This window comes from Vigna angularis, chromosome 2 (assembly GCF_016808095.1).
Source record: "Vigna angularis cultivar LongXiaoDou No.4 chromosome 2, ASM1680809v1, whole genome shotgun sequence".
Taxonomy (NCBI): Eukaryota; Viridiplantae; Streptophyta; class Magnoliopsida; order Fabales; family Fabaceae; genus Vigna; species Vigna angularis.
Window position 1 is genome coordinate 34,593,262 of NC_068971.1, and position 125,787 is coordinate 34,719,048.

Below are 125,787 nucleotides of genomic sequence, written 5' to 3' on the forward strand. Positions count from 1 at the left end.
TATCATGATTATATTGTGTTAAGGGTTACTCTATTTATCATGATTATATTGTGTCTAGGATTACCCTATTTATGATGATTATATTTGTCTAGGGTTATCCTATTTATTATGTACTTTTGTATCAATTTATTCTTATAAATAGAAGATCATGAGAGGGATCAATCAAGCCCTCTAGAATTATTTTATAGTTTAATTCTCAAGTTGGTATCAGAGCAGGACCCGCTCTAGTTTCCTACTAAAGCTGATCAATGGAAACAAGCAGATTTCCAGTTGTGTGCCCTGTTATGACAATCAATGGAACCCAAACTTATTGTATCTTTGAGGGCTTTCAAAACTTGTCACTCCTTTTGGAAGAAAGCCCAAAGCATTTATGCCAACGATATTCAACGTCTCTATGACACTACGAACAAGCTTGCATCTCTTAACATGGCAGACCATGATATGATGTCCTTCATGGCTGAAGCCCAATCTGCTGTCGAAGAACTCAGGATGTTTTCGGAAGCGGACCCATTAGAGGATATCAAAAAGAAACTAGACAAATTTTACATAGTGTTGATCCTTCGTGCCCTACATCCCGATTTTGATCATCTCAGAGATCAACTTCTAACTAGTCATGAGGTCCCCTCCATGGAAACATTGATCACTCGCCTTCTACGTGTCTCGGTACCTCAAACTCAAGAAGCGCATGAACTAGTGGAACCATCTGTCATGGTTGCCACACGAGAAAGAGGAGGACGTGACACTAGAGGAGGAGGACGAGGAGGTCGGGGACGTCCTCAATGCACATACTGTAAAAGGATGGGTCAGACTCAAGAGAATTGCTACTCCTTACATGTTTTTCCTTCCAAAACCGCCAATATTTCAAAGACTGAAACTTCCACTTTGAAGACTGAAACTTCCACTTCTATGTTTTTTGAGGATGAATATCAAGAGTATTTAAGGTTAAAGTCTAACAACTTGGCACAACCATCTCAATCTCCCAGTACATCAACAGCCTGCGTTTCTCAATCTATGGAAGGTCAAAATTCATGGGTAATTGACTCAGGTGCTTCTGATCACATTTCTGGTAATACCTCTTTGTTTTCATCTATTTCCTTTCGAGAAAAACCTCATTTCATAACCCTTGCAAATGGATCTAAAACTTCCTCAAAAGGAGTCTCGGTCATGTTTCTTTGTCTCCCTCCCTCAATCTCAACTCTGTCCTTTTTGTCCCTAATTGTCCTTTTAATTTATTTTCGCTAAGCCAGTTGACCAAAATGTTAAATTGTTCAATAACCTTTGATCATAAATCTTTTGTTATACATGAGCGTGGTTCAGGGAGACAGATTGGAGAAGGATATGAAGCTGGCGGATTATACCATTTTGGATCTCGTCCAAGGGTGTCCTGTGTTGCTGCTCCTAATCCTAAAGTGCTACATGATCGACCAAGGGTCTCCAAACCTTAGAATGTGAGTCATGTCAATTAGGAAAACATGTTAGATCTTCCTTTCCTAAAAGGTCTCAATCAATATGTAATTCTTGTTTTTCCATCATTCATTCTGATATATGGGGACCTAGTCGTATCTCCTCCTTTGGTTTTAGATATTTTGTTACCTATATTGATGAATATTCAAGATGTACTTGGGTTTATCTTATGAAAAATCGTTCTGAATTGTTAGCTATCTTTAGATCCTTTTTGAATGAAATCAAGAATCAATTTGGTCAAGTAATCAAAATATTAAGAAGTAATAATGCAAAAGAGTATTTTTCATCCTCCTTTTCTGCCATCTTGAGTTCCCATGGTATCTTACATCAGTCTACTTGTCCTCATACACCGCAGGAAAATGGTATAACAGAACGAAAAAATAAACACTTGGTTGAAATTGCTCGTACCCTTTTGCTTGGTGCCCATATTCCTGTCCGTCATTGGGGGATGTCATCTTAACTGCATGTTATCTTATTAATAGGATGCTCTCCTCCTCTCTTGATAATAAAGTCTCTTTCTCCATTTTGTTTCCTAATGATCCTCTCTTTCATACATTTCCCCGAGTGTTTGGCTGTGTATGTTTTGTTCATGACATGTCTCCAGGTCTAGACAAACTCTCCATTCGCGCTCTCAAATGTGTCTTTTTAGGCTATTCTCGACTTCAAAAAGGATATCGGTGTTACTCTCCTGAAACCAAGAAGTATTATATGTCTGCCAATGTCACATTCTTTGAACAGACTACTTACTTCTCTCCATCTATTCAGGATGTTTCTATCCTTCAGGAGGTCCTTCCTATTCCAATGGCTGAGTCAAATAGCTTCATTGTCTCTGTCAATCCACGTCTTGATCACAATCCTCCTACACCCGTTTCTCCACATACTGAGATCATCCCACACAGAGCCCCAATGGATAGTCCACCTCCCCAAGACAATGGTGAATCTCCTACTTCAGATTCTTCTCCCTCGTCACCTCCTCCCACGTCTCCTGGTGAAAATGATTCAGCATGACTTATTGCCCTCAGAAAAAGTACTCGGTCCACTCGAAATCCTCATCCCATTTATAATTTTCTAAACTATCATCGATCGATTGTGACCATCCTATTTTTCTCTTTTATCCTCAACTATCTTATTCTTCCATTTAAGAGAAGCTAAACAGTTACGAAACAAGAGACACATATGTATCATTATATTTTACTACTATTCAAACAAAAAATAGAGGAGAACTATCATCTTCTCGTTCCCCATAACATTCCAAACATCAAATTACCGATTTTTCACCCCAATTTGTATATTTCAAAAACACATGTCAATATTAATACAATTTTCCAGAATCTAGTCCGTCATAATATACTCAATTACCCAAAATAATTCAACATCACTTTAACAAATATTTCATACTCAAATCATCAATACCCATATGAACATAAAGGAATAGCGAGAAACATGACATTCAACCTATACACCATTAAACATTCTAAGCAGCTCCCCATACCTGGGTAATGAGTTCTTCCACTTCGCAAAATGCTCTTCTCAATTCCGCAACCTCACGCTTTTCGTACTCCCCTCAAAACGCTTCCAAGCTTGCAACCAGTGCCTCGTAAGCTCTCACTCTCACTCTTAAACTTTAGAATCAATTACTCTTGTGTGTATTTTTCCATCGCACCCTCTCCCTATTTATAGACTCCTTCTTCAACCTCCAATTAATTTCTCAACCCTAGAATTTACTCTACCAACTTCGGATTCCCCTTTTCTCCATAACCGCACATTTCTTCTTCTTAATTTCTCCTTTCAGTTACGTCGCTTTCTCTCTCGGAATAAAATTCCCTGCACCCTAGGGTTTGTTAATGCAAGGAAGAAAGAAAACAGAAGAAGGAGAAGAAAAACGAGAAAAAGAAAAGAAGGGAAATGAGCTTCTGACTCCCTGCTGCCACTTTGGTCAACGGGCTTCATAGCCTAGCCAAAAAGAAGACCAAAACTGTGCCAAAAAAATAATACAATTTTGTTTCAGTCAGGGATCAAACTACGTCCAATCAATAACATGCACAGGCAACACACTCAGATACCATTAAGCCAACTTACTTTCACTGATATAATACTCATTTCATATATATTTAATTTACCTTTATTTTACTCATTTCACATTTCTCTTAAAATTAATTAATTTTCACATCAATTAAATTATAATCACGAGACCCTTTTTTCCATCATACTAAACTTTTGACTAAACAATGTGATAAGTTTATTTAACTCAAACAAATTTTCCATACAACGAGTATTTAATGGCATTAAAAACCAGGTCTTACATATTCCACCTCAATTATTCCTTCTCTCTAAATTGATTCATTTGGATCTTATTCAGATGACGTATAACACAACACAAATGATACCCGGAAATTTTGCAACATTTCACTCTGGTGAAGATGACAACATTGATTTCTATGAAAAAGGTCAAGTTTATGAACGTAAACTTGACTTGAACAGGTGAACTATTGACCTTTCAGCTAACAAGATATCTGGAGAGATTCCTTCAAAATTATTTAGGCTGATTAGAGTTCAAAGGTTGAATTTATCTTATAATCATTTAACTATAACAATACCTAAGACAATTGGAGGAATGAAAATTTTGAAATCTCTTGATCTCTTTAATAATAAGCTTTTAAGCGAAATTCCAGAAAACATGGCTACCTTGTCTTTTCTGGGTTATTTGAATCTATCATGCAACATTTTTTCTAGACAAATTTCAATAGGGACTCAACTTCAAAGTTTCAGTATATCAAGCTATGATGGGAACCCAGAACTTTATGGAGCTTCTCTTAGAAAGTGTAGCATGGAAAAAAATGTTGTGAATACAATCAAAAGTAGAATCAAGGAAAATGTTGAATTTGATGAAGAATCACTCTATCTTGGAATGGGCATTGGGTGGCAGTTGGATTTTATGGTCGTTTTTGGTTCTTTGCTCATTTTTAGGAAATGGAGACACAAATTCTGTCAATTGCTCAATCGAATGTATGACCAACTTTATGTTACTTACATGCTCAAATTCAATAACTTTCGTAGTTAAGAAGCACAACAGTTAGTTCAGGTTAGAAAAACTAATATTATAATTTTAGTTATTTATTTTGTTGTTATTTATGGTAATTTAGGTTTTATTAGTAGATTATACTTAACTCCATATTTTTTTCGAATAGACATAGGGAGAAAATATCACCAATAGTATAAAATTTGTGATGAAAATATGAACTGAGTCTGCATCAATAAAGTTGAAAGAATAACTTTCTATATGATTTTGTGGCATATATTTAAGGATTAGTTAGTGTAATCTACGAAATTAAATCAATAGTACTATAATGTTATCTTCGGGGCTGAAAAGATAGACTACATTTTCCAAAAAAATATATACTTTGCGGCACATGCTATCAAGATTTGTAGTTGAATTTCAAAGAAAGAACTTATGAAATTGTATTCAATTTATCCAATAGTTACAATTATCCATGTGTTTATTTTGAACCTATTTGGATGATTTATGTCCAAAAATTGAAGTTAAAAATTGTATCTGCAATTGAAGTAGGCTGGAAGTGTGATGATGTTTGAAGGAGATGAAGTGGAGGGATCATTTGCAGCTTAGCTCTGATTTCTGAATGATGCACGAAGATCCTCAATCCAACTATTGTGTTCACAAGCCTTTTGGTGTTCAATTTCTTAATTTTCGTTAATTTCTATCTTTTATTTTGTTGTTATCTGCTTTTTTATCTAGATAAAGAGAGTGTTATTGGTAAAATTTAGTACTTCGTACTGTAGGTGAATTGTTGTACTATAATTCAATTATTTAAAGTTTAAAATTATTAAGTTTTTAAATAATTGCTTTAGATAATTTATTGAAAAAAGATTAATAAAATAAACATAAGAGACCAAAGAGAAAATCACATTGTAGATACAAAAATTAGGTTGGTGTTTTATAAATGTAATTTTAAATTAAAAAATTTGGATGTTGTAAGTTCCACCCGTTTTTAGAGATGTACGGTGATCATAATAGTTTTTAATCTCTTAAAAACCTAGTCAAAATATGGTGACATTGGAAGTTGGGAAAGGTAAAAGAAAAAGACAATTTTTGACCAACAAGGAAACACTAAAAACCATTAATGAGTTAATAGCAAAGATATTGCCCATTTTAAGATCTTTGACTTCAATTTAAGCCATGAAAAATGAAAAAAAAAAGAGGTAATAACACAAGGAGACACTAGTAAAAAATCTGTTTTCTAACGTGCTATATAGGTTTCGATTTTATCAAAACCGAAGCATACAAAAGCACGGTGGCTCGTTTGTAATAATAGCGAATGTTTATGCTTCGGTTCCAGAACACTCGAAGCAGAAAGGGTCTTTTACCTCGGTTATAAAAGAAACCGAAGCATAAAAGTCTACCATTTCCACCTACTTAAGAAAATTTAACCATTCTCTTCTTCGCAGCCTCGCGTTGCATCCTCTGTCATTCTTCTTCTTCTTTCTTGCGTTCTCCTTCTTCTTCCTTGTGCAAGAGCCATTCTTCATCTTCCTTGAGGCCATTGTTGCTTCGTCTTCCTTGCGGGCCATTGCCATTGTCGCGCGGGCCATTTTCGCCACCTCGCGGGCCATTGTTGACGCCTCTCGCCTCTGCCTCATCGCTGCTGCCAACATCTTCGTCGCTGTGCAATCGCCTCCGCCTCACTCGTAGCGCCTCTGCCTTTGTCGTCGCACCTCTGTCGTCGCGCCTCCGCCTAGGGTTATAATCCAGATCCCATTCCCCAATTTTACTGTTTTTATCCCCTTTCTCAAATCTACATTGCTTCAGCTGTTATCCCCTTTCTCTCCTTTTTTTTTGGGTTTCTCAGATCATATGGTGTTGTTCGTGGACAACCTGGTGTGGCCCGTGCCAGTGATGGAGCCGCTGGCCTAGCACCCAGTCCAGCCTGCTCCCAAGCCCTCAACCCCCGTGAATGAAGTTGCGGCGGGACCGTCCGGTGTGCTGTTGTTGCCCTTGGGCGGCGAGTTTCCTACTACAACAGCACCATCTCTGAGGTCGCCACAAGGGACTCCGGCGTTATCAACGCCCGTACCGGTTTGAGGGTTTTTTGGATTTTTCTTCTACAGGTTTCGATCACCAGCTGTTTGCTTAAAGGGCTCAAAGAACCGGATCTCGGCTCAAAGATTTCTCTGTTCTCTGTTCTACACCTATGACCTCAAGTTGCTAAGGGTTATTGTTGTACTTTTTTGTTGCTCAAAGATTTCTCTATTGCTCAAAAATTTTGCTAGTTATGAACTCAGTCTGCATTTTTCTTGAATTTTATCTTGTCTGTTTCTTGAGGAGAGAGTGGAAGCCAAGGGGCTGATTGTGAGGGATTGGGCACCCCAATTGGAAATTCTAAGCCACCCTTCAACAGGAGGGTTTATGAGTTATTGTGGATGGAACTCATGCTTAGAGATCATATCCCTGGGGTGCCAATGGCAACATGGCCAATGCACTCGGACCAGTTGAGAAACGCAATTTTGGTGACAAAGGTTCTGAAGGTTGGATTGGTTGAGAAGGATTGGTCGCAGAGGAAGTCATTGGTGAGTGCTTCAATTATGGAGAATGGTGTGAGAAGATTGATGCAAAGAAGGGAAGGCGATGAGATGAGAGAGAGAGCAGTGAATCTGAGAAAGGCCTTCCTGAGTAAAATTAAAAAAAATGCCTCGGTTTAACTTTAAACTGGGGCATAAGACCCCCTCTACTGCCTGGTAAAGAACTCAGTTGCATTTGAAACGAGGCAAAAGCATACACTTTTTTGTCTCGGTTCAAACCCGAGGCAAAAGGTGATAGACTTTTTACCTCGCCTGTATATGCCTCGGTTGTAGAACCGGTGCAGATAGGTAAAAATAACCGATGTCGTTTCCCTTTACTGCACTAGTGAGAAAAAATAAATCAAAGTTTGAATTCATTGTAATTGCCTTATGTGAAGTTGGCTATCCAAAGGTCAAACAACAACCACCCAAGGAGAGAACATCAGGAGAAGTGAGTTCTAAGAGGATTCAAAATGACATGGGAGAAGGGATGATTACAATTGAAAAATCCAAAGAAAAATCAAAATATATTAACAGGACAGGAGTTGAACATGAAAGTTCAAAGGAAAATGAGAAAAAAAAGGCATTAATAGAATATTATCAGTCAATGATTAGGCATGAAATTGTTCTAAAGAAGTTCAGATTATGTGGATCAATACTGGTGAGTTTCTTGATGAAAATGATGAACAAGATAAAAAAGTGGTTCAATACATAGATAACTCTGCAAGAATGCAATATTGTTTTTTTCTTTTTTTTCATTTCTCCTTCAACTATCAGGTTTCACTCTTGCTCTCTTAGTAGATTTTGATTTTTTTTAGATTTGTCAATTGTAATCATATTTTGAAACACAAGTAAACTCTAGAAATGGAGGTTTGAATAGAGTTTAAATCGTTTTTTATAAATAAGTGTTAGATGTGTCTATTAGAATATCTACAAAAATTGTTGAATACTTGAAGGTTTTCAAGAACATTTAGAAAGCTTTTAAAACGAAAACACAAGGAACACTTATTTTTATACTCGTTCACTCCAAACTGAACTACCTTCAGTTCTCCATTAAGCAACCTAAAGGGGTTCCACTAATCTTTCAAAGATTACAAGTGAGTTTGATCACTCCTGGTTTTAGAAACTAACTCAACTAGTTATATGAGTTTCACCACTCCTGGTTATACACTAGTCCAACTTACTAGACCATTTAACTCCACTTAATTAAACTAACAAATGTTTGAATTCACTTCTGAATATCAAAACCAACAAAATGTTTTTAAAATACAAGAATAGATGATTACTCTCTTCGAAAAGATATAAATTCAATACAAAGAATATCTGAAAACTTATAAAGAGACTTTTCTTTTTCAAAGAAGAGGTCTAGACAATGCAAGTAATAAATCTTGATGTTCAATTTTTGTTTTCTTTTTTTAATGCACTCATCTTTATATAACTTCTTCGAAAAAGATCTGTTACTCATAGTATTGACTTATGCGTAGGTGTGTAGCCTTTAAGTACGAAGTCAGATGGTATGTTTCTTCTTACAGAAGCAACTATACGTCTTGTACGGAGATGTCAAACATAAGGCATTGATGAAACATTCTTAGAATATTTTTCTATCTTTTAACATTATTTTAATTTGGGTTAAATATGTTTTTAGTCCCTCAACTATCAAGCGATTTTAGTTTTAGTCCTTCTTTTAAACTTTGGTACACTTTGATCCTTGTCCTTAAGGAAACTATAATTTTTCGTCCTCCAAAACCATCGCCGTTAAAATTAGGCTGAGTTGGCTAACGGTGTGTCATGCTGTAAACTTATAAACTCTCCCTCTCTCCACAATCATCGCCACCTCCACTTCTTTTTATCCTCAACACCAACGACGCCAGGAAGAAAGTTATTTTCTCCCTCCCTCCATCAAACCTCCTCTCTCCTTCTTTCATCGGAAAAAGTGTCGCTACGCCGGCATCTCATAAAAACAGAGTCCCTAACCACAGACTCGCAAACCTGCATCTGCAATTGTCGCAACCCGTTCTTCCTCATTCTCCTTCTTCCTCGCAAACTCTTGGCTCTGTCATCCCTTCCTAAAAGCCCCAAACCCTAGATTTTAGCTTCGTGCACCGCTCCAACCTCTTCCCTTCGTCCATGCACAATTACTATACCAATAATTTGCTTTTGAAATGGCAGAATGAGTTGTCTGCAATCTTACGATTTAGAGCTGAGGAACTTTTTAAGAAAGAAAGAAATTATGAAGAAATCAAGAAACGACTCTTAAGATTGTGCATATTACCATAAAACCCTTTTTTGAGTCGTTCCTTCTCCCATTGAGATTCAAACTGCTCTCACTTCACTTACAGTTGATTTCAAATTACATGTTAATAATTCATCATTTATTTTCTATTGCATTAGTATATATTCAATTACAATATTTTCATTAATAATATCAAAATTGCGAAAATCATTTATCTAACCATAGACCTCAAATCAAAGATCTCAATGACCAAAGTGCAAAATCATGTGTTTTATACTAGTTGTCAAAATTTAAGTTTGATCCAACTATTAACAAAGCTTGAATCATGATTTTATCGAGGTAGCTCAGTAATAAAATCATGTTGGTGCCCAAATCCTTGCCCTTAGCACTAGAAACTTGGCGCCCAACACCAGAATCCCTGGAGCTCACTAACTTATGAGCGTTCAATGGTCCCAAAGTGGCACCCAACATTCTAGATTACTAAAACCACTGACTTTGGAGCGTCTAGCGGTCTTTGGGTACCTCTCAACATCGTGGAAATATGGAGCTCACTAATTTGAGCTCTCCACTTGGTGCCCAGTGATTATGTGGTATCACTTAGCCCTATAACAAATATATAAGAGTTTTAGTGTGTTTAAAATTGATTCACTAGGTATGTCTAAGTTATTTTAAAGTTTTCTTATGCTATATAGGCTCATTCTTTTTCAAAAATATCTCAATACACCAATGAACCAATTTGAAACACGACAAACATAAATCATCTATTTTACCAATTCCCATTTCTTTATAATAAATACATTACAAATACTCCAATCAACACAATGAAGAAAATAACTCAATAAAACGTTCCAACAATCAATGTCATTAAAGTTCAATTTAATTCAAAATCAACCTAGACAACTCAAGTAACATTGTTTATAAATTATAAATCAATTTACTCAACTTAAAACAATAGAAAAAACCAAACAAAATACATCACTTCACCAAACTAAATTCATCATCTCATTAATTCCACCCTCTCTTCACCGTCACCCACACATATGCATCAATATAAATTCAAGTAAATGGATCAAAATAACCATAACAATAGATCTATTACACCGCAAGGTTCAATATCACAATATTATCACTACCAAAATTTAATAAGTAGCATTTATCAATTTGACTAACTTTCCTTACCTTAAATAACTTTTCTCAATACTAAACTCCATAATTCAAAAATTGAGTTACTCAAAACTAGAAACCTAGTGCAAAGTGTTCAAACAAGATACAATTTTAGTATATGATAAATTAGATTAAGAGAATGACTTCTCTCAATTGTTTCTAAGATTGATGATTAAAATAATATGAAAACTAGGAAAGAACAACTCTATAAAATAAGTAGAAATTTATTTTTGTTTTAAAATGTGATCGGTTGAAAATATTATATATTTAAGAGTGGTGTGATCATTTTCAAAAAATGATGAAAATTGGAGTTGCAAAGTAAAAGAAAAGGAAGAGATCAGAAGCTCACGAGAGAGGAAAAAAATGATAGAGGTAACATCCCGTACCTTTTCTTCTTTTACTTTTTATTACTATTTTATTATATTATTACTACTTTACAATTAAAAAAAATAAATCAGATAAAAATGATATTTATCAATAAATAAATTACTTTATAATAAAGACATAAGCCATTTTTACTCTAACTATTTTTATTTTTAAATTAGATCTGATCGTCAACTATTAATTCCTTAATTGATATTAATTAAAATAGCTATTTATAGTGTTGATATACTGTTAAGGTATACAAATAATTCTATTAAACTTTTAAGTATTTTATTCTTTTTCATTTAATAAATATTTTCTAAGAAATTACCTTCACTGTTAATCAGTGTTGGATCACAACATTTATGTTTTATTTGGTTAGTTGTGTTCCGTAAATTACAAAAGTTCAGAAAAAGTAAGATTAAATAAGTTAATTATTATTTTTAAATTACAATTGATGTACACTTTCCTTCTTAGGGAGGAGAGTATTAAACTTTCGTAAAATTTACCCATTCGATTTTCTTTTAAGGAATATCAATTGCATAAACTTTAACTTTCATATGATTTATCTTTAAATTTGAGCATTTCTTTGATCTTTAAAGAAAATGTCTTTTTCTTAGGTAATTTGTCAAATTACAATTAGAGTGCTCACTGAAAAAAAATCTAATTCATCTTAAATATTAATAGTTCATTATTTTCGTTACAACTCATTTTCGTATTTAAAATACAATGTGAACATGTATTTAGAAAATATAAAAGGGAGAGATAACGGAGTTCTTATATATATATATATATATATATATATATATATATATATATATATATATATATATATATATATATATATATATATATATATATATATATATATATATATATATATATATATATATATATATATATATATATATATATATATATATATATATATATATATATATATATCATTTTTAATTCTTAGTTTATTAAATTTTAATGTTTAGATAAATTATTCATAAAAAATAAAAATAGTTGAAATTAAAATAAATAAACACCTGATCTTGTTTATAATGTTTAATTTCACCCCTATTTAATATACGAACTATCTTTGAAAATGTGATAAATTTAAAGAAACAACTAAGGTAAAATTAAAATATTTGTAGGTCTATGTTCAACAGGAGGCATATTTAAAATTCATGGTGTCTATTTAAAAAAAAATTAAAGTATTGAATTGGTAGTAAAAAAAGAATAGAATACTTATTTAAAAGAGTTAATTGCTTTCTTTCATGAAATTATATAATTTAATTATAGAAAAATGCATACATGTGAAAATATTATATATATATTTTTATAAATATATTAATAAGTTTATGATTATCTTTGTTTTATTTTTAATTAATTTATTATTATTTTTTATTTATATTTTAGTCAGACGGTAAAATACCAAGTGAATTTTAAAAAAAGATCTTAAATTTTATGTTAATTATAATAAAAATTATATATAAGATTAATCTTTTTTATATTAAATATAACCTATAATACTCTGTCTATAATAAAAAAAATATAAGTTAAATATAAAATAAATAAATAATAATAATAAATTAACTAAATATAAAAAATAAAAATAATATATTTAAGAACCTTAATAATTTGACTATAAAAGAAAAGGAGTAGTGTTGAATAATCTGGGCCAATGAAAATTAAAACTTATAATATTTCTATAAGGTCCTATCCAATGAGAAAAATATTACCATACACGATTCCTTTTTGTTTTAAGATCTGATTTATTGTGGTGGATTACAATGTTTTTACTTTTCTTAAAAAGGTGTGACGAAACAGACAGTGTGATCAGAATAACCCACTACATGTAATACTAAAACTGATAATTGAAATTTTTATTTCATATGATAATATACAACCAAAGCAGTGGGGTTAATTACACACCAACCAAACCACAGATTCATAAAACTTCAATCTCCAACCACACACCACAATTTTCTCTCACTTTTTTTTTCCACTCATAAATGCAGATCACAAGAAAGCAAGAAAAGAAGTCACAGCCCTCACTGCTATGGTCACATACACCTGCATCAGACAAGGACAAAAAGAAAAATCAGATCAAAGTAATAGAAGAAAACAAGATCAGAAATTTCCTAATTCGTCATCGTGTTCCAAACACCAATGAAGAAAATCATGCAGAATATTGATAGAACATACACAAGATAACAGAAAGAAGAGTTTACCTTAGCTTAACATATATAATATATATAGGTGATGCAGCAGTGATATCTAATCACTGTCACTGCTGCTGCTGCTGTCATGGCCATGGCCATCTTCATGTTTCTTCTTCTTCTCCTTTTTCTTCTTCTTCTCGCCCTCAGCACCTTCACCGTGGAGCTTGTCCTTGATCTTCTCTACGAACCCTTCTTTGTGCTCTTCTCCATGGTGCTCGGGCTTGTGCTCCCCTTTGTATTCACCATGGTGATCATCCTTGTGTTCACCATGGTGCTCTCCTTTGTACTCACTGTGTTCACCATGGTGCTCCCCTTTGTGCTCCTCCTCTTTCTTGTGCCCTCCCACATGAAGGGTCTCTCCGATCTTGTGAATGATTCCTGACATTGTTCTTTCTCTTTCACGTACCTTCTTCTTCTTTTGGTTTTGGTATGTTCTTACCCCAAGAGATGAACGCTATTTATAGGAAGAAAATGAAGATGGCACTTAGGAAAATAAAATATGCTATCCATCGTTCGGCTGAAATTACTCGAATGACCATTACCGTGTTCATTGCGTGTAATCATTTATGAAAATCTTTTGTTTACAGATCAAAAAGAAAAATGTGTAATCTGATACCTCACACGATCTTCCTTTTAATATACTTGTGACAGCTGTGATGTCATGTAATTTCTAAGATCAAATCGAATGTGGTGTTTTAGTTGGTGAAAAGAGTGTTATCATGGTTTGATTTAACTTGGCTTACATGCTGATTAATTAATGTAGTTAACAATTAAAAAACTACTAATACATTAATTATTTATAAGATTTTAATAATTAATACATTAATTACCCAAACTTCAACCGCTAATATATTAAGTGTCATCGTGGTACTGTATATTTATTAACCTTACTTCAAACCCAACAATTACTTTATAAATAGAAAACCAATTATATTTTATTTAAGAATTAACCAGACAAGGACCTAGGAAAAAGCTTTAGGCCTAGAATCAAACAGGTGTCGAGTGGTTAGGGTTGAGACAATTGTGTCGTTAAAATTTGTGCATTTGTAACCTAACTGTAGCTCTTCTGGTGCACCACGGCACCTGTTGAGAGAAACATCCTATGCTTATCAATTGCAAAGACAAAGGAGAAAAATCTTAAAGTTGGGATGTGGCAATGTATTATGCAAATCATGACAATGTCTGTTCAAAATTTTGGTTGGGTACATTCAATATATATTTTGTAAAGTAATTAACCTTGTATTCTAGATTCTACTTTGAGAACCATTTCTATTTACCTTTCTCTTTTTTCCATGTCAAAAAACAAAAGCTAGGAAAAAGTTGAAACTCTATGATAGATACTAATTAACCTAACCCAAGAGAGAAAAAAGGATGTATGAGGGCTTAATTTAGTCCAAATACATAATATGATTCCCTTTGTTCTTTTTGTCCTCTTCTTTAAAAACAAAAAATAAACCAAAGAATAAAATGCAACTTTAGTAATTATGTGTGATTTTTTTCACTTATTTTTTCTCAATAATTTAGAACATTGTAGCTTTAGTCTAATTATGAATTATACACACACTTATATTTCTATTTCAATTAATTAAATGTATCGATACTAATTAAATTTAATAAATAAATAATTTAAGTTCACAATTGGACCAAAATAAATATATTTTTAGTTTCTAAATGAAATTAAATATTTATGTTCGGTTCTTAAACTTAATTTTAAAAATTCATATTAAATTTTTTTACTTATTAAATAATATTTTGAATTGTTTATATTATTTCACATATAACACAAAAATTAATATCAACGAATTTCAATTTTTTTTTAATTACTAAATCGTTAAAAAAATTAAGGGACGTGAGAAACCAAAATTATAACTTGACCTAAACTAAACTACGGAGGATAAAAAAGTAAAAACAAGTGTATGGTCTACCTTCAAAAGAATACATTAATAAAGAAAGAAAAGTGATAGTAGTATTTTAAAAATAGTTTAAAGCAGGATGGATTAATTAGGATAGCGTGGAATAAGGGAGAAGGTGACCCACCGACCATTACGGGCCATAAATGAAAGATCCGAAAGAGGATAAGATGGACCCACTTTCCGTATCAGAAGAAGAGAAAGTAGGAAAGAACGTTATTCCCACTACCCAACTTCTTTTCCTTACCGACTTAAATTTAAAATACAATATTTTTTTAATAATCGGTTTAATTAAAACGTTAACACCTTTATAAATCTAAATACTTTAGCAAATATTTTTATGATAGTTGATAGCTATTTTTGTTTGTCTGATTCGTTTTGAAGATGACGCGTGGATGGTTATAGTTCTGCCGACAAGTTCAACGGGAACAGTCACTGAGAGTTTTGTTTAGTTTTTGAGAAATAAATAATAATAATACTTTTGACATGATAAAAGTAAATTGTACCCAACTGTCAAGACGGTTTCAGATATTTTATTTTACGAAAATATATTTAAATATTAAGCTAGATCTATCCTCATTAAAATAGTTTGAATGGGTTTATATTATTTTTCAAGTATAACTAAATTAACTCCCTGAATAATTATTTAAACTAGGACAATCGATACTCCAAATGATAAAGAGGTTGGTTTTTACAATTTGAAAAAAATATATTAATTTCTTATTAATTTATGTTTTTTCAATATCTATATTCCATATGTATTTTATTAAATAATGCTTCCGAATAAAGGGAAAAAAGTATTTTAATAAATGTATTTTTACTAAAGAGTATTACTTAAATTAGTCATTTGATTTTTCTAATGATTTTTTAATAAATGTATTTTTAGTAAACTTCGTCTTCTAGTTTTATATAACTTTTTATAATTCCTACAAGTGTCAAACGGTACTGAGGAACTAAAATAATTAGAAATTAAAATAAATAAAAACATGTATACAAAAACTAAAATAAATAATTTTAAAACATAAGAATCAAAATGTAAATTTTATACAATTAAAAAGTTAAATAAGTAATTAAAAAAACTCGATACTTGTTTAAAAATACACGCATTGGTTATATTTTGCAAAGTAAATTACTTTAACATTTAGAATGAAAAATAAGCTGTTAATGTTTTTTCATAATGTTAGTCGTACATAATAAATAATAAATATTGTAAATGTTTATTAACTGTTAAAAAATGGATTAATAAAGAATAGTTAATATGAAAGAATTAATATTAAAAAGGAAATGCATTCATATTAAAGCAACTTACCCAATTTAAAAGCAAATGGCACTAAATTGGTATCGTGACTTTGACAAACCTATTCAGTCAAACATAACGGATAACCATGACCACTGACGTTTTCTGTACACAGATTTACACCTAACGGCTACGCCAAACGGAAAACCTTTTTCCTTTTTTATCACAGGAAAGCATAAAGGAAAAAGCACCATCTTGACCGTCACCTAATTTTGTTGTTGCAAATTAGAAAAAAAAAAAAAAAGGTTTTAATACCTACTCTCTATTTTATTTTATTCCATTATTTTAAATCATTTTAGTCTGAACTAATTTTAATTAATATATTTTTCATCATAGTGACGTATGATATTTATTCTCTGTGTGTATTTCTCTGAATAAATTAATTTTAACTAAGGATATATTTTTTATTGTTCATATTACATATTGTTATACTATTGTTATTGTCAATTTAATGAATTCAAAAGTAATATATTTATTCGTTCTTAAAAAATAGAACTGAATTGATAACTTTTAAAATAGTAAAGTAAAATTGAAGAAAATCATTTCAAAAAGTTATTAAATAAAATTAATCTTTCATTTTCCACATCCCTAACCAGATTTCGTTGTTTTTTAAGTGCAGTTTTGTCCCATATAAGAAAAAAGAAGAAGTGATTTTCTTCTTACGAAATTGGTGAAGTAAATCTTCAAAGCAGATTATAACCTTAATCCCTGATTTGAATATAGCTGACAAATTCTCTCTTAAAATTGATTTGCTTATTGCTTCATTTATAGTTCATTTACATCACATACGTGGAAAGTTCTTTCTTGTGGATTTTGTAGCATCATATCCCTGCAAATAAGTTTGACTAGATTAAACTTTTAAGTGTGTTTGGTCTATTTTATATCTTTTTTTTCTTTTTAAAGTTTCGGAAATGTATTGAATTGGAATTCCAAAACATTTTAGAGGATTTTTTTAATAAAAAAAAGTTATGTGGTATTTGATTAAGATTAAAAAATCTTACGAAATTTAATAAGAAAGTCTTATATAATTTTTTTTTCTAGAGTGCAATAAAATTTGATAGTATCTATTGAGATTTTAAAGACTATTTTTTTATGTAGTACATTTCAATGAATTATTTTGTTAATTGAATTTTGCGTGATTTCTTTTTTATGTATAAATATTATTCTCACAAAATAATATTACACAAATATATGAAAATTTTCTATTCTTATTTTGACTTTTTTTAAGCTTAACTGTAATAACATAAATCCTCTCGATTTCAAATATATGCAAATAGGTAGTTATTTTCCAAATTTGTATATGTTATTTTCTACAAATCAATTACCGAATTATTGCTAATATTATATATTATAGTTGAACAAATGAAATATTTCCTTTTTTCTTTTACATGAGATGTTTGTAAGCACATAAAACCCTTTTTTTTCTACAGTATTTTTCTAAAAGGTTTCTCTAGTTTCTTTTTCACTTTTCATTTGTTTGACAATAAAAAATTATTAGTGAAGTTAGAATAGAGAACTCTACACATCTGACCAATCATAATTGAAAATAGAATAATTAAAACATTTTGTGAAGAGTTACACATTATATGAATAGTATGAGTTGTTTTATATGCATATTTGAAAATCATAATCATCTCAAAAACCTTATATCAACGCTGACATTGAACCAACGAATTGAACTATAAAGATAAGAAGACATTCTGAATATATTGTCTATAAAGGATCAAGAAGCATACGATACGATGAAAAAGGTTAAACACCACACAAAAATGTCTTCATATGGGATAAACCTATTTTGAGATTAAATTCTCCATATTTGAGACTTATGCCTAAGTATTCAGCTTCGCGTTAAAGAATTGATGACAAGACAAATTTGATTATGAGTTTATTAAGATAATTTTTTATAAATACTTTTAAAAGAGAAAAATTAAAGAAATCAGTTTATTCACGAGTTAGCTTTTATTTTTATTAATTACAAATTATGTGCTAGTTTTAATTTGTAGAAATTTTTTGGAGAGTTTAATTTTATAAGTTAAAACAAGTTTAAATAAAATAAACAAACCCGAGAATTGCGAATAAGATTAAGCTCTACACAAAAATGTTTTGATTAAAATTAAAATATGCTTGATTTCACATTGAATTTTTCTTATTTAAATTAAAATTCGATCTAAAATAATCTGAAATATTTACTCACCTGTTTGGTTTGATATTGAAGAATTAACTATGAATTATATAAATTCTCAAATTTTAATAATAATGATAAATTTTAAATAGGTAAAAGATCAAAGGTTCATAAATAAATTATAGACATTATTTTTTTATTTCTTTTTTTTATTTTATTTTCGTTTAACTCTCTTTAGATTAAAAGAAAATACAATATTATTAGTTAAAATATTATAATCCATAAAAAATGACAAAGAAAACATTTAGTTTAATCTATCAGATTTTTTATTTAGATACGTAATTCATTCTTTGTTAAGATTCAATTTTTCTTTTGTCTTACATTTGAGTTATTATTATGGAGATATATTGTCCATATGTCTATACTTTCAGTTACCACAGCACAGGCTTTGATAATAGTAAGGAGACTTAAATTCAATCCATTTAATAGAATATTAATTAGATGTGTAGAGAACATGGTGGTGGCGCTAGCATATATTCAAAATAAATTATTTACCTATTGAGAAACTTAGAATATTGATAATGGAAGAGATAATTGGAAGAAAAAAACGGTATTTAGTAATTGATTGTAGTTTATATTATTTAAATATTACATGATAAACATGTCGTGCGGACATTCAAACACATTTATTTTGCTTTTTGAGTCTTTTTGTATTGCTATGTACACTAAGCAGTTCCCTCGTAAAAAGGGTGTTGCAGTTGCAGAACAAAGGCTACACAATGTAAACTCATATACTAGAGAATCTAATAAGCAAGGTTGTCGTGACCAGTGTCAGGAACATCGTCTACTACTCGAATAGGAATGATTGGTATTGAATCCCACCATTCCCTCAACCTTCTATTCCCTGTTTCAGAGGATTTTCCTAATGTCATGGTGAAGCTTTGGATAATCAGACCCATAAGGAAGAATTTGAATGGAATCACTGCCAATAACATCGCCAACACACCCATAGCCACCATCACTAAATTTGCATGCTGCAAAAGGAACAAGGATATTTATGTAGTAAACAAAAACAACCTTAAATTTTAACATCACATTATAGGATGGAAGGAGCAAAATCCACTGTGAATTATGATACAAAAATGAGGCAAACATGTTTGAATTATGTATTGGTCTTAATATATTGTGAAGTGTAAGGAGAAAGTACCTTATCAGCCTTTGAAATAAGTATCGACCATATCTTTAGCATTGCTATGTTTGCTATCTGCATCATCTCATGAACAGTGTACAATCCTTGCTGGGCTGAGACAATGCTCTCCATTGTAGACTGATCAGAAGACATATTAGATCTACTGACTACTATCTCCGTGCGTTTCTCATAAATCTTGTTTCGTCTTGCCTCAAGCATCTTTCTTATTGCCCAAATCAATAGAACTGCAAATGCCTTGCCAACCCATTCCCTGCCATTATGCAGTCGATGTTACAGTTTTTTATTCTAGCAATACCCACTTACGGTAATGAAAACCATTTATGCGTCTAACACAATTTGATTGGTATACATATAACGAAAATAAATAAGTTTAGAAAAAACAAACTTACATATAGGTGATAACAAGGGATGCAGCAAGAACAGCAAGAGTTAATAATGGCCTTTCCCATGAGAAGATTTGTCGACACCAAGGGACCACAATTTTGAGTGGCTTCAATAGTTCCTTTACAATGAAATCAGCAAGTTAAGTCTAAACAACAAACTTGTGAAGCTTTCTTTCCATTCCAGCACCATCCTGAAATCTCATTCTCAAATGAAGAGTTGATTACAAAAAATAAAGCAATCTTTTACCATACCATAGCCTACAACATTACAATGTTGACAATGAACTTCACATTTCTCATAGCATAAAGAAATTTATGGAAAGACATCATATAATTTCACAGAGTTCAGCAAATTGATGATACTTATGAGCTTTGTTTAGGCTAAACTTCACCCTTACCGTTATAACCAAAACACTGTCAATAACTCCTTCCTCCTTTAATTCTTCGGTGGTAGCTTTAGCAATGAGAATTTCCCTTTCTTCCTCCCTAGCTTGTTGGATAGCAGTCTCCAATGAGGGTTCTCCGTCAACTTCGTAAACACTTTCATCTGCATGAGTTGCCTCATCTGTTATTACATCAGAAACTATTGTCTTAGAAATGTTCATACTGCTTAGGATAGAACTTGCACTACTAGATTGGCTATAGTTGTTTTTCTTGAGGCTATCTGCGAGCTCTTCCAGCACAAAATCTCCTTTTGGTATCTCATTATATAGGGAAAATATTAAGAATTTTGTTGGGACAGGAGGTGATATTCTTAGCATTTCTCTTGCTGCATGCAGCCTTATGATTCCCAACATTGTCCTTGCATGCATCTCCCACGTCTGTACTGGGTTTTTTATCTGGTACTTCGATAAAAAGCTGTGGAGAAACATTATTTCCCTTACTAGAGCAAGCCAATGATCACGTCTTGTAGAACTTGTAAGCTCTGGAAACTCCAGTACAACTGTCTCTGATCTAGAAATTTGAAAAGAAGAAACTATTCACGTTAATGACATAAGTTAAGATTATATATATGTATATAATAATCATATTACATTAAGGTGGTACTAACAAACTTAAGCAGAACAACGTTATGGGTAGTGTTCTTACAAATCAGCTGATTCATAGACTATGGCTTTGTCATAAAGTTGAGCACCCCAGGGACCTGTGGCACCAGAATTAACACTCTGCTGAACATTCTTGAAGAGTTCTATCTTGAGAGCATCTTCATATTTGATTACTCCAGAAGCCTCAAAGTAAAGACAGTAATTGGTCAGGGTAAGCCTACCTGGCAATTAAAACCAAAGCAACATTTACATTTTTTACGAATGTTTTTGACAAATTCTAAAACATTGTTGAATTGATGATTCGATAGACCAAGCTGCTGACCAGGCCAACTTGTTGTTCCAATGTGGCGAACTACTCTCTGACTCACCACTGTTCCATCTACATGTAATATATATTCATCCTCAGCCAGTTCCACCCCATTTGGTTTTGCCTGTTTCTTCAAACGCCGTATGCACCTATGAAATCATGAATTACAAAAAGTAAATGATACTAAGAAGCTTAATTAACTTTCTTATATGTTCATCTATCAAATAATCTAATATAGGCATCAACAATTCATCAGATGAGTGCATTACTTGTCCATTTCTTTCAAGAACTTGTCGTATGCTGGAAAATGCAGCCTGTAGCCTGTCGATGCTGTTAGAGTTTCAAAAGTGAACCTTCCACTTGCTACATCTGCAACTAATGGTACTAATGATCCTAACCACACAAATGCATCTTCTCCAACATTGGGTTCATCATTAACCTGGCAACAACATGGTTTATGAATTATGATACTAAAACAGAATTAACAAAGGGTGAAACTATCTAAACACCTAAAACCATAAATATTTTGTTTACTTCCATCAAACTGGCTTGGTTCAAATGCAAGAAACATTATACATCCTTTTTCATGTACATTATTCGTAGACAAATTTCAGTTTCATGCATTCAGACTGCGTAAGGCTTGAATTCAAACTGATTCTTGAAACAAAGGAGGGGTGGGGTTGGAGCTTATAAACCATCATCTCTATTCTTCATTATAATAAGTACATGGAGAAAGGATTCTCTTACAAGGAGGGGCATGATGTCTGAATAGAAGAGAGGGATATCATCCTGTTCTTCAGTGGTTTTCTTAGTTATCTTCTTTTCTTCTTTCTCCTTGGCTGTAGGCTCCTGCAAACCTCAAAAGCTTCATCGGATTGAATAACATGAGTAGAAACAATAACAAAATCCCTTTAGATGAAAATTTGTTTCATATTAAAGGTGATAACACTGAAGTTCAGATCAAACAGGACCAGATCCTAGGCCAATGTTCAATGACCTATAATTTGAAGACATGAAATCTTGAAGAGAGCCCATTTGAGTAAGTAAATGTAATCTCATATGCCTTATACATGCCTTATACCAAGAGAATTTGGTAAGTAGCAATAGATTCTGGAACTGATACCCAGTTCATAAAAAAACTGAAGCATGAAACCACCGCAGTCAACCACTGCAGGATGATATGGGTCCCAAACATATTTATCAAACGTCTAATTTTTTTCCATTTTAATAGCTTGTTAACTCTGCATGTACATTATAACAAAACACAGTAAAAAGAACCATTATTTGTTTGTATTATGATGTTAGTTTTTTCCAAAAAATTAAAGTTTATCAGAGAGAAATAAATCTGCACACCGGAAGCTCTTCATCGAAGTAACTAGGTCTCTCCCAGGCAAGCATCATGTCATATGTCAACCTGCTAAATGAGCCATCATATAGGTTTTCCTGTATGTTGTGGCACATTTCATTCACAGCCTTCCCACTGCAAAATTCAATCAAGTTTTTGCAGTAGTCTCCCATTTCAGGCTTCCATCCTCCTTCAAAATCTTCCACCAAACTCTCTACCGAAGTATCCAATTTCCTGAGTACCAAAAAGGCAAAGTTAATTTAGTAGTTAGCGTTTCATGATGATCTTTTCTTGATAACCATGGCATTGATACACAGCAATGGTTGACAGAACTTGTCTGTGTGACTGCACTCAGTACAAAACATCCAACATGATTCATTTCATAACACAATGATCATCGTTGTGAAATCAATAATTTACACTGTTACAGATCTATCTGTACTCTGTGTGAAAAAATATGGACAGGTTTATAAGTAGTATGATAAAAATGGTAGTAACCAATGTTGATGACATTTCATGATAACCACAAAATTAGAACATGGAGAAAGTAAGAGAACACATGATACTAACAACCTCGTATAAGATTATTACTATGATTAGCAAATGGTATGTAAGAGGGTGTAAGAGTAGAGAGGGATTACTGTGCACATCTACGGATGAGATCCTCCGCAATGGAAGACACATACTTGAGTTTCATCGCCATAACCTACGACACGGTTTTTCCCTCTAACGTGTCTGAGTGAGTAAAATAAAATGAACGCAAAGAGACACAAAAAAATTGAAAGATTTCATCTGATAGTAATAGAAAAGAGGATGAGACGTGGACAGGGTCATTAGTTGCCACGTTGTATTGACCATGCAACACTTGGTTCTTGCGGTGCGTCATTATCCATCTTCGTTCTCATGTGTAACGGTGCTACCGAACAGAATCAAAGATAATAATAGAGATAGAGAAAGCTTTTCATGAATTCATATATCTAGATGGAAAAACAAAATTAAAATTGGTTTCACAACAAAACATGAATGATGCAACTTATAATAGGGTGGTCAGTTATGTGTTAAGGTGTAGATTATTGAAATATTTTCTTCAAAGAACATGCATGAAATTTGTTTATGCTATGATTTTGTTTATACATGACAAATTTTATATAGGAACAAGTTTATTTTATTTTTTCGCAAAAAAATATAGTAAAGCAACACATTAAGACATGTCGGGAACTACCGATGGAGATTCATTTGGACGATTTAGTTTATCAGATAAAATGGTTGGTTTAACGAATGAAAAAGTTAACGAAATAATTAAAAAAAATTATTTAAACAATAATTGACATTATTTCATAACTTCCATGATTGTTAAATGATAACAAAATATAATATATATCTATACCTAATGATTTTTTTTCGCATTTTTCAAATTTAACCATTTTTTCATTTAATTATTTTTTATATAACCATTTTATGAAAATAAATAAATAAAAATCATTACAAAATAAATAAAATTTATATACAATTAAATTCTAAAAATTATTTATGTTTATTTTTATAATTCTAATTTTACTATTTTTTATTATAAAAAGATAAATACACATGCATTAAAAACATATGTTTTAACTGATATAAGTAACTGTTTTTAATTATCAAAATGTAACAAATAAAATAAAAATATATTTTATGACGGTTTTAAACTGATATAATGTTTTCCAAAGAAATCAACAGTTAAAATATATTTTTCATAACTTATATTTGACACATATAAATATATTAATTATTTTAAATATAAAAATGTCATTTTTAACCATTTCTAATTTACAATTTTAATCATTTGTAAGTATTATAATAGTCTGAGTATAAATTAATGTGTATTCATTCTAGAATACAAATTTTATTAATCTTTATATAATTAGAGTTGTAAGAGAATATTACTATTTTGACTTCCAATAAATTTTTATGCATACTTTATATTGGTTTTAGCCCTTCTTTGTCTTTCTTTACAAATACAAAGTTAATTTTTTAATGTAACTTGTCAATCAGGACAAGTGATATAGAAAAAACATTTTTTTTGTAAAAGTAGTCTATTAAGACCGATTGGCAGGTCAAAAATAATAAAATGGTCATAAAATCTAAATCTTAAAATTTTAAAATTAAATTCACCATATCTCTTCGAAAATAAAAAATAATAATATTTTTTAAACATTTTGTCTAAATTGATATCGGTTTCACTCATAATAGAAATCAGTTTATAATTTAATATTGTTCCAAACTATCCTAAGTTTGACATCATTTAACGTATCATTTAACGTATGTTGATCTTAGGATCAATATTAAATTACAAATTATCATATGTTGTGAAGGTGTTCAATCTCTTAATTTGTCTTTTAAAATTTCATAAACAAAACTAGCATTTTCATATTTTTCTTTTACATTTACATGAAAACTCGTCAAAGTGTAGCGACAATACCAAATTCGTAGGAGCAAGTTCTTCAATCCATTTTACTTCATCTTACCACTGTAGTGTTCGTTTACATTTCGCATTAAGGATGGTGTTTTCATTCACTAGCTATTGTTGTGTGCCTTAAAAGTTGGATTTTTGCATTTTAACTTTGGACTTGTAAACTTCAAATTATCATAACTTTATATATGGATTTTGGAGGAAGACACTCCAAAAATAAAAATCATTAGAAATGGGGTGAGAAAGTGCTGGTCATTGTTTAAGTTTTTTTTTCTCTAATGTTAAGAAATTTTCAAAAATCCATAATTATAGATATATTTTTATTTTCTTAATATTTTTCATTATTTTCTAGTGCAATTGATATTTTTTCAAATACAATAAATATGGATCAGATCTTCAACAAACATCAAAAATCAAAAATCTAAAATAAAAAAAGTTAAAAGTTTTTTCTATGTCAATGACATTATCTTTATCATGAAATTTAGGAAAAAAATGTACGCGCATAATCTTGTCATGAAATATATGTAATACTATTTATATACTTTAAATCATTAGATTTAATTAATTTATTTTTAATTGAATTATTGCTTGTTAGGATGAAAATTATATGATATTTTAACTGTATTTTTAATCTAATTTATGAGGGTTAAATATGCTTTTGGTCCTCAAACTATCACGCGATTTTAGTTTTCGTCACTCTCCGAAACTTTGATACATTTTCATCCTTCTTCTTTTAGAAAGTCTGGATTTAGTCCTCAATAACTAACAACGTTAGATTTTTTCTTAGGTGGCTAACGATGTGCCATGTCATATTTCTCTTTTTTGAAACGTGTCAACCCAACATGGCAACCTCCTTGTTCTCTTCACGTGAGAGGCTTCTCTCCCTTCCTTATTCACAGGTGAACCACCCATCCAACTCCCATGGAGGTCCTACCAGCAGCAACAACCCTCGTTTAGCGTGAAGAAGAAGATGAACAAGAAACCCTTGTAGGTGAGCAAGGAAAAAGAAAAGAATTTCGTGGCAGAGAAAGGTGGCGTCAGTGGTAAATGGAGATCTCGTTCAAGCACTAAGGTGTTGTCGGTGAAGTCTTCGACTTAAGTTCCCACAAGGGTGAGGCAAAACAACATTACTCTCGGAACAGTGGTAAAAAGGAATTGGATTTCTGTTGATACATCCTTGTTAAGGGTGTCCTCCATTGTCGAGAATTGCGGGCCATACACTTTCTTTGCAGTTGCTTACCACATATACTTCAACCAGAACTATAATGAGTAATATGATTGTTGTCATTTTAAATCAAACAGTTTGAAGAATTTTACAAGTTTATGATATAAGTTTATGCTTTAGTCCCAGCCAGCTGCAACTGCTATTAAGAAATGCAAACAAATGTAACATTCTAAGTAATGACCAAATCTCATACCAAATCTGCAACTTGAATGCTCCAATTGGACTTCACAACACCGTTGAAATCTACCAACACAATCACCAAACATAATAGTCATTGCACCAATTTTTAATGTTAAAGTGAATTTGAGGTGCAATTCTTTTTTTAGCAAAAGTTGAGTTCAAATCATCAAAATACACTTGTTTAAACTCAATTTTTACTTTAAAACTATTTGATGTTTAATGCATATGGGTATTTGACCCCAGAAGCATACCTCAACAACCTTTTGATAGTAAGAGATTTGCTTCTTTTAGGATCCAAATCTCATTTTAGATAGAATTTCTATTTTTGATTATTTTATAATTATGTCTTTGATTTATGTTTGTGTTTGTGTGTAGAATCTTCTAGAGTTCGTTGTCGAATTCTCTCCAAAAAGGAAAGGATAATGATAAATTAGTCCAAAGGAACAACAATTAAGAGAATGATCTCCTATAAGAAATCATCCACCTCATGGAATGATAAGGAAAAATTTAAGAAGGAGAGAGTTATTTTTACAAGAATGACGGTATGGTATAGGATTATCTTCTAATCCAGTACAAAGGAGAAGGAATCATCAAGTGGTGTGAATTTGAGGACAAATTATTTTCGAGAATGGGATATGCTAGAGGACTATCTCTTGATTCAACAAAAGAAGAACTTGAGGATGAGCCTTCGTCATTCAAAGAACATAAATATATGAAGATTATGGCTTGGAACACAATTATAGAATAAATTTTAAGCCTTCAAAGCATTTGTAATTTATTTTAATTTTGAAAGTTTGTTGGACGAACCACTTATTTCGCTCGGCAAGAATATCGAGTAGTCGTTGGGCGAGTAATTCGTTTTTTTTTTTTAAATTTTCAATTTAATTTTCACTCTAATGCTTGTATATTGAAACACCAAAATATATTTGTAAACACCTTGGATGGTCATTATATGAAAATTGGGTTCTTACTAAGAGATGATTATCTTGGTTCTTGAATTAGAATTATGGTTCCTCACAAAGATTAAACTTTTTGTTGTAAATCTTCTTTAACTTATCAATCTTAGAGGTGGCAAAACAAGTTAGGTCCGACAGGTTAGCTTGTTAGTTTGACTCGTCAACCCATTTTGGTCCACTCCGTCCAACTCATAAATTTGACTAGTCAACCCCACCGGTTGGTCTTTTTTTAAAATTAAAAAATAATTTAAAAGATTAGTTTTTCTATATTATATTTTTCAAGAGTTTAATATATAATAGTATTGTAATTTAAATCATTAACACTTATAAGTTCAAATTATTAGTTATAATGGAGTAATTTAACATGTAAATGTAATAATTATTTTACTTTATTTAACTAAAAACATTAACGAATCACTTAAAAGTTTATAAAATATTTTATATGTTTAAATATGCTTTTAATAGTCATTTATATATATAAAAACAAAATTAAAAAAAATGAAAAACAAATTAAAAAAAATCTCATTTTAGATAGAATTTCTATTTTTGATTATTTTATAATTATGTCTTTGATTTATGTTTGTGTTTGTGTGTAGAATCTTCTAGAGTTCGTTGTCGAATTCTCTCCAAAAAGGAAAGGATAATGATAAATTAGTCCAAAGGAACAACAATTAAGAGAATGATCTCCTATAAGAAATCATCCACCTCATGGAATGATAAGGAAAAATTTAAGAAGGAGAGAGTTATTTTTACAAGAATGACGGTATGGTATAGGATTATCTTCTAATCCAGTACAAAGGAGAAGGAATCATCAAGTGGTGTGAATTTGAGGACAAATTATTTTCGAGAATGGGATATGCTAGAGGACTATCTCTTGATTCAACAAAAGAAGAACTTGAGGATGAGCCTTCGTCATTCAAAGAACATAAATATATGAAGATTATGGCTTGGAACACAATTATAGAATAAATTTTAAGCCTTCAAAGCATTTGTAATTTATTTTAATTTTGAAAGTTTGTTGGACGAACCACTTATTTCGCTCGGCAAGAATATCGAGTAGTCGTTGGGCGAGTAATTCGTTTTTTTTTTAAATTTTCAATTTAATTTTCACTCTAATGCTTGTATATTGAAACACCAAAATATATTTGTAAACACCTTGGATGGTCATTATATGAAAATTGGGTTCTTACTAAGAGATGATTATCTTGGTTCTTGAATTAGAATTATGGTTCCTCACAAAGATTAAACTTTTTGTTGTAAATCTTCTTTAACTTATCAATCTTAGAGGTGGCAAAACAAGTTAGGTCCGACAGGTTAGCTTGTTAGTTTGACTCGTCAACCCATTTTGGTCCAGTCCGTCCAACTCATAAATTTGACTAGTCAACCCCACCGGTTGGTCTTTTTTTAAAATTAAAAAATAATTTAAAAGATTAGTTTTTCTATATTATATTTTTCAAGAGTTTAATATATAATAGTATTGTAATTTAAATCATTAACACTTATAAGTTCAAATTATTAGTTATAATGGAGTAATTTAACATGTAAATGTAATAATTATTTTACTTTATTTAACTAAAAACATTAACGAATCACTTAAAAGTTTATAAAATATTTTATATGTTTAAATATGCTTTTAATAGTCATTTATATATATATAAACAAAATTAAAAAAAAATGAAAAACAAATTAAAAAAAAATCTCATTTTAGATAGAATTTCTATTTTTGATTATTTTATAATTATGTCTTTGATTTATGTTTGTGTTTGTGTGTAAAATCTTCTAGAGTTCGTTGTCGAATTCTCTCCAAAAAGGAAAGGATAATGATAAATTAGTCCAAAGGAACAACAATTAAGAGAATGATCTCCTATAAGAAATCATCCACCTCATGGAATGATAAGGAAAAATTTAAGAAGGAGAGAGTTATTTTTACAAGAATGACGGTATGGTATAGGATTATCTTCTAATCCAGTACAAAGGAGAAGGAATCATCAAGTGGTGTGAATTTGAGGACAAATTATTTTCGAGAATGGGATATGCTAGAGGACTATCTCTTGATTCAACAAAAGAAGAACTTGAGGATGAGCCTTCGTCATTCAAAGAACATAAATATATGAAGATTATGGCTTGGAACACAATTATAGAATAAATTTTAAGCCTTCAAAGCATTTGTAATTTATTTTAATTTTGAAAGTTTGTTGGACGAACCACTTATTTCGCTCGGCAAGAATATCGAGTAGTCGTTGGGCGAGTAATTCGTTTTTTTTTTTAAATTTTCAATTTAATTTTCACTCTAATGCTTGTATATTGAAACACCAAAATATATTTGTAAACACCTTGGATGGTCATTATATGAAAATTGGGTTCTTACTAAGAGATGATTATCTTGGTTCTTGAATTAGAATTATGGTTCCTCACAAAGATTAAACTTTTTGTTGTAAATCTTCTTTAACTTATCAATCTTAGAGGTGACAAAACAAGTTAGGTCCGACAGGTTAGCTTGTTAGTTTGACTCGTCAACCCATTTTGGTCCAGTCCGTCCAACTCATAAATTTGACTAGTCAACCCCACCGGTTGGTCTTTTTTTAAAATTAAAAAATAATTTAAAAGATTAGTTTTTCTATATTATATTTTTCAAGAGTTTAATATATAATAGTATTGTAATTTAAATCATTAACACTTATAAGTTAAAATTATTAGTTATAATGGAGTAATTTAACATGTAAATGTAATAATTATTTTACTTTATTTAACTAAAAACATTAACGAATCACTTAAAAGTTTATAAAATATTTTATATGTTTAAATATGCTTTTAATAGTCATTTATATATATAAAAACAAAATTAAAAAAAATGAAAAACAAATTAAAAAAAATCTCATTTTAGATAGAATTTCTATTTTTGATTATTTTATAATTATGTCTTTGATTTATGTTTGTGTTTGTGTGTAGAATCTTCTAGAGTTCGTTGTCGAATTCTCTCCAAAAAGGAAAGGATAATGATAAATTAGTCCAAAGGAACAACAATTAAGAGAATGATCTCCTATAAGAAATCATCCACCTCATGGAATGATAAGGAAAAATTTAAGAAGGAGAGAGTTATTTTTACAAGAATGACGGTATGGTATAGGATTATCTTCTAATCCAGTACAAAGGAGAAGGAATCATCAAGTGGTGTGAATTTGAGGACAAATTATTTTCGAGAATGGGATATGCTAGAGGACTATCTCTTGATTCAACAAAAGAAGAACTTGAGGATGAGCCTTCGTCATTCAAAGAACATAAATATATGAAGATTATGGCTTGGAACACAATTATAGAATAAATTTTAAGCCTTCAAAGCATTTGTAATTTATTTTAATTTTGAAAGTTTGTTGGACGAACCACTTATTTCGCTCGGCAAGAATATCGAGTAGTCGTTGGGCGAGTAATTCGTTTTTTTTTTTTAAATTTTCAATTTAATTTTCACTCTAATGCTTGTATATTGAAACACCAAAATATATTTGTAAACACCTTGGATGGTCATTATATGAAAATTGGGTTCTTACTAAGAGATGATTATCTTGGTTCTTGAATTAGAATTATGGTTCCTCACAAAGATTAAACTTTTTGTTGTAAATCTTCTTTAACTTATCAATCTTAGAGGTGGCAAAACAAGTTAGGTCCGACAGGTTAGCTTGTTAGTTTGACTCGTCAACCCATTTTGGTCCACTCCGTCCAACTCATAAATTTGACTAGTCAACCCCACCGGTTGGTCTTTTTTTAAAATTAAAAAATAATTTAAAAGATTAGTTTTTCTATATTATATTTTTCAAGAGTTTAATATATAATAGTATTGTAATTTAAATCATTAACACTTATAAGTTAAAATTATTAGTTATAATGGAGTAATTTAACATGTAAATGTAATAATTATTTTACTTTATTTAACTAAAAACATTAACGAATCACTTAAAAGTTTATAAAATATTTTATATGTTTAAATATGCTTTTAATAGTCATTTATATATATAAAAACAAAATTAAAAAAAATGAAAAACAAATTAAAAAAAAATTAAAAAACAAGTATGAGGATAGCCCGGGCTAACCCAAGTCAACCCTCGTGTGCGTGATAAGTTATCATTAGTTGCCCATTTATTATGTATAGATTAGTCAAACCTAATCCTTTTTTTACGGGCCGAGCCAAAAAGATCGGATTAGCTCGTTTTGTCACCTCTAATCAATTTGTTAGATTGTGGTGTTCCCAACTCTAATTCTTATCAAAGATGACAATCTTTGTGGTGAATCTTCATTGAGTTATCAATCTACTAGATTGTGACATCTCCATCTATATCTTATTCTACATTATTCTCTGATTTATTTTTGTTATACCTCTTAAGGATCCAAATTCAGAAACAATTGTACTCTTTTTTGGATAGGATCGTATCACAATTACACAATCAACATTTGTGATAGAAAAGAAGATTGAAGATGAGGTTGTTGAAATATTGGTGTTGAAGAAAGATGTGAAAAAAATTAGAAAAAAAAAATTAAGATCACTAAAGAAAGTGTTGTGATTCTTTAGGTGACCTTAGAAGAGGTAAACAATTTTGAGGCGTAATATCAAGTCAAAACTTAGTTTAAAAAGTTCATGTGTCAACCTATGAAGGAGGTGAAGAAATATTTAAAAAGCCTAGGCACCAAGTTTCCTTTTTGATAAAAGTTTTCTTATGATTTAGCATTAGTGCTATCAAAATGAGTTGTAACCCACGAGCCAACCCGGCTTACCACAGGTTTGATTCGAGTTAGATTTGAAAAAAATATAATTTTTTTATGCGGACTAGTTTTCAACCCGGCTCACTTAGAACCGGCTCACCGGGTTGAATCCGTGGTGAACCGGATTGACTCACCAACCCACCTAATTTAATTTAATTATTTATTATTTTGTGTTTCAATATTATTAGTTAGCATTTTTTTATTATATTGTAGATGGTGATAAAGAAGATGTTTCAACACAGAAAAATATTATAGATTTATCTATTCAAGACTCTAATATTATAAATGGACAAGTGATACAAAAATTATCAATATTAAAAACTTATTTGCTCGCCTTTTGTACATGTTTTTGGATTACGCTTGGATTGTATGATTTTTTTTTTTATTTTGAATTCTCTTTGGAGTTTGAAGTGACGTTTATTTAGATTTGAATCAAAAAAAATTGTAATTTTTTTATTTTGAAAAAATTATAACTAAATGAGCTAGTGAGCCAACCCGTTTAACCCACCAACCCGTGGTGGGTTGAGCCGGGTTCGAATTTTTTCAGCTCGCTAATAAATGAGTCGGGTTGGGTTGGCTCACTAAGTGACCAACCCGTGTGGGTCAGGTCGAGTCGAGTCGGGTTACCCGTTTTGACAGCTCTATTTAGCATGATTGGAATAGAAACTTAATTTGTTTTATCTTTTTAAGGATTTAAGAAAGATAAAGAACTTAAAAGATGTTGACCACTAAACATAATTTTAATCCATATAATTACATATGATTATATAAGTGTGGAAGTTTGTATCTAAGAGTTGAACAAGAACATTAAGATAAGATCAATAACAACACAATAAAAAGATAAAACAAAAACTTGGAAGGATGTTTTTATTAAGGACAAATTTAATATAAGAGAACTATATAAGTGTGAAGGTTTAGTTTTAAGAGAAAAAGTAAATATTAACAAACAATTTAAAACAAATAAGAATTGTTAAACTAAAAATAAACGATGGAATCAACATAGTATTGGGAAGATGAACACTTTAGTAATTATAAAAAGAAATAAAAGAGAAAATGGAGAGGAAAAGCTTATGAGAGAATGAATGTTTTGATGACACTTAAAGCAGCTTCAAGATAAGTGTTGATGAAATCACTACTTGATCCAATAATGCAACTCTCTCTTTCAAAAAACTCTCAAAACTCTTTCAATCAATTCAATATAAAAAAAATCTAAAAATTAAAAGAGTTGACTATTTAACCTTGGCCTCTAAATTTCTAAGCTTAAATGCATCTCAAATGTGCCTTGGAATCAAATGCAAATTCAAATCTAGAAACCTAAAAGTTTTGGCTTAAAATTTAAACTGACTTAAAGGAGAAAAATTTGAATTTCAAAATTTAAAATAAAATCAAAGTAAATCTTGCTTAATTAATGTTAGGATTAGGTTTTTCGTGCTTCATTCACACTTGTTATGCATAGCTTATTTCTTCGTTTAACTTTGGTATCTTGGTCAAGAATGGAATGGGTAGAACTTGGGCTTGATTGACTTTAAAATTTTCCTTTCTTTGTCTACCATGCTTACACCCCTAACTTTATTGGACTTATCAGGTTCAAATAAAAAAAATATTATTTACACCTATTTAACATATAAAATTTACAATAAAGTAAATTTATAATTTCTAAAATTTACAATAAAGTAAACTCTATTCCTCAAGCATTTGTTTTAAACCAATATAGGTTCTTCATATCCATCCACTCATCATTTCTCCAACCTTGATTTGGATGTTGTTAGCTTTAGTTTGATCATAAATATTGATGATAATGAGTTAGTTGACGAGACACCTTCTTCTTAGACTTTATATCTTGATAAATGTATGAACTACTTTGATATATAAATATTTTGTCAAAATATTTAACTTATATTTTGAGTGTATATTTTTATTCGAGTTTATTGTAATTACTAATAAAAAGTTATTACCCATTTGGGTAAAAAATATTGATTTGACATAATGAAACTTAATAATTTAGTAAACAAATGACTTTATCTAACATAAAAATTTAGTTTTGAAGACACTACAAATTTAAATATAGTAAAAAACTTTTACCCAACTTAAATTTGATTGAAAATGTTTGTTTGACTTTCATAAACTTTAACTTCGTAATTTTGACAAAACAAATTATTACGTCTTATCCAATTTTCATGATCTTTAGCATAATAACTTATCAAAATATTTATATTCAATTTTAAAATTTGATTGAAAATGTTTATCCAGCTTCATAAACTTTAACATAGTAATTTAACCGAAACCGGTCAAAAAAACATTATTCAACTCAAATTTTTACCCAACGACTCTAGTGAAATTTATTTATCAAACTTTATAACTTTTGTTAAACACAAGTAATAAAACAATATGTTAATGTTCTAAATCAAGAGAACATATGAATACTTCTAATTAATGATTGTGAATACAACAAAAAATTAATTATAATAATTTTCTAATGTTAATGGAATAATAAATTAATTATATTCTAAATGTCTTGCGTTTCAAGTTCTTGAAATAAGTTTATTAGTCAACTCTGCCAACTTGTAAACTATATTTCTTAAGAAATAAAAAGTTTGGTAGAAGTGAACCCAATTTGGTATTATATTTAGTGACAAATCTTTAAAAAATGTTTTTGGGATGTCAGGTTTTAAATCACATCAAAACCTTAAAGGAAGTGATGAATAGTATTTTTGTAAAGCAGTGTCTAATGATTTATAACATATGTAATTTGTATAAGATGTTTAAAAAGTGGTTTTTACAGAGTGTGTAAATGAAAAACGTTTCAAAGAACAAAGCACCAAAATATAGATTTTATACTGGTTCACTCAATCTAAATTACGTTCAGTTCTTTCTTAAGAACTCTTAAGGGGTTTCACTAATCTTTAAAAAGATTACAGGAGTTTTTACCTCTTCAAGTTTACAATAAGTATTTTCACCGCTCTTTGTTCACCAAGTCAACACAACTAACCCGAGTTTAACCACTTTTGATTTACAAGTATTCTAACCACTTATAGTCTCAATCCTAGACAAAATGTCTAGACTGTTTAACACAACTAAGCTAAACATCAAGTGTTTTAATTCTCTTCAAAATTTACAACACAAACATCGTTATAAGCAAAAGTACCGATGAATAACTCTTAAAGAGAGGATATAAATAATACAAAGAATTATGTGATTTGTTAAGTTTTTTATCTTCCAAAAAAAAATATTCAACTTCAAATTAAATATGAGCTAGTAAACTTGTTTTAGGGTTCACAAGGTCATTATCTTATTCTTTTTGTCTTCTCTTCAAGCTTTCGTCTATTTATAGCTTTTCTTAAAAGATGATCAACAAAGAGGTTGACTTCAGGAAAGCGGGTAGTCTTTCGGCGGAAAGTCAGGCTTTAATCTACTTTGTATAGGTTCATAACTTTATCATAGCCTTTAGCAAAACCAATCTTGTATGATGTGATAGAGTGAAAACTTCGAGGGAAACATTCTCAAAATGTTCTTCATCTCTCACAACGCCTTTTTCTTGGGTGTAGTGATTCTAATCATATCTTTTTGCTTTAGTGATCTAGACAAATATCAAGAACAAGGTATACAACCATGGAAACACTTTATCGTACATACATTAAATATTTTGAACGTTCATGTTGTATTACATGTTTACAACATTTTATCATTTCTCATGTCATAAATAAATGCATCGTTTGGTAAAACATACATATATTTGATTATCAGATGGTGTAAAACATTAGATACTTTATCAAATGTTATTTAAGTGTAGTGTTTAGTGGTCATACATTACACGGTGTATTCTTAAGAGCTTTGCTTGAGTTAACACGGTATTGAATAAACTTTCTTTTAGCTTTAGTGTTATAAAAGAGATAGACTTTCTTGTTCATAAAGGTTTCATCGTTGGATAAAAATATCGTTTGATACAAGGTATCGTTTGGCCTATGCAAAATTTTTACTAATAGTGTTTTGTTTAGTGACCTCTATTTGGTTCAAAAGCCTGTTTAGGACACTATTACTCAACTCATTCATTTTTGGAGCGTTGTTTATAACTTTTAATGTGTTTTTCAAAAACATCATTTTGCACATTATTTTGCAAGATATAGTGAAAGATTGTTTAGCATTGTATAACAAGAGCGCGTTTAACAATACTTTCTTATGATATATTGACACGTTTATTGAAATATCATTTATTAGTGTGTTTAGTGAGATACCAGAGTGTTTACTACAACTTTACCTTTAGACATTCAGATTTCACAATGCTTTTTCACAAGATGCTTATCTTTTAACGATATTATTTTCCACAAAGAACATTTTGTCAAACACTCATTTTGCATATCGTTGTTCGTTAAACTTCAAGACCTATGAGGATACTAGGCGCTCCGACCTTGTCTTAGAAATTTTCCTCTCTTCTTATAACACTGATTAATTGTGTGATAACAACTTTTTGTATTATTTCTCTTCTCAAGAGTGAAGTGTCGTTCTTTATACTTAAAGGTATAATTTTTTTTTCATTTTGTGCATATGTTCTTTAAATGATGTTGTAACGCTTGTTTCTTTTGACAGATTTTTGCGTCTCTTGCATAACAAGATTCACTTAGATACTTTTATACATATCACTTAGTGAGTGTGTATGTATCTTTTAAGCATAGTATCTTGACAAGCCTATGTAGATTTTTCTTATTGATTAGCCACTTTTTCTCGGGGAATTATGTCTTTTTAGCTTATCTCTTTCGCCTTTTAATATTTATGCGCTTTTTGTGGCCTAAGATAAATCCTTTGATTCTCACTCTAATTTGGCTTTGCGCTTAGATGATTTTATGTTGCCTATTATCTGGTGTTAAACTACTTTTTTTTATGACTACTCGAGAATGAAATTTTGTTCTTTACAAGAAATATATATATATATGTGTGTGTGTGTGTGTGTGTGTGTTTTTGTGTATGTGTGTGTGTGTGTTCCTTCCATTTTCTTAGACATCTGATTACTTATGATTGTTTCATTTAATATTGTTTGTTAAATGACTCTTAATAAACTAAGAAACACATGATCTCTTAATTCAATTACTCTGCACAAAACAAAGAAAATTCACTTGCATTTCCAAAATTTCAAACATATATGGCATGATTCATTTATCAACTCAAAACCTCAACCCGTGCATGAAATATGACAACCAGAGCAAAGATTAATCCAAGCTCACAAAACCAGTGTTTGCTCTCACATGTGCTTATCAAACTCATTGGAAAGCATATGATAGATCTTCATCAACTTTTGCACATCATATAATTCACACACAACACATATAATTGATTAGATCAAAAGGTCTTTCTGAGGTTGAAACTTGGCTTGGCTTAGAAGAATAATGGTTTTTCTTGGATTCAAAGTCACCCTTGTGAGGAGGAAAACTAGTTTATGCATAAATCACTTAAGATCATCCTTAACTCCGACTTACAATCCAATCAACAATATTCCTTTCATTTCTCCACCTTTAATTTTAATATGTGCCCCCTTTTAATTATTTTTCATTTGCTCTCTTCTTTCTTCCTTAATTTTTATTTTTTTATTTTTAACAAGGGTATAGAAAGATAGGTATATAAACTATCAATTTATTTTAAAGGTTTTTTCTTCTAATTGTCTCAATCAATTCTCCCCCAAACTTTATGTCAACCAAACCCATATTCAAAGTATAATACTTGTTCTCTTCCTCTAGGGTGTTGGGTAACATAATAGTTCAAAGGTTTAAGGTAGAAGAAAAATTCAACAAAGCTTAAAAGGATCACAAATGAATACTCGTATGCACAAATGTTGGCTATTTGGCCAAGAAGCTTTAGTAACATAAACAACAAATGCATTTTTCTTCCCCAACCTTGTGCGTATGTATTCAAAGAATCATGCAAAAGTTAATTCAATATCAAAGACAACTTCCAAATATCTCTTAAATTCTAACACATTCTCTCAAACACTTAAAGATATATGGGTCATATTCAAGCAAAAGTTGAACAACTCATCAAAATGCCACCACATCCACATATTGAATAATTTCATAATAGAAAGCAAATAATCCATGAAATTGCAGAGTCATATAAAAAGTGATCACAGAGTTTTACAAAACATAACTAAACACAAAATGGATATACAATTGAATAAAAAGGCCAAAATTGGTAACAACACTATTTAAACTAAACAAAACAAACAAATCCTCGGTAACGACAAGTGCACCGGTCAAAATGTAGCAAGTGAGAAATATCGTTCTCTCCTAAGGGTCTTGTGCAACACTCGAAAAATCTTGCATTCTAACTCAATTAGACCATAAAATTCACAAAAACATAAGAAACTATTTTTGGTATTTTCATCGAATAGTTGTTGGTGTGCAAGGAAAAGTAACATGGACTATTTACAAATTGTTAAGGCTAAAATTCATCGAATTCACTCTTATGCATTCACAAACATCTCAATTCCATAATCAAGTCAAATTCAACTCACAAACATACTCAAATCCTATCTTTAGTGATTTTGAGCCTATGATAACTCATCAAAATCCAATTCCTTGAATCCTCAACAAGAAATGCATTAAGTTCAAGAGTCTTAAGATTACTAATAAATCATGTTCTATTCCTAGATACAAGCATCCATTAGACATTTAATTTCAAGTTATAGGTTCAAGTCATATTTCCCAATACATTAATAACCACAAATCAATTCATGGGTGATCAAGCCATAACAAGCATTAAACATAGAAATCAAATACTAACTTTGAAATGGAAAAACATATGCATTAATATCACAAAATACATAAGTTTCGGTTTATTACATCTAATCTCAACAAATAAGAATAGTCATTCATGATGGAGAACTTAGGGTTCTACAAATTGAAGAGATTAGGAAGAAATTGAAACCAAAGAGAGATGCACGCCCTTTCCCAAGGTTCTTGACAGATTCTTCATGCTCCAATTGCACCTCCCTTTCACATCTACACCTTTAATCTGTGACCCATCTTCCTCCTCAACTCCAAAAGAGGAAAAACTACCATGGATAAAGGAGGAAACCCAAGGAGGGAAGGGAGAGCTTCCCAACACTTCAAACAGCCTCCAAGAGCCTCTCCCAAGCACCCTAGGTGATTCTATTCGTGTAAGAATGAGTAACTATAAAAACCCTCTCGAAAACATGATTAAATACTCACTTTCACATATTAGGGCTGATAAACTTGCCTAACGGCTTTATTCATGCCCATTGAGGCCTAAAAATGATGCTCACTAACTTGTAACTCCAGGACGAGCCAAATTTTTGCCCAATGACTCGATTACTACAACTTTAGGTTATCATTTTCGCCAAGTGAGCAACCAACTTGCCTAGCGAGTCAACCTAGCGCCCAATGGTCATTTTCTGATCATCCGAAGGTGGTCTATGGCAGTATAATCCTATAGGTGAGCCTTTTCTTCATGTTTGTAGCCATAGGTGTAATTCTAGAGCCTTTGGAGTGAGTATTTATCTAAAAATAATTCTTTCTTATTCAATCATGCTTCATTGAATTGCAACTTTTTTTCCTCCATAGAATTGTTTTCTATTTTCTTATTTTGCACACTCAAAAAGAGATAAAGGTAAAACAAACATATAGTAACTAAAACATAAAAAAAACATAAGAAAATATAAAAAGCACACTAAACTTAGGGACAAAATAAGGTAAAAGCTATGCAAAAGTTGATTTTTTCATGAAAATATACCCATAAAAACATATAAAATTAATCGTTATTGTAAATAAACTTCAAATTTAAGTATTTCAAAATAGATAAATACACTTGTAAAGTTTTACTTTTATAAAATTTAAAATGATCGTTTTTAATTTTTATAAAATGTATGAGTTTTTTCCTTTATTTGTATTTTCTAAATTTTTAAATGATTACTTTTGGTAACATTGAGTTTAAGATATATAAATAATCACTATTTTATAAATTTTAAGAATTTTTTTAGGTACACAACCTAATATTGTATCACAACATTAATTAACGTCATATAATATTAAAGATAAAAATTGTAATTTTTAATTAATAAAAACTAAAAAAAAGAAAATGAAATGTTTGGAGAATAGAATCAAAACTCATGTCTTAAAAACCTAAATTAGGCATGGACACCTTTCATCCAACGGTTACAAATCAATAACTGCGCAAATGGATATTTACACCAACAGCAGGCAACCCGTTTGGAGGAGGGTTGTAAATTGGTCAGTATATACATTTACAGGCGAACCAAACGAGTGTTTCAAGCAGCGGCGCGTGTGAACCTTCTCCGAACCCTGTTCCACACCGTTCCAACGAACGAATTGTGAGTCTCAATCTGAGGTATTTTCTTCTCTTTCTTCCTTATTTTCTCTCCTGCACCTTAATTCCATTCATTTCCACTCACTGTGTGCACTTTATCCTTCGCGATTAGCCTCTGCCCCGTTCAAATCGCTTTTCTCTTTCTTTGCAAAATAGTTTTCGCGCTTTTTTCCCCACACCGCTCACCAACTAAACCCTAGTTACTCAATTGCATAAACCTTTTTGTATTGACAACTATGTACTTCAACAAGTTGCTGTTGCTTTTAGATTTCCTCGTGGTTTAGTTTGCACAAGCTGCTGTTTGATTTTGTATGCTTAATATGCTTCACGTTTGACGTTGGATTGTATGTATACATTATTTTTCCAGCTTTGAAAAATTTTCTGTAAAATTTTGTTTCTTATTTGATTTGTGCTTCCGCTCTGGATTTATTTTATTTGTGCGTGTACTATCAGAAAATGTGTGCTGTTTGGAGGTTGATATTATATCAGTTATGTAGTGTTATTTAGGAATATTTGCTTTGGAAGTGATTGTTTATTGCCAATAAGTTATTGATTTGTTCTATTTGATAGGTATGGGAAAAAGGTTCTGCGAACCGAACAAAACCTTGGATTTGAACTGCATACAATCAAACTATTTAGAAAGTTGCAATCCAATGTGTGCAATCCAATGTTTTTTTTTGCTTCCAAGAACCAAACTGATCTGTTTGTTAGGAGAAGTTTGAAAAGTTGGAACTTTTAATCTTCCCATAAGTGGTTGTGCTAAAGCTCCAATGATTGCAGTAAACAACCTACAATAGCCTGTTTCAACTTCCTTTCTCAATCTTTGGGTTTTGTTCCCCACTTGCATTCTTCCTGTTTACGAATTGGCTAATGGTTTTTATTTTTTTCTTAAATTGGTACCTTCATGAAAGCAAGCTGAAAGTGTTTTTGATATTGTGCATAACTGCAATCTGTGGCAAGTCATAGCGGGCTGTAGGAGTTCAAGGGTTTGAATTAAGATAGAGAAGCGTCAACTCAAGATTTAGATGATGCTGTTTCAGTGTCTAATCTGCTAACTGTTATATTACAACATCAGTGCTGAGGTGGAAGAGAAATAAACGCATGAAAGGAAAACAGAGTCTGTCATAAAGATATCGTTAAATAATTTGTGATGCGAGTTTGATTGTAAAGTACACATAACTGAACTAAACAAACCCCTTCACACAATTCACGTTTTTTTCCTTGCAAGACAATGACAATTATTGTTTGGTCATATATCCAGTTCATTTCAGCTTAATTTAGCCGCTACCTAAAACATACATGCGCTCAACCCCACCTCTGCCCCCACCACCACACACACACACACACACTGTTCTTTGATATACAATTTCCTCCAAAAGAACAGTTTACTTTCGTTTATCAAGACAGACAATTACCTACTCTTCTATGAAGAACATTTTTCTTATACTTCGTATTTATATTTAAGATCAAGTGATCAACTGAAAGGTAAGTCCCCCCTTAGCTGTGCTTTCGTGTAAATTGACATCTGATTATCAGAATTTATTGTATGCTTAGTGGATTACTTTGTTTGCTTTAATAAATGTTGGCTTATAATTTTTAACTTTCACATTTGTTTTTGGTGTTTTCGTTTTTTTGAGGGTTGGGGGAGACTCTTGGAGATTTATTTCTCATCATGCTTTTAATTGCAACTGTAGATGAAGACCTGTGGAATTAATTTAAAAGTCATTGACTAACTTTAATATAACTCTTTTTGGGATCTTACATTTGATTCTTCTTTTTCTGTTTCAGTGAGGTTTTGGAAATTTAACCCTTTCAATTCTGAGCGAAGTTTAACATGCAAGTTTTTCCAAGTGAAGGTGAAAGCGCTCTGTCAGTTGTCGGTCCAAGGCCAATGGAATGGTCTACTGTTCCATATAATGCCCCTCAAGCTCCTGGGCCAAATGGAAAGCAGCGGACCTCAAGTTTGGAATCACCAATCATGTTGCTGTCAGGTCACCAGAGTGCTATATATACCATGAAGTTCAATCCTGCAGGATCAGTTGTTGCATCTGGATCTCATGACAGGGAAATTTTCCTCTGGAATGTGCATGGGGATTGCAAGAACTTCATGGTTCTGAAAGGTCACAAGAATGCAGTTTTGGATCTTCACTGGACTACTGATGGGACACAGATAATTTCTGCCAGCCCTGATAAAACAGTGAGGGCGTGGGATGTGGAAACAGGAAAACAAATAAAAAAAATGGTAGAACATCTATCATACGTTAATGCATGTTGTCCTTCTCGAAGGGGACCACCTCTTGTTGTTAGTGGCTCCGATGATGGAACTGCTAAATTATGGGATATGCGTCAAAGGGGTTCCATCCAAACATTCCCGGATAAATACCAGATTACTGCTGTTGGCTTCTCTGATGCATCAGATAAGATCTTCACCGGTGGTATTGATAATGATGTCAAGATTTGGGATTTGCGTAAAGGTGAAGTTACCATGACATTGCAAGGTCATCAAGATATGATTACTGGTATGCAGTTGAGTCCTGATGGGTCGTACCTTCTTACAAATGGCATGGATTGCAAGCTTTGCATTTGGGACATGCGCCCATATGCTCCACAAAATCGCTGTGTGAAGGTGTTGGAAGGGCACCAACACAACTTTGAGAAGAACTTGTTGAAGTGTGGTTGGTCTCCTGATGGAAGCAAGGTAACGGCTGGTAGTTCTGATCGAATGGTTTACATCTGGGATACCACTTCTCGTCGCATCTTGTATAAGCTTCCTGGTCACAATGGGTCTGTTAATGAGTGTGTTTTTCATCCCAATGAGCGTATTATTGGATCTTGCGGCAGTGACAAGCAGATTTATCTGGGGGAGATATGAAGCCCAACGTTTAGGAACTTGCCAAATGAAATGAGCATGCTAGTGCTTTTGACAAACTTTAGGGAGTGGTAAACTTTAGAAATCCTGAATTCTTTCTGTTGTTTCCTGATCCATGAATTCAGTGACTGTATAATGTTCCGCCAAAAGCATTATATCTATTTTCTTTACTAATTGATGTAATTTGAGATTTGACGTTGGTGAGAATGGCTCCACTCTTTCATATTGAATTTCGTGTCATTTTGTTTAGGAGGGTTTTTCTGAAAGCTTTATCCCTGAAGATTTTGATTAATTTTTAAAATGAGAAATGTTTGTAATTCATCCTTGGTTTATGTATTTCTTAAAAGAATTATTACTAATTAGGTATATTTCACGTAGATCTTGTTAAATGAGTTGTCATATTCTTGATTTATAATTTTAGTGAAATTCATTTATAAACCGATAGGGTGTCCAAGGTCTAATCCATAGGGATGACAAATGAAAGAACTTGTTCTCGTGGTTATTATCGAAAGTCACTCGGATTTTAATGGTGAACTTTTGCTTTGATTGGGCATTGGATAATTCTCAGTCTTCTTCCCTGTTGTTGTCTTCATATAAGTCTCATTTTTAAATTATTAAAAACTTTTAATTTATTGGGTAATGTAAAAAAATTATATAAGCTTTTATTTGATTTTTCATTTTGTAATTTATTTTTTGGACACATTTGATTTTTTTTTCACGCTTTTCTATAATTATATAATCTTTATTGGTTTGATCTTTGAAATTCTTTTATATTTGTACAATTTTATTTTATTTTTATAGATATTTGATATTTGAAAAAAATGTATTTTCTTTATTATTTTTGGAAAAATGAATTAAATGGTCCCACATCGCATTCGTTGTCATGTTGTGACAGATCAGGTTGAATCAAAGATTAAGACCGGCTAGGATAGGTCAAAAGTTGAGACGTGGGGTTCGGACTAAAGGTTGAGACTGTTTGAGCCAAAGAAAGAGACGGGTCGTCCCAAGCTAAAGATTAAGATGGGTTGACTAGCTCAAAGACAGACTGACCTAGACTGCAGGTCAAGACAGATCGCCCTAGACCGAAGGTCAAGATGGATTGTCCCGGATCGATAGTCAAGACGGATTGGCTTGGATCGAAGGTCAAGATGGATCAACCCGAGTCGAAGGTCGTCTCAGATCAACCCTTATTGAAGTTCAAGACGGGTCAACTTAAATCGAAGGTCGAGATGAGTTTGTCGGATATGGGTCGAAATGGGTTTATACTTTTTACTTGTTTGAGAGTCTCTAAAGTTGCAGTTTAGTTTGGTTGATGTTGACTCAACCAACCTTTAATCGAGGTTGACTCAGTCGAATTCGGTCTGAATCGACTCGATTGAGTTTCGCCTGTGATGGTCCCTGCTAATTTTTGGCGATGGTCATTTTGACTGAATTCAGTAAATGTTTGATTGGGATTGACTTGTCCAAATTCGGTTGAACTTCAATCAAGACCAACTCAATCGAGTTTTTATTATGGACCTCCTGATCAAATTTGGCTAAATTTCTGCCTAGGCCCGTGACAACATTTTCACAGATTTGGTTGTCTTAACCTTTGGCTCAACTTGGATAGTCTCGATTGTTGGTCTGACACGATTCATTTCAACCTTTGGCTTGATCAGGCCCGCTCGAACTTTGGCCCATGTTGGTCTGTCTTTATAAGATCTAGGAAAATTATATATCTAGAAAGTGTAGTATTCATGAGAGTCGTTATTTAAAATAAGAAAAGATAATTATTATAGAAGTGAAGGGTAACATAATTGGTTAGAGCTCCTTGTTATGGATTAATGATCATGTGTTTTATTCTTGTTGTGTGTATAATATTTGTTTATTTCTTTCATTATATGTTTTATGTGCAAGTGTGGTGTGTATGAATATTTATAATAATTATTGTACATTGTTTGTTAAAATATGAATGTATTGTTGTGTTCATTTAACTAAAATTTAAGAATTTCTCTTAGGTCTTATTATAGGAAAACATAAGAAGAAGATACCTTTTGTAAGTACATTTTCGAGAATGAAAAATGTTTTTGATGGGGGAATGTGCGATTCTAGAAATTTTAATAATTAGGAAAAATATGCAAATGTGGTTAACTATTTTAAATAAAAGATAAAGTAGTTTGTTATTTTTATCTAAAGGAAAATAAAATAAGATTTGGGAAAAAATTATTAATTAGAAAAATTATTATTAGATATTGTTAAACATTTTAAAAGATATTCTTGGATATTATTATATACTATATATATGTACAAATAAAAAGATATTATTAGATATAATTAGATATTATTGTTAGATAATAAAAATAAAATAAAATGTATTATTTAGGGACTTATCATAATCAATTAGAATAAAAATATAAAGATAGAATATATTATCTAGGGACTTATCATAATTAATTAAGTTAAAGATAATTTTATTTTATTATACTATGAAAATAATGGACTTTTATAAATATTTTGAAAATAAACCCAATTGTTTAGGTATGCTTCCTATTAAATAGATTATTATTAGATATCTTAGATAGATATCCTATTTTTATCTTATCTTTATATTTTATCTTTAGTTAGTTTGTTATTACTCTTTATTAACATTTTGGATTTAGCGATATTTTTTCTATAATAAAAAGAATACCATGTGTGCATATTCAACCTAAGGAAAATTAATCTCATACATAGTTGTTTCTATATTAGACACTATTTATATTATGTTAAAATAGAAACTCTGGTCATTGGAAAAAATAGATAGAAACTTTAAGGGTGAGAGTGAGAATTTGATCGAGTGAAGGTCTGTGAGAGCCAATAGGTGTTGTTGAAGGACATTATTTATTCTAGAAAAAAGTCTTAGCGGGAAACACAAGTAGATGGAGCTTACATTCTTGATTTTTGTTTTCTTTTTCTCGTAGTGTTGCTTGTATGTTTACATAATGAATTGAGTTAAATTGTTATTTGTTATGATTGTCGAGCTCTGTGTATGTTTGGTCAAACAGTTTGTGGTGATTATTAAGTCGAAGGTCTTGTTGGTCGTGTTGTTTGTTATCGAGTTGTGTGGTTGGTTGTTGTGATGTTCGAACATGAATGTATTGCTTGTTGTTGGTTGTATGCGTGTGAGGATAAGACAAGTTGTTGTGGGGTCGTTTCTTCATACCTAGTAAATCCATCTATGACTCTTCAGCCGTGCAATGCGGGAAAATGATGGGTTTGAATTGTAGGGTCTCTCTTTCAACCGTGTGATAGGGAAAATAATCCTCTTTGATCGTGTGATGCGGGAAGAGGATGAGTTTGAGTGTCGTACGACTCGAACTGATCAATTCCGAGGAATAAGTGGTATGGTAGGGTACGGGGGGATAAATCGTGGGTGTTTGTGGTAATGTGTTTTTGTGTGATGTGAATGTGGTTGACTTTATGGATTGGGGTAGATAGGTGTGGTTATTATGCATTATTTTGTATTGTTTTCTTTTAGCTCACTTTTGCATGTTGGGTTGTGGTTTCAACATATGATGATCGTTTTTATACGACAATAAATGATGTTATAGATGATGTTGGTATTGTGTATTGTGAGGATGTGTGTGGGAAAATAGTATGAGAATTTTCGAAATGTTTTGAGAAAGTAAAAGAGTTTATGTTTAGTTTTTTTTAACATTCTGGGTTGTAATTGAATTAATTGTTATTTCCGCAAGATTTTAATTATTTTCACGATAATGAAATAAAATTTTTAATTTTTCACTATTTCATGGTGGTAGCAGAAGTCGTTTTTTCTTAATTAATTACATGTGGCATCCTAAAATGGGATGTTATAGTCTCGACCTTCAGTCATACTTGACCTATCTTGAGCTTGGGTCTAGCCTAACTCGTCTCAACATTTGAGCCAACCTGACCCGTCTTAACATTTGGCTTTGCCCATCTCGAATTTGGGTAAGGTTGGCTTGTCTCGACCTTTGGTTTGAATGACCTGTCTTGACCTTTAGCCTATTCCGAATTTGGGTAAGGTTGCCTTTTAGTGCAGTGCAATTTGGTAGATCAAAAAAATTATTCAATTTAGTTTGTCTAACCTAATTTTCAATTTAGTTCAGTTCACATAAGCAAGCTTTTTGTTTAATGTAGTTTTTAAGAGTGTATTTTAGTGGAGTTCATTTTGGCCATCCCTACATATAACAACCATTTTCAATGATCCTTTAATGTACTTTAATATATGGATAATTGCATTCCAATGATCTTCACACAAGGCATTAAGAAATTAGTGTACTACACTAATTGCAAAGAAAATGTCAAGAAGAGTAACTTTAAGATAATTCAATTTCTCAACTAGTCTTCTATACTGTTTAGGGTCTGACATAGGCTCCCCCTATTTTGATTGAAGTTTAATATTAAGATTCATGGGTGTGTCAACAAATTTTGAATTCATCAATCCACTTTCCTTCAAAATATCCAATGCATACTTCTTTTGAGATATAACAATACTATCATTGGATTATGTCACTTCAATACCCAAGAAATATCTAAGTTTGCCAAAAAATTTTTTTTTTTGAAAATAGTTGCAAAATTGTTGCTTTATCAGAGAGACTCTATGATTGTCACTTCTTGTAAGAATGATGTCATCAACATATACTATCATGTAGACATATGCAACACTCGAGTGACGATAAAAGATTGAATGATTTGCCTCACACTGAGTCATACCAAATTGTTCCAAACTAGGCTTTGAGAGACTGTTTTAGGAAATTTAAGGATTTGCAAAAAGGACATACCAAGACAAAAGATGCTCCTTAAGTGACAAATATTGGATGTTGGTCCATATAATCTCTTCTTGCAAAACATGGTTTAGAACACATTTTTGACATCCAATTGATAAAATGACCATTGTTGAAGAACAATCATGGCTATAAATAAACAAACAAATGACATCTTTGTAGTGTTGTCAAAATGAGTTAGAACACGTGGGCCAACCCGCCTAATCGCGAATTCGGGCCGGGTTGAGTTTGAAGAACATGTAATTTTTTTATACGGGTATTTTCAACCCAGCCCACTTAAAACTCGGCTCACCCGGATTGAACCCGTGTGAGCCGGGTTGACTCACCAACCCACTTAATTTAATTTAATTATTTATTATTTCGTGTTTCAATATTATTAGTTAATACTTTGTTTTATTGTATTGTAGATGCGATAAGGAAAAAAATTTGTTTCAAGAGAGAAAAATACTATGGATTTATCCATGGATAAGTGATACACAAATGATCAATATTAGAAATTTATTTGTTTGTTTTTTGTACTTGCTTTTGGATTACATTTGGATTGTATGATACTTTTTATTTATTTTGAATTATCTTTGGAGTTTAACATCATTTTAGAGTGAAACTTATTTAGATTTGAATTACCAAAACTTTGTAATTTTTTTTGGATTTGAAAAAAAACTTGTAATTAAGTGAGCTAACCCATTTAACCCACCAATATGTGGTGGGTCGGGTCGGGTTTACATTTTTTTAGCTCGTTAATAAGTGAACCGAGTTGTGTTGGCTTACTAAGTGACCAACCTATGGCGAGTCGGACTGAGTTACTTGTTTTTGACAAAACTACATCTTTGTCATCATAGAAAAAGTATCACCATAATTTAATCTAAAAATCTGTGTGTAACATTTGGCCACAACCGAGATTTGAGGCGATCAATAGTTCCATAAGGACCAACTTTAATAGAAAAAACCCATTTGCAACCAACAACAGATTTTCCATACGATAATGGGACACATTCCCAAGTTTCACTTTCTAAACAACACTTAGTTCATCTAGTTTGGCTTGACGCCGACTAGGATGGACTAAGGCATCTTTGTCATCATAGAAAAAATATCACCATAACTTAATCTAAAAATTTGTGTGTAACATTTGGCCACAATTGAGATTTGAGGCGATAAATAGTTCCATCAAGACCAACTTTAATAGAAAAAACCCATTTGCAACCAACAACAGATTTTCCATACGGTAATGGGACACATTCCCAAGTTTCACTTTCTAAACAACACTTAGTTCATCTAGTTTGACTTGACGCCGACTAGGATGGGCTAAGGCATCATTGACAAATTTTGGAGTGGTCATAGCAGAAATAAACGAAATGCAGGTATAAAAAGGTGAAGACAATCAATTGTAACTTAAAACAATATAATGTAGAAAGGGATTACAGGTAGCATGTAAACCTTGTCGAAGGGCAATTAGAAGGACATACTCAATTGTTTAAGTTGAAGGAGACAAAATAGTTAGTACTTGAATTAAGTCACTTGGTGTTGTTAAAAAACACCGCGTTGATTAGGCATAATTGTACGAGCATAAATAACAAGAATATTGACTATATTAAAAATATTAATTGTATTAGAAGAAAACATATAAGAAAAAGAATGATTGTTAAAATAACATAAAGATTCGTTGAAAATGACATTTACATAAAGAAAAAAAAAGTTAAGAGAAGAAGAAAAACACTTTGTGATCTAGTAAAGCTTAAGATAATAATATATTTGTGTAATCGAAGATAAAATATCATGACTAAAATTATAAAATTTTAGAGATAAAAAATGGAGTAGTTTATGAGAAAATAAAATGAAATAAGATACTTCATTGTGATGAACCATTTGATTGATGAGATAACAGTAATGTGTCTATTTTATTTATTTTATACATCTAATTTATAAATTTACATAATATTTTATTATTATTTGTTTAACCGTGAATAGTCAATATTTTTGAGAAGATCACATACATCCTCTCCTCATAATATTAATGCAATTTTATAACTAATAATTGAACTTAATATTATGAATTAAAATAATTAATTTGTATATCATGTGTTACGTTTTTTCTTTATCAATGTCGCAACTTACGAACTCTGTGTGTGGTCATCAAATTAAAACCCACCACACTTTTTTTCATTTACATATGCAGATTTGAAACACAACGGAAATAACATGACAAAGATTTTCTAACAACCTTTTTTCATTCAAAGCAAGTCAATGTTGAATTTCACAAGTACAAACGTAAGTACTCCCTTCCCACGTGCACAGTGCCACGTGACATAAACGTATATGACGCCTGCATTGCTGTCGAAACTCTTCTCACAGGCACGGTTTCGAAACTGACACCGACGCAAACGTCAGCGTTCAGTGAGTTTCCGACGTCAATGGTGAAAACCCTGAAACCCTAATCATAAAACCCCTTCCAACAAAGTTTCCACCGGCTTCTTCACTAACCATGGACTTCGATCAACACCTAACGGAGCTTTCCGCTTCTTCGCCATGCATTCCCTCTGGCGAGGACTTCCATTTCTACTACAAATTCACGGAGTTCCGACGCCCGATAGAAGAAATCGCGCGGAGGACACAGTCGATGCTCAACAGAATTGGTTCCGCAGAGAATATTTGGGGCAGAGGCTCGGCATTTCCCGCTGACGTGGACGACGCGTACGAGTGGCTTGTGAATGCGAACGACGATGTTTTCGAGCTGGTTGATGAGTTGGTGGACGAGTTGCGGAGGATTATGAAGGAGGAGGGAGTGGAATTTGAAAACGAGTTGGAGGAGAAGACAAAAGTGCCGTTTCATATACCGACGATCAAGAAGCCTCAGTATGCGTATAATATTGTTGTTGATAATGCAAACCAGCCTTTTGAGCATGTTTTGTTGGAGAAAAGTGAAGATGGTCAGCGGTTTATTCATCCACTGGTTCGTTCATTGCATCGAATTTAAATTATTCTGCCTCTGTCATGGTTTTAGTACTTTTGCTGTTTTGCAATTCGAAAATAGTTATGGATTTGAGCTTAATTAATGTTTAAATTGAAAATGGAAATATTGGTCTGGTTAAAATCAGGTATGGGGTTATGAATTATTATTGAAATGGTTTCTCTCATATTTGATGGTTAAAAGAATGGATTCAAAGGGTGCGCAGGTCGTTGTGTTTATCTGTGATATTATTTCCCGATATGCTATTCGTGCTCGATATCTGATGAGTCTAGCTCGCCCATGTTAAGAACCGTGGTGTGTAAGTTACAATGTCATTAGCTTACGATTGAACGCATTTTCTTTTTGGTTGTAAACACGGTTTTAAGCTTGTGATAAGTACTTCATATCACATGCGTACAAGTGCTGACAAATAAAAAAAGCCTAAAAGTGAGGACTTATACCTAATAAATGATCGTGAGCACCTAATGGTGAAACACCTGTACTCAGTGGAGTTTGGTATTAAAAAGAAAGGAACAGCCTAGGGACACTGAGACAAAACAGAGATCAGAGCACCCAAGGAGGGTTGTTGAGATCAACAGGCTTGCTGGAATTAACAAAATTGGCTGGCAAACACTGGAAATACTGCTGGAGCATGGGATCAATTGTGGTTTGTCTTGACTCAGCATCACACGATGATGCAAAAGAAAGCTTTTCTTTTTTTCATCAACCACTGTGAAGGGTGGATATCTCCAGATTCTCCGCCCCCCCGCCTTCTGAAAAAACGCCTCTAAATGTTTTTTGTTACATGGACAGAACAAGTTTCTGAACCAAAATTGCTCCCCAATCAGCCCCAAATGTTTTTTTTATTCCTTTTTTGGGTTGTGTAACTATTGTGTGGCAATGACAGTTATTTCCACCACAATTATGGCTGTAAGAACCTTGTGAATCTTCTTCTGTAGCAGTCCACCAGTCTACAACACGCCATCTCTTTAGTGCTGCTATGGTATGATGTTAAGTGTTTGTGTTTCTTGGTAATGATTTGGTTATTTTATTTAGTTCTGCGTACACCATGTAGTAAAATACCCAATGACAGAAGAAGCTCTTGTTATAGGTAGAACATCGGGCTTCACATTTGAGAATGGCATTAGTTTGATTCTACTGCTCCCCTTCCATTGTAATGCTCGAAATAACCTTCTCAATTGAGAGGAGATATCTACGCAACTTGAATGGGGTATTCTTAGGAAGAGTGTCATAATTGATATTTGCCTAGGATTAGAAAAGCGTGTTAAGGACTATAATTCATAAATCATAATGTGGACTGTAAGATCCTACCAAAAATTGTAAAAATATATTTTTAAATTAAAATATAAGGATACAGTTAACCAATTAACTACTACACCAAATAATACCATGCATTAAAATTGAAGAAAGATTTTTATTATTTATTAACATATCAATTTATTATATATTTGATATTGATTATGGAGTGAGAAAAAAAGGTAACAGGGAACATAACATTGAATAGTGGGTTGTCTGCAATTTGAACCCTAAATAAATTTATATTATACTATGTATATATACTGAAAAATAAAGAATAATACCTAAAATTAAATAATATTCATAGTGAAGAATCAAATATATAACAAAGAGACGGGTTTTGAACTTGTTGGTGAGGAGTCAATGGACGACATCTAGAACTAGGCAAAGGCATAGTCAAGTTAAACAAAGGAGTAGTGAGGAGCATAAGTTGCATTATAGAGGAAGAGGCCATAGTTTCTAGGCTAAAATAAACACATCAGAGAGTGACTAAGAATGAATACAAAATTCATAGGATTTATTAAACTGGACCCTTGATATTTTCTTGTTGTAGTGTCCTCTCTAGCTATTATTGGTTGTGCAGTGCGTTGCTTTGCCCTGAACACATAGGTGTGATTTGACTTCCGTTGGAGGAGTGGTAGGGTCAATGTGAATGTGGTGTTATCGCACATGATTAATAATGTCCAAATTTAGATGAAGTCCCCAAAGCAACTTAACTTGTGGCTTAAAAGACTTAAAGAAAATTGAAAAGCGGTGGTTGAGCAATTCTTATGGATAGAGAGATGAATTTAGGAATTACAAGTTCTAAATTATCGCTTGTGTATTGTTTGATGTCAAATCTAACCAGAGAGAAGGGTCACTAAAAAATTTGAAGGGAAGAAAGCTTTTTGGTGGCTTAAGTTCCACAAAAATGTCTTTTCTCACATTTTGGTCACAAAACCCGACTTTAGAAGCTCATGAAAGCTCATTGGTTCTACCTTGACAATTCTAACAACAATCCCATTGGTCAAATTATTTTTGTGTGGGTTAAGTTAGATCAAAAACCAAATTCTAAGATAGTATCAGAGTGTATTTACTTCTATTTTAGGGATTGCCATAATTGCAACCTCAAGAGTGGTGGTTTAGTTTTACATCAACTAGTGATATAACTAGAATATAGTATATAAGTGATGTGCAAACCTCACTATAAAGGCAAGTTTTGTGAGATTGAATTAGATATAGACCCAAATTCTAAGATGGTGCTATTCAATTTGTACTAGGGGATCAATCTTGGAGTTGTAGGTACCTATAATTGATGCAAATCGAGTTGAGGAATGGAAATGAAATGGTTGGTTGAACATGGAGGGAAGACTGGAAAATATGTGTAAGACATTGGAATCTTTGAGTTAGAATCCAGATAACAAAGAGGCATTGTGATTGTTGGCAACTATGATGGAACAAGAGATACAATAAATTCCTTAGAAAATAGACTTGAATCCAAATTCAATCTCACAAGACTAGCTTGTAAGTGGAGGTTTGGACTCCCTTATATACTATACTTTGGCCATGTCTTTAGTCAATATGAGATCGTCAACACACCTTCTCAATTAAAAATTGAATATCTTGAGTGTAGGACTAGATATTTGTTGGTGATTTGATAGCGAGGCACAAAATATGCCTAACAAACCATGCTAAGAGGTAGGCTCTAATATCATTTTAGAAAATGAACTTTAAACTTAAATTAATCTCACAAAATTGGCATGTAAGGTGAGGAGTGCACTTACTTATATATTATAATTTAGCCATATTTTTAGTCAATGTGGAATCTCCAAAAGAATGGATATGCAGAGGAAATGGAGTTTGGAAAATTTTAAATTGGAGGTACACTGTGGAGCAACACAATTTTCTTGTATATCATTTGGGATCAGAGCTAGTTGCCTATGGTTTGAAAACGATAACCTACAAAACAGTTGACCAAGAAGGCTAGTGAAGTGTCAGAGACCGCAGTCACCTAGATGTAGGCTGCCAAGGGTAGGTACTATGGTAGAGACATGGATATTATAGCGTGTCTATGCCCCACATTTCTTAATTCTGGACAAAGGCTCTTTTTCTCAAAAATCAACTCATAAATCGTGTAGAAAGCGTCTCATTCAACCATTTTATTACATTTCCATATCTTATGCTATAGAGCCACCAATGTTTTTTCTCTTTACTTTTATTAGGTCAATTAGATTTGTAACCAATTTGTGTGACAATGGCAATCTTAATAATGTATAAAATTCTTATTAATCTATTATTTCTTAATTATGTTCTGTAATAATTAAATTATGTTTCAGGAGAAATTCTCTGTTTTGGATTTTGTTGATAAAGAAAATATTGAGGATATTTTGCCAATAAAGTCTCTGTCAATAGAATGCACCCCTTTCAAGCTTGTAGAGGAAGTCAAAGGATTGAAGGAGTTGGCTGCTACGCTGTCTACAGTTAATGAATTTGCGGTATACCATAAATGCTGTTCATTATATTTTACTATAAAGCTTCCTTCATTTGTACTACTATGTTCTTTCTTTTTTTGTGGCTTCACTATACATTTCTTTTAAAGCTTGTTTATTATTCATTAGCCGAACCATGTTATAACAACAAATTATTGTCTATAATATGTGCAGCTGCAATGGTTCATAATTTATAGTTTGTGCATTCATTTAAATCTTGTTATTTAACTGAACAAATCTTAATACATGTCTTGATATATGGATATTTATTCCTTTGTTTATGTTTCTGTTCCAATTTCAATTATGTTGTGTGTCGAACAGTTCTTTACTGGCAATAACAAACTCAACACCCTTGACATGCGTTAGAAATCTATATGTAAATTGTACTAATTGTTGTGCTCTTCCAAGTGCAGTATCACTAGTTTGATTATTATTTACTTTGTGTACCTTCCCTTCTTTTTTACGGATGTTGTTTGTGCTTAGTATAGGCTACTTAACGACAGTAGTATTTCAAAGTTATTTGTCCTTTCCTCTAACAGCTATTGAAGTTGTTTTTGATATTGCGTTGAGTAAGTAGTCATTGTTGTGGTGATGCTCAATAAATTGCATATATTAGTTGTATCACTTGAACTATGTAAGGAAATAAATTATTTTATTGATAATAATCACTTTAATTACATTCTCATCATCTCTATTTGTAATAATCAAATCCTTTAAAAGAAGGAGACAAGAAATGTTTAAATGAATAGAAAAATTCTAAAGCTTTCATACTAAACTTTGAAAAAGAAATCTCCAAATGAAGACATAAGTAAGAGAACCCGTTTGGCAAAAGAACAAAAAGAAATTCTAGATCGACTCAAATAGGAGCCAAATGAGATGTCAAAACCCCTTGGAATGGGCTCAAGAGGTCCTGCTGACCCTGTCTGTGACAGTCTACACACGTTGTCATTGGTGTTGGCATGTGGCAGGGTGTGGCAATTCTCTTGACAATGCAACTTTCCACATTGTGATAGTTGGAGTGGTACACCTTTTTGGTATACTACTAAACTCTACGAAGGTGGCAAACAACAACAGGTGGCTCCCAAGATCGTGAACTCTGATGCTTGGACTTTGTAAGGAAATAAAATACTATTTTTGTTGATAACAATCACTCCAATTGCATTCTCATCATCTCTATTTGTAATAATTAAATCCTTTAAAATAAGGAAATAAATTTATGTTGAAAGGAAGACGAAGATTCTAAGATTTTTTCTTAATCACTGCAGAGATATTGAGAATATTTTTTATTGCAATAAGCTACTATTTACAACAATGTATCAGTTGCTTATTTTGTTTTGGAATGTGACAAACCTTCAAAGCAAGTCTTAAGCTAGCCTTTCAAGCTTACTAACATATGCCATATGTGGAAAATATAATATACCTTTTCTTTTTTTCTGAAGTTTAGCTTATGGCAGATGTTGGGTTGTTAAGGTTAAGTTAGTGTGTGCTCAAGTTGTATAACCTAAATGACTAATTTTTCTACTTTCATTTATGTTTCCCTCCTTGTGATTTATTTGTTTTGGTTAAGCTGTTTTTTTGGTATGTTTTGATCTTTTTTTATCTATATTGCAATTTGTTATTGCGTTCTGAACACTGGTTGTTTTTAATGCATTCAATTTAATTATAGTCTGTATTCTTCCTCTATGATACTTCTCTTGTTCGTTTGTTTCATTATATTCTTTTGATTTTTTTTTATCTTGACTTGGAATGTTAAGGTGGATTTGGAACATAATCATTATCGGTCATTCCAAGGTTTGACTTGCTTAATGCAAATCTCAACCAGGACTGAAGATTTTGTTATAGACACTTTGAAGGTTCGTAATCATGTTGGACCATACCTGAGGGAAGTCTTCAAGGACCCTACCAAGAAGAAGGTCAAATTCACGTGACTGATGTTTCTTTAATTCATGCAACTTGCTTCTTTTTGTTGACTTTATTTATGGCTAAAATAGGTCATGCATGGAGCTGATCGTGATATTTTGTGGCTGCAACGGGATTTTGGCATTTATGTCTGTAATATGTTTGATACTGGCCAGGTTTGTTTGTTCCAAGGATGTTCAGTATTGAAATTACTTTTCTTGTTTAGTGAAGGAAATGAAATTGTATGTTGAGTTATATAATTGTTGCCGCATTTTTTCTTATATTACATAGTTTCTCTAGCTATTTGATACTGGCTCTGCATGTATGGGGCATTTAATAAATATTTGCAGAAGTAATTTCTGTTTTACCTGGTGAATTTGGCATGTAAACTGTTGTTGTTTTGCAAACCATCCTAAAAGCATAAGTTGTTAAGTGAAAGCACTTGAATTGTTTTTTTATATCTTGAAATTGTCATCCAAGCAAGGTTAGCTTCATAAATAATACTTGCAAATTGTGTCAAATGTTGGATGAGTTTGTTTCCTTAGAGTAATAAGGTGATTGTTTTGCCGTGGCCTTGGAGAAAGAAACTGGAAATAAGCCCTTCCTTGAGATCTATGTCAGCTTTGCTTTTATTTAGCCTTTTTCTTGCTTGTATGATCTAATGGCTGAGTATCTGACCTTATTATAGAGTGTTGAATATAGTGAAAAAGAGTAGGAGAAATCTCCCTTATGTGTTTAGCATACACATAGGATAGTTTATTTATAATGTAAGATAAGGGTTAAACCCTAAATACAGAATGAGCTAAGCCCAATTAACAGAAACACACAACTTAACATCTAACACTCCCCCTCAAGCTGGAGCATATAAATCATATGTTCCAAGCTTGTTACAAAGATAGTCAATTCTAGGTCCTCGTAAGGACTTGGTGAATATGTCTGCCAACTGGTTGCTTGAGTTAACGAACTCAGTCTTGATATCTCCGGATATGATTTTTTCTCTAATAAAATGACAATCAACTTCAATGTGCTTGGTTCTCTCATGGAAGATAGGGTTAGAGCTAATATGAGGAGCAGTGATAGGTTTCTTGTTAAAGAAATCCTATCTCTCACTCAACAACTCTCGGAAACAGTACAGAGAGTGTGTATAACCTCTGATATTATTGACTTTCAAGAAAGAATGCAAGAATAGGAAGAACAATGGAAGCTTAACCTTCCCCAACAAGGATAACCAAATCCTGTTTTAGAAACTACTAACAGTCCAAAAGTCCCTCCCCTTATTCCCCTTAACTATTTATACAACCATCATTGTTCCCCCTTCCTAACTGTCAGACAGTTAGGCCAGCTAATGCAACTAACTACTCACATACTCTTCTTTCTCCTAACATACACCCTCATCATCCTATCATTACCCCCCCCCCCCCCCCCCCTCCATCCATAACCTTGTCCTCAAGGTTAAATTCTGGAAACTGTTCCTGGATTGTGGCTTGATCTTCCCAAGTTGCTCCTTCTTTTCCCCCTGTCTGCCATTCTACCAGAACTTGATGACATACTTCATCTTCTTTTTGAATTTGCCTACGCTCCAAAATTTTTGCTGGCCAAAAAGCAGGACCGTCAGCTTGCAACTCCTCTGGCAACATCTTTTCAATCCCATGGTCCCCCACCGCTTTCTTTAACTGCGCCACATGGAACACTGAATGAATCCTGGAAGATTCAGGTAACTCCAATCGAAAAGCTACACTCCCCACCTGCTGTAGCACCTTGTAGGGCCCAAAATAACGTGCCGAGAGTTTTGGGTGTAGTCTAGTTGGCATTGAAGATTGACGGTGTGGTCTAATCTTCAAGTACACCCAATCTCCCACTTTTAGATCTATCTCCCTCCTCTTCTTATCTGCTTGCTGCTTCATTAATTCCCGAGCCTGATTCAAGTGATACTTTAACTGTTTGAGGGCTTCATCCCTTGTTATCAAATCCTGTGCCACCGCCTCCATTGGTGTTTCCCCCGGAATGAACCGGCTAAACGAGGGAGGGGCTCTCCCATATACAACTTCAAACGGCGTACATCTTGCAGCTCCTTGATAGCTCGTGTTATACCAAAACTCAGCCCAAGGAAGCATAGCATACCAACTCTTTGGTTGTTCAGAGCAAAAGCACCGCAAATATCCTTCAACAATGCGGTTAACCACCTCAGTTTGTCCATCCGTCTCTGGATGATACGCCGTGCTCATTTTGAGCTGTGTTCCCTGCCTCTTGAATAATTCCTTCCAGAAAATACTCAAAAATAAGGGATCTCTATCACTCACCATCGAAACCGGAATCCCATGTAGCCTGATGATCTCTTTGGTGAACACATCAGCTACGGTTTTAGCAGAATATGGGTGTTTCAATGCCATAAAATGCGCGTATTTACTCAACCTGTCCACCACTACCATAATGGCATCATACCCCTGGGATTTAGGTAATCTTACTATGAAATCCAAGCTGATTTCCTCCCAAACAGCTTGTGGAATGGGTAGGGGTTGTAACAGCCCTTGAGGATTTGCTGCCAAGTACTTATGCTGCTGGCATACTGCACAACTCGCCACAAATTCAGTGATTGTCATCTTCATCCCCACCCAATACAAAGATTGGGCTATCCTCCTATATGTACGGTAGACTCCCGAGTGCCCCCCAGTTTTGGTTACATGGAATTCATCAAGTAACTTTGGTATCCAAACTGAACTAGACGATATCACCATCCGGCCTTTGTAATGCAATCTTTCATTTTCTAAAGTGTAAGCTCCATGAGAGTTTGAATCCTGTTTCAGATCAGCAATCACTTTCTGCAATGTCACGTTCTCCTCCACCTCTCGCAGGATGTCGTTAAAATCCTGCCAGAAGGGCCTGGAAATGAACTGTAATTCTCCTTCCTCCATCTCTCCTTCATCTCTCCTCGAAAGGGCATCAGCAGCCCTATTGGTACTTCCCTTTTTATACACGATCTCAAAGTCATATCCCATTAATTTTGCCAACCAGTTTTGCTGACTTTGAGTGGTAATTCTCTGTTCCATCAAGTATTTCAAGCTGCGCTGGTCAGTGTGCACGGTAAATTTCCGCCCCACCAAGTAAGGTCTCCAGTGTTGAATGGCCAAAACGAGAGCCATTAATTCTTTCTCATAAATTGACTTACTTAGAGAACCCGTAGACAAAGCCTTGCTAAAAAAAGCTATCGGTCTCTTATTCTGGGTCAACACAGCTCCCACCCCACCTCCAGAGGCATCACACTCGATGTGAAACTCTTGTTCAAAGTTTGGCAAAGCTAACACGGGAGCTGAGGTTATCGCAGCCTTCAACGTATCCATCGCTTGTTTTGCTTGCTCGGACCAGTCAAACTTACCTTTCTTCAATAGCTCCGTCAACGGTCTGGCCAATTTTCCATATCCAGCCACGAATCTTCTATAGTAACCCGTTAACCCCAAGAAGCCCCTTAATGCCTTCAAGCTCCTCGGCTCTCCCCATTCCACCACGGCTTTCGTCTTATCACCATCCATCTCCACCCCCTGTTCTGAGATTTGATGGCCTAAATATTGGATCCTCCTTCTTCCAAACTCACATTTCTTTTGGTTGGCCACCCATCCATTCTCCTCTAGCAACCGTAGCACTCCGTCTAGATGCACCAAGTGGTCTTCCCATGTGGAACTGTAAACAAGGATATCATAAAAAAAAACTAACACCCATTTCCTAAGATACTTCCGCAATAGCTCATTCATCGTACTCTGGAACGTAGCAGGGGCATTGGTGAGCCCAAATGGCATAACAAGGAACTCGAAATGGCCGAGGTGAGTACGGAAAGCAGTCTTGGGCACATCTCCTTCCTCCATTCTAATCTGGTGATATCTAGATTTTAAATCAATTTTCGAAAAGTAACGTGCACCGGTCAGCTCATCTAGCAATTCTTCTATCACAGGGATAGGAAACTTATCGGGGACAGTAGCTTTATTTAGGGCTCGGTAATCTACACAGAACCTCCAACTCTCATCCTTCTTCTTCACCAAGATCATCGGACTAGAGAATGGGCTCGTGCTTGGACGAATGATGCCCGCCTTCAACATATCTTCCACCTGCTTCTCAATCTCCCCCTTCATGAGGTGAGGGTAGCGATATGGTCTCACATTTATGGGGTCTACTCCCTCTTTTAGTTGGATGCGGTGCTCTCTGTTTCGGTTTGGAGGCAGCCCCTGAAATTCACGAAAAACGGGATAGTGCGCCTGCAGCACCGCCTGTAATTGTCTTTTCTGCTCTTCCGTCATATCATTATCCCACTCACTGCAGTTTTCCTCCTCCACTTTGCACAGAGTCCAAACCACAGCCCCTGAGTCAGCTTCCACTAGTTTAAACAAGCTCCTGGCATTCACCACCTGTCGCGATAATGATGGATCACCCCTTATACATATCTTCTTGTCCCCCACTTTGTAGACCATAGTCATTTTTCCCCAATTGGTGCTTACTTCTCCTAGTTTGGCCAGCCATGCAACTCCCAAAATTACATCTACACCCCCCAGCTCAAAGACGTAAAAATCTTCCTCCACATCGACTTCCTCCAGCTTCACCGTCACCTTCTCACACCGGCCCCGTGTCATTCTCCGGTGGCCATCACCCAAACTCACGCAGTACGCCGGGGTGTCCGTCACCTTCAATGCTAATTCATCCGTCAGCTTTCGGCCTATGTAGTTGTGACTGGCGCCGCTGTCTATCAACACCACCACCCTCTTTTCTCCGATCATCCCTGTCAATTTCAGCGTTCTGGCCGACGTTAGCCCTTCCGCAGAATAGGCCGATAACTCCAAGAGCGTCTCTCCTTGGGTTTCGGGTTCTTCCCCCACTTCCTCCTCTTCGTCTTCCGCCAACACTAATACCCTCAAACTCTTCTCATCACAACGATGGCCGGGCGCGAATGGGCCACCGCACCGGAAGCAACGGCCCTCCTTGCTTCTCTTGAGAAACTCCGGATATGGTAGGTTTCTCACCATTCTTCCACGGTTATCGTTCCCACCAGCAATATTCAGTCTCGTATTCGCGTTCGCGATACCCCCATCTCTTCTCGCATTTCCCGCCGTCTCCACTCGGCCTCCTTGGTTCGCCGGATTACGAATCGGGTCTGTTCGTATCACTCCTCCCGATGATCGCACGCCTGCGGAATTCATTCTGAACCCACTCGCAAACCCCCCTTGCGCTCTCACCATCGCATCCTCCACGTCCCGAGCGACCCTCATTGCCTCCGTTAAATCCGGCGGGTTCTGGATTCGAACTTGCCCCTTTATGTCCTCCCGCAGTTCGGCGAGGAAATATCCGAGTACTTGCTCCTCCGGTATGCCCCTCGTCTGTCCCGTCAATACCTCAAAGTTGCGCACAAATTCCTCCACCGTGCCCTCCTGTCTCAACGACGCCAACCTCTCGAACACCGTTCCTCTAAATCCCCCACCGAACCGGTTGATCATCGCGGCCTTCAAACCGTCCCAGGAGCGATTTCTTGCTTTCTCTTTCCAGAACGTAAACCAGTACGCTGCGCTTCCCTCCATACTCACATACGCGATTTCCACTTTGTCTTCATCGCTCATCACCTTCTGAATGTCGAAAAACCTTTCCGCTCTGTTGAGCCAACTCAAAGGCTCGTCTCCATCGAATGTCGGCAATTCAATCCTTTTCCGCCACAGCTTTTGTTCCTCGCCTCTGTTTCCATTTCCCCCATTCTCATTTTCCCGCACGACTTGGTGTCTGTTGTCGTTCACCGAACTGTCATCGGAACTCCCCTCCGGTGGATTAACGCGCGTACCTAAGACCCTCATAATTTGCTGCAAGTCTCGTCGTACAGCCGCTGACTCAGCCTTCATTCCCTCCATCGTGATCTCAATTGCCTCCAGTCTCACAACGGTATCGTTCTCCATCTTCGTTCACTTCTCGCAAAATTTGGATCCGGCAGGTCGGACCAAATTGATAGGTTTCTTGTTAAAGAAATCCTATCTCTCACTCAACAACTCTCGGAAACAGTACAGAGAGTGTGTATAACCTCTGATATTATTGACTTTCAAGAAAGAATGCAAGAATAGGAAGAACAATGGAAGCTTAACCTTCCCCAACAAGGATAACCAAATCCTGTTTTAGAAACTACTAACAGTCCAAAAGTCCCTCCCCTTATTCCCCTTAACTATTTATACAACCATCATTGTTCCCCCTTCCTAACTGTCAGACAGTTAGGCCAGCTAATGCAACTAACTACTCACATACTCTTCTTTCTCCTAACATACACCCTCATCATCCTATCAAGCAGCTTGATTATCACATATAAGTGTCATGTGAGTGACATCTCCAAATTTCAATTCACTAAGTAATTGTTTAAGCCACACAAGCTCGCAAGTAGCAGATGTCATAGCTCTATATTCTGCTTCTGTGCTGGACCTTGCCACAAAACTTTGCTTCTTACTTTTCCAAGATATCAGATTACCACCAATAGAGACACAATATCCAGAAGTAGACCTCCTATCAGAAGGGGAATCGGCCCAATTAGCATCTGAATAGCAAACGATTTTTGTATCGTTGTTAGGGCCATATAGCAAACCTTTTCCAGGTGATCCTTTAATATACTTCAGTATGCGAACAACTGCATCCCAATGGTCTTCACATGGGGAGTTTAGAAATTGACTCACCACACTAACTGCGAAGGAAATGTCAGGACGCGTAACAGTAAGATAGTTTAATTTACCATCTAATCTTCTGTACCGTTCAGGATCTGAGAAAGGCTCCCCCTGATTTGGTAGGAGTTTGATGTTAGGGTCCATAGGTGTCTCAACAGATTTACAGTTCATTAACCCTGTTTCCTCCAAGATGTCTAACGCATACTTCCTCTGAGATATGACAATACCATCATTGGATTGTGCTACTTCAATACCCAAAAAGTATCGGAGTTTGCCAAGATCTTTGGTTTGAAAATGATGACAAAGGTGTTGTTTCATCTGAGAGATGCCGAGATAGTCACTTCCTGTGAGAACAATATCATCGACATACACTATTAAGTAAATACATCCAGCACTTGAGTGGCGATAGAACACTGAATGATCCGCTTCACTGCAAGACATACCAAATTGTTGAACAACACAGCTGAATTTACCAAACCAGGCCCGAGGAGATTGTTTTAGACCATATAAGGATTTGCGAAGACAACATACCAATCCAGATGACTCCCCTGAGCAACAAAGCCAGGCGGTTGCTCCATATAAATTTCTTCATGCAAATCACCATTTAGGAAAGCATTTTTGACATCAAGTTGGTAAAGAGGCCATTGTCGAAGAGCGGCCATGGCAATGAATAGGCGAACAAAGGTCATTTTTGCCACTGGAGAAAAAGTATCACCATAATCCAAACCAAAAATCTGTGTGTAGCCTTTGGCAACCAGTCGAGCTTTCAGACGATCAATTGTGCCATCAGGGCCAACCTTGATAGCATACACCCACCTGCAACCAACAACAGACTTTCCAGATGGTAATTGGACAAGCTCCCAAGTTCCACTTTTCTGTAAAGCACTTAATTCATCCAGCATAGCTTGACGCTAGCCAGGATGAGTTAAGGCATCACCCACAGATTTAGGAATTGACACAGAAGAAATGGATGAGAGACAAGTGTAAAAAGATGGAGATGATCTGTGGTAACTAAGAACAGTATAATGGGGGGAAGGGTTACGGGTAGAGCGTATACCTTTACGGAGGGTAATAGGCAAGTCAGACTCATTTGTTGGAGCCGGAGGAGACACAGGAGGCGGCACTGGAAGTGAGTCATGAGGGAGACAATTGCGGCGACTATAAACCTGAAGGGGTGGTGGTGAAGGACGATCCTGTGGTGAATGAGAGTCTAAAGAAGGAGGAGACAAAATGAGTGGAGCATCACCAGGAGGATCACAGATAAGAGGAATATCAACAGTAACAGGGAGAGGGACAGAACTAGAAGATAGATGTGTAAAGTAAAAAGAAGATTCATCAAAAGTGACATCAGCAGAGATAAAGTGACGATTGAGGGAAGGGGAAAAACACTTATAGCCCTTTTGTGACCGTGGAAATCCTAAGAAGACACATTTGTGAGACCTAGGAGATAACTTATCAAGACCAGGACTAAAATCATGAACAAAACATGTAGACCCAAAAACTCTAAGAGGTAATGGATGTAGAGGGTCTTGAGGAAATAAGATAGAATGAGGGATTTTGTTCTCTAGGACGGAAGATGGCATGCGGTTGATAAGATAACGTGCCGTGAGAACAGCATCACCCCAAAAACGTGAGGGTACTTGACCATGAATGAAAAGGGTACGAGTTGTTTCAATAAGGTGTCTATTCTTGCGCTCAGCCACCCCATTTTGTTGAGGGGTATAAGCACATAAGGTTTGGTGAAGAATGCCATGAGAAGCCATAAAATGTTTAAACTGTTGAGAAAGGTATTCACGGCCATTATCACTGCGTAAAGTGCGAATAGAAACCCCAAACTGAGTTTTTATTTCATTGAAAAATAGAAAACAACTCAGAACGATTCTTCATGAGAAACAACCAAGTACATCTGGAATAGTCATCAATAAAGGTAACAAAATATTGAAATCCTAAAGTTGACTTAACACGACTAGGTCCCCAAATATCAGAATGAACCAATGAAAAGGAGGATGACGCTCGTTGTGAAACACTACGAGGAAAGGAACTAGGAGTATGTTTACCTAACTGACAAGACTCACACGACAAACTTGGTAATTTGGACAAACTCGGAACAAGTTGCTGCAGTTTGGCAAGACTGGGATGACCTAACTGAGCATGAAGAAGGGATGGTGACTCCATGATTATGCCAGCATGTGGAGAAGGGCTGAGATGATATAGGCCATGAGACTCACATCCTGTGCCAATCATGTGTTTCGAACTCCGATCATGCAACCAAACAGAATCTTTGGTAAATGAAATAACACAATTAAGGGAACGAGTTAGACGACTTACGGACAATAAGTTAAAAGGAGACCCAGGGACATAAAGTACATTATCAATGGATATGGACGGAAAAATATGAACAGTACCAATACCATGAGATGAGACTCTAGACCCATCAGCCATCGTTACCGAGGGTAAATTATCCGGACATGACAAGGAAGAAAACAAGGACTTGTTACCAGTGATATGATCGGTGGCACCTGAGTCAAGGACCCAAGATCCGAGAGACTGAGTCAGACCAACAAAAGGAGTACCTGTGCGTATAACAGAAGCAGATGTAGTGGAACTAGAGTGCTGACGGTCCTCATACCATCTGAGAAATTCCTGAAAGACTACAGGGTTATTTATGGTATTTGATGAAGTAGGATGGTCTGCAGACGGTGATCGGGGAGGTGGATCAGAATTAGCCATTGCTATAGGTCGAGGAGGACGTCCATGAAACGCATAACATCTATCAATTTTGTGGCCTAGCTTGCCACAATGGTCACATTTTGGACGTCCTTTACCTGGTTGGCGAGACCGACTCCGATCATCAAGTTGGGCAGCCATGGAGAGGGAGAAACCCTAAAAAAATCCAAAGTGCTCCGATTGACGCAACGACCACAGATCCAGAAAGAGGGCGAGGAGGCGATCACGACGGTTCTGATCGGCGGCGGAACTCTCCGGCGACGCGCCGGCACGCGCGGTGGGAAGCGGCGGCAGCGGTGACTGTTGCGGCGGCGCGTGGGTGGTTCGTTCGCCGCGATCTTTGTGGCATGGTGGTCGCCCGGTCGAGACGATTCCGATGGTGTGGTCGTTGGTCGATTCTGGAAATCCAGCGGCGGCGGTGGCGGCAGCGTCTGCAGCGACAGCGGCGGTGATGGGTACCGGAGACCGTGGAGTTGGCGGGAACTATTCCTGTGCTCTAGATACCATGTTGAATATAGTGAAGAAGAGTAGGAGAAATCTCCCTTATGTGTTTAGCATACACATAGGGTAGTTTATTTATAATGTAAGATAAGGGTTAAACCCTAAATATAGAATGGGCTAAGCCCAATTAACAGAAACACACAACTTAACATCTAACATAGAGTCTCTTTTGAAATGGCAGTTTAATGAATGTACTGAGTAGACATGTCAAAGTGAGTCAACCCGGCTCACATTGCCTCACCACATATCTAGTTAAAAATGAATGAGCCTAACCTAGTTCTCTTTATGGTGAGCCAAAAATTTTACAACTTGACTCAACCCACCACAGGTTGGTAGATTAAGTAGGTTGGCTCACTAACCCATGTAAAAAATAAAAAAATATTTTTTTATTTTTATTTTTAAATATTCATATTTGTAAGTTATTCTGTAAAAGTAGGTTTCAATTTATTTCAATGAGTTTCTTGAATAATTTATAAAAAAATATAGAATAATGTTTCTCTATTTCTTCTAGTTACCATTTTTTTCCCTTCCCAATCAAAAGGGTTGTTGTACTGATTTTAATCAATATGCTAATGCTAATGCAAATTACCAAAGACATTATTGTGTGAACTTAACTTGGTTCTGGAAAAGAAAAATACATTTAGAGAGAACTTCTAAAAATACGTTATTATTTCTTAAAATATTTTATCAATCACAAACAAACATAGACTCTCTTTTTTTTTTCTCCTCTGCCACACTCCAAATTTTCTAACACATTCACGTTTTGCTAATTAATTCCCGCAGTTCCACACTTTTCACCTTCACAGTTTTTGCAAATTGTTGATTGAATGTGAATAGCTCTTCCTGCGAACCAAGCACTTATCCTAAAATATGTTTCTATTATTACAATAGACGCAATGGGTAAATAATGTTATCTTCAAAAGTTTGCAACCTGAACTCCACTACACAAGTCATATGAACGAACCAGGAAAAGAGAAAGGTACCTGAATGGGAGAGGAAGGTTGTGATGAAGAAAAAAGATGGAGAGGCTGGCAAGAAGAAGGAGATGAATAATGGAGGAGCAGCAATGCCGGCAAGCACTAATGCAGAGGAGCATGACATGATGCTGCAGACGTGGAGGGGCACCGACATGACACTGCAGATGCGGAGGAGCACTAACACCGACGAGCAGCAGACATGAAGCACACAAATTGTTCGGAACTGCTGAAATGTTTGATCTGTGTGGTGCGTATGAAATGAATCAGAGGCAAGGCAAGTTAGGGCTCACTTTGAAGCAGTCTGCGACCCTGGATTCTTATTGTCTTCAAACAGAGAGAGGGAAATTAAATTAATTATGTTAGTTAGTTTACCTATTTAATATTAAGTTTTTGTTTTTTTAATATAGGTGGGTTGTGGGTCAGCTCACTATAACCGGGTCAGCTCACTATAACCGGCTCGAACCTGCATAACCTGTGGGTTAAGTAAGCTGAATCCATTTTGACTCAATCGAAAAAAAAAAATTTCCCAACCTGGCCTGGCTTGAATCCATGATGAGCCAGGTTGGTTCATGGATTCCGGCTCACTTTGACATGTCTAGTTCTGAGATTTATATTATACTCATGCTACCCCTGTATGTTTGCAAGATTTAAATTTTCCATAACCCTGAAAACATTTCAGTGCTATGCTTTTCATGCATCTATATGTCCTGATCTACTCTTTGACATCATGAAATGACAGAACAAACTTTTGAGTTTTATTGCTTCTGATCATCCCTGTCATAACCCAAGTTCATTGGTCGCATGGTGGGAATTCATTCTATGATGTTCTCTTCTTTTTGTCAAACAGGACTAATGTATATTTTAATTTTGTTACTCAGGCTTCTAGAGTGTTAAAAATGGAGAGATACAGTTTGCAACATCTTTTGCAACACTTCTGTGGGATTACTGCAAACAAGGAGTATGTTGTCTTTACTTTTTGGAATTATCCCCTTCTTTTTAAGTGTCTTACTTAACTCTTTAACACAAGTTTTATAATTTCCTGTGGAATAACTATTCATTTTATTCTTATCAACACTCTGGAAGGTTGACTAGTCAACTCCTTGCAGATACCAGAATGCAGATTGGAGATTACGCCCTCTTCCTGATGTGATGCTGAGGTGCAACTGTGTTTTAAACTTATCACATTGTTGATTCTTCCCATGGTTTAGGTTTTGACCTGCTTTTAGATGTGTATTAGTTTAATTTATTATCCAATAATAAACAAAGGGTATGTGATCCAGGTTTTGGGGGACACAGATCTAATAAGTTATCTTGTTCTCTGTACTCAGTTGGGGATGATCTGTAGTTGATGTTAGACCGAGAGTTTGGAATTTATATGATCACGTTGACATAAGTTTCATTATGAAGCTTTTAGTCATTAGTTACTACCCACAAAACTCAAGGATTCAGTGAGCTTAGTGACTCAGACAAGAGCACCAATGAGCTAACTGTTGATCTTTCTTTTTTTAAAAGATGTGACTAGAAGTGTCATGCACATGGGAATCACTTCCTAGAAATTTTCCCTATGAATTTTCCTTAGAAGTACCTGGGTGCTTAGTAACAAGGGAATAATGGGATGTGGAGAACATGCATTAGGATTATAAATATATTCAATGGACTAGGAGATATTTAGAATTATGTAATCATAAAGGGATAAAACTCATTTTCCATACTATGAAATTATGGGAAAGGCAATTCAACATAGATCAATAGAAATGACTTTGATTATAGGGAATCAACCTGGACAAAGTCGGGGACTCATCTAGGTTCAACCTGCACAAATGTCTAGCTCTCCCTTCTTGGGAGGTGCACTCCAATACTGTGAAGTGTCCTGCAGCACATGTCCTGAAGTCTGCTTGCTTGTCTAATCTGTAGCACCCCTAAGTCCAATTTCCACGCCGCAGCCTTGACTGTTCCATCTAGAGTAGAGTGTCACAAAATGAATGTTAGAGGAAAATTCAAACTGGACTTTGGAAACTCAAGCCGGTAACTGAAACTTGGCTATTGGAAATATATTAATCCACCACTAAAGCAGATATATTTTATTGATGTTTACCTTTTGTAATTTAATATAAACCTGCTCATGTGACTATACTATTAACTCACTGGTTTTAAACCAGTATCTTGTCTGATTTAATTACTGGTCTGCTTTTAAAAAACTCGTATTAAGTGTTAGTTGTTAAGAGAAGTGTTGTGGAAGTCTTTGGAAAGGGAACTTGTTTGTGATTTCGTGTACAAGACTTGTATAGATGTGGTAACTACCTTGAGTTTTTACTTCAATATTTTGGATGTGCTTAACAATGATATATATGAAAGATTATCCCTAAATGCATCACTTCTGCTGATTATATAGCTCTGAATTTGATTGAGGATTCAAGGGAAAGGGTTAGGTTTAGGCTTGAATTTTGGAGAGATATTGGAATCAAAGGCTTTTACTCGAGTGGTTAAGAATAAGACAGAGTACATGCATTGCAAATATAGCAAGAAATAAGAGGAAAATAGCTTGGGATGTAAATCTTGGAGATTAAGAATGATGGGAAATTTAATGAAATCAAACACAGGATACAAGCTGAGTGTTTAAAATGAAGAAAGGCATCCAAGGTTGTTTGTGACCATTGAAAAGAGACAAATCAAGAAGGCATATGATGAATTTCATGTGTTTAGACCACATTGTGTTGGAGGTTCCTCCATTAAGCATGACAACCCTCCGAGTCTCTTTTCCTTTGACACTTCCAATAGAGATGTTTTCTCTCCCTAAGATTTCTATCTTGGTTAGGTCACATTCATGGTTCAGACCATGTAAAAATTTAAAGATTCTTCCTCTTTCAACAACTTTAACATGTGGGGCAGCATTTGTTTTTTTTATCTTCAAATGTTGGTACTGATCTAGTTTTATCCACAGCCCATTCAAAGTTTCGTGATATTTTCATAGAGAGAGAACCTTGTTTGGTGTGAAACTGATAGGTTTCTGTTAGGAATCTTTAGTGTAAGAACCTAACCGTCACCCTCACCATTGATATGCACTCACACAAGACAGAAAGAATCAAACAATGGGTATGTTATTCACAGTAACAATCACTGAGTACCAAGTGTAACTCGAGGGCCTAACCCCTCTCACCAGGTTCGAAACTGGTATGTACAAAGTATACAATTGACTAACTCCCCTCCTACAAAATTACAAAAGGTTTAAATTTATAGGCCCCTTGCCCGCCTTCTCCAACTGTTCCACCGCCCTATCTTATATCCTATCAGTTTCTTAGTATGAAACCTATCTAAACACAACACTAACACACACCAAACAATCAAGAAAGATAGCGAAACAAAGTATTCTGTATTGATCTCTTCAGTCTGTACAACCCAAAACCTCCAAGGGAGCCTAATTCCCCCTCCACAGGATAAATGAGTCCTGTCTATACAATGAATGTTCAAAAACTCCCCTTTACAAAGAATACCCCAGCTCTTTATAAGAGCTCTTTTCCCGCCCCCTAACTATTAACAGTTAGGCTTCATTAACTCTCCTGACCTCCTCATTCCCTCTTCTCTTTCTCTCATAGACTCTCCATATCCTATCAGAAACACCTTGCTTTAAATGTAATATCAAACAGCAAAATCCTTTTCCAAAAGGTGTTATTTAAGTCACCCCAAATTTCTTTAGCAGAAGAATAAAACATATAATTTTGAATTATCTTGGGAACCCTTGAATGCCACATTCAAGTCATGATAAGTGAATCTTCGTTAGCTAGCACAAATCTCAAAATTAGGTTCATTTAACCTCGGTCCTCCACCATCAATGTGGTATGATCTTGACCATCCTTTTAGAATCCTCTGAATGTTCCGGCTTTATCGCAAATAATTTTGGCGTCAAATTGGTAGGAGTCCACTACATTTGGAAGATCATTTGGATCCATAGGAGTAAATGTAGCCTTAACCATTGAGAAAATAAAAGAGCAAACTGCAAAGGGAAAAAGGAAATATTTGCAAGGGAGTAAAAGACTCAAATCTACTGAAAAATGGAGTCGAACAAGATGACACCATCCCTTGGGGATGGACTTAGGGGGCTTCTGCAAGCCTATATGTGGCGGCAGTGGTGATAGGTGGGTGTGGTTGGAATAGGGTGCTTGGGCTACATCTGCTGACACTATTGTGGCGTGTGGTGTTTTTTAAGGTGACACAACTACCAACATTGTGATCTCTAGTGTGAGACGCACCTTTTTATCCTACCACTGTCTTCGAGGATGGTGGCTGTGGCAACAATAGAGAGCCTAAGATCTGGAGCTGTGATACCAACTTGAATAGTGAGAGGGAATACAGAAATATTTTAGTAATTACAATCATGCTAATTACATTCTCAACCTCTATTTATGACAATCATATTCTCTTTAAAAAAGAAATATAAAAAAAGAAGTGAAATATGAATAAATATGTAGATTCTAGAGACATTTTCCTACTTACTGGGGAGATAGTAGGGTATTTTTATCCTAATAATTCCCTATTTACAACATTATCTGTAGTTTTTCTGCTAATCACAGTCCATCTATGTGTGAAAATATTAATTTGATTAGTCTAAGGTCTTATGCAATATTGACTTGTATATTAAGCTTGTGATTTTTATAACTACAATCTAATGAACTATTTTTCTGATTATAGATATGGCAGAGAGGATACACACTATCTGCTCTATATATATGATTTAATGAGGATCAAATTGTTTACATTGTCTAAGGAGTCTGAAGGTTGTGATAATCCTCTACTGGAGGTAAGTTGATACCAACCAACTAATTGACCATGCAATCTATCAATTAGTTTATATGATTATTAGATGCTCCTTTTTCCCTTGGTTTATTTGGTCCGAAATATTTTAACTTTCAAGCTTACTTAAACTAACTAGTCATTATTTCAATCATAGATAGTTGAAAAACAAGCATTAAAGGGAAATTATCCAAGCTAAACTAGTTAATATTTCAATCTTAGATAGTCAGAAAGGGAGCATTAAAAAGGAATAATCTGAATATTATTGCTTGGTTAGGAATACAATCATGATTCTACTTATGTATGGTTGTTGATACCCAATAATAAAACTCTGAATAATTAAAGACACTCAATCTCTGTTCTAAATTAGTGCTAATTGGTAGACAAATATTTGGTCGTGTTAAGAAGTAGATTTTAAGCCTAACTTACTACAAAATCAGCTTATAAGGTGAGGTTTGCACCCACTTATATATTATGAAGTTGTTTTATCCCTAGTTAATGTGGGATTTTCAACACACACTCCTCCTCACGTTGAGGTATATACAATCTCAAGCGTGAAACTAAACATTAATGGATGATCCGATAGTGAGTCGAAAAAAATTCAAACCCGAGCTGATCCACCACAGGTTAGTAGGTTAAACGAGTTGATTCACTGACTCACTTAATGGAGGAAATGTTGTCAGTTGGGAGTTGGTCTATATAATTAGACTAATCAGTTCCTTGGAGGAGAGCATGATAATTTTGTAGATTGAGCTTTAGCTCTTTGTGAAGGGGAAACCCTTGGAGGAGAGAGTGCTCTCCTATTTTGTGTTATTTTCAGTCTTCTCAATAAAAAATATTACTCTTCTTTCTCTTTTTAATTCTAGGTTCCTAATAATTGGTCCGACCTGTCGGATCAAGGAGGGAAAACATGGAAGGAAGCTACAATACTTTGGAGAGGGGGACCAACGAACTGGATATAAGGATGGCAACATGGAGAGGACTTAGGCAAGAGATGAGGAAAGGTTTCACTTAAGAATTAAACTGTGAAATAATTCTAAAGGGCGTGATTGATCCCTCTCATAATCTTCTATTTATAAGAATAAATTGATACAAGAGTACATGATAAATAGGGTAACCCAAGACACAATATAATCATGATAAATAGAGTAGTAACCCTTGACACAATATAATCATTATGAATAGGGTAAATATCCTAACACTCCCCCTCAATCTGGAGCATACAAATTGTATGTACCAAGCTTGGAACAAATAAACTCAACCCGAGGATCCCTTAATGACTTGGTCAACACATCTGCGAGTTGATCGTTTTACCCAACAAACTCAATACAAATTTCTTTAGTCAACAACTTTTCACGAACAAAATGACAATCAATTTCTATATGTTTAGTCCTCTCGTGAAAAACTAGATTTGATACAATGTGGACAGCAGCATGATTGGGCTTGATTGATCCCTCTCATAATCTTCTATTTATAAGAATAAATTGATACAAGAGTACATGATAAATAGGGTAACCTAAGACACAATATAATCATGATAAATAGAGTAACCCTTGACACAATATAATCATTATAAATAGGGTAAATATCCTAACACTCTCCCTCAAGCTGGAGCATACAAATTGTATGTACCAAGCTTGGAACAAATAAACTCAATCCAAGGACCCTTAATGACTTGGTCAACACATCTGCGAGTTGATCGTTTTACCCAACAAACTCAATACAAATTTCTTTAGTCAACAACTTTTCACGAATAAAATGACAATCAATTTCTATATGTTTAGTCTTCTCGTGAAAAACTAGATTTGATGCAATGTGGACAACAACATGATTATCGCAATACATCTTCATAGTATGGATGTCAAAAAAGTTAAGTTCTTGAAGGAATTGTTTCATCCATATAAGTTCACATGTTAGTGATGTCATTGTCCTATACTTGGCTTCAGCTATTGATCGAGCTACTACATTCTATTTCTTACTTTTCTATGAAATAATGTTTCCTCCTAGGAAAACACAGTATCTTGTAGTAGATCGTCTATCAATAGGCGAACCTGCCCAATCTACATCACAATACCCATAGACTTGAATGCTTCCTTTATCTTCATATAACAATCCTTGCCTGAGAGCCTTTTTGACATACCTTAGAATGCGAATGAGAGCATTCCAATGGTCAACACGTGGAGCCTGCATGAATTGACTGATCACTCCAATTGTAAATGTCTACACAAGTCTCTTTCAGTTGAGATATTCCGACAACATCATTTCCTGTAATGACAATATCATCAACATAGACTATTAAGTAAACACATTTCCCAAGAGAAGAATGACAGTAAAAGATTGAATAGTTTGCTTCACTGTGTTTTAGACCAAATTTTTGAACAATGGAGCTACACTTTCCAAACCAAGCACGTGGTGATTGCTTGAGGCCATATAGAGATTGATGCAATTTGCATAACATACCAGACTCCCCCTGAGCAACAAACCTAGGAGGTTGCTCCATATAAACTTCTTTCTCAAGATCACCATGTAGGAAGACATTCTTGATATCCAATTGATGAAGTGGCCAATAACGAATGGCTGTCACGGCAAAGAAGAGGCGAATAGTAGTCATCTTGACTACAAGAGAGAAAGTGTCACAATAATCAAGACCATAAACCTGAGTGTAACCTTTTGCAACAAGTCGGGCTTTGAGCCGATCAATTTCACCATCAGGGTCGACTTTAACTACATACACCCATCGGCAACCAACCGCCTTTTTGCCAGGGGAAGGGGCACCGTCTCCCAAGTAATATTGTGGTCAAGAGCGTGCATTTTTGCAATCATAGCTTGTCGCCGTCCAGGATGATCAAGTGCTTCTTTCACATTCTTGGGTATAACTACAAAAGACACTGAGGATAAAAAAGAAAAATAGGAGAGTGACAATTGATGATAGCTAAGAAAATTATAAATGGGATGAGGGTTTCGAGTGGAACGAGTACCTTTTCTGAGGGCAATAGGCGATGCTGAATCATTTGCACCAGGACGCGTGGGAAGAGGTGACGAGGGAGAAGAATTTAAAGTTGGAGATTCACCATTTTCTTGGGGATGTGGACTATCCATTGGGGCCCTGTGTGGGATGAAAAAATAAGTGGAGGCAGTGCTGTCAGTTGGGAGTTGGTCTATATAATTAGACCAATCAGTTCCTTGGAGGAGAGGATGATAATTTTGTAGATTGAGCTTTATCTCTTCGTGAAGGGGAAACCCTTGGAGGAGAGAGTGTTCTCCTATTTTGTGTTCTTTTCAGTCTTTTCAATAAAAAAATATTACTCTTTCTCTTTTCAATATTGGGTTCCTAATAGATTACTACTTTGGGTGTAGTTGGATTTGATTAATGAAGAATTGATCAAAATTGTTTTCTATAATTGACACTTTTTCTAATGAAATAAAAAACTCAAGTTGATATATTCATTCATATTTTACATAATTATAATGCTTGTTAAAATTACTTATGCTTTTGAGGGAATGCTATCCTAACATGTTATCATCAATTCTTAATGATTTGGTTCCTGTCTTTGTCTTTCTCTCACTTTTCTATGTAAGGTCTTACTCTATGTTCATTTGCCATTTAGACGACCCGTGACATGTTCTTGTATAACAAAGGAATTAGCATCAAATGTTACAAAACAATTTAAAGAGCAATATTTTTTTAAAGAGACTAAATTGTAAGCACAATTGGAATGTACGAGCAAATTAAGATTGAATCCATGAGAATTTTTTGAAAATAGATAAATGAGAATGAAGATCTATTACCAGAAATATGACCAGGGACACCTAAGTCAAGTATCCATTGTTGAAAAACAGTTAGTGCCGAAGAAGATTCTACTTGATGGTTGAATTTTTTCATATTTAAGTCTCAAATACACTTGGCACTCATCATCTGAAAATTTGGACAATCCTTTGCATCTTGCTTTCTTGTTTTTCCATGTGCCAAGAGTCTCTCCCAAAAACATGGATTAGCCTGAAGTTGATGATGACTGCATAGTCAACATCTGTGTAAGGCTTTCATGGTCAAATTCCCACCTTTTTTGAATAAGAGGCCTCTCCATAGTGTGAATTTCAAATACAGGAGAGTTTTATCAACAGATTGGCCACTAGCTTTGCCCTTTGGTTCATGATGAGTTGGCTTACAGTTGAAAATAAGAATGATTTTATTATTCTCAATCATATCAATTACATTCTCCTTTGCTCTATTTGTAACAATCTAATCTTCTAAAATAGGAAAATAGGGAAACAAAATAATCTAGAAGATTACACATCTATTTTCTCTAATTAGGAAGATTCTATAGATATCTTCTTTAATTAAGAAGATATTTCCTCTAATTACAACACTTACAACACTAACAAATGCTAGCTCTCGTTGAGTCTCTGTCAAATATCTCAATTTCCGTACCAATAGCTGATTTTGCAATCAATCTGTCCCCTAATTAGTGCTAATTATAGTAGTATTCTTTCCAAGTTTAATAACTTATTAACAACATAGATCTTTAATCAAAACGCAGAACAACACTAAAGAATGGCTGGCTTAATGAATCTTATCTTTCAGCCTTTTAACCAGAATTCCATTCACTTACAGGTTTATAAGCGCAGTTATGATATCTGCAAGCAGTTATATGAGAAGGACCTGCTGACAGAAAACTCGTTCCTTCATTTATATGGGTTTGTTGCTTTTTCTCTATTGTCAATCTTTAATTACTTCAGCATTCTTTATTAGTAGCAACTTTTTCAAACTACAATTCTGCCACTTCTATGTAAAATGAGTTTTGAAGTATTTTTGTTGAATTTATTACTGTTTTCTATGAAGGTTGCGAAGGGCTGGTTTTAATGCTCAGCAGCTTGCTGTTGTTTCAGTAAGTTTCCCTTTGACTTTGTTAAATAAATACTCAACATTTATTTTATAAACATTCTATAGGGATATATAGTATTTGATCTAGAGGAAATTGAGTATCTTTTATTTTTGTGTAATTAATGTAATTAGTCTATGTACATAAACTTCATGGTGCATTCAAATACACTGTTTCGGCACAATATGCCCCCTATTCTTCTGGCATTACACAAACTAAGAATGTTAGCATGTTTTTCTCTTGAATACCATTTTTTTTGTTGATATTGTAAGACCCCTGAAATGTATGTTATTATAAATATAAATATAGAACACAATAAATGTTGTGGGTAGTAAATGCTAGGTGTAAGCTAGAGTAGACGACTACTGATGAAAATGTGAGCACTAGATGACTTGGTAACTGGGGAATAGACTATATAAGTATTAGACAACCATAACAATAGAAGGACTAGAGGGATTAGATGATTCGATTTCATTGGGTGAAGACAACTAAATCATTGGGTGAGGCATAACAGATTTCATTGGTGATGGATTTGTACATGAAATATGTTATAAAGAGGTTATCATTTAGAGAATTATTAAGGAGAATATTGGGAATGTATTTATTATGGAAATTGTTATTATAGGAAAGATTTGGCAGTTAAAGAAAGACTAAGTAGGAAATAAGGTGCATACTGATATATAATATGGATATTTTTATATTTCTTAAGAGATAAAATCTTTGATGATACGAGAATGATTTTAGAAGATTATAGAGTGCATGAGAATTATCTTTAAGCTAATTTTCTTATTTTATCTACAAGGATATTACAAGGCTTATCCTTAAGGGTGGAGATTTTATAAGATTTTTTCTATGAAACATAAATAGAAAGGTAGGAAAAGTTTTATGATTATTAAAAGGATCACGTAAAATTTCTTAAGAGTATCTAGGATTTTAAAGATGAGAATGAAACCTATAAATATATATACTAAACATGTGAGTAAGGGTTCTAATTGGTGAGAAGAAACATGGATGAGTAGAAGGAAAAAGTAAGAGTAAGAGTCAAACGTAGGGAGAAGCTTTGAAGTTTAACGTACTCAATCTAAGTTAGGGAAGTTAATATTTAATCTGATTGTCTGATGAGTATCTATATGCATTGTCATGTTTGCGTTGATGAATTGATTGAATGTTTGATTTGTATGAGCATGTCTCCATGAATGCTATGAGACAAGATGGGCAGGTCCCCATGATTGCTATGGGTTTGGGTAGGTCCTCATGACTGCTATGAGATGGGAAGGTCCTCATGATTACTACAAGGCTTAAGCAGGTCCCCATGACTGCTATGGTGTCTGAGCAGGTCCCCATGACTGCTACGGTGTTTGAGCATGTCTCCATGAATGCTATGAGTGTGTGCATCCTGCATGAGTGCTTCTAGATATCTAAGATGATGTCTTGAGGCGAGTAGAGCTAGGGCCAGAGTGCCATAATCTATTGAATGATGTATTATGATATATGTGATATTTTGATAATTCTGATTGCAGTCTTTGTTATATTAGCATACTCTTGTGTTTGGTTGTGGTTTCCACTTACAATGATTGTATATATGCATGAGAGCATTGGAGCAAATGATGAAGCCGGTTTGGCTGCATAACAAGGATAGACGAGTGGAGAGTGGGATGATTCCGGTCTAGTAATTTAGTTTATAATTTTCTTTTATTCATGTCACTCAAATTTACTATATAAAGACAATTGATTTTGTTTTCCCAGTTTCAATAAAGGTCTTAAGATTTTACTAAAATTTATGTATTTGTTTATAAATAAATGGCTTTAAAAGTGTTAAGAAAAATTGGGATGTTACAAATCTGGGTAACCTAGCCATGTTCTCAGAATCACAATTTTCCTCAGAATCCTACAATTTTGGATGGTGTTGAAAAATGACGATAACTGTGGTCATCCGTAGCACATTAGTTGTGGCCACTTTTAGGGTGGTGGTTACTTTTGTTAGAATATGCTTAGAATAGGCTTTATTGAAAAGCTGTTTTGAGTTGTACCTATCTGTATCTAGTGTCCTAGAGGTGTCTATCGATCCCGCTCTGCTTGTCCTTGTTCTATCCAGTGAAGAAATTGTTGGCTTACCACTATATGCAACTGGCCATTACAGTTTGATTTCGTGACCACCATATTTGGAGCTTCTCTCCAAGCAACAAGGCAGAAACTGTCTCACGTACACCCACATGCAGCCTCTTTATCATGCGTCTCAAACAACCGTTGCCTGTGCACTGCTTTCCAACCACTAGAGAGCCATTGTGTTGCTGTGCTTGGGTTCATTGTCCTCTCTATGTTCCATTCCAACCCCTATTTGTCCCTTTTGTGAGGGTTGGTTGTTTGGCTCCCTTTTTGGCCGTATAGAGTTCTCATTATACCCTTCTTTTCTGGTCAGAAATGGCTGCTGGTTCCATCAAACTGTTTTTTCAGTTTCTCGCATCATTACGTTAGAAAAGCTTAATGGGAGAAATTGTCTTGGGAAGCATTCGTTGAGCATTGGTCAAGGGTTTCATGATCACTTGGAAAAAGATGTCAATGAGATCTCGTCAAAAAAAGTACTGCACAATAGCAAAAGTTAGACTTGCAACTTTGTGCTCTGTTGTGGCAAACTTTGGAACCCAATAACTGGGAATCCTGATAACTTTCAAATCATGCACAACCTTTTAGAAGAAGGCCCAGAGTTTTTATGCAAGTGATATACAGTGGCTGTATGGTTTTTCCCACAAGCTAACATTTAAACAAACAAATCGCAAAATGATGACTTTTATTGTTGAAGGTCAATATGCTTCTGAAGAATTGAAGATGTTAATTGAAGCTAATACCCTTAAAGTAATTAAAAAGGTTGTGGGAGTAGAAGATGACTTGGTAGGGAACATTCTCAATGCACATATTTGGCAAAGAATGGGTCATGTCCAGAAAATTTCTTCTCCATGAACTTCCTAACTAGACAACCAATATCTCAAAATTTGTGGTTCTTGGAAAGTTTTTTGACAAGGAATATCAAGAATATTTAAGATTGAAATCTAACAGCCTACCACAACCATCTACAAATCTCAGTTTGTCAAAAACTTGGATTTCACAATTTGTGGAAAGTCAAAGTTCATGGATAATTGACTCGTGCTTTTGATGATATTTCTAGTAATACCTCTTTGTCCTCTTTTCTTTCTTTTCCTAAACATTTTCATCTCATAACCTTGGTCAATAGATCTGCAAAATATGTGCATTGTGAATTAGTCGAGCTTTCTTTTCTCCTTCCACAAACATAAAATTTGTTCTCCTTGTTGGTGTATGTCCCTTCAATCTTATTTCCTTAAGTCAATTAACCAAGTTGTCAATGAAAGAATGATGTGAACTTTTGTCTGTCTCAATGAAATGTTAGATATTATTAGTCATAATATCTAACAATATCTTATATTTACTATATTTATGTGTATTTGCCACATTTTCCCTGTATGATTCTTCATTATAAAATATATTACCCTACAAGGGAGATTAACCCTATACCTAGTTTTCATTATATTAAACATGATATCTAGAGTTTAGGTTCTCTGTTTTTTTTTTCATCACAACTGCCATTGCACTGCAGCCACCGCCAGAGTCACCACTGTTGTCGCCAGTTACAGTTCAGACCGGCAGCCTGTTCATCTCGACCAGGCGACCACCACGCTGTTGAGATCATCGTTCTACCATTCACTCTTCTTTAAAACAAATGTTTTGTGCTTACACTAATGGCATTCAATGTCTTTATGGTGTTTGTCACTATCTTCTCACTATTGTTGCTCCTCGAAGTCATGGCCCAATGGCTGAATATTTGGTAAAATTCATGCTCTTCTTCACGACTTTAATGAGGTATTACCTCCTGCCTGTACTCCCACCCAAGAACTAGAGGAATGGTCAAAGTTCTTCAGCTTGTCAGCATAGGTTCCCCCCTGTTGTGTCCAATTTTACTTCTACTTGTTCCATCTTTTTGTGTGTGCCCAATAAACACATCATTGATATAGCTGCTTCCTCCAATGATTCCTTTGCTTTGGCATCTCAACCTAATGATCACAATCGCAAGCCAGGAAAGGGTCTTCACAAGTGTGACCAATGTCACAAGCTAGGCTACAAGATTGACAGGTGTTATGCATTACATGGTTGTTCTTCTTGATCTGCTGCAGTTGTCCAAACTAATCCTCCCTCACAATCATCTATTGTGGATCTTACTTCATCTTCTATTGCAGGCAAATATGCTATTTTTAATGAATTTCTCAAATGATACGAGGATCATCAAAACTCTAGTTCCAAACTTGGCATATACAATTTGTATACTCCAGTTTAAGGGGAAGTTTCAGAATAGGCATTATTTGAGAAACTGTTTTTGGTTGTACCTATCTATACCTAGGGTCTAGAGGTGCCTTTATTTTTTCTATTCTTTTGTCTATCTCTTCAGATTGATCTAACAGATTCTATATATAAATATAAGAACCTAAGAGAGTCTTGTACAAACTCTGAAATATATTATCTTTTTATTTTTCTCAAGTACTTTGTGTAGTAATATGGTTTAGATGGAGCATATATTTCTTGAGCAGTCTTTGCCTTGTGAGTTAACTTTTATGAGGGTGAAGTTAGGTCTAAAGTCCAGATTCTAAGACATATAGCTGCTTCTGCGTCAGATTTCTGTATGATTCACAACCATTATATTTCATATGAACTGCATGTCTCACAGGGGCTCTGGGAATGGCGTGATGATCTTGCACGTGCAGATGATGAGGGGCCTGGTTATGTATTGCCAAATAAAATTATTCTTGAAATTGGTAAATGAAATTTATGTAGACTTCTTCTCTATTGTCTTCTGTTTAATACGCAGTACTTTTGCACAGCAAACAACAATTCAGTTTCTGTTTTCCCATTTCAAAGCTAAGCAGATGCCTGTCATTATAAGCAATTTACGGAGAATAGTAGGAAGGTCAAAGCTCCCATATGTTGAGCGCAGCCTTGATGTCATTGTTAACATTGTCAGACATTCTATGCAAAATGCTGCTGCCTTTGAAGAGGCTGCACTACGTTTGAAGGAAGAACATGCGGCAAGTGTAAGTAGTATGTTGATCGGTTGAAACCTTGCTGAATGATGCATTATTTTTCTGTAGCATGTCTGCTTGGTAATTAATAGTGATTTGCATTGTTTTGAATAAATATTCTCGGTAATTTATCCTTTGCACTTATTCTTAATTATTAAGGGATCAAGATGAACTGGAATAATGTGACTTGCCACATCAAGCTGTATGCTGCTGACTGTTATCTTACTGTAGCACAAAAATAGTACCAATAAGAAAATAAAAATTGTTAGACTCAGGAGATTGCATACACAAATAGGGATAATTTTATTAATAATATTTCTGAGCAAAACCAGAATTAAAGGACAAATCCATAAATACAGGCCTAAGCCCTAACTGAGTTCTCTTAAGCACACTTTCAAATTCATAAACAACCTGCCTCATAACTGTCAGGCATAAAGATGTCAATAACTGCCTCATAATTTAAACAGTAACGACACTCTTCTGACATTAAATAATAATTGCTTCATGAAGAAATAACTATCTATTGTCACATAAGAAAGCAATTGCCTCGTACATATATTGTAGCCGCCTTCTGTAACTGCTTCATATTTTTTGGTTCTAAAATGGATGAAGTTAATCATTGGTACTTCTAACATTAAGTTGACTGGATCTGGTGATGTGATATCAATAAAATTATGAACATAGTTCCAATTGAACTTGGTTGGGTTTTAGTTGATGTAGTTGGATTAAGCTCTTTATCTTTTCTCATTTTGCGTTCACAATAATTTATAACAAAAAGAATAATGAGATAGTTTGTGAAAAGGGAAAGGTTTGAATTGAGCAAATCCACACAGCTATCTGATTTACATCTTTTAGAATATTTTATAGTTGTCTGTCCTGTAATTTCTTCGAATTACTTTTTCTCCTGTGTATTTGGCAGAGGAAAGAAATAAGATGAAACTAAATAGGTAGAGGGAAAATAAATGAGAAATAAAGGGAAAAGTAAAATTGTTTATTTAAATAGAACTAGGGAAGAGACGAGGAGAAAGATGCTGAGATGACTAGAAATAGATGGGAAATAGATGAGAAATAAAGTGAAAAATAAAGTTGTTTAGGTGAAGAGAAGTAGAGAAGAGATGGGGAGAGAGATATAGATATTACTATTAATAGATGAGAAATAGTATTACGTGTCCCTCACTAATTTTTTTAAAGTTATCTCTCCTTTCTCTTCTCTACCTAAAACCAATATTAACTATTTCTTTATCCATCTTCACCATCCTCTCAACCTACAAGCCGCCACCCTACTGTGTAGTGCCTTACCAGCTTCCAAAGTAGTATTGTATGACTGTTTTCATTTGGTTTTAGTTACTGGTTTTTTACATGTTGATAAATTGTATATGATCATGATACAGTTGTCAAATGTAGTACCCATTAAGGATGGAACTGAAGTACCTCAGACGCAAAACTTAAAGATTGGAGGCGCAGCAACAGAAAGCATTGGAGTTGAAAATGACACCTGTATTGATATCTCGGAGAATTGTTTTTCTCCTGACATGGAGGAGGAATGTTTTCAGCATGAAGATAAAGATGGACAAGGAAAAGTTATTGCACTCTCTACAGCGAAGGTTGTAAAGAAAAAAAAATATCCAACCTCTTTCAATGCTATTCTAACATGGATAAAACAAAACTAAAGTGAAAAAGAGCTATTTCAATGTCTTTCCAATCAATATAATCCTCGCTAATTGATCGATAGGGCAATGGAGAGGTGCTAAAACTGCCTACTGGAGCTATTGATGCTCCACTTCTGGGCTATCCAATGTCAGAATGGAAGCCACGTCCCAACAAAAAGGTGAGCTTGTGACAAATATTTCAAAGGATGTCTGTTTTGATAAGGTTGTGTTGCTTTTCCTTTTTGGCTGTAAGTTTCAATTTTAGCATTCTTGAAATTACTTATGTTTTAGAAATTATTATTATTACTACTACTATTTTCGACAAACAACAAATAGCAAGCCACGTTTGTTTTTTTTTACTGCTAAATAAGCTAAATTAAACGTGTACAGTGTCTTCTGGTGAGCCTTATACTCAATTATTTAATGATGCATGCATGATTACTGTAGCTTCTAAATTTATATTTTGACCACTTTCTCTGCAACTATTATCAACTCTGCTTTCTGTGTTGGTTCTAGGTCAAGGAGGAGATCAAGCTAGAACAGATTGAACCATCGGACAATCTTCCATCCCTTTTTGTTTTGGACAATAGTGAGAAGCTAAAACTAGCATCTGAAAAATCAGACCCACAGAAGAAACCCGTTTCAGGTTCAGTTTCTACCTGCTCCCCTGTTGGGGTTGTAACGGTAATGTCTGATTCAGACTCGGAGGATACGCCGCAGCTAAAGAACTCCAACAACTACCCAGGAAAAAATTCTCTTGTGCCCAGGAAAAGAAGATAAAATATGAGCCAAGGTCTCAGTCTGAATTTTTATCAAATCTTGTGACATTGTTTTCAGAAACAACTTAAATAGAGAGGAGCTGGAGACAACCGAAGAAGAATCCAGTGGCTTTTTAGCAGCTTTCTTTTGACGTTGAAGTGGAAAGGAGACATGTCTCCCTTTGGAAAGGACATAGAAAATGCATTTTGCCAGAGCGAACGTGACTCTAGCAAAATCAAAAACTTCAACCCTAAACGTGGGGAAGAAGCAGTGATTTTTTGACAAAGTAATTGCTGCGAGGTAGATGTTGGGTGTTTTCAGCTTCTGGGATGCAAGGGCAGCATTTGGGTGATTAACTGAAATTAGGTTGCAGCATTATCTTCCATTTACAGAGAAAAACTGGTGTTGCCATTATCGGTATCTTTGAATAGTAATGAAAAATATGAAAAACAGCTATATTTCATTTTGCAGTTCAAATCTAGATAGATGACATTATCTTGTACAGAAAACAAGTTATTAAAATACAGACGCTTTTCATGTATTTTGTTTCTAACAAAAAAAAATGTATTAAAACTTAAAGTTGCTTTCATAAAAGATGAATTCAAACTATTTTCACAAAAATAAATATCAATTTAATTTATAACAATCTTCTGTAATCTTCTTTTATAAAGACTTCAAATAGAATATAATTTTTACTGTATCATCCTACTAATTAGTATGTTATGACAATAATAGAATGAACTCTTGTATATATGGCTATGTAAGTTTTGTAGAGAGAATAAAAAAGTAAATTAGTTTTAACCCTTACAGTTAAATATTAACAATTAGAATACTAAACTTTTTTGTGTTTCAAATAATAATAAAAAATATTAAAACGACATTGTTAGAAAATTGAAGTGTGTGGAAAATATAAAAAGCATATTGCTAATACAAATTTTATTGTATTTTACAAAGCTCTGATATTTACGATGTAATAATTGTGCATCAAAAGTTAACACTAATATAAACTACATATTTATCTGAGCGATGTGCTGTTTCCTTGATTTTTTATCTATTTTAAATACGATATTTATCTATTTTAAATGAATGTCAGAGACAAATGATTTCAAAATTTTGGAGGATATATTTTTTTACAGAAACTAAAAGCAAAATTTATACATTTTATTTAGACTAAACAATAATTTACAATTTTAGACAAATTTAAAGTTTTACACAGAGAACAGAGTAAAAAACATATAATGAAAATTTAATTACTTCATTAGTTTTTGTACATGTACAATACAACTTTATTCTTTATTTTTATATTTAAAAATGATTCATTATAGTCACTAGTGTAGACACTAAAATGTAGAGTTTGTTATGATCCATCTTTTAAAAACATTTAACAATTGTTAGAGGTATTAAGTTGTTTCTTGAGAATTTTAGCCTGAGATGTTGAATATGTTTTTTTAACCAAATCAATTCGATTCAGCCTCAGTACTTGAGCGAGCAATGATACATTGTTTGCGAGACTATTAAGAAATCAAATTTGGACGAAGGAAGATAGCAGAAGCTAAGGTAGATTTTCTGTCATCAACATTACACATGGACGTTATTGAGAAAGGAGTATGCGAAGACCATAGGAAGTAGTGCTATTAAGATATATGAGGTTCTCCATTTTAGCTTCTCAAACCATTGTCTAGGATTATGTTTCAGACCTTTCTTCTTAAGTTGTTATTTTAGTTTCTGTCATTAGATGCATTAAATATAGTGTAGTGAATAGTGTACAGAAAAATTGCTACAAACAAAAACTGAAAACGTAAAGTTCAAGAAATTTAATTACAGAAAAATAAATTACAAAAGATCAAACAAAAACTGATAAAATAAATTTACGACAGCAGTAATCTAAATTGCTACAAACATCATTGTTGATTTTGTCGGTATCTTATTCGCGATATGTTTACACCACTTTGAGATCTAAACATAAGTATTTATATATAAAATTATAAAAACAAGTTACACTAGAAGGATGATTAAACGAAGAAAATATTAAAGACTATTTTTTTTTTCTTTGCCTAATAGAGAACCATACAAAGAAACTAAACATTTTTCAACTTTTAGGAATTAAAACCTTTAAACGGTTAAATATTTATCTATGCGTCGAACATAAGCTATAACAGTGTGCACACAAAAGCAAACACATTTTAGATGCCTTTCATATTCATTTTTATACTTTTACAAGTTTTTGTTAAGTAGTAAATTAACAAAGTTCTAAACATAATCCACCAAGTTTTAACATTTGAAAATAAGAGCAAATACGTAAATTAAAAATACTATGATTAACATAAATGAATATAAAACAAAAAAATATTTAAAACAAATAAAAAATGTGAAAGATAAATTTAACTAAATTATAAGAGTAATAGTATAAGGAGACATTTTTACCTTTGACATAAAATATAATAATAAAATAGTAATAAAAGTGTAAGTATTTGTAATTTTTTAACTATATAAAAAATAAATAAAAATAATATAGTTTTTAGGTGCGTCAAATAATATTTTGAAAAAGTTATGCATTCGTAACAGTTTTCGATAAGATGAAGTGATAAAAAAAAAATAAGAGTCTCTTTCAGGCAAAGGCTGCAACATAAAAAGGGAACATAAGCTGTGACCAACCAACAAAAAGGACCTTACACTGAAAAACCCACAATGCCTGAAGAAACGACGTCGATTGACTACGTCATGGAGGCCGCATCTGGGGCCCACTTCTCCGGCCTTAGACTCGACGGCTTGCTACCTTCCTCCGCCACCGCTTCCGCCGCTCCTGATTCAACCCTAGCCCCGGATTCCCACCCCAATCGCCCTTTCGTTATTGGTTATTATTCTTCCTTTTCTCCGCACTTTTCCTTCTTTCAGTGTTTCAATTCCAAAATTAAGCGAATGCGATTCACGTGTGTGTAGGAGTTTCCGGAGGTACTGCCTCTGGGAAAACCACTGTCTGCGACATGATCATTCAGCAGCTTCACGATCACCGCGTCGTCCTAGTCAATCAGGCACGCTTTCATTCTCTTTCCATTTTTTTTTAATTTAAATTTATAATAATAATTATTATTATTTAATTGATCTTTTGTTTAAAACCGTAGAGTAAACAATAGAGTTTCAATTAAATAACAAATTATGTTTGTTGACAAATGATAAAGAGATGTGCCAAACCTTTCTTTTGATTTTGTCATGATGTTGAAGTGATAAAATGTAAGATGGGAAACTTCACTATTATCAAGAATTTTAAATAATCTTTATGTAAAAATCAAGTGAAAGAAATAGAGGGACTGTTATTTTTGTTTCAGAAACTATGAGAGACTGTCCTAATATCCTTGCAATCAGTATTACTGTCATTTTAGTTCTCAAGATATACAGCTTACTTTCGTTATACTTCCTCCGTTCCGAAACAGTGTTGTACAATAGCTATTTCAGCAATTTAGTTCTGTTCCGAAACTATAGTTGTTTTTCAAATCTAAGCTACCCTTATTAAAACATTAAATTTTACAAAAATGCTATATTCAGTAGGGGTATTTTAGTCTATAAATGTAATAGTTAAGGTTTTCCTGATTATACTAAGCTAAAATAACTATAGGTTTGGAATGGAATGTGTGGTTCCTGAACTGTCATTATATTTTAGTAGTAAATACTGCATTTTGGATTTCAGAAATTTATTTGACATTTTTTTATTTTATTTCAGAGACTAGTACTAGACGCTTTCCAATTTTGGGCACTAAAATAATTTACTTTTTTTTGTTTGTATGTATAGGACTCCTTTTATCGTGGGCTGAGACCGGAAGAGTTGGAACGTGTTCATGAGTACAATTTCGATCACCCTGGTAATTTTCATTTCCGTTTAAACTCACTGGTTGACTTGAACGAGTTTAGTTTAGTTCACTCAGTGAATTCAGTTTCTTTGTAGATGCTTTTGACACCGAGCAGTTGTTAGAGTGCATGGGGAAACTCATTAGTGGCCAGGGCGTGCACGTTCCCATCTATGACTTCAAGAAACATCAGCGTTCTTCTGATAGTTTTCGCCAGGTTTCAACCCAAAAGAATGATGTCATTTTGTTTTTGGTTTGTTAGGATTTCTTTTAGTTGATATGGTGCTCTTTGCTTAGGTTAATGCCTCTGATGTGATTATATTGGAGGGGATTCTTGTATTCCACGATCAGCATGTGCGGGATCTCATGAACATGAAGATCTTTGTAGACACAGGTTTGTATCTTAATCATTCAACAACATTAGTCATATGAAAGGTTTTAAAATGCAGTTGTGTTGCAGTGATGCAATCTTTGATGTTGTGGAACATTGTGGATAAATTGTCTGCGATTGTGGATGTAATGTGGTTGTGGAGAGTCTGAAAACCTTAATTTTAATCTCAAAATTGCGGTTGTAGTTAGTTTTTCAAAACATAGTTGACATGGAAGCTTACAAATTGTTTATGAAAAACAATGTGGAGCTATAGTTACTAATTAATTGTGTTGTGCTTCTGTGGATGCTTGGTAAAATAAACACTGGAAGGCACTTAAGAATATGAAAGAAAGAAACTTCTACAAACAACTAATGCACAGCATAGTTGCTGAGACTGTAGAAATGGTCAATCAATGAGTTTTATTGTTTCATTATTACAGCAAAGCATGGTGTTTTTTGTTTTTAATTGGATGGACTATATAGATGGTTTCTTGGACAATATGTAGAGGGGAAGAGTAGACTACATTGCATTCTTCATATTCCTATGGAAATATAACTTTCCCTCTCCTCTTCAAAGGAATAAAATTTAAGTAAAAACAAGGTATAACTGCTTTCCTTTGGCACGAACAATACCTTAGAATCGGATGCTATATTCCGATGTTCGCATTTCCTGGAATAAAATTGCAAATGTTGAAACATACTATTGGATTAGTATTTTATATGATAATGGAAGTTCCAAGCTGTGTCTAATTTCATCATTTGTTATTAACTACTTACAGATGCTGATGTGAGGCTTGCTCGTAGAATTAGACGTGACACAGTTGAGAGGGGCAGGGATATAAACTCTGTTCTTGAACAGGTATGACCAACGCTTTAATTGGCAAGCATGGCTTTACAGCAGCTGCCTTATAATGACAGCACTTCTATCAATTTTATCTTTTTGAGAAAGTTTCAGTGTGAACAGAGAGAATTTCGTAATCCCCATGATGTGTTATCACTAACATTATATATTTACCCGTAACTGCTTGTAATGCTGTTTTGCAGTATGCAAAATTTGTTAAGCCTGCATTTGATGATTTTGTTCTACCATCAAAAAAGTATGCCGATGTGATCATTCCTCGTGGAGGTGATAATCATGTAGCCATTGATTTGATCGTGCAACATATTCGGACAAAGCTTGGTCAACATGATCTATGCAAAATATATCCAAATGTCTATGTTATTCAGTCTACGTTCCAGGTATCCTTAAACATAGCTTGTCATTTTTTATTTTTCTTTCTCCACTTCTAATGATTTTAAATTTGGGGAAACATTCAGTGACACATTCATACTTCTCACACAAATCGATTAGTTACTTAATGAACCATAACAAACCCTTGGTATCAGTTTTTTATTGTTGGTGAAATTAAAGCGGAAAATTATCCAGTTTTACATTTTGCGGATCATAGGAATTATTATTTCAATGAAACCAAGTACTTTGTTTCATTATGAATGTCCAAGAAAGAAATAAGAATTATTTTGACAAGATATAGCATGAAGATATTCTTTCTTTTATTTGAATTTGGATACATGCCAAATGACACCATTTGATCCATGGAGCTAGTTGACCTCACCTAGTAGGATGCGACTCTTAGTTGTATTCAAATTCAAATTGGGATATATATATATATATATATATATATATATATATATATATATATATATATATATATATATATATATATATATATATATATTTATACAGTAAAGAAATGATGCAAATGCATAGGCTATACACTAAAGAGATGGAATTTCATTTAGTTAGGAAGTAACACATTTTCAAACCAGATACAACCAAGAATGGGGGAAAACTAGAAGGTAGTAAGAAGTGTTGGTTCGATAGAGGAATCATTAGATACTTGTAGGCTTTAGAAAGGAGCCCATTCTTGGGGAGGTAGACCATCTTCTTGGTTATTAGAGTGGAGAAACAAATGCAGCTTCATCTTAGCAAAAATGAGGGGAGACAAGAAAGATCGGGAATTTCTCCTTGATAAAACAGATGCGAAGACATGATGAGTACCAAGACTTGAAAATGATATGGACCCACTTATGAAACCTCTTGTACCACGAAAGCATGATGGGTGACCACCCTAGATCTATGGGTATATTGGACATATATGTCTGATTGTCTTTGAGACTGTTGGTGTAAGACTAGAGACCAATATTTTATTTTGACCAGATTTGCTTATTTTTGTATCTTGCTTTTTATTCAATACTTATATGTTGCATTTCTTTGATTATGTGTTTCTTTAAATATGATAAAGTCCTTAACTGAAAATTCAATATTTTACTTGGTACTTTGTTGGCTATGGTTATACATTTCAGATAAGAGGGATGCATACATTGATTAGGGACCGAGACATATCAAAGCATGATTTCGTGTTTTACTCAGATCGTCTTATACGCCTGGTACTGTATGATTTATAGCTCTGCTGAATTTCTTTCCTCCATGGGTTTTTAGTACTTAGTTCGTGAGATTTGGTTATCAGGTTGTTGAGCATGGTCTAGGTCATCTGCCTTTCACCGAAAAGCAAGTGGTTACTCCCACAGGTAATCATCATATGTCAATGTTCTCAGTTTTTTCAGTTTTTATGTTCAGTATAACTCTTGTTTTTTGGGGAATAAGATTTATGCTTTGTGAATTGCGACATGTATGGTAAAGAAGTAGCAGATCACCTTTCGTTCACTAATGGAGGTTTATCTTGACTACCATAATTAACTGAAGTGAGGTTCGTATTGCAGGATCTGTCTATACTGGTGTTGATTTCTGCAAAAAGTTGTGTGGTGTTTCAATTGTACGAAGGTGAGCATTGAATCAGGTATTAATTTTGGCAAGTGAAGTGTAAATGACAGTATTTTTAGCAATGCAATGATGGAACTAAGTACAGTTCCCTTGTTTGATTAGATTAATGGTCTCAATTTTCATATGGTTGTGTATATAGTTCAGCAAACATTGAGACTCTAGTAGTACTAAAACTGGAGTTATTCACTTCAAGACTCTGTTCCTGGACTTATTGTTCTACATTGTTTTTGGATTATAGTGGTGAGAGCATGGAAAATGCACTTCGTGCATGTTGTAAAGGCATTAAAATTGGTAAAATTCTGATTCACCGGGATGGAGACAACGGAAAACAGGTAAATGAATTATTTGGAATTAGACATAGATGTATACGTTCTTTACTGATGTTGGTTTTCAATGGTAAACCCTTTGCTTCTCTGAGCAGCTTATATATGAAAAGCTTCCCAAGGATATTTCAGAACGGCATGTTTTGCTTCTTGACCCGGTCCTGGCCACAGGTTAAGACTTGGAATCTTCTCCCGCCATTTGTTTTTCCATTTTATATTTCAAAAGCCATTTTTTCTTCAAATTCGTAGGGGCAGCAGTTAATGCTCAGGATTTTATTTGCATTCTTTGAATTGTTGGGAAGAAATCGTGTTAATGTGTTGATAGAATAGTTAAGTTGTACATTATGTTACGGTATGGATGGTATCTGTTAATATGGTAATACTATTTTGTTGGGAATCAGGGATATGGTAATGATGATATAAATAAATATAATTGACTTTGTTGTAGAAGAGACGTAATTGTATTTTGCTAGATACTGCATGAGGAACCCGTGAAAGTTCTGACCTACTAAATTGCTTCTTAACTACTATTTTGGGATGGCCCACTTGTACTAGTCTAGCAGTCCACTGATGATTTTCTTAAGACCTTCTCTTGTACTGTTAATATCTTCTGTGTTCGTTGTTGATAAATAGATCATCAATAACTTCCATTTTTAGGTAACTCTGCCAACCAAGCAATTGAATTACTCATTCAGAAAGGAGTACCAGAAAACCACATTATATTCCTGAACCTCATTTCTGTGAGTTAATTCCGATGCCTTTATTGCTGATATAATGTTATTTGATTATCATTTCACACTGTTTACATACACGGATCTTATGGGCCTTTTTTGCATACAGGCTCCTGAGGGAATCCATTGCGTGTGTAAAAGGTTTCCGTCATTGAAGATTGTAACATCTGAGATTGATGTTGAACTGAATGAAGAGTACCGTGTTATCCCAGGATTAGGTGAATTTGGTGATCGCTACTTTGGCACCGATGATTGATCCTGCAGCATGACCAAAGGTGGAGACACCTTTTCAGTAGCAGCTGCCTTGATTAAGAATTCGAAAAGCAGCTCGCTACATTGTATTGAGATGCTAAAGATTCATCAAAACCAGCTTTATTGTGATCTGAGGCAGCCAGATTAACACCAATGCAAACCTACATTGACGTTGATATACAAGAATGGTTTTCATATTATTAAATGTAGATATCAGTCTTAGCAAGATGATGTCACCAAACACAAATTGCTTTGCACAATTCTGTCAATCTTGATCTGCAATTAATTATGTGGAAAAATATTCCCTAGTGATCGGTACAATCTATATAACAACCAGATCAATCATCGATATATGTAAATTGTGTGTTACTATATTTCGTACATATATATCTGGTACGTAGAAAATGAACTTAATTTAATATTAATATGGCTTAAATAATTTGTCACTGTTATTTAATTTAGACCGACAAATATAACAACAGAAAAGTTTATTATCACTAAAAAAAATTCTCAAATAGCACATGATTTTATATTACTATTTAAACAAAATAACTAAAACTGAGTTGTCTAATAGGTGAACTGTAGTTTGAGTCCTCGAAACCTTTTCAAGCTACTCTCATGCATATAAGACTTAGTTTTTGTATTTTGGAACCTAAGCCTCTTATGTATAAGATAACATCCTTTTATAGCTGTCCCGAGAGGCTCTTGTGGGTTGTGTGCTTAGGGAGATCTTGTAACAAAGCATTTTAGAAGGTCATGATCTTATGCAGACATCTTCTACTATAAAGTGTGAGGAGATTTGTTGCTCGTTTTTCTTACTCTATTGTGCTTCTCCTTCAACTAACAACACCAAATTGAACATGTGCTCTTTGTGTTAGTATTTTCTTGGATAATGTCCTTGGTCAAATATCACATACATTAACGGTGGTACATCATAGAGATGCATCTTATGCTACAAATTTGTGAATGGTGTCTAACTTACTTGACTTGTGTTTGAAAATTTGTTTTCGATCATCACTTGTGTAAAACTATGTTGTTCTTTTGTTCATTGACCGTTGTAACATGCATTTGTTTCTTAGGAGAGACTCAATTGCATCCTTGTTCTCAGTATAATTTTACTTGTGTTAGCACTTATGGTTATATGTGTCTAATCTTCAACTACATCTTGTACTCATTTTTCTCTTCTACGCTTGTTGTTTTTGTAAGTACAAAGTATTTTATTGTGTTTAGTAATACTCGTGTCTTATACTATACTCATGTGTTATTTTAGAGTGCATTTTGTCCATATAAGGTTGTGTTTGATGATTGGATACATGTTCAAATTTTGAGAAAAAATTATCTAACCTTTTTTTGTTGTGACTTTTCTAAGCTTAATGTACAAGAAGAGGTCAAGGACACCTCGGCCTAAACGTTATAAGTCTAAAAGACTAGTATGCTGGAAGAGGTCAAAGGCACCTTGACATGTACATAAAGAGGTCGATGACAGCTTAGCCTAAAGAAGGTTGAAGAAGTCTCGCCTTACACCAAAGGCTTAGTACATATCACAAATTTGTACTATAACCCTACAATATGGATCCATATAAACAATAGGACAGATCATGGAAAGATTGGAGATAAGTTAGAGAATCCTAAAACAAAGGTAATCCTATGAATCCTAAGCCAATGAACAAGGCTCATTCAGGTAGAATCATTTTTTACAACCTTATTATTATACAATTAGCAATTGACTTGAGTGTTGAAGTATCTTTGCAGGCTCCCTGCCAAGGTCATCTCACCCTTATTGAAAGAGAACACATCTACTTGAAAAGTCAGAAGTAGAGTGGACACATGAGCTTCTTGGTATGCTTTGGCCTAGCAAGAAGAATTGTGTACTTCTAAGTACATCTCAACCTAGTAAGAATATTTGGTGCCCGCCATAGGATCGAGTTGTATCTTCAAGCACGGTGTCCACAAGAAACATGACAAGCAATGGATGTAATAATGATGTGAACAAAGGACCAAACGCTATGGCGATGAGTTGAGGAAACGAAGTGTCGAAGACACCAAGGCAATAAGGGCATTGAAGAGGATATTGGGGGATGAGGAAGAAGAGGGAGGATGACAACCTCGAACTCACTCTAAAACAATCGAGCAAGGAACAAACCAATGTACAATTGGCACAACTAACACATCCATAATGCTCCTAAGCACAAGAAGACATCATGTCATATATGACATTATGGAGAAGCCTCTCCCCCCGAGATGGAAGGCATTCCACATGGAAAAATATGATGACATTATTGACGCAAACAACCATATACATGCTTACCTTACCCAGCTTGGCTTGTATTCCACTAAAGACGCAGTTTTGTGCAAAGTTTTCCCCACTTCCCTTAAAGGCACAACCTTCACTTAGTTTATCAAGCTCCCCCTATTCTTTATAGATTGCTACGACATTTTAGCCTCCTACTTTAGGACTTAGTTCACCACAAGCAAACCACATCATCTCTCATCCATAACTCTTATTAACATAGACTAAGAAAAGGGAGGGTCGCTGTGAGCATTCATGGAACGCTTCGGCAAAGTAGCACTCAACATCCCTTTCTCTTTATTCCTTTTTATCTTCTTTTATTTCATCTTTATCTTTTTGGTTAAAATAACATCTTTCACTTAATCTATAAAACCACCAAGATTTTCTCTCTTATTTTATCTTAACTTCATTTTAAAATACCACCAACCACAAAATCTTTCTAAAACCCACATAGCTTTCATTTTCTTCTGATTTTATTTTCAGCACCATTTAATGAAGGTAAAAAGACCATTTTGACCTTGAGCTCAAAAATACAAATAAAACAAAAGTTTCCATTAACTCTTTTTCTTTTTAGAATTGAACACACATTCATTCAATCCTAAACGACCCTTCTATCAAAAGGCGAAAACATCACATTAGTAATATCACACACACCCAAATCATCAAAATAACAACATATCAATCATGTGTTTCACTTAATCAACCATAACATTAATTAATTAACATAGAAATTATAATTCTAAAAAGAAACACTTAAACATTAAACATCAATTACCAACCAATAATCCCCAAGTCTCACAACCACATTATTTTCTAATACCACAATTTTCTCGAGTCTTACACCTCGGCTTAAGGAAGGTTGAAGAAGTCAAGCCCTACACCAAAGGTTCAGTATGGATCACATATTCGTACCATAACCCTGAAGTACGGATCCACATAAACAATATGACAGATCATAGAAATATTAAGGATAATTAAGTAAGTTAGGAAACCCTAAAAGAAGGTAGTCTTAGGAAGCCTAGATCCAATGGACAAGACCCTCTAGGTACTATTTATACCCACTAATCACGAGGTATGTCACTATAATCATTTATTGCAACCTTATTCTTTTACTACTAGTCATTGATAAGTGTCGAAGTATCTTTGTAGGCTCTCATGTTGATGTCATCTCACCCTTATTGGAAGAGAACACATTCAACATCTGCAATAGAGGATGAATCAACTTGAAGAGTGAGAAGTAGAGTGGACATGTAAGCTTCCTAGTACGTCTTGATCTAGCATGAAGACTTGTGTACTTCTAGGTACATCTCGGCCTAACAATAACACTTAAGATATTATAATCATGGACAACTTGTATTTGAAATATTGTGTTAGAAAAAGAGGTAGGCTTTGTTTAAACCAATAGGGTGTGAATTTGTTTTAAAACTTTTTTCGAATTTAAAAACTCTAAATGCACTTTTCTTGAAACTTATGAATACAAGATTTAGAATAACAATAAAATATGATAAAGATAGAAAAAACACACACACACACATTTATACCAGTTCAAATCATCATTTATTCTACATCTAGTCTCAAGTTTTCCTTCATGAAAAATAGGTTCCACTAAATAACACAAAGTTTGTACAATGCAAACAATAAATAATTTAAGCATTCTAGAGAATATCAACCTCAATCTCACACTGGATACTCAAGAGAATATTTTTCATATTCATCCTTAACTCCCTTCAAAAGGATGTTGGTCTTATCCACTCTTTGACTATCCAAAAAGATATTTAGCCTTATCAACTCTATTCATAACAACTTACAAAATACATTATGGAAACACTCATTAGATTACAAAACAAAAAGAATCCTAGAAACAATCCAAAAAAGACAACAGAAAAAAATTACCACAACATAAGCACTTTAAAACTTAACCACAACAAAACATAACACTTTTAAAATCTTTCAACTATTTTGAGCACTTTAGAATTGTGTTTTTTATCTCAAAAAACAATTGTATGTCATTTTGATTAATTTCCAAAATGTTCTATTAACAATAACATTAATACTCCTTTTATAAAAAATTTGAAAACACAATTCGTAAAACAAATGTTCACGCATATAATTGATTATGTTAGATATCCTAACTGAAAAACAACTGCAATACTCTTAGATATAATTAATTATATGTATATCTGACAATGTTAGTTTGGACGCTCGGTCTTGATGATCGACCTGGATGGACGACCTTGGAGGACCGTTCGGTCTATGTAAACTCGGGCAACGTTAGTTCGGACGCTCGGTCATGATTGTGACCTGGGTGGGCGACATTGGGTTAACCGCTCGCTCGGTCTATGTGTCAGGAGGACTGGACGGTACATAAGCCCCCTAAGCCCGAGCATAATTTTATTATGCGAAGGGGTTTTGTAGATGACTTTCATGAAAAGGGACGAGATCCCTGGTTTTCTTTCTTTTCTAAGTCCTTTCTGCTCGTTGGTGAGTGGACGGAATACAAATAGTCATGCTTGTTGAGGCTATTCGAGGCTGAGAATTCAGACCGAGAGGTTGAGGCCCTTGGAGGCCAAGACGAGAGGCCAATAAGTGGTCGAGAGGTCGACTCCTTTGGAGGCTGAATGGGTGAGGCCTTCGGAGGCCGAGAGGTGGAGGCCTTTGGAGGCCAAGTCGAGGCCTTTGGAGGCCACGGAGGCTGAACGGTTGATAGTGTACCTGGGGGTCAAGATATGATCGAACGGGAGGCCGAGAAATTGAGGCCTTTAGAGCCCGAATCCCTGAGTCCAGTTTTGGCCGAACGGTGGGGCCTTCGGGAACTCGAGAAGTAGAGGCCTTTGGAAGCCGATTGGTTGAGTCGTCAAACGATGGAGAGGCCGATCGTTCGGCCGAGACCCTGTTAGGCCAGATTTGAACGTGTCTGGTTATTACAGGCCAAAAAACTGAGGCCTTTGGAGGCCGAGTTCTTAAGGGATTATTTGGCCGAACGGTGCGAGCCATTGGAAGCCGAACGGTTGAGGTCGAATGGCCGATCGTTCGAGGATGGGCAACCGGATTAATGCTGCCCAATTTGGCTAAGTTACAATGAGGCCATGGACGACTTTGAAGTCGAAGATTAGAGTAAGGCCGGACGGTGGGACCATGGACGGCTGGGCGGTTTAGTCCGTTGGATAACGAACGACTGAGGCCGAACGGTTGAGGCCTCTAGAGGCTCTGCTGATACTGAACAGCTAAGGCCTTAGTAGGCCACGTCGAGACCGAACGGTTGGGGCCCCGGGAGGCCGGGAGGTAGAGGCCGCGGAGGCCAAGAGATTGAGGCCAGGAGGCCGATCGGTTATGGACCTTTGGAACGCCCCGGCCTGGTGACATAGTGTTCCACGCATATACTTGGGTTTGTGGTCACGCCGGACGGTAGTGGTTCTTCGGAAAGAACTCCTCGTTCACCGCCCGGGCCAAGCTGACAGTGGTTCTTCGGAAAGAACTCTCTGTTCATCAGCTTGGGCTTGTGGTCACGCCGGACGGCAGTGGTTCTTCGGAAAGAACTCCCCATTCACCGCCCGGGCCAAGCTGACAGTGGTTCTTCGGAAAGAACTCTCCGTTCATCAGCTTGGGCTTGGTCTATGTTTGATGCCGGATGATGGAGGAGAGCTTGTTTTTGCTTTATGCAGTCGGGCAATCATTCCGAGTTACCTGTATTAGGAAGAAAATGTAATTGAATTTAAAGTTTAAAGAAAGTAGATGCTTATACCATGTAAGGTAGACCGGTCAGTTGAAGATGCTCGGATGAGAATGATTGTTCCTAGAGAACACTTCTGAGAATAACCGTCCGTGGCCCAGGAGAACTTCCTAGTAGACGTTAATGACTGTCGGTGGCCCATGAGTTCTTGAAGAACATCCTAGTAGACGAAATCTGTTTGGCCGAATGGTTGAACGCCTGAACACTTGACGCCATGAAGGTCGGACGAACGAGGCCTGATGGCCGAGTACCTATGTGGTCGAAGGACCGAGCTCCTGTGAGGCTAGACGGCCGAGTATCTGAATGCTTGAGGCCACAGAAGGCCGAACAGTAGAGGCTGAGCGACCGAATACGTGTGAGGCCGAACGGCCGAAACGAATACATGGGAGGCCGAATGGCCGAATGTATGCGGGGCCAAATGGCTGAACGCCTTTGAGGCCAAATGGTTGAACCTGGGGCCGAACGACCAAATATCTGATTAGTATGGCCGAACGGTAGATGCCTCTGGAGGCCGAGTCCCTGAGGCTAGAATTGGCCGACAAGTTGAAGCCTTTGGAGGCCGAATTGTGGGCTGAATACCAGCGAAGCTTGAAAATTTGGTGCCAAATTTGGCTAAGTGCCTACAAGGCCAGATTATGGAATTACCTAAGACCAAGGTTGGGTAATGACCGAACGTACTAGGCCATTCACAAGCTTGGGCCTAATAACCGAACGTACTAGGCCGAGGAGGTCGAGCGAATAAGGCCCTTATAGGCCGAATGCATGGGGCCTCTGGTCACCGAATGGTTAAAGAAGAGAGGTCGTGAAGCCGAATAGCCTTGGGCGAACGGCTGAGGCCTTAAGGTGTACACGCCGAGGCCGAACGGCTTAGGCCTTAGGAGGCCCAGTTGAGATCGAACGTCCGGAGACCGAAGGGTGGATGCCGAACGGTTGATGCCACATTTGGTGAAGTACCATCAAGGGGCACGATCCCGAATAGCCGGCTCTGAGGTCGAACGACCGAGATTTCGGGGGCCGAATGACCGACAACTGAGGCGGTACGCCAAGTGGTTGAGGCCCACTGGTAGAACGATCGATGTCGAATGCTGGAAGCTGAGGCCGAATGGCCAACCTGCTGGCCCCACGGCCAAGCAGACAAATCCGAATGGAAACCCATGAAAGCTGAGGCCTAACAATTAGACGAGCTAGGCGGGGGAGCCGAATTGTTGGGGAAACGAGGCCGCGAAGCCGAATGGTCTCGACCGAACGATTGAAGATACGCGGCCGAACGATGGAGACTAAGTTGTTGTGTTGATGAAGCCGAGTGCAAAGGGTTGAACGGTGGAAGTTGACGTTCTTTTGAGGTGTCGTTCATTGCTCATTGGTTCCCTGTGTTTACAATGGGGAATACCCACTCGGCCCCACGGTGGGCGCCAAATGTTTCGACCGAATCTGGCGCGACCCTGTTAAAACACTCAAGAGTTTGTCGAAGACCGGGCGGACGTTGCTGGCGCCAGAAGGAGGGCGGACGATTACTGGCAGTTTAGGACTGGCGGACGAACGATGAAGCTGCTATGGATCAGACTGACGCTTTCTCCCCAGCTGAAACAGATCGAGCGACTCTGGCGCTTCGGGGCACTAGAAGCTGACGAAAATCGGACGGTTACCTCTTGCTGAGGGCTGGACGCGCTGGGAAGGGCCGAACGGGCTTTCTCGTCTTCAAGACACTTGGTGATGGACGGACGCTGTTCCACGCTCTAGGTTGAAGGCCGGACGGGTTTCTCCCTATGCACTCCAGGTGGTCGTCCTCCTACTCCAAGCCGGGCGGTCGGGTACCTGTCAAAGACACTCTGACGCTCAAGTCAGTAATATGACAGAGCGGTCTGTGATGCATGTATATTTTGCATCGTAAGGAATCTGTCCAGAAATCATACCTGGGACCTTTATTTATACTGATTGTAATGGGCTTTTACCTTTCGTGGGCCTGAAAACGGCCCAATCATACCTTAATCTTCATTAAGGGCTTTAATGAGTCATTAGTATTTAACCGCGTAGTTGACATAGTGAGGGACGGTCGTGACGATCGGTCAGCAGGGTGACCGGCCAAGGATGTCAACCTGGGTGGGAAGCCACTCGGTTCTGTCGATCGGTCACGATGGACACTCGGTTCTGTCGATCGGTCACGATGGACACTCGGTCTTGTCGGTCGACCTAGATGGACGTCCTTGGAGGGCCGCTCGTTCTATGTACGGTTTGGCCAATAGGTCAGTCCTAGCTTGGACGCTCGTTCTTGATGGTCAACCTGGATGGACGACATTGGAGGACCGTTCGGTCTATGTAAGCTCGGACAACATTAGTTTGGACGCTCGGTCTTGATGGTCGACCTGGATGGACGACCTTGGAGGACCGTTCGGTCTATGTAAGCTCGGGCAACGTTAGTTTGGACGCTCGGTCATGATTGTGACCTGGGTAGGTGGCATTGGGTTAACCGCTCGCTCGGTCTATGTGTCAGGAGGACCGGACGGTACACAAGGTATTTAGCTTCCTTTACCTTCTAGATTACTAAATCGCTCTAAAAGACTTAAAATAGTACCAAACGCAAAAAGAAGCTCTATCTACTTCTACGAAGAATAGAAATACGATCAGAGTACATTGTTAGAACAACTTATCAACAGATAGTCTTATAAAAGACTCAAACATCATATGCATCACTAATAAACTCCCATGCAAAAGAAGACAAACAAACAAAAAAGATGAGAAAAAAACAAACTTACTTTATCTGAGAAATTGATCCGTTCAAATCGAAGAGCTCGCTCCAATGATTAATCATATGATCTCTATTATTTAATCAAACAAACAAAGGACAATAAATCCTAGAAAAATTAAAAAACTCTAGAAAAATAATTTCTAAAAATAACGTACTTTAAAATTAAAAAACTGGTTTAAAATTATAAAACTGGCTTATAAGGTAACTATTTATATTAAAACTCTTTAATATTAAAATAATCAAATCTCACTATTTTAAATCAATATCACAATTAAAATGTCATTTTCTAAATGTTTACGTAATATAAAATATAAATAATCTTTATATACTATTACATACAAATATTATTGAAGTATATTAATAACAATTATACATAAAATAGTTACATAAACAATAGGAACAAAAAATTATACAATAAAATACGTACCCGAATGACCGTATTATAGGAATTGGTATTTTCTTTATTTATTAGAATTGGTAATTTTACATAAATTAATAAAAAAATAAATTTATTATATTAATTTACAATTTTTATAATTTTAAAATATATTTTGTAATATATTTTTTTTAATAATTAATTTTTAAATAAACTATTTATTTTTTATTATCATAAAAATTTATTTAAACCAAAATAATTACATATTAAAAATAAAAGTGTTGATACATCAGTCACTCAGTTAAATATAATTTATTCAAACCAAAACAATGAAAGGAAAATAAGAAGCTGGAACTAAAATTCGCCAAACCTAAAAATCTTTTCCCTCCTTTCTCTGAATTATGTTTTGTTTTCCCTCCAAAATAGAGTGACAACATTTCAGTAATTTCTTCTCAATCCTATTTTCTCTATTCCGCGTTTAGTTTGTGTTCAACCCTAGCTCATCCATACACTCAAATCAGGGATCCCTTCAGCACCCCTTCAGCACCGTTATCGTAGTTATCTCGTTGTGCGGTGGCTAACCAGAGACCAGAGGTTGGTAGACTATTTGCTTCTTCAGTATCTCTACAGAGTGTCACTGTTTGCTAATGATGACAAGTAGAATGATTTTTTTGTTTTCAGAGATTTGAGATTTAGTTGTTCGTGAATTAATGTTTTGTATTTGTAATACATGGTATGGCCTCTCATATTTTAATTGTACAGTTGAGGCTCTGCAGTCATTGTTGTACTCATGTAATGTTGACTCAATTGATCAATCATTTGTGTTTTTTATTTAATTGCTAAGACATGATTTGTATATTGTGATGGTAATTATAAAAGTAACACATGAATTTTAAACTTACCTTTCTATTCAATTTGTCAAACTGATCCTAGAGTGAAATTTTTGTCCTTAGATTTTTTTCTTACTCATCTTTCGAAACTAATTCTAAAGAACTTGACTAGGATAAACTCTCAAATCATCTTACTAGGTTTATGTTTAACTCATTCTTACAAAACTGCACTCGTGTATTATAATTTACCATCTTCTCATCATCTGATGCTTTTATTATTTTGAATTGCAACTGCTGTAATGAGACTGAAATTATAGTCTGCATAAGCTATCAAACAGAGTAAGAAAAGCTGCACTAGATGTATAGAGTATTTGGCAAATGATATCATTTAGGTGGCTATTAATATATTATATTATATGAGACTTCTCTTGTATGTTGCACAATCATGTACAAAACATAATTTTGATGATTTTAAACAATTTGAATGATTATATATTTGACGTTTTAAACAAAAACAACTCTTAAATGAAATATGAGAACAAATAATTTTAATCCTTAAACTCAAAATAACAAAAGTTGAGATCAAAATCCAATAAAAAGAAAATCATGTATCTTTCTTCTAGACTTGAGCATAATAAAACTAGAAAATCATGTTAACAAAAGTTTATATTATATTTAATAAAACTAGACTGATTATACTAAAAACTAATTAAATTATTTTATAGTTCAAGTTAAAGAAATTGAATCTTAATAATTTTAGCACAGTTAACTGATTAATGAGTTAATTATGTTAACTGCGTGCCTTTCTCAATTAAATTCTTTTTTCTATCAAACCGTCACAGATGCCCTCTTCCTCTCAGCGCTCATTCTTCCTGCCATCTTCCTCGATTAGCTCTCTGGAACTTCCTCATTGGCTCCTTTCAGATTTTCTTCTATCACCATTGTCACAGATTTTTTGCCGTCATCGAAAGTCAGCTGCCCTCTTCTTACCTGTCGCCGTCCATCCCTCCTCTCGTCTCCCTCGATTAGCTCTCTGGGATTTCCTCATTGGCTCCATTTTCGCTCCAGCATCAATGGCTTTTGATATCTTTTTCTAGTAGGAGTTGACTCATCGTTTGCATTGGGTTAGGTTTTCTCAAACTTATGATCTCTACTAGCAGATAATTTTCAATTGGCCAAACCTTTTTCTTTTCTATTATTACTTTTAAAGATTTCATCTTTTAAATGAACCAACCTCACTATTTCTGTAGTGTCACATGGTTTGAAATATTGAAGTCCCCTTTTTCTATAAAAATAGGATCTTCCATGTTTGAAATGAACCAACCTCACTACTATATAAATAGGATCTTCCATTTATTTGCATTACACTACTATAGCTATTCTTATTTTATAAGTATTGTTGCTCATAAATTTGATCCTTCTGTTTCTGATGCAAACTCTATTAACCGGTTACAGCTGGCTGAAATTATTAGGGGGCTTAGATTGGAGCTTTGTATTGTTCTATTATTTGTTTTCTTTCTCGCTCTGGTGAAGTATCAAGGTTTGAAGTCCCTTTCTGTTGTTGTGTAAAGATTGCTGATTGTTATAGTAGATTTTCTTTCTTAGAGGGTTTGGTATAAGCGAATTATTTTGACTTTTGCTTACATTGAAACCTAAGCATAAGATGTATTGAAATTCAGGATTCAGTAACTTTCAATTGTGGAATTTATCCTGAACATAGATAGAAGCAACTATAAATTTCAGTACCTGTTGAGAAATCCAACAGTGGTTGTATAGTGCAGGCCTGTTGCATAGGTTTTGGTTTTCAAAGCAAAAGTTTATCACAGCTGCATACTCCATGCTGGTTTCACCTTCCTGTCCCTAACTCCTTTAACAGAATATGGAGCAGGCAAATAAACATAGAAGAGAGGTGGGGTTCCAAGTAGGTGATTTAGTGTACCTTAAGTTGCAACCCTATTGTCTGAAATCGTTGGCTCACAGACCTAATGAGAAGCTCAGGCCCAAATTTTATTGTCCTTATACAGTCAAGGAACACATACGGGTTGTAGCTTATAATCTGGATCTCCCTGCGCACAGCAGAATTCACCCGGTCTTTCGTGTCTCCCTCCTCAAGTGTGCTGTCCAACCAACCACTCCAGTTCAACCCCTTCCACCTACACTTACGAAAGATTTGATGTTAGTGGTCTATCTAGTCTAGTGGTCTATCTAGTGGAGCTGCTCGACGTTTGCACTTCTCCAACGGGAGATTTGGAAGTTTTACTTAAATGGTAACATCTCCCATCCGTTGAAAATAGTTGGAAAGATGCTACAACCATCAATACGGAATTTCTTACTTTTCACCTTGAGGACAAGGTGAAACTTCATGGAGGGAGTATTGATAGGTTTAGGGGGAAGGTTTATGTAAGAAGAAATAAGGGGGATAGACAGTTATAACTGTCTGGGGGTTAAGCTATTGTAAACAAACTATTATATATAGTTTGGACAGGGTTGTTTTCTTCAGTTTTTTCAGTGTTGTTTAGACAAAAGGGAAGTGAGAGACAGGTTCTCTCAAAAGACCTGGTGTTGTGTGTGCTTGTTATACTTTCTGGGTAGACCAAACTGTCTGGTCTCTTTACAAGATCATCCCTTGGAGTTCTTTGGGGACATAACAAAGTCCGGGTACCTATTACACACACTTTTATTCGTTCTTTTTGTTGGCTTGTTAATCCGATCTAGTCATCCACTTCTAATTCAATTGACACCAAACAATTAAAAATTATCAAATTTTCATTATGTAGTTGCAACAAAATAAAATAAGCTATTTAATTCTTTTGCAATTTCATATGCATTCTTCCCATTCATCCACGATTATATTCTCATACTTTTTGCCCATTTTAGTCATTCTCATATACAGTTATGGATATCATAACACAATGTATTATAATTTTGTTAGGTTCTCTTGATCTTGTTTTTGGTCCTGCTTTAAGACCTATGTGATAGTGTGTGAAAACATGATAGGAGGATGGACAAAAGAGGTTATTTGATTTAGTTTTAGTTGAGTTTTGTTCTAACTCTGCATTTACAATCTTAATCTAAGGTTGAGAATTGTATTCTTTGGCTTTGTTTTCCAAATTCAAGTTTTGTTTCTTAGCTTTCTAGTACAAGAGATGGAGAAAAAGAAGCAAAACAAGAAAAAAAGCTTGAATTTGGGAAACAAAACCAAAGAATGCAATTTTCACCCTTAGATTAAGATTATAAAAAAGGAGTCAGATCATAACTCAACTTGGTAACACTGCCTCAAATTCTGTGGTAAAAAGACTTTGATAATGAGGTAAAGGGCGTGCATCAGTACTTAAAATTCTGCCCCATTTGTTCGTCTGTTTATTTTAAATCAATTTTGCAGTAGATAATGATATACTACTGAAGTTGTTGATTTTGCAGTACGCTGGATTGTTAACAGGGGTCTTTTGTCTGTAGATTTTCATCTGGATACAAGTAAAACAAATATATTAGATCCATTAGGTGGTGTTCAAATTGAAAGAGACAAGATGGCTGGCCAATCAAACCATGAGCTTTCACTGTTTTCAGCAGAGGAGGTATGCTATTTGTGCTGGAAAATCTTTTTTTAGTTTACATTGTTTAAAATCTTAATATATATGATCATTTTGTCTGGCACTCAGCTTGAGTTCATTGCTGAGGATGAGATCGTGGACATTGTGCCCAATCTAAAAATGGGACCTCTCAATTTCATTTGTGTAAGCAAGAATTCAAACACCCAAAACTGGTTCTATTTTGCAGATCTATACACTTTACATTTCTTATTTGTTAACAATGACAGGGAGATTTTGGCCCATTTACGCCTCAGATTGTTACTCAAGTACCGCTGTGGTTGGCCATTGCTCTCAAGAAGAGAGGCAAGTGCTCCATTCGGCCTCCCCAGTGGATGTCCGTAGGTGAGCTTCCTTTCTTTATTATTCCTCCTTCTCTTCTCTCATCCCTAGACTCCTCCCAACAATCTAACAATAACAACGATAATGCATTAACTGTGAACATATTCATAGGTTAGAGGTGCTGTTGCGAAAGAAATTTGAAGAATGTTTTCGTAATGTGTTTTTGTTTCAAGTACTTCATGCTAGTTTTTTTTCTTTCTTTTTATGTTTCATTCTGTATTCATCAAAACGGAAAGTTTGTTTGTCATGCTATTTTGGGTCCTTTTAACTCTTGATATTCACTTTATGGTGTTAGAAATGTTATTTGATTATGATAAAGATATAACTGAACTTTTCTGGTGAGCTTTCTTTCTGGCTAGTGTTATTTTTTATTATGGATGATTTCTCGACAAGTACTGTTTGCTCACGCATTTCCTGCTGAGCTGAGTACTGTTTGCTATAGACATCTTTCTGGTTAATACTATCAACTAAGTTTTCAGTTGGTACTGTTCACCATGGATGTTTCTCTGGCCAGAATTGTTTAGAACCCACATTTTTCTAGTGAGTTTCTTTTTCAAGCCAGTGTTATTGTTTGCTAATGTTTTCGGATAAGTACTATCCACTACTGACGTTTTGTCTAAGTATTTTTTCTTTCGGTAAGCTATTTCTGGCCAACAACCACCACAGACTGAGTACATTTTCCTGATCCCTTCGTGACATGTGACCGTTTTTAACATGCTTGATTCATAATACATACCTTTCAGTTGGAGAAAGTGTTAAATTATCGTTTGAAAGACATGATTTGATTATATTAAATAGGATGTTATAGAAAAATATCTTACTAATTCATATGGTTAGATATTATTTTATGGCTTATTTTTTTATCTCTCATTTATTATATATAATAATTCTCACGCATTATAAAATATTATACAACGCACAAAATTCATTAATTTTTTTCTTGCTTTCTCTTTTATCTGAACATATCATCTTCCACCATTTGTTTTGTCACTAATTATTTCATCAATGTGAATGTGCTAGGTTTCTTGGCAGCAAGAAACCCAGGACACACTCAGGTTAGCACACCAACACACACAACACTCAATCTCACAAGGGAACATACTGTATTATTATTCTTGTAAAAAAGAACAGCATCCAAGGGAGCAATTCTCGCCTCACACAGGATGTAATACTCCTGTCAAAGCAAAGATACAAAACAGAAGTGTCCTGCCTAAGACACTCCTCCCCCCTTATATAGCCAAACCCTTACACAAAACACATAATAGCCAACCGCCTAACTGCCCTCCTAATCCTCCTAACAACTATGTCCTTATCTCAAACTCCTCAGGTGTCACCACTTTCTTGGTCAGTGCAGGGTCTCCTCTAATCAGCACCTCCCTTTCGCCCTAACCAAAACTCATAGTTAAGTTTTTCCAGTTGATCTTAACTTCCCCTAGTAAGGCCAGCCATGTTACTCCCAGAATTAGATCCACACCTTCCAGCTCAAACAAGTAGAATCTCTTCTTCACCTCCAAACCTTCCATCAATAAAGGGATGTCGCGACAACATCTACTAGTTGTCTTCTTATGTCCATCACCCAAGCAGACTTTGTAGGGAGGGGTTTCCTCTACTACCAGGCCTAATTCGGCCACTAGTTTAGCCGAAATAAAATTGCGGTTGGCACTACTATCAATTAACACTAGTACTTGTTTCCCTTTCACCCATCCTTGTAATTTCATAGTATTGGATTGTGTCAAGCCCCCTGCTGAAAAAACCGAGAGTTCCATTTGCCTCTACTTCATTTCTTCCTCCTCTTCCCCTTCACCTTCCTCCTCATCTTCAACCATGATCAGTATCCTCATTTTTTTTTGGATGCCTATGGCCTGAGCTGTAGGGGCCCCTATAGTGGAAACGTCTCCCTTCTCTTCTTTGGATATATTCTGGGTAAGGCAGATTCCTTATCCCTTGTTCCTATTTTCTCTTGCAGTGTTCCCTCCAATCTTGGAACCCACTATGGTGTTGGCCCCATCTTTCCTTGCGGTGCTTATGTAGCTAAAGGTACCCTGACCACTTTTGGCCCCTTTAAACGTTTCGGTTCTGGAAATGACACCAATTCCTCCTTGATACCTTCCAGAAGATTGACTTTCTATTAGCCACTCCTCCCCATCCTTGGCTATCTCCATAGCCCTTAACAACTCCCTAGGATTATGGGGCCTGATTTGGCTCCTAATATCATTCTTCAAACCCGCAAAGAAGTACCCCAGTAATTGTTCCTCTAGCAACTTAGTGGTTTGAGATACTAACATTTCAAATTCCTAGATGTATTCTTCCACTGCCCCCCCTTTGTCTTATAGCAGCCAGCTTTTCAAAAACAGATCATTTGTCTCTTCCTCCAAACCTCCTAATCAAGGCTTCTGTCAGTTCCTCCCAAGAAGGGTTCTTGGTCTTCTTTTTCCAAAATCTTAACCAATGATTGGCTCTCCCCTTAATGCTAATGAAGGCCAGTCTCATCTTCTCCCTGGCTGAAACATTTTGCACTTCAAAGAACTTTTCAGCTCTTGATATCCACCCCACCGGATCTACTCCCCTCAAAGGTAGGTAATTCTACTCTTTTCATCCAACCCTTTTGTATTTCCCCCTTTTCTTCCTCCATATCCTCTTCAGGTTCTTCCTTCCTTCCTATTCTTTCCCCATTAACTGACCCTTGACTGCCCTTAGAACTCCTATCCTGGTTCTTTGATTTCAGCATAAGAACTTTTATCATATTTTTAAGTTCTTTATCATTTTCCCTGGTATCTTCCTTGAGATTATCTATGGCTCTCCCTTGTTCGCTGACCGGCCTCCCCAATGTACTGATTCTCCCCTCCATGTTCCTCCTTTTTTTGTAATCCGGCAGGTTGGACCAATTGATAGGTTTCACGACACACTCATGTTAGCACACCAACACAACACTCAGTCTCACAAGGGAACAAACTGTATTATTATTCTTGTAACAAAGAATGATGTCTGTAAGCATCCAAGGGAGTATTTCTCCCCTCACACAGGATGTAATACTCCTGTCAAAACAAAGATACAAAACAGATGCGTCCTGTCTAAGACACTCCTCCCCCCTTATATAGCCAACCCCTTACATGAAACACATAACAACCAACTGCCTAACTGCCCTCCTCACCGTCCTAACAACTATGTCCTGTTTTTTATTTCCTTTCTCCTTACATAAACTCTCAAGGTCCTATCAGAATGATTTCTTTCTTTTTTATTTTTCCTTTCTCATACTGGTTAATCAATATGTAGAGGACATAGTACTGTTTCTTCTTTTTTTGTGTAGGTTAAAAAAATCATGTGAATATTATAGTTGTGTTCTGGTTAAACAGTAAATGATGCAAGAAATATAGATCTAATATTTTCCAATCCAATACATTTGTTTGTGACTAGAGAAGTTGAGTAAAGTTTTGGAGGAAGAGCGAGACTCTCAAGAGATGTCAGATCAATTGCCATTTCATTATGTGGAAATCTCAAGACTTCTTTTTGATCAGTAAGTTTAGGGACACTAATCTTGGTTCTGTTAGATGCTGTTATTTTACTATTCCAGCTTACCTTTTCTTCATTAAATTTTCAGGGCACGTGATAACATTCCCGATTTATATATGGTGAGATCCTTAATAGAAGATATAAGAAATGTAAGGTTTCATAAAGTTGAAACCAACTTGGAAGAATTTAATGGTCGTACAATTGCTGTTAAGGTAATATTTATAGCAGGATCATGCTTTTTTAGCAAGGATTTGATTATATGTACTGATGTATCAGTGATTTTCTATTAAATAGGATTTTTCTAACATACAATCATATATATGCTTCCTCTCATTTAAATTTAAACTTTCACAAGTCCTTGTTGGAAGGTAATACAACCATTCTCTATAAAAGTAGTTGAGCCACAAGTTATAAGATCTTCTCATCTCATTTGTGCTTCCGCTGCCAATGTTGTTATAAATAGGGTCTCCATATAGCTAAATTTAAGGGAAAACAAGTGAAAGATTTGAATATAACAAATTCTTTAGCAATTGCACAGTCCGACAATTAAAATCTTCTGAATCCAGGATATGTTTTGTAGTTTGAATCTGAAGTCTATTTTTTTTATGCTTATCTCTTGCATCATGTCCTGACATTTGTAAATTTAAAAGTCGCCAAAGAAGACAATTTTACCTTTATACCACAGGACATAGCTCATATCGAATACTTGCATTTGACTATAGAAACTCAATTATACAATTATTGAGATTAGGAGTGAAGAAGGTTTGGGATGTTGGTTTTGTTACACTTCATTTTTAATAATTGCTTTGAGAATTGGATGCCTATGTCATTATTCCTCTCTTTGAAGCTTTTACTGTTTAGATAAGGTAAAGAAAATATAGTTGGAGAAAATAGGCCGTTAGTCTCATTACATGTCTATTTATGTCTTTGACGAGCACCTCATAATTCTGTGCATACTGCAGATAAAAAATTTGTCTGCAATGGAAGTGAATATTGTTCGTCCATTTATTGGAAGAGCTTTACAAGCATTTTATACGCATGATAGTCCAGAGTTGATACCAGACCCTGAGAGAGTTTCTGATAGAAGACCCCAAGCTGTCAACAATGCTCCCAGAGTACGTTTCCCTTGCATTCATTATATAGTTTTTGTTTATGCTTCAGATGATAAAGAAATTTATGTGAAGGTTTTTTTTTTATGAATTAAAAAATGAACATCACATGCATTATCTTCATTTAAAAGGAAATGGTTTTCATGCAATGAATATTTGTTTTTGCAGAGACCATTACGACGATAGTTATTATCTATCACATTGGCAAGCTTTAAAGGTGCATATGTCGTGAGATTTGCTTCTCAATTTGTTCGCATAATTATTTGTTAAGAATAGGAAAAAACACTTGGGAATTTACATGATTATGCAAATGTATCTGAATGTAGTTAATTTTATTTGTAGAATTAAGTATTTAATGTTGTCTAGTTGACACTCCAAATTGTTTAGTTAACCTTGACAATAAACACCACATTTAAATTATGAAAACAATGTTATTATAAAATAACATCACCCCAAGATCAAAGCAATTTAAATATTTGTTCTCACTTTGCACTGAAATATTAATTTATGCATATAAAATTAATGATAGTGTATAGAAATATTTATATTTATTTATTATATTATAAATGATAAATAAATCTTTTATAAAAAATTTTAAACAATTTTTATTTCAAAATATTTCTAATATGTTTATACTATAAGTTTTTAAAAGTAAAACGTTTCAAATTTGTATATTAAATCTAGATGAACGTTAGTTCCTTCAATTATCATGATTTTACTATTTTTTAAATTAAAATTTAACAAAATGACTCTTATAGATCGTAAGCATGTATAAAAATTATCTTTTTATTTAGAATATATATTTTATAATTTAGTTTTAATTATATTTGAAATTAAAAATAATTATCAAAGTGTAATAGCCCAAAAAAATATAGATCTAATAATATTTTATAAGTTATTCCAAATACAAAACTAACCTAGCTCTAATCAAGAAACATGCATGATATATACTTTGATACAAAAGTTTATAAAAAATGAGTACATTTTGGCTCTAAAGTCTAAAACATGATAAAATTACATTATTACACACATTATATATACAGAGAGAATCGGAGTTAATTACATCCAACCTCCTACTAGAAGATTTAGCCATGATGATTTGAATTTAAACTCTAAGACTCTGTTCACTTTGTTCACTTGGAGTGATTGGGGGAGATGATTTGGGAAGAGTGATTGAGGGGATTTGAGGATAAATATTTTTGTGTTTATTTGAGTGGATTTGAGAGTGGATATAGAGGTAATGTTTGTGAGAATTAGTGTAAGATTTGATTGATGTGACAGTTTTAAAAAATTTGTTTAATTAGTAAAAATTAAAGATTATCAAAATGCTACTAGTTATTAAAGTAATATAAAATGATAACTGTTAATGTTATATTTAATTGTAAAAATGTTTATAAAGACTAAAAAATTAAAAATGATTATTAAAAAGTAAAAAAATTATAATTTAGTAAAATAAATTTGTTTTATTATTATTTTTATTTTTATTATCATTATTTATTATTATTATTATTACTATTATTTTTTTTGTTATTATTACTATTCTTTTGTTATTATTATTATTTGTTATTATTATTATTATTTATTATTATTATTATCATCATCATTATTATTATTATTAGGATTATTATTATTAGTACTAGGGTTGGACAAAAATAACTTAACTGTACTAAACTATAGTTAACTGTACTGTTTTATATTAAAAAAAACTAATCCATTTTAACCAAAAACTATTTATACTATTATCTAGTTCAAGTTAGAAAAACTGAACTTATAATATTTTCAGTGCAGTTAACTGAAATTCTGTTCTTTTGTTTTTTGCTGACCCCATTCCCTTCTCTCTCACCACTTGTTTAATTGATTTCTGCTTCGACTTAGCTGCATGGCTCCATTGCAAACGTTACAGACGGGAAGAGAGAGAAATATTAATGGGTTTTAAGTGCTAAAATGTCCAAGTTGTTCTAGTACTTGAACACAAAAATCTTCAATCAAGTAACTTTATGAATAATAAACCATATAAAATACAGATAAACATGGATGATTTGACACTAATGTTTTATATTCAATTTTGAGTTTTGGTTTTCATAATTGACATCAGTTTGTAGATAAGTTTTACATGATTGATGTGAAATTTTAATTTTGATTAAATAATCATTTATCCAATAAAATGTTGTATTTGTATATATATAAGTTTTATAAACGTTGGTAAAAAAAAAATTACACGTGAGTAATATAAATGTTAGTTGAGATGGTAAAGGGAGTGTTATAAAAAGTGTTATGAAATAATCTTAATTTAAAAGTTTTGTTTTATGAATTACCTGAAGAACTTTTGCAGTGGAGAGCTGCGTCACTTTTGGTCTAATTTCATAAATTAATTGAAATGATGATAGCTAATTTGACCTGATTTGATTTGTTAAAAATTGTAGTAATATATGATCACTGTACACACATTAACTTGAGTAAAACCCACAGTACAGACACTTGAGTAATACCGCAGTATAGAAACTCGCAGAAACTCGAAGTAGAGAAACTCGCAGTACACAAACTCGCATTACAAAAAAGATGTCCTGATATAAGTTCAGTTATTAGTTAATTAGTATAAGTTTAGATTTTTAAAACTGAACTGTTAAATAGTACAGTTAGTTGTTATAGTGAGTAGTTCAGTTTTTTTTAGTTTATTAAAAATATAGTTAACTATAGTTTAGTACAGTTCAATTAATTATGTCCAACCCTAATTAGTACTTAGCCAAACCCTGCAAGTTAGGCTCTTGGATATTTCAAAAATTGAAACCCAATCTCACTTTTCTCTACCATTTTTACACTGCAATACTCCACTTACAAAAACCTTTAGAATGGAACTCATCAATAATACTCCTCGCTGGAAATGAAGTCACCGCCGACAAACCTGACCAAACAAGTGGGCAAGTTTCGACCACAACTTTACCATGTTAATTGACCCCATTCTACATGGCTCAACACCAACAACAACCATTGGTTTCTCGATTCACCACCCCTTCAACCCACCACAACAACAACACCATCACAACCCTCAGTAGCCTTTTTACGACCCACGCTTCTTCCAAAGCGCGTCCTCCGCTTCCTTCTCGCCACCACCTTCGGTGCTCTCACTTAACCCATCATGCTGGAACCGAATACCATATTTTGGGAACCAAATACATAATGTTTGGAACCGAATAAAAGAAAGTAGGAACCGAATACAGGTTCCATAAAAATTCCTCATACGCCTAGAATCGAATACGGGTGGTCTGGGAACCGAGTACACCTCCAACAAATCACTGTTCTTCATCTTCTTCAGCTTCAAAAGTCATCTTCATCTTTCAACCAGTTTGTTCTTCATTGTGAGTCTATAGTGACCATATAAATCATTGTTCTTCTCATGTTTTTATTATTAATCAAAATCTTGGACTGAGTTCTTTGTAATTAGAACATAATATGTGTGATAATTGGAACTGGAATTATAAATTACGCAGAGGGTAAATGAGACTTTGCACAACCAATCCCTCCAAATCTCTTCACTTTCGCGGGTGATAAAAAAATGATGCATCCCGCAAATCCTTTCAAATCGTTCCTTCCATTTCTTCTCAAGTGAACACATAAATCACTTCATTTCTTCACTCTCAATCACGTTTGAACAGTAAATTATGTTTAAGTGAACACAACATAAGAGTTGCATGGCTCTTCCTATAGTTAATATAAGAATTACAAAGAAGAAAATGACTAATTCTAGTTATTTCTAAATTTATAAACCAAAGGTAGAGTATTGCTTTTATAGAAAATTTTGGTCAGTGTCCAACCCCATCTTTTACACTTAGTCATAGGGGTTTAATCATGTGTGGGTTTTCTTTGTTGGCTCAACCTCATGCTTTGATGATCTAGTTTTCCTTGTACACAAGGATTTTTCCTTTGGGAACTGTGATTTGTTATGCTCAGCCAATGATGCAAGTTATGTCTTGACATTTTTTTCTGTGGCTCCACCAATTCTTGCATCTCAGTTGCCTTTTTGTCATTTTTTCTTTTTACTGCAAAATAACAAGATAACATTAGATTTCATATAACTCAATTATTTGATACCTCATTCTACATTTTAAACTAAAAAGGATTGTTTTGTTATTAAATACAATCAAATTAAACTTCATAAGTGTCTATTTTTATGTGAAATTTAGGGTATATTAGACACTTATGGCCTATTCTCTCCACCATCTATAACACCATTTAGTCACGCTACAACAATGATCATTGTAAAAGAAAACAAACAGACAATAAAAAGAAGATAAGTTAATAATAACTTTGAGTAATCTTAACATAAACTAAACTGGCATACAAACATAAAATAAAATAGAAATCCAACAAACAAAATTTACCATTCCAGCTAACATAAAGTATTCAAACAACATCTATGCATAAGATAAATCAAAATTATCCAGATTTATGTATTGACTTGAACTCTAGAAGTTTTGCATTTGTCACCAATATGAAATTCTCAAAGTGTTACAAACCAATAATGGTACGTGGTTTCCTTTCCTCATGACTAAGTTAGTCCTCTATAGTTTAATAGAAAAGGGGTCCTCTTATAGAAACCTCCTTCACTCTTTACCACCTAGATCCCATTCTCTATATGAGTTTTTGAATCTAATAGAGTTAAGGATAACTTCAAAATGAGTGTCCTAAGCATTCATAGTCAATGCATACCACTAAACTAACTTGCCACACCTTCCTTCTTAGGAAGAACATTGTCATACCAATAGTCATAACATCCTAACCATACATTCATGTATTTTTCAAATTCACCTCTTTATAATAACAATATCCTCATTCTCAATTTTCCTCTAAATTTCCTCAAAAAATAAGTTACCTAAACTATGACAAACTCGCTCAGCTAGATCACATACTCGTTCAATGAGCAATCCCTAAAGGTCTAATCACTACATGAATGGCTATCTCGTTTAGCAAATCTAACACTAGAACAAATTACATGATAATTTGCTCAGCTAGGTTAAACTCGCTCAACGAGTTTCTCTCCTTTAGCTCTTTGCCAAACTCGATTTTGGCTTTTGCTTCAATTAGACAGAGGGAGGCCTCCCTTGATTATTTACCAAACTCAATTTTGACATTCGTCCAACGAGAGAAGGGCTCGCTCAACAAGTCTCCATAACACAAAAGCTCAAACCCTGAAATTTGCATGTTCCTAACATACCAAAATTCATCTCAATTCTTCTTACAAGTCTCAAACACACCAAGAATCACATTAAGAAAATTTATCTCAGTTAATCACATCAATTTCACAATTTCATTACTCAATCCATATACAATAATGCATACATACCAATCCTTTAATTTCATAGCAAACACAAAACTTACATTTGAATTCCTCTATCTCATTTCCTTTAGTTAGTTATCAATAAACAAACATATCAAATTGTCATAAAATTTCAATCTTAATCACACAACAATAAATTGAAATTAAACAAGTAATTAGTTAAAAATTAGATTCTTTCACATGAGACAAACACTTTTTTTCTCACATAGTAGCTCTCTAGAGCTCTATAACAATAAAATCACCTAACCAACCAGATCAAAACCTCACATTCAAATCAAAACATGACATAATAATCATAGAATAGTAGAAATTCATTAAGAACAATATTGAATTGCATGTACTACCCTAAAACTGACTTAAAAAAGGAGTAAAACAAGAACTTACTCCATTTATCTCTTTGATCGGTTGATTTCGTAGAACTTCTTGTCATGAACAATTTTACGTTTTTAGTTGATAATAATATAATACATTTTTGCCGGATTGTGCGCTCCTTTCTATTTATAATTCTACTCCAAATGATTCTATCATTTATATAACAAGTTAAATAAAGTGACAGTATGAATTTAAGTTTTAATTTTTACTGTTACAATATTTTAAACTTAATTTACTCCATTAAAATCTAAAATAGAAGAACACTTTAAGTTTGCAAAAATTAATATTTATTTAATTATTGGATATAAAGTTTAAGAAATATATTAAATTTGATAGTGTAATAAATGCAAGAGATAAATTTTTTGTTTTTAGTAAATGTACTGTTAAAAGAAGTTCAAACATTGATTAAATAAATATTATAATAACTATAAAATAAAAATTAATATTAAAATTTATATTTATATTAAAGTTATAAAAAAATATAATTTTAAAAATTTATAAGATAAAATATTTTCCATTAATTTTTATAATGTTCAAATTACATAACGTTTAAAAATATATTTTATTCATTATAGGTAAATCTTTTACAAATAACAAAATCAGAAAATAAACTCGGCTCATAAAAAGAGAATCTAGATGTAAAACTATTAAATAAAATGTTATACAAGGATAACTATAAAAGAAACAAGAGATTTTTAAAGGAAAAGTTTCACACTTGATTAAAGAAAACCTAATTATGCGGTTGCTTCACCTCCATCTCGCGTTGGATCAATCGGAAAGACGTTCGCCTAAGCTCACATCATTTAAGATATAGTTGTAAAATAGAAAATAAACAACCATACAAGAAGGGTAAGCTGATATTATAAAAGATCCATTTATGCAATTATAAAACATCATACATTATAATGCATTTTCAATTCTATTCAGTTCTCAACATACATATGATTTTCAGACTCGACCAATCCAGATATATGTATTGATGTCAGACTATGACAAGTTTCTGCATTTGTAGTGGTAGAATAGTTTGTCCACCCTAAACTACCATACAAGGCTAGTCTGTTTACTACCTATGGACAAAGAACAACACACCATAGATTAGGACTTCCTTCTACTCTTCACCACATAATCACTTTCTCTATCTGAGATGAAGTGATTATTGGAACGTCAAGATAACTTCCAACAATATGTCCCTACATTAATACATCACTCTACTTAGAACCACCATCAAGAATCTCCTCCTTGGAATTCTCTCCCAAACCATACTTGAAAACATACATAACTTCATGCATAAAACCTAATAAAAATCCCATTGATGTTACTAAACAAGCCTTACATTATCATTATAAGTAACAAAAAATAAGAAAACAAAAGAAAGTAAACCTGCATACATGACGCCCAACAAAAAATTTAAGTTTTAAGTTTTTTTTTAAAGACAAGAACCCTCTAATTAGAATTTCACTAGTCAAAACACCCAAAATGAATAACAAATCATCCAAACTCAACCTAACAATTATCAACCAGTTCTCTATCATATTTCACTTAACTAAAAGCTTAAACAAGTTTCAAATGACATAAAACAAATCCAAAAACACAGTTTTCCCCATTTGATCATTACCTCAATTTCTCACCTATCAAAACCTCTTATTTTAGACCAAAAACCAACTTATAACTCAGCCTACTCTCTACTTCCCAATACTACATCAATTTTATACCATTTATATTTCATAACAACAACATTCACAAACTCATTCAAGTCCAAATCAAAATTATCAATATCATCTTGCATCAAATAACCAAGCACACTCATCAAAATACAATTAACACTAAACTAATAATTTCAATTATAACCAAATCAAAATAATATTACTCTTGACGACATAGCAAACATAAACTCAAGCATCATAACACAAAATTAAGGACAATATTAGTTTTTCTTACCGGTTAGACCAAATGACCCTAAAGAACCTCAAACAATTCTCATAGATCAAAGAGATATGTCGTTAGGACCATTGGTCAACAATGAACTAGATAAAGAGATCAAGTGACATATGCGTTATATATTACAAAATGTTAAAAACTTAATAATAATAGGAAATAGTTATATATATATATATATATATATATATATATATATATATATATATATATATATATATATTAAATAGTTATATTAGTTTGTTCACATAAAATGTCGAGATCATATTAACAATTGTTTTTATTTGTATTCTTAATTTATTGAATTATCAAATGCATTATATACAATTAAAAAATATTTTCCATATAAGTAAAATATAGTGCTATTGATATATTATTTTATAATTTGAATTTCTCACTGTTTGAAATTTAATAAATTTTACTTACACACTATCTTCTTCAAGCTATATTGTCTATAGAAATATATCAATGTGTATTTGTATATTTGTATGAAGAAAATGATATTCTATTGGTTATTTATGTTTTTAATCTATCTGGATCAATGATAATTACTTTCGGACAGACAAACATGAGATAAAAAAATATTGGTTTATAAATTTTGAAAAACTGTTCATAAATGAATTTGACTCTCTTTATCGTTTTCACGTTTCATCCCCACTTTCAAAGTTGTCCTCGTCATCGACTGAGAAAAGATAAGATTTGCAGTATTTCATCTGATTTTGACTGTACACTTTTGTTTTGTTCGAATTTTATGGTTACAAATTTACAATTACAACGCAGACTCAGCAAAAGATCGTTTACACGGATCATGCTTCCAAATTCATCGTCTGCAACATTAGTCTTGATATTCGAAAATATCACAGGCGAAATAAATGTTAAAGATAACTTTTTTGCTATTCCTTGTCTCTTAGTTATAAAAATTTATAAAAAATAATTTTTAAAATCTTTCGTGATTCTTTTAAATTTTATAAGTTTCAATAAATTAATCAATAAAACAAACATATTAAAAAATTAAAAAATTGTACATTCTTAAATACTTTTGAACAAGTTTAAGTCATGAAACATACCTAGGAAGAGATTCAAAGAATATACATGACAATAAAAAAAAAAAAAAAAGTAAGTTGTCATACAGTTATTCCACTGTCATTGTGTACTTAGAAACAAGAGTGCACGGGTAGTATCTATGTTTCATGAAACTATGTTTGAAACACTTGTGACTTATTTTCACTTTTTTTTCTTTCTCATTTTCAATATCCCAAGTGTATTTTGTTGTCATGCACAACAATTATTCATTTACCATGTACCCTTCACAGCTTATACCATGCAGGTTTTATATTTCAAAAATGTTCTTCTATGTTTTGAAATAAAACACACATATACTTAAACAAATATATCATATAAAATAATTTTTATATAACTTGTAAAGATTATTCTAAATTTTATTAAAATCATAATATTTTTATTAATAATAATCCTGTTAAAGTCAAATACTAATTTAATTTTCATTCATAATTACTATTTATGGTGTAATTATTTAATAAATAAGGTTATAAAACCAAATTAATCCCTGCCTGTACAAAATAATGATTATTGAAAAAGAAACATAAAACTTAACTTAGATTAGGATAAAGTTAAAATCTATGTTTTTATCCTTAATAAAAGATAAAGCAAAAAAATGGAGATTATCGTAATTTCCTTATGTAGTCACCGTCGTGACCTACAAAACAGGGGTCGCTTAACCGCCAGTTTCGAAACAATCTATGGGGTGTGAATGAAGTGCACCAACAACACCGGTTTTGCTTCTAAGTTTTTTTTATTTTCTTTTCTTTTGGTTTAAAAACAAAACAGTAACACAATACCGTTTTATATGCCCCTAGTTTTGGAATCTTGATCTTCTCTCTCTTTATCATGTACTAAATATCTTAAATTTCATCCTCAGTTTCTCTTCCTCATGCACTTTTCACTGTTTATTTATTGCCAATATCAACCTATCAATCATCTTCTCCTTCAGGTCAAACCATACAACTGTTTCATTTCCTTTTCAACTTTCTCAATTCTTCAAAAACTGTTTATTGAGAATCTGAAAGAGTTATAAGTAAGAGTTGGTTCTTTATATAATGGAAGGAAGTTTGGTGGATAATGGTGGAGAGAGAGTTGGACGTGGAAACAAGGTTGGTTATGTGAGAAAAGGCATTGGCAAAAAAAGGAAACAGCTTCTTCGCAGGGTTAGGAGGTCAGACATGACTGTTTCAAACACACTTCAGCAGCTCTTTCATTCATGCACAGAAGCTTTCAAAGGTCCTGCCACTGTTCCTTCTCCACAAGATGTTCAGAGATTGCGTCAGATACTTGGTATGATGTTAATCATAATAATACTTGTTGGGTTTTGATCTATTCTTTTTTTCGCATGTTGTCATGTTCTGGAGTCTGTCTGAATTTTGCATGTTTAGTCTATCATAGTTATGAAAATCTATGGTAGAGGCTTTGATCTTTAGTTTCAATATTACACAAAATTTTTGCTCAATTAACAGATTCATTTTCTTAAGAATGCAGAACTGTGTTTTATTTTGTGTCATTCATGTCATTTATATAACATTTTGTTTCATTCCAACTCAGAAAACAATGATATAGCTAAAGATGAAGAAAACTATGACATGCATCAACATTTCTCATGTAGATTGTGATGTATATGTATTCTGGATTTGCAATTTATTGTCTTTTAGAATCTGGGCATTGGTTTTTGGTATCACTTCCTGAATGTATATTCATTTTGACATGTTCTGATTTTTTAATATGTTTCAGATAACATGAAACCAGAAGATGTTGGGCTAAATAAAGATCTGCAGTTCTTCAAGCCTGGAAATGCAGTGAGAGAGAATCAAAGGGTCACTTACACAACCGTGTACAAGTGTGACAAATTCTCAGTAAGTGTTTCATCCTCATTGCTCTCTGATCACCGACCCTCACAAAAAAAATTGCTTCTATAGCTTGCTTGTGTGCTTAAGTAATTATGGTAACACTTTGCATTTTTGTGCAGCTCTGCATCTTTTTCATACCTGAAGGAGGAATCATCCCTCTCCATAACCATCCAGACATGACTGTTTTCAGCAAGCTTCTGTTAGGACTAATGCACATCAAGTCCTACGATTGGATTGACCCAGAGCTCTCTAATGACAACCTCATGCAACAACCATCTCAATGTGAGTTATTTCTCTTAGTTATCATTGAATTCAAGGGTTAAGAAGAAATGTACTTTAATTCTAATTTAATTTTATAAAATCAATTTGTAATGTAAGATGAAGTTTTTATCATTTATAAATTGATTTTATCTCGTGATACTTCCAACTCACTTTCTTTGAAAGCTTATGCACATAGATGATCTTTTTTTTTTTCAGTGAGAATGGCGAAGTTGAAAGCTGATAAGGTGTTCACATCATCTTGTGACACTTCTGTGCTGTATCCAACCACAGGAGGTAACATCCATGAATTCAAAGCCATAACCCCTTGTGCTGTTCTTGATGTCATTGGCCCTCCTTATTCCAAAGAAGATGGCCGTGACTGTTCCTACTACAAAGATCATCCTTGTACTGTTTTCCCAAGTGAGTATCTCTTTCCAAACACATTTATATTGTTTCAAGGAATGACAAAACTACATAGTTTTTTCATGTTATTTTCTCATTATAATTGGATTTCTTCTTGCATTGAAGATCAATACAAGTTAACCAGAAGAAACCCAGTTGTAATGAGATGTTACATCAGTGTGCTTTGAATACTTGTCCTCTTAAAAATGAGTAAATTTCATGAAATCTTGTTTTTTGAATATTGAAAGCAAGAGGGAATCTTGGTATGAGGTTTTGTCCATTTCATTGCAGATTCTGAGCATGTTGAATGACACCTTATTTTCTTGTCTCTGACCATGAATGATTTTACTCTGCAGAAGAAAGGATTGGTGAGGGGAAAGAAGAAAAGGACAAGGATAGTTACGCATGGTTGGAAGAAATTGAAATGCCAGAGAACTCAGAAATGGATGGCATAGAGTACCTGGGTCCAACACCATTTTAGTTTGCTTTAGTTTTTTCAATATATGTAGTATTCTCAACCTTTTGGTAGTAGCATCTCACTGTGTACTACTAACGTTATATGTTTCCGTAGCAGAACAATGCAAAAATCTCATATCACTTTCCTCTTTTGTCAATATTCAAGGAATTACTTTTACTTTGAGATTACATCTTAGTACGTTCAATTTCTCTATCTTTTTCTATCTATAATAACATCATAGGACCTATAGTCATATATATAGAAAACCATGGGCTTAGGCTGTTTATCTCTCAATAATGTTCCATTAATTTGGCTTAGTTGGTTTATTTGTTGTACGGTGTCCACACAATTATAACTTTATTGACCAAGTGGTCATTATAAAGGTTGACTGACTTTTTATGAGTTTAGGTCAAATTTATGCTTTTCAGGACACATTTGTGGAGAGTTAAATAACAATTATAAATTTATAATAATAATAATTAACGAGTGGAAAGACATGAAATTTCTGAGCCTGCAATTTCTCATTTTTTTTAATAAAATAAAGTTTCAGTCAGAAGACGTGTTTCAATGTTTTCTTCTCAAACCGACACTGGACTATTTGAACCTGTATTTCCAAAATATCTAGGAGTTGTTTCAAGTAATTTTAAGGAGGAACACCTTTTTGTTTTTTTGATAAAAGTCTTATTTTAATAAATATTACTATATATCATAATTAAGTTAATTATTTAGACTTGTTTACAACTTTTTATTGAAACAAATTTAAATGTTTGATGTTTGAAACTTGTTTCGGTAGTGGATAGAGAACACTCTTTCCTATTTCAGGCTTTCCTTTTTCTGGTACGATCTGCACAAAACATTTCGACGTTCAAGTCAGAATTACGTTATGATAGGCTAACTTAACTATTTATTCAGATCTCTAACCTGGTCATTAATCTTGTATTTATAAGCTTCGTAAAATGGTCAGTCCATTAATTATCCATTAATGCTGTATGTTATTGTGTCATGAAATCTGTTAATTATTCATAAATGTCGCATTCTTATTGTTATCGTGATTATTAACCGCATTGACTGACCATTAATGACATTTACCTCGTCATTTATCTCATCTGGATCCACTACCGATCCACCTGGCTCTCCTTCTTCATACCAATCGATTACTGGGAGGTAGTACAAAACTAATGGTTTTTGTTTTATTGGAGAGACACATAATATATATTTTTATTGTTATTATTGTTGTTTCATTGCTTAAAGGATCTCTATTAGTAAAGTTTCATGTGTTTCTTAATCATAGGTGCACTTTTTAGGAATGTGTCATAATCGGAATGTATATTCTTTACTTATTTGTAATTTGTGAGCAACTTAAGTCTTGATTACAAATTATCATTGATATTTCTTTTGAAATTGAATGAGTCTGTTTGCTGATCGTTACTGTAAAGTGTAAGAAATATGAGTCTACATTTTCTACATATCATTGTTGAAATGTGTCAGCAATATGAATCCAAATTACCAAATCATTAATATATGACTTGTGGAACGTGTCAGTACTAGTTACCTCTTTTGTAATGTGTCAACAATACAGAGTATAGACTACCATATCATTAATATCTATTGCTTGTGAAATGTGTCAACAAGATATTCCATATTCTCTCTATTACTTATTTTGGTAATATGTCAGCAATTTGAGCTTATATACTCTTGTTTGGTTATTTTTGTCTTGTTTCTCTAATATGTCATTATAGTTGTCTTTATATATATATATATATATATATATATATATATATATATATATATAGATAATTTGAACAAAAATATATATTATAAAAATATTTCTTGATGAGGATCACAAAATTCATTTTATTAATGATTTTTTTATTTTAAAAAATATATACATTTTAATTAGACATTATTATATTATAATTATTTTAAAATTTAATTACAATAATATTGTAATTGGATATATATTTGTACTGTTTATCTATAATATTGAAATTATAATTCATATTATTTATAGTAATTAAATAAAAAAAAGTTAACATTACTATTAAAATTATTTACAATAATTAAACATGTAAGTTTGATGTTTTATTATGAATTTACAAAAAACTATTGACTTACTTTGTTTAAATTATTATATAGTTTTTTTATTAATTTAAATTTTATTCTTCAAAATATTAATTGTTTTTTTCATAAATAGTTGTGTAATAAATAATTAAGATATAATATCACATTAAAATGTAAACACAATTTAGAGATGTTAATAATTTTGATAAAATTATTATATCACATTAAACTTTCATATGTAACTATTATAAATAATATAAATTATAATTTTAATATTGTAAATAAGCACATCCAATATATTTAATTATAATATTATTGTAATTAAATT

At 34.1% G+C, this 125,787-nt stretch overlaps 7 protein-coding genes across 11 annotated transcripts; 5 read left to right on the top strand and 2 right to left on the bottom strand.

Moving 5' to 3' along the window:
- Positions 1 to 12,645: 12,645 nt before the first annotated feature.
- LOC108327931 (protein SRC1) lies at positions 12,646 to 13,461 on the bottom strand. The gene is made up of 2 exons (XM_017561668.2): positions 13,021 to 13,461; positions 12,646 to 12,862 (listed from the first exon to the last, which is right to left on the bottom strand). The coding sequence occupies exon 1, from the start codon at positions 13,394 to 13,396 to the stop codon at positions 13,067 to 13,069; it is 330 nt and encodes a 109-aa protein (XP_017417157.1). The 5' UTR covers positions 13,397 to 13,461; the 3' UTR covers positions 12,646 to 12,862; positions 13,021 to 13,066.
- Positions 13,462 to 18,953: 5,492 nt separating this feature from the next.
- Positions 18,954 to 23,410, bottom strand: LOC108326960 (uncharacterized). 2 transcript variants are annotated; one of them, XM_052873009.1, is made up of 11 exons: positions 23,273 to 23,403; positions 22,640 to 22,865; positions 22,034 to 22,135; positions 21,556 to 21,725; positions 21,302 to 21,435; positions 21,023 to 21,200; positions 20,565 to 20,887; positions 20,332 to 20,480; positions 19,940 to 20,052; positions 19,548 to 19,800; positions 18,954 to 19,374 (listed from the first exon to the last, which is right to left on the bottom strand). In XM_052873009.1, the coding sequence occupies exons 1-11, from the start codon at positions 23,332 to 23,334 to the stop codon at positions 19,144 to 19,146; spliced, it is 1,941 nt and encodes a 646-aa protein (XP_052728969.1). In that variant the 5' UTR covers positions 23,335 to 23,403; the 3' UTR covers positions 18,954 to 19,143. The 2 variants fall into 2 exon arrangements, with proteins under 2 accessions (XP_052728969.1, XP_017416086.1); XM_017560597.2 differs by having other exon boundaries at positions 20,332 to 20,887; positions 23,273 to 23,410.
- Positions 23,411 to 40,378: 16,968 nt separating this feature from the next.
- LOC108329674 (uncharacterized) lies at positions 40,379 to 43,623 on the top strand. 2 transcript variants are annotated; one of them, XM_052872422.1, is made up of 2 exons: positions 40,379 to 40,528; positions 42,313 to 43,623. In XM_052872422.1, the coding sequence occupies exon 2, from the start codon at positions 42,359 to 42,361 to the stop codon at positions 43,394 to 43,396; it is 1,038 nt and encodes a 345-aa protein (XP_052728382.1). In that variant the 5' UTR covers positions 40,379 to 40,528; positions 42,313 to 42,358; the 3' UTR covers positions 43,397 to 43,623. The 2 variants fall into 2 exon arrangements, with proteins under 2 accessions (XP_052728382.1, XP_017419495.1); XM_017564006.2 differs by having other exon boundaries at positions 40,385 to 40,545.
- A 6,768-nt stretch (positions 43,624 to 50,391) lies between these two features.
- On the top strand, positions 50,392 to 85,308 carry LOC108328967 (protein RRP6-like 2). Its single transcript, XM_017562902.2, has 14 exons — positions 50,392 to 51,124; positions 54,754 to 54,912; positions 56,661 to 56,819; positions 56,898 to 56,981; positions 68,557 to 68,636; positions 68,785 to 68,835; positions 72,365 to 72,473; positions 77,079 to 77,161; positions 77,307 to 77,352; positions 82,079 to 82,166; positions 82,270 to 82,442; positions 83,822 to 84,034; positions 84,163 to 84,258; positions 84,596 to 85,308. The coding sequence occupies exons 1-14, from the start codon at positions 50,657 to 50,659 to the stop codon at positions 84,857 to 84,859; spliced, it is 2,073 nt and encodes a 690-aa protein (XP_017418391.1). The 5' UTR covers positions 50,392 to 50,656; the 3' UTR covers positions 84,860 to 85,308.
- Positions 85,309 to 87,441: 2,133 nt separating this feature from the next.
- Positions 87,442 to 93,576, top strand: LOC108329748 (uridine/cytidine kinase UKL1, chloroplastic). The gene is made up of 14 exons (XM_017564107.2): positions 87,442 to 87,692; positions 87,779 to 87,870; positions 88,626 to 88,695; positions 88,779 to 88,897; positions 88,978 to 89,074; positions 89,830 to 89,909; positions 90,095 to 90,289; positions 91,415 to 91,498; positions 91,579 to 91,639; positions 91,832 to 91,892; positions 92,131 to 92,224; positions 92,314 to 92,386; positions 92,873 to 92,955; positions 93,056 to 93,576. The coding sequence occupies exons 1-14, from the start codon at positions 87,527 to 87,529 to the stop codon at positions 93,200 to 93,202; spliced, it is 1,422 nt and encodes a 473-aa protein (XP_017419596.1). The 5' UTR covers positions 87,442 to 87,526; the 3' UTR covers positions 93,203 to 93,576.
- A 9,130-nt stretch (positions 93,577 to 102,706) lies between these two features.
- On the top strand, positions 102,707 to 112,062 carry LOC108327047 (DNA replication complex GINS protein PSF2). Of its 2 annotated transcripts, XM_017560730.2 has the most exons (9): positions 102,707 to 102,934; positions 104,013 to 104,294; positions 106,627 to 106,745; positions 106,830 to 106,904; positions 106,988 to 107,102; positions 110,514 to 110,613; positions 110,698 to 110,821; positions 111,572 to 111,724; positions 111,887 to 112,062. In XM_017560730.2, exons 3-9 carry the CDS (start codon positions 106,698 to 106,700, stop codon positions 111,902 to 111,904), a joined length of 633 nt encoding a protein of 210 aa, XP_017416219.1. In that variant the 5' UTR covers positions 102,707 to 102,934; positions 104,013 to 104,294; positions 106,627 to 106,697; the 3' UTR covers positions 111,905 to 112,062. The 2 variants fall into 2 exon arrangements, with proteins under 2 accessions (XP_017416219.1, XP_017416220.1); XM_017560731.2 differs by lacking the exon at positions 104,013 to 104,294.
- Positions 112,063 to 121,200: 9,138 nt separating this feature from the next.
- On the top strand, positions 121,201 to 123,581 carry LOC108328186 (plant cysteine oxidase 2). 2 transcript variants are annotated; one of them, XM_017562007.2, is made up of 5 exons: positions 121,201 to 121,712; positions 122,163 to 122,284; positions 122,398 to 122,560; positions 122,756 to 122,959; positions 123,298 to 123,581. In XM_017562007.2, the coding sequence occupies exons 1-5, from the start codon at positions 121,478 to 121,480 to the stop codon at positions 123,420 to 123,422; spliced, it is 849 nt and encodes a 282-aa protein (XP_017417496.1). In that variant the 5' UTR covers positions 121,201 to 121,477; the 3' UTR covers positions 123,423 to 123,581. The 2 variants fall into 2 exon arrangements, with proteins under 2 accessions (XP_017417496.1, XP_052729160.1); XM_052873200.1 differs by having other exon boundaries at positions 121,284 to 121,712; positions 122,756 to 123,581.
- The last annotated feature ends 2,206 nt before the right edge of the window (positions 123,582 to 125,787 follow it).

What these genes read in the sequence shown, in the direction of transcription:
- LOC108328967 (XM_017562902.2), top strand. Translation starts at nt 50,657, where the DNA reads ATGGACTTCGATCAACACCTAACGGAGCTTTCCGCTTCTTCGCCATGC. An exon ending in AGGACCCTACCAAGAAGAAG is followed by an intron (nt 56,820 to 56,897) that starts GTCAAATTCACG and finishes TGGCTAAAATAG; the next exon opens with GTCATGCATGGAGCTGATCG. An exon ending in GGGATTACTGCAAACAAGGA is followed by an intron (nt 68,637 to 68,784) that starts GTATGTTGTCTT and finishes AACTCCTTGCAG; the next exon opens with ATACCAGAATGCAGATTGGA.
- LOC108327931 (XM_017561668.2), bottom strand. Translation starts at nt 13,396, where the DNA reads ATGTCAGGAATCATTCACAAGATCGGAGAGACCCTTCATGTGGGAGGG.
- LOC108329748 (XM_017564107.2), top strand. Translation starts at nt 87,527, where the DNA reads ATGCCTGAAGAAACGACGTCGATTGACTACGTCATGGAGGCCGCATCT. An exon ending in GCGTCGTCCTAGTCAATCAG is followed by an intron (nt 87,871 to 88,625) that starts GCACGCTTTCAT and finishes TTGTATGTATAG; the next exon opens with GACTCCTTTTATCGTGGGCT. An exon ending in GAAGATCTTTGTAGACACAG is followed by an intron (nt 89,075 to 89,829) that starts GTTTGTATCTTA and finishes AACTACTTACAG; the next exon opens with ATGCTGATGTGAGGCTTGCT.
- LOC108329674 (XM_052872422.1), top strand. Translation starts at nt 42,359, where the DNA reads ATGCAAGTTTTTCCAAGTGAAGGTGAAAGCGCTCTGTCAGTTGTCGGT.
- LOC108326960 (XM_017560597.2), bottom strand. Translation starts at nt 23,334, where the DNA reads ATGGCGATGAAACTCAAGTATGTGTCTTCCATTGCGGAGGATCTCATC. An exon ending in GTCTATGAATCAGCTGATTT is followed by an intron (nt 20,888 to 21,022) that starts GTAAGAACACTA and finishes TCAAATTTCTAG; the next exon opens with ATCAGAGACAGTTGTACTGG. An exon ending in TTATTTCAAAGGCTGATAAG is followed by an intron (nt 19,375 to 19,547) that starts GTACTTTCTCCT and finishes TTCCTTTTGCAG; the next exon opens with CATGCAAATTTAGTGATGGT.
- LOC108327047 (XM_017560730.2), top strand. Translation starts at nt 106,698, where the DNA reads ATGGCTGGCCAATCAAACCATGAGCTTTCACTGTTTTCAGCAGAGGAG. An exon ending in TCCCCAGTGGATGTCCGTAG is followed by an intron (nt 107,103 to 110,513) that starts GTGAGCTTCCTT and finishes GTTTGTGACTAG; the next exon opens with AGAAGTTGAGTAAAGTTTTG. An exon ending in GTCGTACAATTGCTGTTAAG is followed by an intron (nt 110,822 to 111,571) that starts GTAATATTTATA and finishes TGCATACTGCAG; the next exon opens with ATAAAAAATTTGTCTGCAAT.
- LOC108328186 (XM_052873200.1), top strand. Translation starts at nt 121,478, where the DNA reads ATGGAAGGAAGTTTGGTGGATAATGGTGGAGAGAGAGTTGGACGTGGA. An exon ending in ACAAGTGTGACAAATTCTCA is followed by an intron (nt 122,285 to 122,397) that starts GTAAGTGTTTCA and finishes ATTTTTGTGCAG; the next exon opens with CTCTGCATCTTTTTCATACC. An exon ending in CATGCAACAACCATCTCAAT is followed by an intron (nt 122,561 to 122,755) that starts GTGAGTTATTTC and finishes TTTTTTTTTCAG; the next exon opens with TGAGAATGGCGAAGTTGAAA.